At 46.2% G+C, this 131826-nt stretch overlaps 3 protein-coding genes and 1 pseudogene across 14 annotated transcripts; 1 reads left to right on the forward strand and 3 right to left on the reverse strand.

The window, feature by feature from the left end:
- Window positions 1–28841: 28841 nt before the first annotated feature.
- On the reverse strand, window positions 28842–40947 carry LOC100896493 (melanoma-associated antigen 9). Of its 10 annotated transcripts, none has more exons than XM_035289609.3 (3): window positions 40891–40947; window positions 30506–30576; window positions 28842–30430 (listed from the first exon to the last, which is right to left on the reverse strand). In XM_035289609.3, exon 3 carries the CDS (start codon window positions 30363–30365, stop codon window positions 29439–29441), a length of 927 nt encoding a protein of 308 aa, XP_035145500.1. In that variant the 5' UTR covers window positions 30366–30430; window positions 30506–30576; window positions 40891–40947; the 3' UTR covers window positions 28842–29438. The 10 variants fall into 10 exon arrangements, with proteins under 10 accessions (XP_035145500.1, XP_035145489.2, XP_035145495.1 ...); XM_035289598.3 differs by lacking the exon at window positions 40891–40947 and adding an exon at window positions 39475–39571; XM_035289604.3 differs by lacking the exon at window positions 40891–40947 and adding an exon at window positions 38998–39059.
- A 7444-nt stretch (window positions 40948–48391) lies between these two features.
- Window positions 48392–51922, reverse strand: HSFX2 (heat shock transcription factor family, X-linked 2). The gene is made up of 2 exons (XM_078364162.1): window positions 50015–51922; window positions 48392–49174 (listed from the first exon to the last, which is right to left on the reverse strand). The coding sequence occupies exons 1-2, from the start codon at window positions 50678–50680 to the stop codon at window positions 48467–48469; spliced, it is 1374 nt and encodes a 457-aa protein (XP_078220288.1). The 5' UTR covers window positions 50681–51922; the 3' UTR covers window positions 48392–48466.
- A 511-nt stretch (window positions 51923–52433) lies between these two features.
- TMEM185A (transmembrane protein 185A) lies at window positions 52434–87921 on the reverse strand. Of its 3 annotated transcripts, none has more exons than XM_002763358.7 (7): window positions 87684–87921; window positions 67127–67303; window positions 63978–64185; window positions 59709–59792; window positions 56158–56334; window positions 55388–55511; window positions 52434–54121 (listed from the first exon to the last, which is right to left on the reverse strand). In XM_002763358.7, exons 1-7 carry the CDS (start codon window positions 87719–87721, stop codon window positions 53877–53879), a joined length of 1053 nt encoding a protein of 350 aa, XP_002763404.4. In that variant the 5' UTR covers window positions 87722–87921; the 3' UTR covers window positions 52434–53876. The 3 variants fall into 3 exon arrangements, with proteins under 3 accessions (XP_002763404.4, XP_078220290.1, XP_078220291.1); XM_078364164.1 differs by having other exon boundaries at window positions 87118–87921; XM_078364165.1 differs by lacking the exon at window positions 67127–67303.
- A 6730-nt stretch (window positions 87922–94651) lies between these two features.
- LOC100386048 (solute carrier family 25 (mitochondrial carrier; adenine nucleotide translocator), member 5 pseudogene) lies at window positions 94652–95860 on the forward strand (annotated as a pseudogene).
- Window positions 95861–131826: the final 35966 nt, after the last annotated feature.

The raw sequence follows: 131826 nt of genomic DNA on the forward strand, positions 1-131826 counted from the left end.
CTAATGATTGGTTGGATCTGCGCCGGTGGGCCCAGATAAAGTGTTTCTCATTCCACTTGATGGAGTTGTCCCCAGAGGGGTGCCGTGCTTAAGTATGGTGGGAGCACTCCTCTCACTCCTCTACCATGGTGTTACCCAGAGCACCATTTGTGGTTGGATGGCCACATTCTCAGCTATGCTTTGGAGCCTCCTGTGGAGCTCTGCTTGCCCCTGCATCTCTCTCTCTCTCTCTCTCTCTCTCTCTCTCTCAGATCACAACAGGAGATTACCTTTAGTTTCTATTTTTGCTCATAAATAAATACTGTTATCATTGCCCAAGACATGCTCATTTCTGAGGCCCGCTGTACACAGACGATCCTAAGAAAAGTTCCTACTTGTTTAGTTAGACCTGATTAAAGTAATCCAGCACAAAAGTGCCATCATTGTGTATTTGAAAATAGATGAGAATATGGAGTGTGTGTTGGGGTGGGCAGGAGGAAGGAGAAAAGCTAAACGAAAGTCATCTTCAACATCAGGTGAGAGGATACGACAGTCTTTTGGTTGATACGCCTTCTCTAGCCATTCAAGACAACTTTGTTCTTAATACTCACTCTGTATAGGGAGACAGGGTGATACAGTGGAAAGGCCCCAGGCTGAAAGGACCCTGGGCCCTTGTCCCATTGAGTAGCACCCTTTGCCCACTCGGGGTCAGCCCTGGGTGCGAAGAGGCTGGGAGGAGTCTCTCCCAAGGTGCCTTTTAATCTCAGGGCTAATTTTTCATAGCGCCCCACGTGGATGGAGGCAGGTTTGGATCGTGGTCATCATGCTTCTTAAACAGCGTTACAAAGGTTTTGTTCAAGGACTCAATGTAACCGCTAGGTACACATACTCTAAGGCTAAATATTAAAATACTGGTGACATCTCTAAAGGAGGATCCTTGAGTATTCAGTTACACAGCTGGCATCTTTCATTTACATACCAGAGTGCTTTTTCATAGGGGAGTTCTTAACACTGCAAGTGATACTTAGTTGTGGCTTTTGTGACCTCATGAACCCTGCTGATTACTTTTATAAGAGCCTTTGGCCATTAGGTGGGAGGGGAACAATCATGAAGAAAATCACTAGGGAAACTGCACGGTAGCACTCAGCCAAGAGCTGGTATTGATTTGATTTAGTCACGCTGTGTCATGTGGCTTCTGTAGGACCATTACCCACCATGCTCCTTGGTTTTAAGTCACAGAATGTCCACTGGGATTACAAGTCTAAGACATCAAGCTGCTCTTATCCCCTGGAGGGAATATTTAGGGTACTGACTTAAATCTAGTCAAGAAGAGTCATGGGAAGGCTGGCCACTGGCTGAGCCTGCTCAGTCCTCAAAGTTCAGCTTTGCAACCTTCAGCAATCATTCAGACAGTCTCTATGAGTCACCTGCCACCTTCAAGCCCCTTTGAGGAAGATGGTTGGTCTTCCCTTCCTTGCTGCAGAGGCCCCTGAGATGGACCCCGCATTGCTGCTTTATGAATGAAATGATCATGGTCAGACGACCCAAGCAGAGCACAGCTGACTAGGGTATGAGGAGCAGTGGCCCTGTGGAAAGCAGTCTCAGTGCTGGCTGACTTGCTGAAGCTTCTTTGTAACTGTGCAGTGATCTAGAGCAGCGCTGAGCTCTTGACATTGGGGCCCCAGGGCATGAGGCCAGCCGCAGGGCAAGACTCGCTATGTAGGCCTTGCCTGTCACATGATCCCCCAGGCCCTTCCTCATCGTACCCCTGGCCTTTCAGGAGCTTCTTCCTTGCTGATCTCTCCTAGGCTCTAGGATGTGTCCCTGCAGTTGGTTCATCCTACTCCAGAGGAGTCTTTCTTTTCTTCTTCTTCTTTTTTTTTTTTTCCGCTTTAAGTTCTGGGATACGTGTGCAGATTGTGCAGGATTGTTACAAAGCTCTACACATGCCATGGCGGTTTGCTGTATCCATCCCCCTGTCATCTACATTAGGTATCTCTCCTAATGTTATCCCTCCCCAATCCCCCCACCCCCTGCTATTCCTCCCCTACCCCCCCACCCCCAAACAGGCCTTGGTGTGTAAAGTTCCCCTCCCCGCGTCCACGTATTCTGATTGTTCAACACCGACTCATGAGTGAGAACATGTAGTGTTTGGTTTTCTCTTCTTGTGTCAGTTTGCTGAGAATGATGGTTTCCAGCTACATCCATGTCCCTGCAAAGAACATGAACTCACTCTTCTTTATGGCTGCATAGTATTCCATGGTGTATATGTGCCGCATTTTCTTTATCCAGTCTATCATTGATGGGCATTTGGGTTGGTTCCAAGTATTTGCTATTGTGACTAGTGCCGCAGTGAACATACGTGTGCATGTGTCTTTATAATAGAACAATTTATAATACTTTCGGTATATACCCAGTAATGGAATTTCTATTCCTTGAGGAATCACCACAAGTCTTCCACAATGGTTGAACTAATTTACACTCCCACCAACAGTGTAAAAGTGTTCCTATTTCTCCACATCCTCTCCAGCATCTGTTGTCTCCAGATTTTAAATGATTGCCATTCTAACTGGCGCGATACGGTATCTCAGTGTGGTTTTGATTTGCATTTCTCTAATGACCAGCAATGATGACCTTTTTTTCATATGTTCGTTGGCTGCATAAATGTATTCTTTTGAAAAGTGTCTGTTCATATCCTTCACCCACTTTTTGATGGGGTTGTTTGTTTTTTTCTTGTAAATTTGTTTAAGTTTTATAGATTCTGGGTATTAGCCCTTTGTCGGATGGGTAGATTGCAAAAATTTTTTGCCCATTCTGTTGGTTGCTGGTTCACTGTAATGATAATTTCTTTTGCTGTGCAGAAGCTCTTAAGTTTAGTTAGATCCCATTTGTCTATTTTGGCTTTTGTTGGCATTGCTTTTGGTGTTTTAGTCATGAAGTCCTTGCCCATGCCTGTGTCCTGAATGGTATTGCCTAGGTTTTCTTCTAGGGTTTTCATGGTGTTAGGTCTTAACGTTTAAATCTTTAATCCATCTGGAGTTAATTTTTGTATAAGGTGTAAGGAAGTGGCCCAGTTTCAGCTTTCTGCATATGGCTAGCCAGTTTTCCCAACACCGTTTGTTGAATAGGGAATCCTTTCCCCATTGCTCGTTTTTCTCAGGGCAGTCAAAGTTCAGATGGGTGTAGTTGTGTGGCGTTACTTCCTAGGCCCCAGAGGAGTCTTTCTAAACTGTGGCTCAGAACTTGTCAGTTGTGTAAGCACCAACCCCTCACTCCTCCAAGGCCTTCCTCTCCCAGCCTCATTAGCCACTGGGCCCTCTTTCTTGCACACTCAGGCATCCGCCATGCCTAACCCTCCTTCACTCAGCATTTGCTTGATGCTGGGTCCTGGGTAAGACAGCTCTCAACCTCTGGTTCCCTCTGGTGCTGTTTTCTGAGCACACTGTGAACTTCCTTGCTGGTGTGGGTGCTTGTGCTGCCTCTCCCATGGGAACACCCTTTTCAACCCAGAAGCCACTCAGCTTGTCAGGGGTCAGGTCACCCCATGAGGCCAGCTGGCACGACTTATTCCTAGGGACTGGCCCACCACAGCTCTCCACCATTGGTTGGGTGGATCCGGAGCTCCTGTGAGGTTGGGCATGTTGATGGGCTGTGTCCGCTCTGGACTAAGAGGCCTGTGAGGATGGCTGAGACCACAGTGCTGATGTGGCCCTCAATACATACATGTTGGATGAAGAAAGTTCTGTGTCACCAGGAGCTCAGTGGGGTTTAGTATCCTTGGACGTTTCTCTACACTAGAACAGTGATGACAGGACAATTATTGTGAGCTCCTACTGAGACAGGAGAAGAGGGTCTGGAGACAGGGGACTGTAGGCCAATCTGTGCTAACTTCCTAAAAGAGAAAACACCAAGGTCTGGGGGCAGGAAATCTAAGGTCGATTCACTCTGACTTCCCAAAGCTGGATGGAAAGGAAAACATGTGGGTCTGGGGGCAGGAAACCTAAGGCCAATTAACGCAAACTTCCTGAAGCTAAACCAAAAGGCAAAAACCCCATCTCTCCAGGCTGAGCAACAAAGGATCAGAGGCTACTCTCCCTACACACATCCCCCTTCCACCACATCTCAGGTGGAAAGGGAGGGTGCCTAGGATTGGCCATGGGCCAAGCAGGGACCATCCCCTCATCTGCATGGGGTGCCAATTCACCTCAGCCTTTAATTAGCCACAGACAAAAATCCTTCATCCAGATAAGGGGTGGCCATTAAGAACCTCAAGTGGGGGTTTGAGAAAAGAAAACTTCGTAACCGAGCCCCTGAGCCGCTTGCTCAGTCCCACTCCCACTCTGTGGAGAGCTTTCTCATTTTAATAAATTCCTGTGTCACTGCTTTGTTCCTGCATTTCATTACTCTGCTACTTTGTACATTTTGTTCAATTCTTTGTTCAAAATGCCAGTGACCTGGACAGCTCATAGTCAAGCCGCTGTGCTAAGTGCTCTGCGGACTGCGTCACTTACTGTACACAGCCATCTGTTTTTAAATTGTTGTTCTACACTCCTCACCGCATAAATGCACAGGATGGAAAGGGGTAAAGCCATTTCGGAATCCCTTGGAAATGCAGGATTTCTTCCTGACTGCTTCCTAAACATGACGAGTCTTTCTGTTCTCATGAGGCTGTGGGACTGTGTTTTTCATCTCTCTCTCTCTCTCACATAGCCCTGCCAGGCAAGAAGCTCAGGGGGAGGGTAAGAGATGATTGAAGCAATCTGTAAAGCTTTTATTGTTCAGTGGGCCATGCTGATCTTATAGGGATGGAGGAAAAAGAGAATGAGACATCTGGAGAGGTGCAGGAGAAGGCATTGCGACCTTGGTGTTTCAGAACTGATCCTGAAAGCTTTCTCCTCTTGCCGAAGGAAAACACCCCCTGCTGCCGCCTTTGCAAGCTTCTGCAAGTTTTGTGTATCCAAACTGATGGCCATGCCTGAGACCGTACCTGACCCCACTGACTAGGGGACAGAGGGGGTGGCCCCACCTTCTCCATGTTCCCCACAGAGCACCTCCAGGTGTCCTGTGCACCTGCCATGCACAAGCCAAATTGTCTGCAAGGGAAACCAAGGATGGAACTGGATTATATAGCCCGTACTGGAAAACCCGTACAGGTGCTACAGTGGGAGGCCGCACTGTGGCCCCCTTAAGCTGTGCTGCCTGACTTAGGTATACCCTCTTGTGTTGCCCAAACTATGGTACACTCTAAGTTTGCAGGGGGACCATGTGTACGCTTGGGTATAGTACATCCTGTGTGTCCTGCCTGTCATGACACTGCCTCAGCCCTGGATGGCTTTCAGGCCAGCTCAAACTTACTGTCCAGAGTTGTGTTTTACCTGAATTGATGCCCCATTTGATTGGATTGGCCAAGCATAAAGAAAAAATACTGAAATGTAGGGAGGGAAGCCATGTGGCTGTCTAAGATATACCTCTGTGGTCAATGGGGTTTGCGTGAACTGGTTCAGTTCAGGACCCATAACAGGCTCAAGTGACATCTATAGGCAGCTCGGTTTCACCCTGCTGCGTCAGGTCGTATGATAACTTTCCTGTAATATGCCTTGGCCAGTGGGGTGCACTGTGCAGAAAAGAGCTCCCACAGCAGGCCTCACTGCTATCTCTGGCAAAGCCTGCTGCTTTCAATGTTATCCACTGACTGGATTCTGAGGACTTGGATTTGGGAGGGATTCCACCTTTCTCAGAACTGCTAAGAGTGGCTCAATAGTGGCTCTTGGGTGTAGACCTAAGCTGCTTATGCAAACAAAAAGCTGCACACCACTTTACATCTAGGAGTCTGGAATTTTGGTCCATGCCAGGCAGAACTGCTTATGTGACCAGCCCAAGTCCAAATCGTGGGTGATGAGGTTTCACTGAGCTCCACTGGTTGGCAGCATTTTACATGTGTGGTCACGGCTTGTTGTGGGGGAATGAAGTACATTCCGCTTGACCCTACTGGGAGATGAGGTGACTCTGGAAACCTGTGTGTGGTCTCCTGCACTTCTCCCTGTGCACCCTTTCCCTTTGCTGGTTGTGCTTGGTAGCCTTTCACTGTAGTAAGTCGTAGTCATGGGTAGGCCTATATCATGAGTCCTGTGAATTCTCCTAGTGAGCTACTGGACATGATTCCGTGGTTTGGGATCCCCTGTTTCGTCTTGGGGACCCTGACTCACCCATCTAACCCCTTCGTCTCCCACTCCAGGGAACTCCAGATTAGGACACTGCTGAGAAGAATCATAATGGAAAAGCTTGCTTAAGTGCTTCTTGGGTGTCAAGGACTGTTCTCAATGCTTTGCAAACATCCAATTTAATTCTCCCCACTCCCCTTTGAGATAGATTCTGTTGTTCCACTGATTTTGTGAAGGAAACCCCTAGTTCTATCTATGCAGCTTTTCTGTAAATCCAACTCTCTTCTAAAACAAAATGGTTAGATTTCTAAAAAGTAAATAGTAACAAGAGCATTGGGGAAAGAAACCAGAATTTGCAGTAAGATCAGTATGGTGGTGAAAATTCCTGTACCATGTTTTCCTCTTGTATCTCCAAGCCTGGAGTCAATGTTAGCCCAAATATGAGAACTGCATATGAGGTGTGGACAGGAAGAGATCTGTGAGAAAGATTTCCCAGGAATCCACTGATAAATAAATGAATTTAGAAATGTGATATATACATAAAATGTGATATTACTCATCCTTAAAAAGGTAGGTAGTTGTGGAATAGTACACAACATGGATGAATCTCGAGGACATTAGGCTAAGTGAAATAATTCAGTCACAAAAAAAAGGAACTACCGTATGGTTCTACTTACATGAAGTACTTAGAATGGTCAAATTCATACAGATAGAAGAAAGGTAGTTAGTCGCCAGGGCTTTGGGATAAGAGGGAATGGAGAGCTAATGTTTAGTGGGTATAGTGTTTCACTTTTGCCACAGGAAAAGAGGTTCTTGAGATGAACGGTGGTGATGATTGCATAAACATACGACTGTACTCAATACCACTGAACTATACCTTTAAAATGGTTAGGAGGATCAGTTTTACATGTATTTTACCAAAATATGTTTTATTAGAAAACATGAAACTAGGCCAGGTGCGGTGGCTCATGCCTGTGAATCCTAGCACTTTGGGAGGTCAAGGCAGGAGGATTGCTTACATCCAGGAGTTTGAGACCAGTCTGGGTAACACCGTGAGACCCCATCTTTATGAAAATTCAAAAATTAGCTGGGCACAGTGGTACGTGCTTGTAGTCCCAGCTACTTGGGAGGCTGAGGTGGGAGGATGGCTTGAGCCATTGAGGTCGAGGATGCAGTGAGCTCTGATTGTGCCACGGCGCTCAGCCTGAGTGAAAAAGTGAGACCCTTTCTCAAAAAGATCCCCAAAATCCCCACTTTTACAAAAATGAAGAGCGACTTTGATTAACTCATCAATAGACAAGACATGGATGAGGAAACAAGAAGAAAGCCAGAAAAAAATGAAAATAGAAACTTTCAAAACTGATATGCAAAGACAAAACGGAAGGCAAAAGAACAGAACAAGTGCCCCACATGCCTGACTGCCCCACAACGCCTAGTTCTCCAGAATCCCAACTTCCCCACAAGCCCCATTGCCCCACAAGCCTGAATGCCCTACAAGCCCTGGTGCTCCACAAGGCCTAATGCCCCACAAGCTGGACTGGCCCACAAGCCCGAGGGCCTGAAAATACCTCCCCAAAAGCCCTAGTGCACCAGAAGCTTGAATGCCCCAAAAGCCAAACTGCCCTACAAGCCCGGCTACCACACGAGGCCTAGTGCTCCAGAAGCACAACTGCCCCTCAAGCCCGACTACCCCAAAAGCCAAAGTATTACAGAATCCCAACTGCCCCACAAGAACAAGTGCCAAACATGCCTGACTTCCCCACAAGCGCTAGTTCTCCAGAAGCCTGATTCACCCGTAAGCCCAAGTCCTTCACAAGTCTTGATATCTAACAGGCCCAACTGCCCAAGAAGCTGGAGTGCCCCCAAAGCCCAACTGCCCTACCAACCTGAGTGCCCTATAAGCCCGAGTGCCTTATAATACTGACTACTCCACACGCCCTAGTGCGCCAGAAGCCTGAATGCCGTAAAAACCTGATTGCCCTCAACAAATCCCAGTGCTCCAGAGGCACAACTGCCCCACGGCCCGACTGCACAAGCCCAACTACCCCACAAGCCAAAGTTTTCCAGAATCCCCACTGCCCCACACGCCCAAAGACCCAACAAGCCCAAGTGCTCCACAAGCCCGACTACCCTACACCTCAGAGTGCTCCACGAGCCTGAATGCCCTACAAGCCCTAGTGCTCCAGAAACCCAACTCCCCAACAAGCCCAAGTGCCCCCAAAGCCCAAGTGTACCACAAGCTGAGGGCCCCAGAAACCCAACTGCCCCACCAGCCTGAGTTCTCCAGAAGCTCGATTGCCCCACAAACCGTACTGAACCACAAGCAGAAATGCCTGACAATATTGATTACCCCAGAAACCCTAGTGCGCCAGAAGCCTGAATGCCCCCAAAGCCTGATTTCCCCCCAAACTCGACCGCCCCGCAAGCCCTAGTGCTCCAGAAGCACAGCTGCTCCACAAGCCTGACTGCCCCACGAACCTTACTGCCTCACAAGCCCAAGTGTCCTACAAGCTGGACTGCCCCAGAAGCTTGAGTGCTGCAACGGCCCAACTTCCCCACAATCTGGAGTGCCCCAAAAGCCTGACCCACAAACCCAAGTTCCCTACAAGCCCCACTGTTTCGAAAGTGGGACTGCCCGACAGGCCAGAAGTCCACGAAATCCATAGTGCTCCAGAAGCCCGTCTGTCCCACAAACCCATGTTCTCCACAAGCCCGACTGCCCCACAAGTCCAACTGCCTCACAAGCCTGAGTGCTCCAAAATTCCAGTGCTCCACAAGGCTGGCTGCCCTACAAGCCTTAGTGCTCCAGAAACCCAACTCTCCAACAAGCCCAGTTCTCCACAAGTTTGACTCCCCCACAAGCCCAAAACTGGCCTGATTCAAATTTGACTTTGATTGCATGGCAGTTAGCATAAATGACTACATTCTGGTTTGGTCCTTTGTACAATGGCCTAGGGCCAGAGCTTAGTGCAAAACATTGGCCTCCCTTGAATTTATTTAACACAACCAACCACATTTTTTAAATGAGCAAACATATCAATAGATACTTGACCAAAGTGAACATATGCATGACAAGCACATAAAAATCATTCTGCGTCACAGCTACTAGAGAAATGCAAATTAAACCGTGACCAGACACCATAACACATATTTGAAAATGACTGAATTTTTCTTAATGACATTACTAAGTGCTAACAGTGATGAAGGACGACTTGAAATCTCCTACATTGCTAGTGGGAATTATGAAATGGTACGACCACTGTGGAAAATAACTTGGTAATATCTTATCAACACATACACATGACTCAGCAATCCCACCCAAGGGAAAAAGAAAATGTATGTTCACACAAAAACCTATATACATGAATGTTTACAGCATCTCTAGTTATATTTGCCAAAACCTGGAAGTCACCCAAATGTATTTCCATGGATAAATGGATTATGAAATTATGATGCTTCCACATTATGGAATACTACTCAGCAATAAAAATGAATGACCTGTAGATAGACATAGCAACATGGATCAAACCCAAAGGTGATTTGTGGCGCGAAGAAATCCAGTCTCAAGAAGTTACATATTCTGTTATTCTATTTATGTGACCTTCTTGAAAGCGAAAACTGAAATGATGGTGCACAAATGAGTGGACACTAGCGTTAGTGGTGGAGGGGTGAGTTTAACTATAATAGCAGGTGGAGCGTTTTTATTTTTTTGCGGGGAGGAAGGTGATGAAATTGTTTGTATTATGATCGTCATTTTGGTTCGACACATGGGCTAAAACCTATAGAACGGGACACCAAAAGAAGAAAAAAATTTTAGTATTTGATATTTTAAAAAATAAAATTAAAAAAGTAAGCTTGAGTGACTATATTATTTAATTTTTTGACTTTTTAAGAAGGAAAATTGCCATGGATAAATAGGGACATTGTGCAATGATTTAAAAAAAAAAAAAGCCACTTAAAAATAAGACATAATAATCCTAAGTGATAATTCACCTAAAAGCAGAGCTTCAAAAGACACAAAACATCATCTGATAGAACTGAAAGGACAAATAGTCAGGTCTATAATCATATTTGCAACACGCCTCTCTGTGTAAATGATAAATGAACTAGACGGAAAGTCCCCAAAGTTATGGAAGGACCTTAAGAACAAAATGAACCAACTTGAGCTGATTGGCTTTCGCTGAATGCACCACAGCAAAGCAGCAGAATATACAAGATTTTCAAGTATATGTGGAAGTTTAACGAAAATAAACCGTAAATCAGCCCATAACTAATTTAAAATAATTGAGTATGTGTGAAGTATTTTTTAAAATCTATAGTTGGATAAAACTAAAAATATGACTAATGAGATATTTTTAAAAAACATTATTGAGGAAAGTCAGAAAACATTTCCAAATAAATTAAAATGTAAATGCCATGATTAAAAATTTGTGAAATTCAGGTAAAGTAGTTCCTAGATCATTACATGCTTATATTAAAATGTGTCAAGCAAAAAATCTAAACTTTGATCTCCTATAATGAGAAAAAGAAAAATAAATTAACCTAAAGCCAACAAAAGTATATGGATGATATAGATGGGAAAACAAAAAACAAATTTCAGAAATTGTAGAAAAATAATAAGTGAGGTTGATGGGACTAAAAGTTACTCTGTTATTTATTTATATATTTATTTATTTATTTGAGATAGAATCTCACTCTGCTGCCTAGGCTGGAGTACAGTGGAGCGATCTCAGCTCACTGAAATCTCTGCCTACTGTGTTCAAGGTGTCCTGCCATAGCCTCCTGAGTGGCTGGGATTACAGGTGCTCACCACCAAGCCCGGCTACTTTTTGTATTTTTAGTGGAGACAGGGTTTCACCATGTTGGCCAGGCTGGTATCGAATTCCTGACCTCAGGTGATCTGCCCACCTTAGCCTCTAAAAGTTCCTTCTTCAAATAGATCAGATTAGTTGAAATGTCTGATGTCAATCTGAGAAATTTTTTCTAAAAGTTGTTCAGAAGCAACGACTTTGAACAAAGCTTCAAACAGAGGAAAGTCTATGTAAACTCTAATTTTCTTGTGACAACACTCTTCATTTCTTAGAGAAGGTTCTGAGAAGACCAGATTGTCTTTGAAATTGACTGAATTTTTAAGTGCCTACTATGTGACAGATACTTTCAAATGCATTAGCTCATCCAATTTGAAAAGAGGATCCTGTAACGGTCAGCAGGGAGAGTTCGCCTTCTTCACTCCATAGCATTTTCTGCACTTCCTTCTGCAGTGCCACTGTCATTTCAGGAGGCTGAAGATTTCCTCCTTCCATCTGATACAGGCAGAATTTTTGCTCAGTCTCTGATACCTTCCACATAACCATTCTGGCCTGAACACCTGTACAGGTACTACTAGTCACACTGAAAACCAGTATGTTCCTGGGGACAGATGCCAGACAGGAGGCAGTGGAAGGCTGATTAATTATTATTTTCAAATTCTAGCTGGCATGTCAATCATGGACCCATTTTTCACCTCCTGGGAGGAGCCCAGGGTTTGTAGGAATTCAGACTCGGTTGACTGCTGTTCCTCTTAGAATTCTTATGAGGGAATGGAAGTTTTCAGCACCTAAAGAAGTCTTTCCCACTGTTTGCCTGTTCAGTCCCCACGTTCAGATAAGAAGGTCCTTGAAATCGCACTGCACATACGCTAGTGACTGAACAAACCCTCTGTCTACCTTCAGGCATGTGCCCTAAGAACCAGATTATGTGCCAAATGGTACTCTACTCGCAGCCCACTAGGAAAACAAAGAGTGTGTAGAGGACTCCCAGGAGGGAATACCAAGTGTCTAAAGTTGCAGTCCAGAGTGGCTCTGGCTGTGGGACGAGACCAAGGGTGTGCAGTGGCAGAGCCAGGGGACTTTTGCAGGGGATAGGATTACTCCATATCCCAGGGACAGGAGTTAATTCTGCACAGCCTCCAGGGGAGGCAGCAGTGAAGACCAGACAGCAGGCCAGGCCCCATAGTCAGAACGGAGGGCACATGAGGGTGACCGGGAAAGGGTGCTGTGACACGGGAAACCGTTGGGGCTAGAAAGAAATCCTGGGAGTGTACTTGTCTCATGTGCCCAGGAAGGACAGGAATGCAAGATGTGAATGAGAACTGAAGCCCTTCCCACAACCTGATGAGCACCCATAATAGGTTCTCAACAGAAAGCCATAGTGAGCACCCAGGGGACTTACCACATGCCACCCCCTAATGGTGTTTGATTCTCACTGTCACCTTTGTAGACCCGCTTTTAGTACCTCGGTCTGGGGGTTCTTCTTTTTGTCACCTGAGAGACATGGTGCAGTGCTGAGAAGACAGGTGAAGTACCAGTCAGGAAGTGGGCCTCAGGCTGAGGGGAGTGGGAAGAGCATAGGCTCTAGAGGAATTCAGACCAGGGGTCTGGTTCCAGCCCTGTCCCTTAGTAGCCCCGGGATCCTGGGAAAGACCCAAGCCCTGTGAGCCTCAGGCTCTGTGTCCGTGAAGCAGCTGTGATAAGCTCTTTCCACGAGGACTGTTGGAGTGTGAGAAATGCAAGTGAAGCACCTAGCTCAGGGTCTGGCATGAATTAGAAGTTTAAGGAATGGTGGATGGTTGTTATTTCCTATATTATTTGACCCCAGGCCCTAACACTCTGGGATTTTGTTGTTGTTGTTGTTGTCATTGTTCTCCAGGACTTATCAGAGAATATATAAAGCTCAGTAAGACATGGAATAATCAATCAAAGGATGAAGTTTCATCAATACAATTCAGTAAATATTTCCTCTTAGAGGACATATTTCAAACTTTGGTTGTCGGGGAGTTTTCCCAAGCCAGATGCAGCTCACGGCTCCTAGAATTTGAGTCACGGACCAAATCCTTTCCTCTCTGCCTGATGCTTTTCCATCCAAACCACTATTTTCTTTCATTTCATCACCACCCAAAATCTAGCCATTGCTAAAATTAGCCAAATGACACCTGAGATGACCTAGCAGGAATGTTAGGTTAATAGAGTCAGCTTTGGCTCCCAGCCAGGCAGAAGAGTATCTGTCCACTGACTTCTGGGCCTTTCTTCCTGGGATATTCACCCTCATCTCTCAGAAATTACTTGCAGATGATGCGTATCCATCACGTAGCTCTTGTGCTGTGTTCTACCTCACTGGGACAAGAGCACAGGATGCCTTCCATTCCTGCCCCAGGGGGAAACTCCTCTCTGCTTTATCCAGGATTCAGAAGGAACTGCTGAGCAGTTTTCTATTGGAGGCTTTTCTCTCACGCCTGAGAATCTGGCTCTGGCATCACCCAGCTTCATTAGAATCAGCTCCCCCAGAAGGAAATGCAGTGTCCCAAGCCCCAAAAGTCTCGGCTCAGGGCATGTACACTCAACTGTTAATACTCTCACCTGTTGCCCCACACCCTCACCTCTCTTATTTTCCGTCTAGATCTTAGAAGACATCTGGCCACCTTAATTATGTGACTACAGATCCCAGAAGCCACCACCCGAAGGTTAGGGGTGGATCTGGCTTACCTTAACGTCTCTGCTACTAACCTAGGGCCTTCCAAATAGCAGATGCTCAATGAATGCTTTGGGAAAAAATGAGCCAGTGAGCAGGGGAACCTAATTATTCATATGCAATTCTCTTGCGTCCTCAAATGAGCCAAGCAAATCAAGTAAGACTTCAGGAGAGTGGGTTCCCTCCTGGCCCAGGACTGGTCTAAAAATGCCGACCAAAAGCCAAGTTCTAGAACCAAGAGCCCCAAGGGAGAGGTTGGCTCTCTTCTCCACTGTTGGTTCTAAGGGCCCTCATTGAAACCAGCTATGTGAAACCACGTGGTAGTTTTCCTGAACCAAATCTTATGAAAAATATATTTTTTTATTATACAGGCTATACTAAGAAGTGCAAGGAAAGAGAGGAATTAACCATCCTTTCATTTAAGGATCTCACCTGTTTTACCTCTGTATTCTTTCAGATTTCTAAAGAAGAACTTACTCCTCTGCTAGGTTATCTTGTCTGAATTTACAAAATAGAATGGATTTTCTAGTTTGAGTTAAAAAAGAAAGACTCTTACTCCTAACTACGTAAACAGCAATAAAAGTGACTGTCACACAGAAACTTATGAGGCTGTCTGTGAGGCACAATAACTACCCTGTGAAAGACATACTGGAAAGACCTACCATCAGCTCCCCTCCATTTCCAGTTAGGTCAGCCTTACCAGATACTCTGGTACTAGCAGCTCAGTGAGGCTGGGGGCTCTGAAAACAGCCCCTTAGGCCGGCTTCCCGTGAGCTAAACCAACTGAAATGGAGCAGATCAAAGAATGAGTCAGGTAAGGAATCTACCCATTCTAACCAACCAACCTGTTTGTCTTATTCATCCACATACAACAGAAAGTGTTAGCAGCTGCACAGAGTCCTCCCTGTTGAGCTAGAAGGTTGAAGTTCTATGACCCAGTACCCCACCACAGGCCAAATTGAGGCACAGAGTGGGGCCAAGTGGCTCTTGAAGTCTGATTATGAAAGGGATCACTGGCAAACTTCAGACAAGCATTTGCATCAAGGACGTTTCTAAATTGAGCCACCGGGTGGATTAAAGACCGTCTTGGGTCACGTAAAGATATGGGTTTGGCATGGGATATCCAATGTTCTGTGAAGCTAATCATTGTTACATTCTAACTACTTGTCACCCTGGGACAACACAGGTCTGAACTGCGTGGGCCCACTTACGCATAGATTTTCTTCTGCCTCTGCTGTCCCTGAGACAGCAAGAACGAGCCCTCCTCTTCCTCCTCCTCCTCCTCCTCAGCCTACTCAATGTAAAGTTGATGAGGACGAAGATTTTTATCATTATCCACTTCTAATTAGTTAACGGTAAATACATTTTCTCCTCCGTATGTTTTTCTTAATAACCCTTTCTTACCTCTAGCTTTCTTTATTGTGCAAATATAGTATATAATACACAACTTATGTGTTTGACCATAAGATTTCCAGTCAGCAGTAGGCTAATAGTAGTCACCTTTCTGGGGAGTCAAAGTTTAGATGCAGATTTTTGACTGCATTGGGAATTGGTCCCTGTAGCCCCCACCTTGTTCAAAGGCCGAGCTCCAGCTTGCAGTTCCTGTCAGTATGAGACTAGGAGCCAGATAATGCAGAAAACTAGAGCAAATTAGAGTCATGCGTGGCCTGCAATTAGACTTGAAAATGACGAGCAGAGCTACAAGCTAATAACAAGTGTACCATGGTTTTTTTGAAATTTTCCCGAGACTTATATTTTCTCTCTTCCGCCGTCTCCATTTCTATCAAAGATAACTAGAATAAGACTATGTTGATAACAAAATAAGTTTAGTCTCATTAAACATAGACTGATTACTTCTGTAAGCACGGCAGGAAGCCATTAGCCACATAGGCTCTTTTAAAGTCTGCTTTGTTGGAACTTTTAGGAAGGAGTCTCAGATGTCAGTTTTCAAAGCCTCTCTACGCTAGGAAGCCAAAACAACGTAGACCTCCGACTTTGTCTGCTGCACCTGCAGATCTGGGTGAATTTCTCTCTTCTTGGGGTCCCCCAGATATGTTGAGCTTCCTGGGCTTTCCAGGAAGTGACATTTTGTTCTCACTCACTACGAGTCTGGGAGCACTTAAAGCCATGCATTCTACAGATGTTCTCAAATATGGTATCTCAGGGACAACCCGGATAGTGTAACTAGTATTCCCAATTGTGTCCTGTTATGAAGAGAGCAGACTGTGATTGAACTTATGCAAAGGATAGGTTCATTTATGATGGATTTTATGGCAAAATAAAATATTGCCATAAGATCCGGAACACCCACAAATGGTCTCTGAGAGGGAGGTTTAAAAAAAAAAAACAAAAAAACAAAAAAAAAAAACGTTTTTAGAAATGTGTGCTCATGAATAGGCATCCGTGTGGGGGCCTATTTCAGTGGGCCTAATTTTTAAGCACATTTTTGGGATGGACAGCATTGTTCATCTGGCGTGTTTCACACGATGGCCATGGTAAGTCTAAATTATCCTCATTAGGATTGCACCTTTTTGAAAGGGTTTGCCGATTCTGCTGCATAATACTTACACATATAGAAAGAAGGTGTAGTCACAAGGTGTACGCAGTCGTCTGTACAGTAAGGATCCCATTTTTGTGTTGACTCTTGGGCCTCTCAGAGCTGAGATCCAGGTCGAAGAAGGACCTGGATCCTGGATTGCTTTCCAGGGATTGGATCCTGGATTGCTTTCCAGGGATTGGATCCTGGATTGCTTTCCAGGGATTGGATCCTGGATTGCTTTCCAGTGAGCCTTGCTGCACGGATGCTGTCTTGAGGCTGGCGGTGACACGGTAGTAAACTTATTTGTTTCGTGACCAGCTGATCCTAACACAGACGTCATATTTTCAGGTGGTGGGTGTTCTAATCGCTCCTAAGTGCCTAAACTGTGCCCACCAGTCAGTCAGGGCCATGGCCCTGAGGTTCCTTTGACTAATGTAGCCGATACATCTCGCCTATCTAAGCATAGGAGAAAAAGAAACTGGAGAACCCAAATCCCTGCAAATTCCCAAAGGCCAGAGTCACACACTGCGTGTGATAAACTGCTCCTGCCATCAGTTACCTTTAAAACTGAAGGTCTTGTCGGTGACTTGTCAGCCCCCACAAACCCCCAGAAGGTCATGAAGGTCATGTTCTCTCTCACAGGACAAATGAATCCTGGAATCAAGAGCCAAAAGTATCACGACTCTCAATGCCAAAATGTGACCCGAGAGGAACTTATGACACTCGCGGCTCTGTGAGGGTGGGAGGGGCCTCAAAAAGGGATCAGCGGCACCTCTCCTGCATTTGTCAAGGGGTCTCCAGAGTCGCCAGCAGTGTCTTTTGGGTCCCCACAAACCACTAGAAACTGCCAGAAAGATTAATGACAGCAAATACGATTTAAAGATCAAACCGGCTTGTATTTGCGACACTAGAATTGAGCTTCACTACACTCTATAAAATAAAACAAGTGTTGCAATGAACCAAGCAGAGGAGGTTCACTTTGTAGGCAGAACAGTGCTAAAGAAAGCAGAAACAGAAATAAAAAATAAAAAAAAAAGAAGAAGAAGGAGAAGGAGAAGGAGAAGGAGAAGAAAACAGATTCAGCATTTGAAAATTCCTTTCCTTCTAAGATTAGAGCAGAGGGGCCTTCCTTAATACTCTGACTCAGGTTAACTGTAAGACTCGGTTTTTTTATTTTTTAAATTAGACCATTGGAAAGTTCAGGACGATTTTATGGCACTCAGCACAAGTGACCCCATTTTGGTCAGGTGTGGTCACCTGGGGCTTAGAGCAGGAGTCTAGTCCACAGCAGTGGCCTCCCATGAATGAGGTTTCACACAGGCCCCCGAGTGAATGAGCCTTTCTAAAGGAGGCTGTGCTAGTTGTGCTCAACGGGCAGCTTTCCCCCCTTGCTGGAGACAGGGATAGCTGGCTGCTCGTGACTCCCACTGGTTTCATTTTCTACGGAATCTTAAAAGCCTTTTGTAGGAAACCTTGACTCTGAGGAACTATAGTATTAAAACGATTCTCAGTCAGTCTATATCTAGTGCTTGCATTTGCTTTCGCCCTCTTTCTGTCTAACTCCGCATGTGTGTTTGGGTTATGTCTTTCAAGGATGGGAAACAGAAAGTGTTCCTGAAGGTGGTAATTCTTGTCTCTTGGGATCCCTGGGAAAAGGAAGCCTACATAGAAAAAGAGAGACACTCTCCAGGTGGAGATACGTCTTCCGAGATTTCAGAAACAGTTTTCAGCTTGTGTTCTATAAATGAGCCAAGATGACCTGTGTGTGTAGCCACCAGGCTGGAGGAGGGCCTTGCTCATCGTTTACACGTGGGATGTTGCTGGCAAAGGGCCTTGCAGCTGCATCGCAGCTGTCGTGCAGCACCGCTGATGTTTCTCTACTGTTTTTCTTCACAAGACTGAGACCTGCTGGCTCAGAAGCCCATCAGCATAGAACTGAAGTTTTCACACATTTGATTGTTTGAAACATGGCACTGCCAAGCCGATTGTCAGGCATGCAGAGCCTTCCTGGCTTCCATATCCTGCTCGTCCTCACCTAACATCTGCTAGTCATAGATAAGATAGAACCTTATGGTTACGAGACTCCCAAGCCACTTTGCCTAGCTGATGAGCAACATCACCTGTACTCGTAAGGTTCTTCTCCGATTCCCATCTGCCCGGTCAGTTCTCCTGCCTTCCTCTCCTTCTGATGGTGACCCCAAAAACATAGACTCTGGATAATCTGTCCCCGCCCTGCATTCCCTGTCCAAGCACCATGCAATAAAGCTGCTTGTACGGTATTGCCCCTGGTGGTCCCGTCACTTTCCTTGTTCAGCCCCCCGGTCCCATTCAGTGTGGAATGAGCTCTTCTGAACTGGGGTGTCTGACACTTAAAGGCTGATGACTGTCGGAGCTAAGATGCATGATTTGAGGTGCATGCTTGGACTGTAAGATTGACAAGGCCTAAAGGCCATAGGAAAGCATACGAGGCAGGCATCTCTCTGCCTCACTGCTGTCTGGCCTTGCAGCATGCTGGCTGTCCTGCTGCTACAGAACACCCTCGTCCCCCGACTGACTGTCTTGGAATTGCAAATTCACAAATCTCAATAGGCTGGCCTTGACTCTAAGCTAAAACCCAAAAGTATCTGCTCTGGGCTGTTTCAGACTCACCACAAGCTGTGCCAAGCAGAAAGCAGGCGTAGCTCAAGGCAACAAAGGCATCTTTGACCCTGGAACCCTGGTGGGTTTAAACACCTGTTAGTGGGGCTCGAAACTGTCACCACACAGCTCGGATGCAGCCCTGGACCTTCCATATCTCTTGCAGATACCCATGATGAAGGGCTTGTTCTCCGGTGGGGCCAATGAGTGTGAAGCTGCTCATGGGCACTGCGTTTCTTTTTCTTTCTTTCTTTTTTTTTTTTTTTTAGCATTTATTTATTTTACTTTAAGTTCTGGGGTACATGTGCAGATCATGCAGGTTTGTTACATAGGTATACACGTGCCACGGTGGTGGTTTGCTGCATCCATCGCCCCGTCGTGTACGTTAGGTATTTCTCCTAGTGTTTTCCCTCCCCAATCGTCCCACCCCCTGCTATCCCTCCCCTGCACCCCCCAGCCCCCCGGGCCCTGGCGTGTGATCTTCCCCTCCCTGTGTCCATGTGTTCTCATTGTTCGACACCCACTTATGAGTGAGAACATGCAGTGTTTGGTTTTCTGTTCTTGCGTCAGTTTGCTGAGGATGATGCTTTCCAGATTCATCCATGTCTCTGCAGAGGGCATGAACTCATGCTTTTTTATGGCTGCATAGTGTTCCACGGTGTATGTGTACCAGATTTTCTTTATCCAGTCTATCATTGATGGCCATTTGGGTTGGTTCCAAGTCTCTGCTATTGTGAACAGATGGGCACTGTATTTCTGATGCAGACAGGTTGCACTTCTAACTGGTGAGATGTCTGCCGAAAGCTGCATGTTGTGGGATGGCACCCCACACGGACTGTGATCTCTCCACCCACTCGTGACAGATGAGTCTCAGATCTTCTCTCTAGCATGTCCACTGCCAGTGACTGGTGTCCCAGGACCCACATCAGTTGCAGTTTTTGAGAGTGGACAGATAGCCTGACTCTACTTCCTCTCCTTCCTCTTGCTCCACACGCCAGGCAGTGGGATGATCAAATGCAGCTGAGCCCAGGAAGGGATGGATTCTTTTTATGATTGTCGTTGTTCTACACGGTTCACTGCGTAAATGAGCAGGATGAAAAGGGGTATGCAAACTCATTTTGGAAGCTTTTGGATACACCGGATTTTTTTCCCCACTGCTTCCTAAGCATGATGGGTCTTTCTATTCACATCTTGTTTCATGACAGTGTTTTTCTGTGAAAATGTTTTTGTCCCTGTGACCTACAGCCCTGCCAGGTGAGAAGACCTAGGTGAGGGTAGGGGATGATCGAAGCAATGTAAAGCTTTTATTGTTGAGTGGGCCATGCTGATTGTGTAAGGATGGAGGAAAAACACAACATCTGGGGAGGTGTGAGGAGGGCTTTGTGATCTTGGCGTTGCGGAACTGTTCCTGGAAGCTTTCTCGTCTTGCTAAGGGAAAACTGCCGCATGCTGCCTTTGCAAGCCGCTGCAATTTCTGGGACTCCAAACCGATGGCTGCGCCCACAACAACATCAGACCTCGCTGACTAGGGGACAGAAGGAGAGGCCCCAGCTCCTTCATGTTCCCCACGGAACATCCTCAGATGTCCTCCCTACCAGGCACGGAAAGGCCAAATTGTCTGCACGGGAAGCCACAGACTGAACTGGATTCTGTATCCTGTACTGGATAACCTTGTAGCCGGCAGGAGGTGCCAGTGAGGCCTTGATTTTCTGTGCTTCCTGACTCAATTCGGCCATCTTGGGGTGCCCAAATTATGGTACAGACTGTGTTTGCAGGGGTACCACATGTGCCCTTGGGGTTGTAAGTCCCACGTGTGTCCTGCCTGTCATGACACTGCCTCAGCCTTGGATGGCTTTCAGGCCAGCTCCAACTTCCTGTCGAGAGCTGTGCTCTACCTGAATTGATACTCCACCTGATTGAACTGGCCAAGTGTAAAGAAAAAGTTAATAGTGAAATTTAAGAGGAAGCCGCGTGGCTGTCTAAGGTACACCTCTATGAGGAATGGGGTTTGTGTTAACTGGTTCAGTCCAGGACCCCTAACAGCATAAGGGACATCTATATGCAGCTCAGGTTCGCCCTGCTGTGTCCGTTCCTACTGCTAACTTCCTGTACAGACGCCTTGTCCAAAAGGGTGCATGGGTCAGAAAAGGAGCATTGGGCAAAGAAACCAGAAAGTGAAGTAAGGTCAATATGGTGGTGAAATTCCTGTGCTATTTTTCCCTCTTGGATCTCCAAGCGTGGACTCAAAGGCAGCCCAAATTTGAGAATTGCACGTGGGGATAGGAAAAGCGTAATGTATGAAGGTCTCTCTTTATGGTCCAAGAGCTAGGAGGGCAGGCCCGTAGAGGACATGGGTAATGAGGAAAAAAAACCTTTCAATCCTGCTGGACCTGCCTCCACACCAGCCCCAGTCCTGAATCTGTAACCTGCGGTTTCAGCATCAACCACAGCTGGGCAGGTACCTAAGACCCTCAAATAGGTGATTTCTGCTCTCTGACAAGAAATTTCCACAAAAAAATATGGGGAGAGTTGGGCGGGTGAGAAGTGAAAAGCACGTGTGCAGCTCATAGCACAGTGGCAGAGGCCAAGAAAAAGACGGAGGCCTACTCATAGGTGTGCAGAACACTTCCTCTCCCCCACACCTTACCACGATGTCAGTAGGCTCCTGTGTAACAGCAGGGGAACAGGGCTGAAACAAGTGCACATCTCTAACTTCATTTAAGAAGAGGCTCATGCCAGGCACAATGGCTCCCACCTGTAATCAATCACAGCATTTTCCATTGACAAGGCGGGAGGGTGACTTGAGGCCAGGGGTTTTAGACCAGCCTAGGCAACATAGAGTGACACCGTGTCTAAAAGAAACAAACAAAATAGAAGAAGAAAAAGTCTCTAGGGAAACCCAAGACAGGAGGGAAGAACAAAACAAGGACACCTGAGTAAAGTTTAACCTCTGACACCTATAGCTGCAGCAAACAGTAATCGCCGTCTACCACACAGTCAGGTGAAAAAGACTCTCATCTGAAAGGCCCATTCTCCTCCATTCCATCTACCCAGTACGTTACTACTGGCTTCAACCAAAAGTGTTACTAGGCTATACTGAAGGGGAGAAAAAAAAAAATCACAGTTTGAGGAGACAGAGTAAGTATCAGGTACAGACTCAGGTATGGCAGAGATGTTGGAAATACCAGACTGAGAATTAATACAAGTAGGATGAATAGGCTCTAATGGAAAAAGTGAACGACACGCAAGAACAGGTGGGTAATATAAGCAGGGCGACGGAAACTCTTAAAGAAGAATCACAAGAAAGCACTAAAAATCTAAAACACTGTAAACAAGCAATGAAAGGAAACAGAAAAATTAGACTTCCTGAAAATTAAGAACTTTTACGCATCGAAAAAACCCTATGAACAGAGTCAAAATGCAACCCAAGGACTGGGAGAAAATATTTGTAAACCACACATCTGATAAGAGATGTATATCCAGGCCATACAGAGAACCCCTGAAACATGACAAAAACAAACAAACAAAAATTTGGAACCAGGGAAAATATTCGAATAGACATTTCTCCTAAGAATATAGGCAAGTGACTGGTGGGCACGAGAAAAGATACTCAGCATCACTAATCATTAGGGAAATACTAATCAAAGGCATGATGAGCCACGACCTGCCACTCACTAGGATGGCTACTGTTAGTAAAACGAACAACGAACCAGGAAACAACAAGTTGGCAAGGATGTGGTGTCATTGGAATCTTTGTGTTGGTTGGAATAGAAAATGTTACAAAATTGCTGTGGGTAACAGTATGTGATTCCTCACAAAATTCAAAACAGAGTTACCGTATTACCCAGCCATTCCCCTTCTGAGTCTATACTCGAATCATTGAGAGCGGAGCCTCAAAGAGATATCTGTAGACCCATATACTTACAGCAGCAATATTCACGATAGCTAAACTGTGAAATCAGCCGACGTGTCCCTTGACACAGAATTGGATTAGGAAAATGCAATGTAGATACAATGGGAAATTAGTCAGCATTCAGAAGGAAGGAAATTCTGGCATAAGGTACAGGGTGACTGAACCTGAGGACATTATGCTAAGTGAATAAGTCAGCCATGGGGAGACAAATGCTGCAGGATACCATTTACACAAGGTACATAGAGTGGTCCAATTCGTAGAGACGGGAAATAGAAAGCTAGTCACCAGATGGGAGGGAGGAAAAATGGGGAGTTACTGTTTAATGGGTACAGCGTTTCATTTTTGACAGAGGAAAAGAGTTCTTCAGATGAGCCATGGTGATGGTTGAATAAGAGTATGAATGTATTTCATACCCCTGAACTGTGCATTTACCGTGGTTAAGAGGGTTTATGTGATACGTGTTTTATCATGGCAAAACTGTGTTATTAGGGAAAATAAAACAACCCCCACTGTAACAGAAATGAAGAATACCTTTGGCAGGACATGGCTGAGGTAACGAACAGCAAGCATGAAGAAACGGCAATCGAAAATCCAAAACCGAAATGCAAAGAGAGAAAAGGGGAAGGAAAAAGACAGAACAGAATATTCAAGAAGCGTGAGACAGTTACAAAAGGCATCACTGCGCATAACTGAAATTCCATAATCAAAAGGTGAGAAAGAAACAAAGAAAATATTGGAAGTGGTAATGGCTGAGCATTCCCCCAATTAATGACAGACATGAAACTGCAGATTCGGGAATCTCAAAGTACAGAAAACAGGATAAACACTAAAAAGTATACGTCTATGCATATCATATTCAAATTGCAGAAAATCAAAGAGAACAAAAACCTTGAAAGAATCTGGAGGAAAACAAGTGTGAGAGAAATCCATACTATGTTTCACTGTCTATGCTCTCACCACTTGGCCACCTAGCAGACCCCTTAAAGGGAAATGCACAGCAATGTGAGGAAACAAAAGACCTACCTTCTAGCTAGAGGATCAGAGGAAGTCTACAGGGACCCTGTGAGCTTGGGAAAAGCCACTGACAGTAGCAAGTGTAAGCAAGAGAACACATTAAATTGAGCAGAAATTCCTGGGTTCAACCTAAAGTGCCCACGCAGAAGTCTTCATAGTTACCAAGGACTGGAGAACTGAACTGGTAGGGGTACATCATAATGTTATAATTTCCTCTCTTATCACTGTTTTAGCTGCAATCCACGAATTTTGATATATTGCTTTTCCAAGTTAATTCAGTTCTATGGATGTTTTTAATTTCCAACATCTGAATATGCCTGTTCCAAGCACACATGGAAGACTCACCGGGCTAGCTTATCTCCTGGGCCATAAAACAAACACTGTTTTTCCTTAAGGCGGAGTCTCGCTCTGTTGCCCAGGCTGGAGTGCAGTGGTGAGATCTCAGCTTACTACAACCTCTGCCTCCCGGGTTCAAGGGATTCTCCTGCCTCAGCCACCCGAGTAACTGGGATTACAGGCGCACACCACCATGCTTGGCTAATTTTTTTTAAGACGGACTCTCGCTCTGTTGCCAGGCTGGAGTGCAGTGGTGGGATCTCGGTTCACTGCAACCTCTGCCTCCTGGGTTCAAGTGATTCTCCTGCCTCAGCCTCCCGAGTAGCTGGGACTACAGGCACGCCCCACCACGCCCAGCTATTGTGTGTGTGTGTGTGTGTGTTAGTAGAGACGGGATTTCACCATGTTGTCCAGGACGGTCTCAATCTCCTGACCCTGTGATCCGCCCACTTGGGCCTCGCAAAGTGCTGGGATTACAGTGGCGAGCCACCGTGCCCGGCTGGCTAATTTTTTTTTTTTTTTTTTTTTTTAATTTTAGTAGAGACCGGGTTTCACCATGTTGGTCAGGCTGCTCTGGAACTCCTGACCTCAAGTGCTCTCTCTGCCTTGGCCTCCCAAAGTGCTGGGAATATAGGTGTGAGCCACTGTGCCCGCCCTGTTTTTTCTTTTTGAAACAACAGATTTCTAAAATCCAAATCATCAAGAGTATGTTCTTTGACCTCTCTGGACGCATAATAGAAATCAAACAATAACATAAGTGCAATAGGAAATTATCATACCCTGTGGAATTAAATAACACCATCTTCAACAATTCAAGGATCAAAAAGGTAGTCTCAAAGAAATCCATAGAACTGAATTAAATTGGAAAAGCAATGTAACACAATTTGTGGGATGCAACTAAAACAGTGTTTAGAGAGAAAATTATAACATTTAGTACTTAAAGTAAAAGAAAGATCTCACATAAATCATCTGAGCTTCTACCTGAACTAACCAGAAAAGAAGGAAACCCAATTAAAGCTAATCCACGTTGAAAAAATTCTCGAAGCTAACAAATGTGTTCAAATAAATAAAAACGGAAATGTGATGTTTAAAAATATCTGCCATTCAGCTAAAATGTGCCTAGGGGAAGTTTGATGTACTGAGCTGCTTATATTAGAAAGTAATAAAAGACTCAAATATGTATATTCTGATCTTAAATAACTGGAAAAGAAAAAGGAAATTAAACCTAAGGTGAGCAGAAGGATGCGGACAATATAGACAAGAGGAGAAAAAACAATGAAATTGAAATTTTGGAAATTTTAGAAAAACAATAAATAGTATAGATGGAATCAAATGTTAGGTATTTAAGTAGATCAGACAAGCTGAAAGGCCCGATGTCAATCTGAGAAATTTAAAACACATGGCTTTGGGCCAGCTGTGGTGGCTCAAGCCTGTAATCCCAGTACTTTGTGAGGCAGAGACAGGCAGATCAGTTGAGGCCAGGAGTTCAGGAGCAGCCTGGCCAAGATGGTGAAACCCTGTCTCTACTCAAAACACAAAAACCAGCCAGGCGTGCGGTGCATGCCTGTGATACCAGCTACTCGGGAAGCTGAGGCATGAAAATTGCTTGAGCTTGGGAGGCAGGGACTGCTGTGAGCCGTGAGCTTGCCACTACTGCACTCCAGCCTGGGCAACAGAGCGAGACTCTTGTCTCACGAAACAAAACCAAACACCAGAAAACATGGTTTTGGAGAAGCAACAGCTTTGAACACAGCTAGAAGTGGAGGAAATTTTACGGAAACTATAAACTGTTATGACAACAACAATGTTCGTCTCTCAGAGAAGTTTCTGAGGAGACCAGATTTGCCTTGAAATGCTCAACGTGCCTACTATGTTACATATCCTTTCAAATGTATTAGCTCAGGGGTCCCCAACACCCCCCCACCCCGGGCCATGGATGGGAACTAGGCTGCACAGCAGGAAGTGAGTGGTTGGGCAAGGAAGTGAAGCTGAACTCCACCTCCTGTCAGATCAGCGGAGACATTAGCTCCTCAGAGGAGCAGGAATCCTATTGCGAACTGCACCCGTGAGGGATCTAGGTTGCGGGCTCCTTATGAGAATCTAATGCTTGATGATCTGATACTGTCTCCCACCACCCCCAGATGGGACCATCTGCTTGCAGGAAAACAAGCTCAGGGCTCCCACTGATTCTACATTATGCTGCTAATGTAGTAACAATAATAGAAGTAAAGTGCACAATAAATGTAATGTGCTTGAATCATCTGGAACAATGCCCCCACCCCCACCCCGTGCTCCTGGAAAAATTGTCTGTCACAAAACTGGTCCCTGGTGCCAGGAAGGGTGGGGACCGCTGCATTAACCCATCTAACTTGAAGAGGATCCTGTAAGGTCAGCAGGGAGAGTTCACCTTCACTCCACAGCATTTTCTGCACTTCCCTCTGCAACACCATCTATACTCTCAGGAAGCTGAGGATTTCCTCCTTCCATCTGATGCAGGGGCAGACTTTTACCCATCATCTCTGCTACCCTCCACATGACCGTTCTTACCCGAACACCTGCATAGGTGCCACTAGTCCCGCTGAAAGCCAGTATGTTCCTGGGGACAGATGCCAGACAGGAAGCGGTGGAAGGCTGGTTAATTATTCTTTGGAAACTCCAGCTAGCATGTTCGCCATGGAACCACTTCTCGTCTCCTGGGAGGAGCCCAGGGTTTGTAAGAATTCAGCTTCGTGAAATGGCTCCTCCTCTTCTACCTCTTAGGAGGGGAATTTCTGAGCACCATCCGTGAGCGTGCTCAGTCCCCAGCTTCAGGTAAGAAACTTAATAAAATACTACTGCAAATATGAAACTGGCTGCAAAAGCACTCACTCTACCTTCAGAGCTGTAACCCGACCAGGAGACTACAGGCCAAATGGGACTCTTCTCATAGCCCACTGGGAATACACAGAGTAGAAGTCCCCCAGGGAGGGAGGACCAACTGTCTAAAGTCACCGTCCAGAATGGCTGTGGCCGTGGGAGTGGACCCGGGGTGAGCCAGGCCAGAACCAGGGGACTACTTCAAGGGCTAGGGATGTTCCATGTTGCATGGAGGGCAGCTGGGTCTGCCCAGCCTCCAGGGGAGGCAACAGTGAAGAGCAAGCAGTAGGTCAGGTCTCAGAGTCAGAAGGGAAGAAACATGATAGTCGCCAGAGGAAGGGCAGCGTGACACGGGAATGTGCTGGTGCCAGACAGAAAGGCTGATCATGTATTTGTCCCTCAGACCCAGGAAAGAGAAGACAAAAAGATGTGGCTGAGCATTTGTGGGCGCCCCTACAACCTGTTTCATAGTAGGTGCTCAATGGACAGCACCCAGCAGACAGTTCCCAGGGGACCCACCACATGCCATCCCCAAATGGTATTTGATGCTCATTGTCACCTTCTTTAGGCCTGCATTTAGTACCTCGGCCTCGGGGCCCTTCTTTCTGTTACTTGAGAGACATGATGCATTGCTGAGAAGAGAGATGAAGTGTCAGTGAGGAGGTCAGCCTCAGGCTCAGGGGAGTGGGAACGGCATGGGCTCCAGAGAAATTCAGATCAGGGATCCAGTTGCAGCTCTGTTCCTCACTAGCCACGCGATCCTGGGAAATACAGAAGGTCCGTGAGCCTCTGGTTCTTCCTCTGTGAAGCAGGTGTGATGAGGCCCTTCCACTAGGACTGCTGGAGTGTGTTCAATGTAAGTGAAAGCCCTGGCTCGGGGCCTGGCGTTGAATTAGAAGTTTAAGGAATGGCAGAGGGCTGTTATATCTAATATTGTTTGACCCCAGACCCTAGCACTCTGGGATCTCGTTAATGTTGTTGTTCTCCAAGACTTATCAGAGAATAGACAGCTCCACAGGACATGGGATAATTAGCCCAAACAGGAAGTTTCCTCAATAAAAGTAAGTACTTCCTCTTAGAGAATGTACTTCAAAATTTGGGTGTGCTGGAGTCTTGCGCAGCCGGATGCAGCTCAGAGCTCCTAGAATTTGAATCAAGGATCAGCTCCTTGCCTCTCTCCCAGCTGCTTTTTGATCCAAGACACTGTTTTCACTCATTTTTCTAACGCTCAGAATCTAGCCTTTCCTTACAATTGGTCAAATCCCACTTGAGATAACTTGATTAGAATGCCTTTTAAATAGGATCAACTCTGGGTCTCCAAGACAGGCAGAAAACCACCAATGACTTCTGGGCTTCCTTTCCTGGGAGATTCACGCTTATCCTGCAGGAAACCCTTGCAGACGACAGGTACCCATCACCTAGCCCCTGCACTGTGTTCAGCCGCACCGAGACAAGGGCGCAGGACACTTTCCTCCTATTCCTGCCCCAGGTGGAAGCTCTTCTCCGTTCATCCACCATCCAAAAGAAACTGCTGAGCAGTTCTCCATTCCAGGCCTTTCTCTCTTCCTCTGAGAATCTGGCTCTGGCACCATCCAGCTTCATTACAGTTTGCTCCCCTAGAAGGAACTGCAGTTTCCCAAAGCCCCAAAGCCCCTGGCTCAGGGCATACACACTCCACTGCTGTCATCTACAGCCCCAAACCCTCACCCATGTTTTATTTTCCTCTAGTCCTTGGGAGGACATCTCACCACCTTAATTTTATTGACTGTAGCTCCTAGACTTCACCGCCCTGTGGTGAAGGGGTGGGTCTGGCTTACCTTCGCCATCTCTACTAATAAGCCAGAATGTGCCGAATAACAGATGCTCAGTGCATGTTTGGAGAAAAAAAAATGAGCCAGTGAACAGGAAAAATTATTTATTCAGTTTTGTTTCTCTTACGTTCTCAAAGAAGCCAAGGGAATCCAGGTGTACATGTGCATATTTTAATTTTACAGGGGAGGGAAAGAGGTATAAGGCAAGAATTAACGATACTTTCATTTCCTTACTTCTTTATGAGCTCTATTTTGCCGCTAAGTTCAAGTTTCTAAGAACAAATTCTTAACTCATCTGCTACTTATCTTGTCCCAATTCGCAAAATAACGTGGATTTCCCCTTGGGACTCAAAAGCAAGAATCTTACTCCTAAATAACCTGAACAGCAGTATGTGTGACAGCTGTCATCCATTAACTTCGATGGTTGGGTTTCATCAAACTGACCATTAAAACAAAACAACATTTGAAGAATTGCAAAAGGGAGCAAAGATTAATTTCCAAATCATCCAACAGGCAAGGAACCCAGAGACGGTATACAGTGTGTTCACCCCCACCCACTGCCACTGAGAACACCGATTCCGATCTTCCAACAGAGAGTGAAGAATGGGTCTCACGTCACATGGGGCAGGACAACGGCTGGGTGTGGCCCTGGCCCCACAGACATTGGCCCTGGCTGCGACTGGTTCTCACACTCCCTCTTGCTCCACCCCCCAAACCTCTTCACACAGGGATGGGTAGCAGATGGGACCTCTTGCATTGATCATGATGAAATAATCTATGACTTCCTCGTAGCTGGTTTCAGCGTGGGCCTTTGAACCCCAGAGGAACTCGTAGCGCTCAGGATCACTGCCGGGCACCTGGCGGTACTCCAGATAGTTTTCCTGCACCCAATCTTGGGTGAGCAGCTTCCTGGGCTCCCCATAGAAAGTGTGCTCCATCCCAACATACACCCCCATCGCACTCAATGTTTCCCAGATAACCTCTTCAGGGGCGCAGTTGTCTTGGGCTAAGATCATACCCAGGACAACGATCAGGAGGGCGACCTTGGGCATGCTATGACCATCACCCAGCATGCTATCACATGAGAGGCCAAGAGCAGGGACAAGGACGTAGGAGTGGCTGGCGGGGTCCACCTCCTTCACTTCAACTCCGAAGATCATCTGCATGAACTCGGAGGCTTTACCGAAGATCACAGGAAAGTACTGCTCGTAATTCTGGGTGACACGCTCCAGCATTTCTGCCTCTGTGACCGGCTCCTTGACTTTATATTTGTGGAGCAGGAGACGAACCAACTCACCCACCTTAGATTTCATTGCTTCTTGGAGCAAGGAATCCAGGTGAGCTAGGTCGACCCAGGGGCTTGGCCCTTCCTCTTGTTGACTGCTGGAGCCCTCAAGGAATTGGCTCCACAGACTCCTCAGGGAGCCTCCCTGGGGACTCTGGGAAGGACTTGATGACCCAGCAGCAGACACCTCCTCCTCCTGAGAGGAGGAGGAGGTAGCCTCCTGCTCCTCGTCTGTGGGATCCTGTGTACCCACCAGGCCCAGGTCTTCCCCTTGGGCTTCAAGGTCTTCATCGGGCTTGCCACGCAGAGTCTTCTGCTCAAGAGCCATGATGACTCTGGTCAGGGCAGCAGTTGGGACTGTGAGCAGGAGCTGGGCAATGGAGACCCACAGGCCTGCGGGGAGAGGGAGCGTGTGAGAGACCGCAGCTGAGAAGCGAACCTTGGAGGTTCTAACAAATGCTGACTTACAGGTCTTCTTCAGTGCTGCTCTGGGGCTTCTTGGGGCTCCTGTCCTCCTGGTCAGCCTGTCCCCTGGGAACCTGTAGGAGGAAGCGAGAGGGCTACTCAGCGTGCAGCTGGCCTGCAGAGACCAAGGTTCTCTGGGTGACAGTAGGGTGGATGGGGCTGGGCGCTCTGGACTCCCATGTGTGCTGCGGCAGGCGGGGCCCTTGGTGCACATTCGGGGCGAACATTTCACCTTCACTGCCGACACTGCCCGGGCCGCCTCTGCTCTGTGACCCGAGGACACTGCCTCAGACCAAGGCCTGCCTGCTGCCTGGAGCTCCTAGAAGAGGAATCGAGGGGCCCTTAACCTGCAGACTGCAAGCACAGCCCTGGCCCTTCAGTGCTGCCGAGAGGGCGGCTGGACACTGTGAGTTCTACACACTTTTGGGGTGGATGTTCCCCTCGGTGCTCACTCAGGGCCCTCACGTTACTCCTGGCAGGGACTGGACTCTACTCCTCTACTTGCCCGAGAGTCTCTCAGATCAAGAGCTCATATTCCTGATACGGAACACAAGGACATGCCCCAACCAACATCTGGCCACACCTGCCCAGGGTTTCCCCAGAAGTACAGCAAGAGGGGTCCAAATTCAATGGGGTCCATGTGTCCTAGGGTGAGGATCCTGCCTGGTCCTCATCTTGATGCCTGCAGGGTCTGGAACCCTCCCTTTGTTGACCTGAGGCCTTCCTCTCCAGGAGACACCTGGAGAGGAAGTGAGGGGAGTCCATCCACCCAGCGGCTTCCCTTGGCTGACACAAGGGGCAGGGCGAGGCTAGGTCCTCTGTGGTTGGTGAGCAGGATCCCCTCAGTCTGCATTTTGACTCCTGGCAGGGCCTGGGACCCTCCCTCTGCTGATGTGACTGCAGCCCCCTCAGACCAGGGCCACTCCTCCCTGACACCAGTGATCCCAGGATAAAGGAGGGACCTCAGCAGTCAGCCCTGCACGGGCCCTCTGGGGTGACAGTAGGGGCAGGACACTCTCTCGATCTGAGAATTTCTCTGGTCTGGAGGCACCCTCAATCTTCCCTTAGGTTCCTCACTTGGACTGCTGGCCAATCCTGGGACCACCGTGTCTGTGGAACAGAGGGGCTCCCTGTTTTGTCCTCTCACCCTCTGAGAACAAGTTCCTCACCTCCCTGAGATTCAGAAACAGAGGCAAGGAGTCCCCACATTCATCACACTTGCGTGGGGTGTCCAGGGCTAACCCCACCAGCCGACCCCCTCCAGGTATGAGGCGGGCATTCCAAAGTCCTCCTGTGGGTTATTCATGTTTACTCCTGCTGGAACCTGTCCTTCCTCGACCCCCAAACCCTCGAGATGAGCGGACATCTCCCTTTACACCAATATCTCATCCCCCTGAGGGTTACTCAACTTCCTGCCCGTGGTACTTGTGAGCCTGCCACTTAGCCCCATCCTCAGAGCTAAGAACAGAGGTCACGTAGACTCTGTGGGGCGGCTTCTTTCTGCGCTGGGGGCACCTCCATTTCTCAGGAAGGGGGCACACCTTGGGTCCTGCTGATCCTGGGAGTCCTCCTTCTGCTGACCAGGTGCGAATCCCACTGTTTAATCTCTCAGTGCCCCTGGGAGCAAGGTACTCAGCTCCCTGAGACCTCTCACCCCCAACCACGTGAGAGAAATGAGAGCATGCCACATGCCATTCCTGCCTGGGGCCACCTGGGGCTGAGAATAGGCGACGCCAGTGTCTGCGAGGTCCTTTCTGCTTTGGGAGCATCTAGGTACGTTCTTACCTTCAGTCCTCACCAAACTTCCACTCTGTCACTCCTGGAAGACCCTGGATTCCACCCTGTGCTGACCAGGTGTGGCTCCCTCTGCAGAGCTGAGGACACCCCTCAGAACAAGGCCCCCACCTCCCTGAGACCTGGGAGTCAGAAGTGAGGGGGCACCACATGGTCACTCATGCATGGGATACCCAAGGCTGACCACAGGAGTGGGTTTCAGGGGGCCTCCTCGATCTGGGTGTCCTCTAGATAGTCATCTTTACTTCTGACAGGGTCTGGCCCCTTCCATTTTGCTGAACCAGAGAGGAGTCTTGCAGATCAAGGCCAACTTCTCCCTGAGACTCTCATTAAGAAAGTGTGGGGCGGGGGGCTCTTCCCTTCCTCACAGTCTGGCCTGCAACCTCCCGAGACTGATGGCAGGGGCAGGTTTCCTAGATCTGGGATGAGAGGTCTGGTGAATCCTTCCTCACGGCTCTGAGACTCCTCCCTCTGCTCACCTGAAGCCCCACTCCTCATACCACAGCCCAGTCCCCACGGACACTCGACTCCACAGGCCAGAATGCATCACATGCGGCCACCGTGCCCGGGATCGCCCAAGCCAAGATCCCCACTGATCTGGACTCCACGGTCCCTCTGCCCTACCTCTTCTTCCTTCCCTGGTCTCCTAGAGGGCTGGGCCCCACCCCTCTGTAGACCTGAGTCTCTATCCATCAGATTTCCGAAACTGAATGAGGAGGCACCTCGGTCTCAGATGGAGGCGGGGTGGGCCCACTGTCCTGGGGTGCTGGGTCCCCTCAGGCCTCCCTTGTCTCCCAGCAGGACCTGGGCCCTCCCTCTGTTCTCTTGGTATCGTTGGCCATGCTAACGATACCAAGCCCCTTCCCTCGGTCAGTCCAAGTTGCAGACATCAGGATCCGCTTGCCTGGCCGCCATGCCCGGAACTTCCCAGGGTTGACAGCAAGGGCAGAGAGAGACTCCCTCTACGGGACCTCAGCCCTTCCTCAGAATCCTGACCTTGATGCCTGGCAGAGCCCGGCCCCTGCCCTCTGCTAACCAGCCCTCCCCTGGTCACACCAAGCTCTGACTCCAGAGTCCCCTGGGGCTTAAGCGTCAGGGTGGCAAAGGGTGGCCCAGCCTGAGAAGTCTGCCCCCGGGTAGGCCCGGGCTGGCAGCAGGGGTGGTGCTAGATTATTTGGGTCCCTCTATCTGGGGTGGGGGCATCCCCACTCCTTCCTCGTTGTCTCACCTTGCCTCCTCACAGAGCCCGGGCCCACTTCCCTCTACTTATCTTAACCTGCCACTCAGAACCAGGCCCTTGCTACTCTCTGATCCCCAAAGTACAAGCCAGTGGCCTTACATCCGGGCACCCAGAGCTTCCCTGTGTCAGCAGCAGGGGCAGAAAGGATTCTGCCGTGGGAGACTTGGGGGTGGGACGGAGTTGAGGGTGGAGAGTGGGGGTGAGGATGAGGGTGGGGAACCTGGGGCTGTAGGTCATGGTGGTGGTGGTCCGGTTAGAGGTGGGGAGGTGCTCAGCCCTCCCTCAGGGTCCTGATCTTCATGCCTGGCAGAGCCTGGACCCTGCCCTCTCCTCACCAGCCCTGCCCTGGCCTCACCAAGCGCTCACTCCAGAGTCCCCTGGGGCTTAAGTGCAGGGGTGGTGAGGGTTGGCCGACCCTGAGGAGTCCGCCCCCATGGGGTGGTCCGGAGCAGGCCGCAGATGCAGTGCTGGATTACTTGGGGTCCTCTATCTGGGATGGGAGGGTCCCGAGTCCTCCCTCAGCCACGCACCTTGCCTCCTCACCGAGCCCGGGCCCACTTCCCTCTGCTGATCTTAAGCCGCCACTCAGAACCAGGCCCTTGCTACTCTCTGATCCCCAAAGTACAAGCCAGTGGCCTTACATCCGGGCACCCAGAGCTTCCCTCTGTTAGCAGCAGGGGCAGAAACGGATTCTGCCATGGGAGACTTGGGGGTGGGACGGAGCTAGCCGCAGATGTGGTGCTGGATTACTTGGGGTCCTCTATCTGGGAAGGGAGGGTCCTGAGTCCTCCCTCAGCTTCTCACCTTGCCTCCTCACAGAGCCTGGGCACGCTGCCCTCCGACGATATCAACCCGCCCCTCAGAGCGATGCCCTCACTACTCTCTGACCCCCCCCACTCCCCATGGGCAAGTCACCGGCCGCGTATCCAGTCACCTGGGTCTTCCCTCGGTTGACAGCAAGGGCAGAAACAGATTCTGCTGCTGGAGGGTTGGGGGTGGGATGGGGTGCGGTGGAGAGTGGGGCTGAGGATGGGGATGGGGAACCTGGGGCTGTAGGTCACGGTGAGGTGGGTCGGGAGCTCAGCCATCCCTCAGGGTCCTGACCTTGATGCCTGGCAGAGCCTGGGCCCTGCCCTCTCCTAACCAGCTCTGCCCTGGTCACACCAAGCTCTCAATGCACAGTGTCGAGCGGCTTCAGTGGCGGAGGGGCGTAGGGCGGCCCAACCTCACAAGTCTGCCCAGGGTCGGCCCCGGCGTGGTCCAGGGCTGGGAGCGGAGACGGCACTTGGTCCTTTAGGGTCCTCTATCTGGGGCGGGGGCGTCCTCAGACTTTCCTCAGCACCTCACCTGGATTCCTCACAGAGCCTGGGCCCGATTCCCTCCACCGGTATCGAGCCGCGCCTCAGAAGGAAGCCTCTCCCCTTTCAAACACCGTAGTGCGCACGTCAGTGACGTCACACCCGGCCTCCCGGATGGGGCTTCACTGGCTTGACAGTAGGGGCTGAACTGCGTTCTGACGGAGTAAGGGTGCCGAAGGGGAGAGGGGACCTCAGTCATCCCCCAGGGTCCTGACCTTGATGCCTGGCAGAGCCTGGGCCCTGCCCTCTCCTAACCAGCTCTGCCCTGGTCACACCAAGCTCTCAATCCACAGTGTCGAGCGGCTTCAGTGGCAGAGGGAAGGGGGGCGGCCCAACCTCACAAGTCTGCCCTGGGTCGGCCCCGGCGTCATCCAGGGCTGGGAGCGGAGACGGCACTTGTTCCTTTAGGGTCCTCTATCTGGGGCGGGGGCGTCCTAAGACGTTCCTCAGCACCTCACCTGGATTCCTCACAGAGCCTGGGCCCGCTTCCCTCCACCGGTATCGAGCCGTCCCTCAGATGGAAGCCTCTCCCTTCTCTCAGACCCCCCCCCCCGCAGTGCGCACATCACTGACGTCACAACCGGCCTCCCGGATGGGGCTTCCCTGGCATGACAGTAGGGTCTTAACCGCGCTCTGATGGAGTAAGGGTTCCGAACGGGATAGGGGCCCTCAGTCATCCCCCAGGGTCCTGACCTTGATGCCTGGCAGAGCCTGGGCCCTGCTCTCTCCTAACCAGCTCTGCCCTGGTCACACCAAGCTCTCATTCCACACTGTCAAGCGGTTTCAGCGGCGGAGGGAAGGGGGGCGGCCCAACCTCACAAGTCTGCCCTGGGTCGGCTCCCGGGTGGTCCAGGGCTGGGAGCGGAGACGGCACTTGGCCCTTTGGGGTCCTCTATCTGGGGAGGGTGCCTCCTCAGACTTTCCTCAGCACCTCACCTGGATTCCTCACAGAGCCTGGGCCCGATTCCCTCCACCGGTATCGAGCCGCGCCTCAGAAGGAAGCCTCTCCCCTTTTAAACACCGCAGTGCGCACGTCAGTGACGTCACATCCGGCCTCCCGGATGGGGCTTCCCCGCCTTGACAGTAGGGGCTGAACCGCGCTCTGACTGAGTAAGGGTGCCGAAGGGGATAGGGGCCCTCAGTCATCCCCCAGGGTCCTGACCTTGATGCCTGGCAGCGCCTGGGCCCTGCCCTCTCCTAACCAGCTCTGCCCTGGTCACACCAAGCTCTCATTCCACACTGTCTAGCGGTTTCAGCGGCGGAGGGAAGGAGGGCGGCCCAACCTCACAAGTCTGCCCTGGGTCGGCCCCCGGGTGATCCAGGGCTGCGAGCGGAGACGGCACTTGGTCCTTCAGGGTCCTCTATCTGGGGCGGGGGCGTCCTCAGACTTTCCTCAGCACCTCACCTGGATTCCTCACAGAGCCTAGGCCCGCTTCCCTCCACAGATATCGAGCCACACCTCAGAAAAAAGCCTCTCCCTTCTCTAAGACCCCCCCTCCCCGCAGTGTGCATGTGACGTCACATCCGGCCTCCCGGTTGGGGCTTCCCTGGCTTGACAGTAGGGGCTGAACCGCGTTCTGATGGCGTAAGTGTGCAGAAGGAATAGGAGGGGGGTAGGGCAGCCCAACCTCACAAGTCTGCCCTGGGTGGCCAAGGTGTGGTCCAGGGCTGGGAGCAGAGATGGCACTTGGTGTTTTAGGGTCCTCTATCTGGGGCAAGGGCCTCCTCAGACTTTCCTCAGCACCTCACCTGGATTCCTCACAGAGCCTGGGCCCGCTTCCCTCCACCGGTATCCAGCTGCGCCTCAGAAAGAAGCCTCTCCCTTCTCTCAGACCCCTCCTCCCCGCAGTGCACACGTGACGTCACATCCGGCCTCCCGGTTGGGGCTTCCCCGCCTTGACAGTAGGGGCTGAAATGCGTTCTGACGGAGTAAGGGTGCCGAAGGGGATAGGGGCCCTCAGTCATCCCCCAGGGTCCTGACCTTGATGCCTGGCAGCCCCTGGGCCCTGCCCTCTCATAACCAGCTCGGCCCTGGTCACACCAAGCTCTCATTCCACAGTGTCTAGCGGTTTCAGCGGCTGAGGGAAGGGGGGCGCCCAACCTCACAAGTCTGCCCTGGGTCGGCCCCCGGGTGGTCCAGGGCTAGGAGCGGAGATGGGACTTGGTCCTTTAGAGTCCTCTATCTGGGGCGGGGGCGTCCTCAGACTTTCGTCAGCACCTCACCTGGATTCCTCACAGAGCCTGGGCCCGCTTCCCTCCATCGGTATGGAGCTGCGCCTCAGAAGGAAGCCTCTCCCTTCTCTCAGACCCCACCTCCCCCAAGTGCGCACGTCACTGACGTCACATCCGGCCTCCCGGTTGGGGCTTCCCTGGCTTGACAGTAGGGGCTGAACCGCGTTCGACTGAGTAAGGGTGCCGAAGGGGACAGGGGCCCTCAGTCATCCCCCAGGGTCCTGACCTTGATGCCTGGCAGCGCCTGGGCCCTGCCCTCTCCTAATCAGCTCTGCCCTGGTCACACCAAGCTCTCATTACACAGTGTCTAGCGGTTTCAGCGGCGGAGGGAACGGGGGGGCCCAACCTCGCAAGTCTGCCCTGGGTCAGCCCCCAGGTGGTCCAGGGCTGGGAGCGGAGATGGCACTTGGTCCTTTAGGGTCCTCTATCTGGGGCGGGGGCGTCCTCAGACTTTCCTCAGCACCTCACCTGGATCCCTCACAGAGCCTGGGCCCGCTTCCCTCCACCAGTATCGAGCGGCACCTCAGAAGGAAGCCTCTCCTTTCTCTGACCCCCCCGCCCCCGCAGTGCGCACATCACTGACGTCACAACCGGCCTCCCGGATGGGGCTTCCCTGCCTTGACAGTAGGGGCTGAAACGCATTCTGACGGAGTAAGGGTGCCGAAAGGGATAGGGGCCCTCAGTCATCCCCCAGGGTCCTGACCTTGATGCCTGCCAGCCCCTGGGCCCTGCCCTCTCCTAACCAGCTCTGCCCTGGTCACACCAAGCTCTCAGTCTAGCGGCTTTAGCAGCGGAGGGAAGGGGGCGGCCCAACCTCACAAGTCTGCCCTGGGTCGGCCCCCGGGTGATCCAGGGCTGCGAGCGGAGACGGCACTTGGTCCTTCAGGGTCCTCTATCTGGGGCGGGGGCGTCCTCACACTTTCCTCAGCACCTGACCTGGATTCCTCACAGAACCTGGGCCTGCTTCCCTCCACCGGTATCGAGCTGCACCTCAGAAGGAAGCCTCTCCCTTCTCTCAAACACCGCAGTGCGCACGTCAGTGTCGTCACATCTGGCCTCCCGGATGGGGCTTCCCTGGCTTGACAGTAGGGCCTGACCCGCGTTCTGACGGAGTAAGGGTGCGGAAGGGGATAGGGGCCCTCAGTCATCCCCCAGGGTCCTGACCTTGATGCCTGGCAGAGCCTGGGCCCTGCCCTCTCCTAACCAGCTCTGCCCTAGTCACACCAAGCTGTCATTCCACAGTGTCTAGAGGCTTCAGCGGCGGAGGGGGGTAGGCCGGCCCAACCTCACAAGTCTGTCCTGGGTCGGCCACGGCGTGTTACAGGGCTGGGAGCGGAGACGGCACTTAAGTCTTTTAGGGTCCTCTATCTGGGGCAGGGGCGTCCTCAGAGTTTCCTCAGCACCTCACCTGGATTCCTCACAGAGCCTGGGCACGCTTCCCTCCACCGGTACCGAGCTGTGCCTCAGAAGGAAGCCTCTCCCTTCTCTCAGACCCCCCCACCCCATGCGCACGTCATTGACGTCACATCCGGCCTCCCAGTTGGGGCTTCACTGGCTTGACAGTAGGGGCTTAACCGCGATCTGACGGTGCCGAAAGGGATAGGGGCCCTCAGTCATCCCCCAGGGTCCTGACCTTGATGCCTGGCCTGGGCCCTGCCCTCTCCTAACCAGCTCGGCCCTGGTCACACCAAGCTCTCATTCCACAGTGTCTAGCGCCTTCAGTGGCGGAGGAGGTGAGGGCGGCCCAACCTCACAAGTCTGCCCTGGGTCGGCCCCTGGGTGGTCCAGGGCGGGGAGCAGAGACGGGAGTTGGCCCTTTGGGGTCTTCTATCTAGGGCGGGGGCGTCCTCAGACTTTCCTCAGCACCTCACCTGGATTCCTCACAGAGCCTGGGCCCGCTTCCCTCCACCGGTATGGAGTTGCGCCTCAGAAGGAAGCCTCTCCCTTCTCTCAGACCCCCACCACCACAGTGCGCACGTCAGTGACGTCATCATCCGGCCTCCCGGTTGGAGCTTCCCTGGCTTGACAGTAGGGGCTGACCCGCGTTCTGACGGAGTAAGGGTGCCGAAGGGGAGAGGGGACCTCAGTCATCCCCCAGGGTCCTGACCTTGATGCCTGGCAGAGCCTGGGCCCTGCCCTCTCCTAACCAGCTCTGCCCTGGTCACACCAAGCTCTCAATCCAGTGTCGAGCGGCTTCAGTGGCGGAGGGAAGGGGGGCGGCCAAACCTCACAAGTCTGCCCTGCGTCGGCCCCGGCGTCGTCCAGGGCTGGGAGCGGAGACGGCACTTGGTCCTTTAGGGTCCTCTATCTGGGGCGGGGGCGTCCTAAGACGTTCCTCAGCACCTCACCTGGATTCCTCACAGAGCCTGGGCCCGCTTCCCTCCACCGGTATCGAGCTGTCCCTCAGAAGGAAGCCTCTCCCTTCTCTCAGACCCCCCGCCCCCCGCAGTGCGCACGTCAGTGACGTCACATCCGGCCTCCCGGATGGGGCTTCCCTGCCTTGACAGTAGGGGCCGAACCGTGTTCTGACGGAGTAAGGGTGCGGAAGGGGATAGGGGCCCTCAGTCATCCCCCAGGGTCCTGACCTTGATGCCTGGCAGCGCCTGGGCCCTGCCCTCTCCTAATCAGCTCTGCCCTGGTCACACCAAGCTCTCATTACACAGTGTCTAGCGGTTTCAGCGGCGGAGGGAAGGGGGGGGCCCAACCTCGCAAGTCTGCCCTGGGTCAGCCCCCAGGTGGTCCAGGGCTGGGAGCGGAGATGGCACTTGGTCCTTTAGGGTCCTCTATCTGGGGCGGGGGCGTCCTCAGACTTTCCTCAGCACCTCACCTGGATCCCTCACAGAGCCTGGGCCTGCTTCCCTCCACCAGTATCGAGCGGCACCTCAGAAGGAAGCCTCTCCTTTCTCTGACCCCCCCGCCCCCGCAGTGCGCACATCACTGACGTCACAACCGGCCTCCCGGATGGGGCTTCCCTGCCTTGACAGTAGGGGCTGAAACGCATTCTGACGGAGTAAGGGTGCCGAAAGGGATAGGGGCCCTCAGTCATCCCCCAGGGTCCTGACCTTGATGCCTGCCAGCCCCTGGGCCCTGCCCTCTCCTAACCAGCTCTGCCCTGGTCACACCAAGCTCTCAGTCTAGCGGCTTCAGCGGCGGAGGGAAGGGGGCGGCCCAACCTCACAAGTCTGCCCTGGGTCGCCCCCGGGTGGTCTAGGGCTGGGAGCGGAGATGGCACTTGGCCCTTTGGGGTCCTCTATCTGGGGAGGGTGCCTCCTCAGACTTTCCTCAGCACCTCACCTGGATCCCTCACAGAGCCTGGGCCCGCTTCCCTCCACCGGTATCGAGCCGCGCCTCAGAAGGAAGCCTCTCTCTTCTTTCAAACACCGCAGTGCGCACGTCAGTGACGTCACATCCGGCCTCCCGCTTGGGTATTCCCTGGCTTGACAGTAGGGGCTGAACCGGGTTCTGACAGAGTAAGGGTTCCGAGGGGATAGGGGCCCTCAGTCATCCCCCAGGGTCCTGACCTTGATGCCTGTCAGAGCCTGGGCCCTGCCCTCTCCTAAGTAGCTCTGCCCTGGTCACACCAAGCTGTCATTCCACACTGTCTAGCGGCTTCAGCGGCGGAGGGAAGAGGGGTGGTCCAACCTCACAAGTGTGCCCTGGGTCGGCCCTGTCGTCGTCCAGGGCTGGGAGCGGAGACGGCACTTGGTCCTTTAGGGTCCTCTATCTGGGGCGGGGGCGCCCTCAGACATTCCTCAGTACCTCACCTGGATTCCTCACAGAGCCTGGGCCCGCTTCCCTCCACCGGTATCGAGCTGCGCCTCAGAAGGAAGCCTCTCCCTTCTCTCAGACCCCTCCTCCCCGCAGTGCGCACGTGACGTCACATCCGGCCTCCTGGTTGGGGCTTCCCTGGCTTGACAGTAGGGGCTGAACCGCGTTCTGACTGAGTAAGGGTGCCGAAGGGGATAGGGGCCCTCAGTCATCCCCCAGGGTCCTGACCTTGATTCCTGACAGCGCCTGGGCCCTGCCCTCTCCTAAGCAGCTCTGCCCTGGTCACACCAAGCTCTCAGTCTAGCGGCTTCAGCGCGGAGGGAAGGGGGGCGGCCCAACCTCACAAGTCTGCCCTGGGTCGGCCCCTGGGTGGTCCAGGGCGCGGAGCAGAGACGGGACTTGGCCCTTTGGGGTCTTCTATCTAGGGCGGGGGCGTCCTCAGACTTTCCTTAGCACCTCACCTGGATTCCTCACAGAGCCTGGGCCCGCTTCCCTCCACCGGTATGGAGTTGCGCCTCAGAAGGAAGCCTCTCCCTTCTCTCAGACCCCCCCCCACCACAGTGCGCACGTCAGTGACGTCACATCCGGCCTCCCGGTTGGGGCTTCCCTGGCTTGACAGTAGGGGCTGACCCGCGTTCTGACGGAGTAAGGGTGCCGAAGAGGATAGGGGCCCTCAGTCATCCCCCAGGGTCCTGACCTTGATGCCTGGCAGAGCCTGGGCCCTGCTCTCTCCTAACCAGCTCTGCCCTGGTCACACCAAGCTCTCATTCCACAGTGTCTAGCGGCTTCAGCGGCCAGAGGCGGGGGGCGGCCCAACCTCACAAGTCTGCCCTGGGTCGTCCCCGGCGTGGTCCAGGGCTGGGAGCGGAGACGGCACTTGGTCCTTTAGGGTCCTCTATCTGGGGCGGGGGTGTCCTCAGACTTTCCTCAGCCCCTCCCCTGGATTCCTCACAGAGCCTGGGCCCGCTTCCCTCCACCGGTATCGAGCCGCGCCTCAGAAGGAAGCCTCTCCCTTCTCTCAGACCCCCCCCACCACAGAGCGCACGTCAGTGACGTCACATCCTGCCTCCCGGTTGGGGATTCCCTGGCTTGACAGTAGGGGCTGAACCGCGTTCTGACGGAGTAAGGGTGCGGAAGGGGTAGGGACCCTCAGTCATCCCCTCGGGTCCTGACCTTGATGCCTGGCAGAGCCTGGATCCCCATCCTCTGCCCCTTGGGTCTGCTCCTCTCAGACCGAGTCTCTGCCTCCCAGTCCCCTGAGGTGGCAATGAGAGGAGGGGTGTGGTAGGGGTGACAACATTGCCAGGGTCTTCCAGGACTGACAGGAGGGGCTGAGCTGGATTCTGTGGCCTCTCGATGTGGGGAGTGTAGAACCTCTGTCTGGACCCAGGAGAGTTCTCCTCCTGGGTCGTGGCTCTTTGATGAAATGATGGGTGGGAGATGATCTGTTTATGTCACCTTTGAGCATCTGTCCAACGGCACCCGTTGCAGAGAATGGCTGCCGGTCCGAGGCTAAGTGTTCCTTGGGTGTGGGTGGTGGGGTGGGGTGCTGCAGCACCTGTGATTGTAGGACCTCTGGGAGAAGACGCACACCTTCCCATGGGGCTCTTCCGCAGCCACAGCTAGACTTTGCAAACTTTTGTCCTGAAAGACTGATCTTTATGCAGAAGAGGCTGAGCAGCAGCAAGAGATTTGGAGAAGCCAGGTGGTTTCAGAAGGTCTCTAACATATCGTAGTCCAGTTTAGTGATGTTCATATTTTAATCCTCGTTGATAGGGTTAGAAATAAATTTTACATTGTATGCATACATTACATATGGCATATGTACATTTTACGTATATTGACGTTTATATACATACCTGTTTCAGACGTTATATAAATTTATGTTTGTATGTATATATGCATGCGTACATATCTTTGTATCATATATGTGTGATTACAGGTAGTTACATGTATATGGCTTTAGATCCGTACTCGCTTTTATTCGTAGACTTTATTCTATACACGTGCACACACATTTTATTAAATACTATCTACTCATAGTGTGTGGGCTTCACACGTACTTACTATTCTATTCCTAGTTTATTCTTTATATTCCATTACAATCATATTTTTTTTGGAAGGGCAGTCTTCTTCTCCTAGTTTGCTTCAGGTGGTTGTTAGCAGAACTCTGGAGCCGTAGTGCCCCAAACGACTCACCCCAGGGCTACTGGCACCATATTTTGTGCTGCTGCCTGAGATTGTGCGATGATGCGGGGTGGAATGTGAAACCCTTTCTCCTACCCATCCCGTCATCTGCCATCTACGCAGGGTACAGACCCCCTGGACCCAAAGCACAAGTACTAGTTCAGCACAGTCTTCAGTCATCCCCAGGACTTTCTCTGTTTCGTTGTTGATACTGCTTTTTGTCTTTTCCCTTCTGTATTTTTCCACGGTTGATTTGGGGAGCAGAGCACGGAGACAACCTGAGCTTGGTCGTCACTTCGGCAAGGACAGTTAAGGCACTCGCTCTGTATTTAAGTAGCGTTTACATCTCTGCCATATTCTGTTCCCCATCAAGGAATATGGTATACAGACCCATTTACTTGAGATTTTTCCCTGAGTCTATTGATAGCTTCGCACAGTCGCTACCGTAAAGGTCTTGTTAGGCTCTTCTCATTTACATTTTGGATTTTAATGCTGTTTTGAATGGTATCTTTTCTATTTTCAATTTTATGCACTAAGTTGCTTTTGTGTGGCAAGGCTCTGGGTTCTGCCGTAATGATCTTCCGTATGATGTTTTCTGAAGTCTTTTATGCATTTGAATATTCAATGTGCCTATTCCTTGGAATTTTCTATGTAGATAATCATATAGTTAACTAATACCATCGATTTCTTTGCAGTCTTCATATCTCGTTTTCATTTTGGCAACCACAGCTCTGGCTCTTTTTCATTTTGACATTCGCTGCAGATGTGCGTGGTAGTGGTGACAGCCCATGTCAATGACTTGTCACTGCCGTGTGAAAGGCAACGCTTGTGACATTTCACATTTCTGTATGCTTGCTGCCACTTTTAGGAAACGGAAGTTCCTGTTGATCTTAGTTTGCTAAAAGTTGTTGATTTGTACTTACATAGAATTGCTTCCGGAGCCTTTTCTGTACCCATTGTCAAGACCGAAAGTTTTTACTAGTCTATCTTGTATGCAGGGAATTACAACTGAATTTTTTTCTATCATTAAACAGTATTTTTATTCCATGCGTACAGGTGGCTTGTTCATCTAACCCACTGTTGTGCTGGATATGTGATTATCTGTTTACAACATTTGCCGCGATAACACTTGGCTCACAAATTCTTCTCATGAGCGCTAGGGTGCCTTCATCTGTTTTTGAATCCAGGAGAGTGAGCCTGGGAGAATGAGTTGAACAATTGCCCATTTTTTTTGGATGCGTCGGAAGAGTTGTGCTAGTGGTCCAGAAGCTCACCTGCCCCACAAGCCCATGTCCTCCACAAGTCAGACTGCCCTGCAAGCCCGAGTGCCGCACAAGCCTGAATGCCCCACTGGCCCCAGTGCTCCACAATCCCAACTGCCCCAAAAGCTCGAGTGCTCCCCAAGCTCGACAACCCCACGAACCCGATTTTCTCACAAGCCCAATTGCTTCAAAAGGCCGAATGCCCCACAATCCCTACTACTTCAGAAGCCTGACTTCCCCACACACCCAAGTGCCCCACAAGCCTGAGTGCCCCACAAGCCCTAGTGCCCCAGACCAGAAGCCCAAATGGCCTACAAGCCTGAGTGCCCCAAAAGCCTGACTGCCCCACGAACCCAGCAACCCCACAAGCCCCAGTGCTGCAGAAGGACAGCTGCCTCCAAATCCCAACTGCCCCCCATGCCCCAGTGACCAACAAACCCCAGTGCCCCACACGCCTGAGTTCCCCACAAGCCCGAATGCCCCCAGAGCTTGACTGTCCCCAAAGCCCGACATCCCCACAAGCCTGTCTATACCTCAAGCCATAGTGCTCCAGAACCTCAACTTCCCCACAAGCCCGAGTGCCCCGCAAGCCTGACTGCCCCGCAAGCCCTAGTCCTCCAGAAGCCCCACTTCCCCACAAGATCTAATAATGCTCTAGAAGCCAGAGTGCCCCAGAAGTCCAATGCCCCAGAAGCACGAGTGCTCTGGAAGCCAGCTTCCCCACTAAGCCCGAGTCCTCCATAGCCCTAATGTCCCACAAGCCTGACTGCCTCATAAGCCCCACTGCCCCACTGCCCCACAAGACCAAGTGCCCCAGAAGACTGACTTCCCCACCAGCCCCAGTGCTCCGGAAACCCCAAGTCCCCTCAAGACTGACTGCCCCACAGGTCTCTGACTGCCGCCCCCCAAGCCCAAGTGCCCCTTAAGGCCGACTACCCCAGAAGCCCTCGCGCTCCTGAAGCCCAACTGCACCACATGACTGAGTGTCCCCAAAGCCCGGCTGCCCCACAAGCCTGAGTGCCCCACAAGCCCAACAAGCCACATCAGCCACCTTCTCACATTTATCCAGAAGTCAGCACTCCTCCTGCTTAGTCTGCTGCCTTTGTCCTCCGGTTAAGTACTTCACCTTCTTGTCACCCTGGTGAGCTGATGCCTGACTGGTGCGCCTTACACTCAGTAAAACAAGAAGGTGGAGTCTCTAATGTTTAGAAAGGTGGTCGGAATGAGGGTGGATGTGTGGGGCTTTTAGGTTTGCAAGAGTCAACGTGCACACAGTGGACATTGCCTTGAACACTCTGGTTGATCTCTGGGTCAAACTACAGTTAGGAAAAGGAGAGAGTTCCCCCACTGCCCCCAGTGATTTCTTCCCGAGTGTTCTGAAGGGCATCTTTTGTGCAAAATCCATGAGGTTTTCTCACGGGGATTAAAGAACATGTATGTGGCTGGTGGCTGGTTAGGTTCCAAGTCCCCGTTTGTTCTGGCTGTTCACCTGGAGGAGGGGAGGTAGGAGGTGGGTCCACGGCTGCCCTGTGCCTGCCCTTAGAGGTTCCTGTGAGGCTAGGAATGTGACTCAGTGTGACTCACCCAGGTTCCGGCTCCACCTGTGAGAGCTTCTCCCTGCAATGGCCGGCCCCCAGCTCCCTTTGCCGAATCCCAGCACCAACACGGAGGACAGACGTGGCGGAGAAGTTGCGTCCCCGAGAGCAGCTCAGGCCGGGATGGTTCCCGCAGGGAAGGGACTCATGGGTGAGGGCATTTCCAGGGCCCCAGGGGGCATGGCTCGCTGCTCCTGATTCCAGGGCCTGGTCTGTATGGTGGGGTGTCTCACTGGCAGTACGGGACCTTCCTTTCCTCCCACGCCCAGTTTTGGAGGTTTTCCCGCCAGCCGAATGCTGGGAACCTGGGCCCAGGCTCTGCACCTTGTCCTCATGCCGAAGAACCTGTATTTTGTATTTTGGGGGAATGGGGCGTCTGGAAAAGACCCAGGCTGTGGGCCACAACCAGGCCAGCCTGGCAGCCGGCAGATCTTTGGTTCCTATACCCAGGACCGTTCACAGCAAGCTCAGCTTTGTTTTCTTCCAAGGAAGGAGAGCTCACTCACTGAAGTAGCCGGGAGGGTCAGTCACGACACCACGCTAAGCCGGGTTTGGTCCAAATGCTTACCACCGCTTTACTGTTAACTGGGTTTTTAAAATGTACCCAGAGAATGGAGAACTTAAAGGAAGAAACTTAGGATTTAAATATGAGAAATGTAGCCAAGATCAAAGTAACTGCAAGGATTCTTTGCCACCTGCAATTTCACTGCTTGGTGAGAGCTGTTGAGTCTTCCAAACGTTCAGATACTGTAATCAGGTGTCTTCGAGAGCCAACTGCCTCTCTGGGGCAAAGTTCCTATGAGTGGCCCTGATTCTATCACCATGATTACCTGAACCGTCAGGTTTACCTTGTTTCGTCATCGTATTTACCTGAACTTCTAGAGTGCTATTTCTATTTGGGAGGGAAGAGAAGGAATTGTTTTCTCTCAGCCCTGCCTTGGAAATTGAGTCCTCGTGGGAGGCCGGGGAGAAAAGCTGAGAGAGCAGGGATCCAGGTTATGTTCTTGCACAGGCAGGGTCTCTCTCCCACGGATGGCAGTGTTGACCTTTGCGGCTGGCCCATTCTTTGCATGGCGGTGGGGGGAGGCGTGTGGGGGTTTGTTCTGGGCATAGTAGCGGGGCTAGCGGCATCCTTGGATTCTTTCTACCTATTTGATGCCAGGAGCAACATCCCCAGTCGTGACAAGCAACAATGTCTCTAGGCTTTTCTTCTAAAGCAAGTAAGTCAATACCACATTTTGCAAATCTGCATCTCTCTCTATAGATTTACAGGGAAGCCAGGATCGCAGGGGCGTAAGTTTGTAGGAGAGGTTTTTAAGTAGCAGCATCTTTGCGTGATTCAAACTCTGGAGGCATGTGTATAAAGTCCAAGAAACACATGAGAAAACTGTGCTGCTGGGAAGCTAAGGAGCTCACAAATGATGAAACGTGATTCGCACCCGTTTGTAAACGAGCACCCATTTGTAAGTGAGCAGGCCAAGACAGGGAGATCCACCTGCGGACCATGCCTGGACTCTGGATTAATCCATTCCCATGTCTGCATTCCCTTAGAGCCTCCTCCCACTTCTTGCAGGACTCTGCCACCTACTGTCCAACTAAAAATCACGGACAGGGATACCTCTGGGTTCTGGCGTGTGGGTTTTGGGGCTCTCTGCACGCCCTGATTTCGGAGATCTTTTGACGTCTGTGCCCAGTTGTGTCTACGGTAAGAACTTGAACCTATTTTCTCTGATTATTCAGTCAAAGGGGCTTGTCAATGACGGCATGTGTTCTAAGTTAAACACCTCAAGTGATCAGAAAAGGCTGCTAAGTTAAAACATGACATATTTTAAATTTGGGGCTCCAAAAGAAAGAAACAGAAGGATGGAAGGGAGGGAGAGAGGGAGGGAAAGAGACACAGAGAAAGAGAAAGAACGAACGAAAAGGTGGGGGCGTGGTGGGGATATCAAGGAAGGAAGTAAGAAAACCCACCGGATCCAGTACAGATATAAAAGCCAAACGTAAATCCTGTCAACGATACACTAATGAGCAGCCTCTAAAGTGCAAACCCGTAGGACTCTTTGGTAGTATCTGTCACCTCCACAACTAACAAGGGCACTGTTTAACCCAGTGACAAAGCCAGACGTGATCTCTTCTCATCTGTATGTAGGTGAAGGTCCTGTCATATAAAGGCACCGCTGCGACACGGAACGGCCAGCGACACAGTGTCACTGTGAGCCCTCGGCGGGCAATGCCAGCACCCCAGTGGCTCTCAGCGGGCGGCTCCAGGTAATTTTTAATGAGGGGAGGCAGGGCGTCTGAGGGGCTTCCTGAAACCCAGCACCTGCTGCCTATCTCTGGGGCATGTTCCCAGGAAGGGGTATTACACCGAAGTCTCTACCATGCAAGCAAAAGATGTCGGAGGTGGGTACTCGACTGCAAAGAAAGAAAAAGGACGGAGACCGTGAAGACTCTTTTGTGCAGTCAGAAAATTACCCACTTCCTGACACGTTTATTGTCCAGCACATGTTCTGCGCAAATGCTCGCCTCTATGTGTGGTGGTCTGCGTCGTCTGGGTACGCCTGGAGCACATGGCTAGCTGGCATGCACTGTGACATGTGGTGGCAGTCGGGGCAATGGTGGGGCAGAGCTGGGGGATGGGGGAACATGGCCATGAAGGCAGCAGACTGTGCAGCCACAGCAGCCACTAGGGGCAAAGGCACCCAGAGACGGCAAAAGGGCGGCATGCCAGGCGCAGGGTGTCCTGTGGTCTCCAAGGCAAGGGTCCCGGGGGGCGCTGGGGGAAGGGCCACCACAGGCCCGTCGGAATTCATCTGGGTGGGAGATCCGGGGAAACAGAGGAAGGGCAGCGCCGCAGGCGCAGGGACAGCTGCCACGGGAGCCGCGTCAGCCCGGCTGCCCTCCGAGCACTCGCCGGCCGGCTGGGCCACTGGAGCGTTGTCACCCGCCACGGCGGGATGGGGCGCCGTCACAGCAGTTGCTGGTGGAGCAGAGCCACTCCTGAGTTGGCTGCTGGGACTGGCCGGGTCCTGGTGCTGTGGTGTGACCTGCTCATCCTCACTCGGAGACGTGTGATCCTGTTGCTCGGTGCCTGCTGGTGCCAGACGGGATTCCGCAGCTCCTGGCTGGCCCTCCTCCCCCTGTCTTGGTCGAGACTTGTTGCCCACTCTTCTCTTCATCCTCACGAGGAGGTGAGGGGAGTCTCTTTGAAAGTAGGGATGGAAGTAGAACTGTAACTGCGAGTCAAAGTTCAAATAAAGAAAAGGAAACTGCAAGTCACAAGGATGGACGGCAACCACCAAGCACCTACGGCCCTGTGCAAGAGAACTCTGCTGGCTCAGGAGGCCCTTCTGGAAAACGTCCTAGTCCCCAAAAGAAGCTGGGGACTCGTGTTCACATCGTCAAGGTTTACCAATTTGTGACGGGCATTTCCATCTGGGAAGAAGCCTCAAAATGGCAAATTAGGGTGTCCACGGCCAGCGGAAAGGGTCTTCGAAGTTGCAGACCGGGAGGGAAGAAGATTCTGGGCCTCCCGCAGGCAATGTCAGCTGGCAACAGAAGGCACCCCAGCTGGGCTGGAGTACCCGGGCACTGACTCTTCCACACCAGGGGGCCACCTACCAAGGGCAGCAGGAGCCTGGGCACCCTCTGTGACGGGCGCCCTTCAGCGCTTCAGCTTGGGCACTTCTCCAGACACCAGCCAGGGGGATAGTGGTACAAATACCAGACTCCCTGACGCCTGCTCACTTCACAGGGTAAAGTGCTGTGGAGTCAGGGGAGCACAGCAACCACCAGATGACACGACTGGCCCCGGGTAGGGGGACATGCAGATATGGCTACTTAGCACCTGTGATATTTTATCCACTCGAGAGGGGCTGGCACCATCCTCGGCCCTCTGCCCACATTCACTCTTGGGTCATGTCACCTCCACCCAGCAGGGGACACAGGACCACAGTGATGGCCCCACACACCCCGCCCGAGGTCACCCACTTCCCAGGAGGCAGTCCTGGGACTTCCACCCACACAGGCCCCAGAGCCCACCGACTTAGCCCCTCCAGAGGCTTGTCGTTCATTACCTTGTTCAAGATGGAGACTGGCTGCTGTGCCGTGAAGATACCGGTGAGGGTCCTGAAAGTGCGTTGATGCAGTTTTCGGAAGCCATACAAGTTCAGCTGGCGAACGAAGCTCCTTAGCAAGTCCGTGGCAAAAATTTTGTCCGGGATGTCCCTTTCGAGAATCTCCGTTTGAAAGAGTTTTTGATTGATCCCTAGACAAGTCCCACTGTCATGCCACCAGATGGAAGAAAACTGATTGCTGTTGACCAGTCTCCACAGTTTCTGTGGAAAGGGGAGGGAGAGGAGATTATCTTCTCCCTGGGGCGAGACGTCACCTCCGGGGCGTGGCCTTCTCAAGGAAGCCTCCTCGGCCAGAGACTGGAAAGCCATTTCTTCCATCAGCATCCTCAAGTCAGGGCTCCCGGGGGACACCGGGTAGTCCCAGGCTGGGGAAGGATCCGCTGAGTGATGGTAGATCTCCGAGTCCAATCGGGGACGAAAAGGCACCCTTTCCGAGCTGTGTCCCTGTCCCCTCGGATTCCTTTCTTCGGAGTGAGCCATACTCAATGAAGACCTGTCCTCCATCTGGCAAACATGGTAGTGCAGTGTGGCCAGCGGCACCCCTTGGGAGTCAGGCAGCCAGCCCCAGGACATCACAAAGGGGCTCAGACTGCCTGGGGGTGACATCACCACATGCCCAGCAAGTTACCTAATAAAGGGCCAAGGCAGACAAGTAGCTGCCCGTCTGCATGTGCAGATTCTGGTCCTCACAGTCATCTCAATGGGAAAGAGGACACCAGAGCACAGGAGTGTCGAGGGGCCCTGCCACACCTTATGTGCAGACCTGGAGCGGTCCCCTTGTCCTAGAGCTCCTGGGGCCAGGCAGAACCACAGCAAAGCCCTGACTCAGGAAGGTCAGAGCTCACCATGTGAGTCATGGGACCACAGACCCCAGCACATGACTGACACGTTGAAGCACAGAACCAAGGGTACGACGGTGCCCATGGGCCAGGCTGTAGCCACGCCGCCCTTTCCACCCTGTCCTAGCCAGAGGCAGCGATGTGCTCCATAAAGGTCCTCCGAACACACCCACACTGTCAGTCCCCAGGATGCAGATGGCCGATGGCCACTTAGGCAAATGGCTTAGCTGACTGTCCCACCACCCACTGCTGCCGCGCAGTCCGGTAGGCAGCTGGAGGTGGACTTCTTCCTGCTTTTCCTCGGCCTGCACGTGTACTCCCACCAAGCAGAGACACCCTTCTACACCCCGGGTCTTTGTAGTCACATCGTGGCAGGGCATGTGGCTGTTGGCCTTCGAGCATGTGTCATTTTCCTTGGCCAGTGTCTCCAGAGAAATGCACATGGGTTTGTGCCCAGCGGTCCCCCTCTGCAACAGTGGTTCCTTTGGGATGTGACGCTAGGAGGTCACGAGAGAGGCGTCCATCCGAAGCAGCGTCTGTGTAACACACTGTCCACACACACAGGGCCACCCCTCCACAGACTCCCTTCACTCGATTGTGGGCACAGAGCTCAGTGATCTTCCAGAGACTGTCACTAACCGGTGATGCCTCCACACTTGAGACATCCTGACCCCAGGGCCCGACGCTCTGGCTCAGGGGATGACAGTGAGGGTTCTGCAGGCAGACTGCCAATGCTGGTGTCTCGGCCTGGCCGCTGCCGAGCTGTGTGACTTGGGCATGTCATCACTTAACCTCGCTCAGCCTCCATTTCCTCCCGGGGATAAGAGTAGTAGCACCTGCTTCCCGGGGCTGTGAGGATCCTGTGGGCCGCATAGGAGCTAGCAAGGCACCCAGCAGTTGGATCGCAGCTACTGTTGTCACTTCAATAGGCATTTTCTTGAATAGCAAGTCCGAAATCTCATGAGCCTACAGCAGAATCCACCTGTGGCCTCTGGCTGCCTACAGGACTGAAAACCCTTCCGGCCTCAGCAACGGGTGGATTTCCTTGTCAGCTGCCACAAGTCATGAGCTGAACTCCACTTGAGTTTCAGTTCGCGTAGAAGCCTAGAGTCAGAAATCGCAGAGCCTTTTGTTGCAGTGTGAGCAGTCCTCAGCTGTTGACATGACTGGGCAGCAAACAAACAAGGACCGGGAGCAGTATAAGGACAGTGTCTGCTGCAGACTGTCTCTTAGCACCCGAGGAACACTCCAGAAAGCCTCCTAAGTGGTAACAATTGTGGCACTGCATAGCCCAGCCAAGAGTGGCAGCTCCGTGGCGTCCCCTCCTTCCTCCCTCCACCCCATATTCCCCTGAGAGCTGCGCACTGAAGGAGGACTCATTCTAAAGGCTGTGCCCCTGCAGTCGCCAGCCTCGCTCGGCTGCCTGTGCCAGATGGAGAGTTGCTTCCTCTGAGACTGGCTGAGAGGACCATCCCAGTTTCCTGGGCCATCCAGCAAATAAGATACAGATCGTGCACGTGTAAAATGAGGAGCCGGTTTATTGAACAGCTTAAGAGAGCAAAACTACTGGCTTTAGCTGCATTTTTTACACACTGAGCTGGAAGGGCTAAACCATCCCGTTCCCCCATACCCCAAAGAGAATAGGCTTGCTGGACGCCAGTGCCAGGGGCGGAGTTGTTTGCAGCGGACTTGAATTCAGCCCCATGTAGGCCGGTGAGCAGTCGCCTGCACTGAAACGCCACACTCTTCTCCTGGGTGAGAAGATCAATGCTCTTTTTTAGCCTCTTCTCAGCGAACAACCTATTTGTTTTCAGGCAGGACGACGTTAAACTTGCAACCTCTGATGCATGGAGGAAGCTGCAGCGCTTGAAGAAACTGCACGCACACGTGAAACCACCGTGCCTACCGCAAAGCCTTCTTCTCGCTGGCAGGAGGGAAGCTTGAGACTTCCCCACGCACAGACGTTACCCGCGTGGCCGTTTCTGCCCTCGGCAACATTCTCCAGCGCTCTGGCTTCAAGTCGCGCTTGTTGGGTTTTCGGCTAGCCACTACTCTGAGAACGTCAGAAGCAGCATGGAGCATCTCCGGCTTGGCGTTGCTGTCCTGGCAGTAGCAGCTACTGCGTACCTGCATGAGTTCCAGGGCAGAAGTGGCAATGTCCTGTGGGAGTGTGGCACCCCGCTGGGGCGGGACGGGTGTGCCAAGGGCGTCCACTTTTGCAGCAGAAGGCATCTGCCTGCAGCACAAGCTTGTAAAAAAGATACTCTAACAGAATGTGCTGTACAGAACTAGGGGTTAACACCGCATATCACGATGCTAACATATTTCTATAAATACTCTGCATACAGGCATGGAGTCACTCCCGTAAAAAGGGCTCATCGGTGAGGCTATGAAAAACTGCTCTCAGCATGCCCAAAGAGAAACTACTTCCACAGTAGGAACAGAAGAAAGGACTGTGCCGTGCCTAAACTCGTGGTGCGTCAGAGACATGGTTCCAGTTCCTACTGACTACGCCAGCCCTGACCGACCGGGGAGTGCTGAGTGCACTGCGGGAGGAGCTCAGCCCTGTGGAGAAAGGCATTTCTGAACAATGCTTTTCATTGGGATTTCAGCACCGTGTAAACAGACGTTCCTTCTGAGGGCCTGGTGAGCAGCCATTCCCCGGTGGGTGCCACGGGGAAGAGGAGCACCTGGAGCCCCTCCCAGACGGACGGAAATCCCGCGCCTGTTCTCACACCCTACCCGGCGTCCACATCGGCTGGCACACGCCCCTGTCACCTGCCACTTCCGCATCCCGTCGTGGTGAGTGGCTGACAGGCGCTGGATGCAAACAAGGCATGAGATGGACGTACCTGGAGACCCAGCTCCAGTTCTGGTTCTGCTTTGCGGGGTGAACGAGGGGGCAGAGGAAGGTGGAGAGAGCACATCTCAGTCCACTTAAGCTCTGTCCCCGGAAGCGGCATCTAATCCGGCATTTCGATATTTAATTTGGGAGGTGGGAGCACGTACTTCCCAGGGCTCTGGGTAATGACCACCCTGGCCTTCTTTCGAAACATGGGAGCGATTTTAGGAGGCTCCGGAACTGGGGTCTCTTCGGTTTCTTCACTATCTTCATGGTGGAGATCGTACGAAATGTTTCCGTATTCTCGTAGAAATGGGAAGATTTCAAGCAGAAACTGACAGAAATCTTTGCGAATACCAAACCACCCTGAAAAATAAGAATGTTTTGTTTCACACACTAGGCTCAACTGACCTTCCCGTTACCTTTCTTTCCATAACAGGAAGTTTCACTCCCTAAGCAACGTTGTCACACACTTTATCCAGACGCCTGAGTCACGAAGCCCGAACAGGGCGTGAGTACCCGAAATGAAGGAGAAGAACAAACCCTAGCGCCGTAGTTCTCTGAGTGGGGCTCCCCGACCAGCAGGGACAGCGTCCCTGGTGCCTTGTTAGGGATGCCATTCTCGGGCCTCAGCCCAGACCGCTCTCTGGAAACTGTGAGTCGGGCTAGGGTGGGCTCCAGAGGTACCCTTTTCCTGACCCTTTTGGGATTCTGCTGGGTGCCCAAGTTTGAGAACCACTGCTCCAGTGCGTCTCGAAACACCTGTGGTGCGTAGGCCCTGGTGTCTTCCACTAATCTTGTCCACCCAGGAAAAACTCATGGATGACAGTGCCATCCAAGCAAAGGGTTTCCGTCACCCTCTAGATTCCGCCAGGCTGGCAGTCATGCGTGGATCCTGGCAAGGAGGGGGCCTGAACTCATGGAGCCACCTTAAAGCCACTTGCCCGGTCCCACTCTTCGGTGCAGGCCCTCCCTGCTCCCGGGAGGGCAGAGGCACAAGCAGCAAGCATAGCCTGGGCTGCTGGGCTGCAGTGAGGCCCTGCCTCCAACCCCACTGGCTTTTGGAAGGCCAGTGCTCTGGGCTTCCATGCCATGGAGCTCACAGCCTCACCAGGAAGGCACCCTCTGCAGAGATCATTTTGGAAGTGTCTGCCTCAGCAAGCAGGTGGAAGGGAAGAGAGAGCTAGCAAGGCACGAGAGACAAGACTCGGGTGATGGCAGCAAGGACACTGGGGAGGCAGAGGGGCCAACTCGGAGCTAGGCTGGATCCCAGGGTTTGGGTGGGAGATGTGGATTTCCCATCAAACCCTCACGGGCCTGGGAAGAATCTATCTTGATCCCTAGTTTGCAGAGGAGGGAATAGGCTCTCTGAGAGGTTGCCTGCCTTGTCTGGTCCTACCTATTGGCAGCGTGCACTGCGAGAAAAGTCCCGGTGCAGGCCAGTAGAACACCAGGGTGATGGCGTGCCCTGCCCTCGGAAGGTCCCAGAACTTCCTCAGCCCTCGCTTCCCACACAAGCTTCTAATTTGGGACCCTAGGGGACTCATCCCTTCCTAGAGACCGCTATCTCCCACCTACCCGCGGTCCCACCCCAGACACACCCCAAGGACTTCTGAAAGGCTGAGTACATACAGTGGTTTCCTCCTTTCTGTCCAAATGTGGTTGCCATCAGCGTGATCAACGAGAGCCAAAGGGGGATGAAAATCGGGATGCAGGAGAAGGCGTTGTGGCCATCCAGTTTGTGAACCAGCAGAATCTAAAGAAAGAGACGCAGTCAAGGCCCTGTGGACGCCAGCACCAAGAACCCACAGAGGAGGAAGCCAGACCTCATTAGGCAGCTCCCCTCCCCCGACCCGCCTCGCAGGGCCCCACCGCAGTGAGCTGTCAGAAGAGGGAATGTCAGCACCACAGGAAAAGGCAGAAAAGCACCTATCCTTGGGGAATGCTCTAAATGAGCAAAATTTTATGTCCCTCTTCAGAGCTCAGCAAAAGCGCATCCACTTGAAAAGCTCCCGATACCAGCAGTTTTATGGCAAACTCCTCCCGATGTTTGTTCTACGGAGTCAACAGCTCCCATTCTAGAATTCTCCACACGACTCCAATACACAAATCCGACATCCACCTCTCCTTTTCCAAAAGTGGAAACTGGAGCCTTACAGAGGCAGCATGGCTCAAAAGGTGCACTCTTCTCCCTGCCAGCCCCACGCGCTCTCCCCAAGAGAAAGGAAGGATGTTCTCCTTTCACTAAAGCTCCCTCCCAGAGATGGCCCTGTTCTCTCCCCACTCCTGGAGTCGGCTCACTGTGAGCTCGAGGGACAGAGGCTGCCTTTCTAGGGGTGCAGGATCCTGTCAGGGGAAGCGTGAGCTCCAGGGGCCGAAGAGGCTTCCCGCGGAATGCTTACCTCAAACGTAAGAAGAGGCACCACGATGGTCATCCAGCTCAGGGCCATGGTTATGTGTGTCCTGCGCTGCTCGGCAATCACATCCATAGAGCGCAAGAACAAGACGGACCACACGATGTAGTAGAGGACCACCAGGCACAGAAAGGACATGAGAATCCACAGCGGGACACACACAACCTGGGGGGAGGGCGAGAGAAGAAGTCTCTTTAGCACGCCCGTCCCGGCCTCTGATGGAAGGCATCTTTGGCACCTCTCCAGTTAAGACGGTCCCACCCGCAAGCTGAGTAAGGGCCGTTCCCCCTCCCAGGCCTGCTGCCAGGACCACGCGGGACAGAAAAGGTATGGTGTGCCCACTGTAGGGCTTGCCGCCACCAGGGGACACAAACGCTCAGTGGCTGACATCAGTCCCCCTTCCTTTGAGTGACAAGACAGTCCGGCATCTGGCTCCGCAGCCTCTGCTCTTCCAGAGGCTTGCCCTCCCACACTCACTCAGGCTCCCCCAGGCCCCGCTGGCATCACAGCTTCCCAGGGAACGGGACACCGCTGTCACCCTGTGCACACATACAAGATCTCACCCCAACAGACTCTCTTCACCGGCAACCTTCCCACAACCTGCTGGGGGTACTTTGGCAACACAAACGGGAACGGGCTCCCCAGAAAGTGTGGCTGCCTGGGCTCCTCAGGGCCCGTACCCTCACCCCTACCAAGTTGGGTGGGGAACTTGGCAGGTTGACGCTGGATACGTAACGCTGCCGGGTCCCCGCCTCCACGGCAAGGGTGCATTCCGAATATGTTGCTGGTCGTACCAGGTGGTAGGCCTTGTGTCATCCACACGCAGGCCCAGAAGATGAGTTCTGGGAGCGTCACTTGGCCAGGCTCCCCTGTGACACGTCTCCGCCCTCCTGTCCAGTCCCCTGGGATGACACTTCTCCCTTCTTCCTTCTTCTTTTATTAATTATCTAACATACAGTAGGAGAAGTGACTGCCTTCCTTTGGTGTGGTGATCCCTGAGTCTTCACGCAAGTGTAGATTCGCACAGCCACAGGCAGGAGGCAGAAGAGGTCTGTCACCCTGTAAAACTCTCTCATGCTGTCCCTTCACTGTCACACCGTCCCACCCTTAGCCCCGGCAACCACTGATCTGTTCTCCGTCACTGTCCTTTTTTCCCTGCTGGAACTTTATGTAGATGGCATCGCAAGGCAAGTAGCCCGTTGAGACTGGCTTCCTGTCATTAACATAATGTCTCTGAGATTCATCCAACTTGTTCCCTGCATCCACAGGTGGACCCTCTCGTTGCTGAGTGGTATTCCACTGTACGCATGCCTACAGTTGGCTTATGCGACCGTCTGCTGAGGGTGGTTTCCGGCCCTTGGCTATCACTAACAAGGCCACTGCAAACACTAGAGTGTGGGTTTCTACCTGGCTGTGCCCTTTCACTTCTCTAGGATAAATACCTAGGAATGGGGCAGCCGGCTCCCAGGGCGAGTGCACCTTTAATGCATCAGAAACTGCCAAACCATTTTCCACAGTGCCTGTACCGTTCTCCCTTCCCGCCAGTAATGTCGGAGTGTCCCAGCTCCTCTGCATCCTCCCGGGCACGTGGCTCTGTAGTCGCTGTTGAGTTTCGCCATTCGGAAGCCATGTGTTTTGGGCTCTCCTCCCGGTTGTAGTTTGCCTTCCCCAACGGGTAATGATGTTGCACATCTTTTCCTGTGTTTTCTCACCATGCTCATATCCCATTTGCAAATTGTCAAGTCTTTTGCCAATTTTTAAATTAGGTGGTTCCTTTTGCATTTTTGAGTTTTTAAGAGTTCTCTGTACGTTCTGGGTGCAAGTCAATGTTTCGATGTGTGCTTTGCAAATATTTTCTCCATCTGTTGTCTGTCTTCATTTCAGTTTGGAGGAAGTCCACATGTATACTTTCTCATATGGACCATATTATCAGTGCCATTTCTAAGACTCTTTGCCTAACTGCAAGTCCCAAAGATTGTGTCCTATTTTTTTCCTAAGAATTTTACATTTTCTTTTAGTTCTAGATTTGAGTTGGCATAGGAATTTTACTCCTCTTGACCAGCTTGCAGTTGCTGATTTTAGGCTTTGCTGCAGAGTCTATGCACAGCCTTTCTTCCCCCTTCCCCCTTCTGTGATGATATTCTCCTTTTTACTGAAGTTCCCTTCATGGGTTAAATGTTAGATCTCAATAGCCTTACTTGTTCTCTCTTGCTCACTATGGGAAAAATATACTCAGACTGCTTCATTCACTGGGACCTACACAGGATTAAGGGTAGAAAAAAATCTGTCTTCTCATTTGTGGAAAGCATTAAAAATTACTAATCATTTGACATTTTCTTATACTAAAAATTTGGTCTTTTTTGGATCTGTTTCCTCCATATAACAACAGAAACAGTTTTGAACCAAACGACATTTTTGATTATGAATGTTTTATCAAACACTTTGGGCAGAAGTGATTAATCTCATCTTTAAGTATGGAGTGTATTTAGCTTCCCTTCATTTCTTCTCTGCTCCCTATTTTTTACTATACTTTTTACTTTTTAAAGGTAACTATATTTAATACATAAAATATCTTGTATATAAAGTATACATCAAACAAAAAAAGAATTAAAACAGAAACAAAAACACTAGCATGACTTTACGTCCCAGTGGCAATGGAACTCTTCTGCCTTTGGTCTCAATCTTTTATTCCATGCATTTAATAGTGGAAACTATACTGTGTTATCTAATTTCTACCTTGCCATTTATCTTTCTATCTCTCCATCCATCTACCCATTTATTCACAGTTAATTTCAACCAAATGCCCAATAACTGAAGTCACAGTTTAGAAATATGACGTAGATGCCACCACCAGTAAGAGAGTAAATGGGCATGGCATTTTGTGTTTTGTTTTGCTGTTGTTTTCTTTTCTGAGACAGGGTCTCACTACATTGCACAGGCTGGCCTCAAACTCCTAAGCTCAAGTGATCCACTCACCTTGGCCTCCCAAAGTATAGCTTTTGCAAAAGCAAGTTGGCACTGCAGTATATGTATATAGGAATCTCAAACAGTTCCCAATCTCTAGCCCAGTAACACTACTTCTGGATTATTTCTTAATAAAACAACCAAAAAAAAAAGGCAAAGATTTTAATGCATAAACATGTATACTGCAGCATGATTTAAAATCATTCAACACTGGCAACAATGGAAATGTGGTATTTTAGAACTAAGAGGATGGTTTGATACACGCACCTTAAGAATATTCTGCATCAATTAAACTTTAGAATTATATTTATAAAGACCTTTTATTAACATTAAATGTTTATGATACAACATTAAAACAAAAAAATCAGGATACAAAATGATACACATAATTATATTCCAACTGTTTGTATAAACATGGACATAAAAAACACTAATCATGTTATCTCCACATGGTGGGATTATGGGTGATTATTAAGCTATTACTTCTGCTTGTCTGTCTTTTCCAAGCTTTCTACAGTGGGTATGAATTACTCTTATAATAAAAAAGAAGTTTAAGGATTTTAAAAGTTACATACAAGCCAGGGCCAGTGGATGATCTTGTCCAGTCTTAAGGCAATGAATATAAACTGGAGAATGTTGACAGAACACAGGATTTCTAACTAAAAATGAAGAGAAGAATCAGTTAAACAAAGTATAATTTGCATTTAATACTGCAATAATTTGATTAACACACTAAAAGACAATACACATTATAATACAGTGTAACTTGTATAATATGATGTTACAATGGAAACTCCTAATTTTTGGTGCCAGATGGGCACAGCAATACTAAAGCAAGGGGAACTATGGCTCCGCCTGCTGCCTTGTCCCTCTGCAGTCTTGCCCTTTCTGGCCCGAGGCCTGAGAACAGATGAGAACCTTGTTTCCAGATTCACTGGAAACACAGGCTGTGCCATAGACCACTAAGCTTCCTTCATGCCCCTTTCAACAATACTGTCTACTCAAAACCATCTCGTATATCCTTCTTCTCATACCTCAGATTTGCCCTTGAATTGCACCTCTTCCTTTCAGGCTCCTTGAGGACCCTGTCACATCCAGCCATCAATTATAGATTCTTTACTGTATGTTGAACCCGACCCATTCCATTGATCTCTTTTAGCAGCATAGAAACAAGTTAACTCCTTCTCATTAAAAACAAAAACCCCCAAACCAAATAAACCCACCCCTTCCTTTGATCCAAGACCCTTCTTAACCTCAGGTTTCTTTATGTGAGACAGTAATGAATATATAAGCCCCTACTATCTCATCTACCATTCCCAGCTTCCTCCATTGTGATCTGCCCTCCACCCCCAAGACCACCAGGAAATAGCTCTCATCAAAGTCACTAATAACCAGGAGGCAACAGAAACACTTTAACTGGCATCCTACTGCTATTGTGGATGACTCCTTCATGTTCGCTCTCCTCCTGGCCTTCTAGAATCCCACCATGCAGTCTTAAGAGCCCTCTGGAGTGCTCTGGTAATTCCTTCTGTCTCCTTTTCTCCCTCCTTAAATGGTGATGTTCCCCAGAGCCACGAACTCAGTCTTCTCTACCCCCTCAGGGAGACAGACACACAAACACACATACTTTCACTCACCCATTGTACCCTGGACTGAGGGAGAAGAAATTTCAACCAGACCCTTGGCTTGCATTACTTCCTTAGTGGTTAGTTCTCAGATCTGTCTCCAATTTAGCCTTCCTGCTGTGTAGCAGACACAGCTGTACATAGGCTACTTGGCTCTCCTATAGGCACCTCACATTTGAGGTGCCAGTCCCAAATAGAGATCATTATCCCCTGCACCTTAGAACCTTGTCTCTCCTCTTTCTGTAGCCTCCCATGTCATTTTGAGGCCCAACAGTGGTCTCATTTCTCAAGCCATGGGCCTGGGAATCACTCTCTATTCTTTTTCCCATGCTCTCAAGTTCTGTCACCACATCCAGTCCACTGTACCATCCAGACTCTCTTGAATCCCATGCCCACTTTCTATCTGATGACTGCCTAGTGACGTGTTCTTCCTCATCATCCCCCTATCACTTTAGCAACTTCCTTATTAACCTCTCACCTCCAGCCCAAATGCTCTGCAGGCTGCTCCTCACTCTAGTAAAACACATTCTGTCCACAGAATCTAAATCTAAGACCAGGCCCAGAGCTTCCCAAAAGTTTTCAGTACACAGGTACATAGGGAATTTCATAATTCCTCCATAAACCTGTAGGCCAAAAGAAATCCCTAATGTGGCTGGGAATGCCAACAGTTGCACTGATTTAAGTAATTATGTCAAACTTAGTATTTCTGTCCTAAGTAGCCATTTGAAAAAATAATTCACATAAAACTAAAGAAAAATGTTTATTTTAAATAACCAAAACTAATTCCCAGTTGGATGTGTGTGCCTATCAGGTGGCTCACCATTTCCCACACCTTGGAATCAAACAAGGCACTCCCACTCTTGTTGACTGTTCTTCACCTGAATTTTCACACGGCACTAGCCTTTTTTTTTTCCACAGCAACTGCCAAAAACCCAGCTTCTTAAAGATATGATGTCACTGAAAGGAATGTAGTGTGGCCTAAAAATAAACCTGTAAACCATTTCAAGCTTGGAGTTTGTATGATGTCTCAACAAATGTCAGGTATTAACTGTTTTCCTCAAAATGTTCACTATCCCCTGGTGCCCTATGAGTGCAGTGGGGTGCCTGGGGCACTTCAGCACAGGCTCTGTGGGCTGACGATGTGGCCCCTATTCGACCCAATCCCTCTGTAGAGGCTCCCTTTCTTCTCAACTCCCACAGTTCCTTCCTTTCCACCTTATGCTCCTGTCCTATCTGAACCGCCACAGTCCACTCAGCTAATGGAGTGTCTCCGGCCTCTAGGCTTCAGTATGTCCTCAAAATGCCATCCCTTCCCTCCCAACACAGGGCTCCTTGGAAGACTACCTTCCCCTATCTGTATGAGCCTACTCCAAACCACCCCCTCGCCAATATAGGTACTTGTTCTTGTGTAACAAGAAGAGAGAGCTCAGCTTCTGGTATGTGATTTCTTCTAAGGGTAGGAATGCCAAGAGTGTGAATATATGAAAGACTTACTTTCTATAATTCAGGCCCAATGCAGTCCTAGCCCTTGTATAGTTTTCCCTCGGTATCTGTGGGGGACTGGTTCCAGGAGTCCCCATAGATACCAAAATCCATGGATACTCAAGTCCCTGATATAAAATGGGAATTGCAGGGAGGGTGAAAGTGGACCATCAGATACTCTCTCTCCATAGCCCACTCCTACCTACCAGTCACACCCATGTTGTGGCCTTTTCACCAGCATGAGAATCAGGGAATAGCTATTCTCTGTTCAAGGCCAAACCCTTCCTGGTGCTCTGGGTCCCATTCTCCCTCTGAGTCCCATGGGGCCTTGTTCCATCATTGTCCCTCTGGTCTAGATACCTTTCCCCTATGCCCATACCTGGGGTCCGAGTTTGTATGCCTGACCCATAGCTGCTATGTTTACTTCCTAAGCCAACTGCAGCCTTCTTCCTTCACTCTTTGTCCACAGTTCTCCCCTCAACACATCAGGAGTCAGCTTTGGGCCCTCAGCTTTTGTGCACTTATGTAGTTATGTGCCTGGGCTTTAGAGTTGGGCTGACTGAAATGAAATCCTCGTCCTGCCCTTTCGCATGTAGCCATGAACAAATGACTTACCTTCTCTGTACTACCTCACAGGTTGTGAATACTGCATGTGAGGTGCCTCACACAATGCCTGGCACACAGTAAGTGCTCAATAAATGTTATCTGCAATTATTTTCATTACTAGTATTACTAGTCTTGGTATTTTATTCATCTGTATATCCCTTATGATTAGGGGAAAAAGGGTTGGCATATAGTAAATACTTGATAAATGTTTATTGAATAAATAAACAAACATCAGGATAAGCTAACCAGAGAGCAGGGGAGGTGCTAAATCATGGGGCCTGGGGTTGGGAGATGGTCAGTTTTGAGTGTCAAATGGCTGGGCTATAGTACCCAGATATTTAATCAAACACTAAGCTTGGTGTTGCAGTGAAGTTACTGACTTTGAATAAAAGAGATTACCCTCCATAGCATGGGGGAGGGCTCATGAAATCAGGTGAAGGCCTTAAAAGCAAAAACTGTGGTTTCCTGGAGATGAAGAAATTCTGTACCAGGATTGCAGCATCAACTCCTCCTGGGTCTCTAGCCTGTCCACCTGCTCTGCAGATTTCAGACTTGCCAGCCCCACAATAATGTGAGCCAGTTCCTTAACTCTCTTTATATGTATTATCTGTAACTAACCTATTAGTTCTGTTTCTGATTGACATAGGATGTGAAGCTGGGAGAAGGCCGATGTCTTGGGTGAAAAGCCAATGTTCTAAGTGAAGAAAGAAAAATGATTATTTCCCTTGTCTTTTGTTGACTTGTCTTATGACTTAGAGCTGTTAATGTTCAAGCTCTTCCTAACAAAGAGTAAGAAATTAACATCTGAATAACTGAGCAGAACATTTTACTTTTGAAAACATTTTTTTTTTTTTGGAGACAGTTTCACTCTGTCACCCAGGCTGGAGTGCAATGGTACAATCTAGGTTCACTGCAACCTCCACCTCCTGCGTTCAAGTGATTCTCCCACCTTAGCCTCCTGAGAAGCCGGGATTATAGGCATGTGGCACCACGCCCAGCTAATTTTTGCATTATTAGGAGAGATGGGATTTCACCATGTTGGCCAGGCTGGTCTTGAACTCCTGACCTCAAGTGATCCGCCCGCCTTGGACTCCCAAAATGGAAAACATTCTTAAATATATGAAATCTCACCTCTAGTGACCTGTCATGTCGAAAGCCCCAAACGCAAGCTGCAACAGACACTGGGGAAACGAAGAACAGTGGCATGAAGACCAGGAGCCAGAAATGGCTTCCCCTCTCGATTCTGTCACAGACCAGAACTTCAAACATCAACAAGAGCAAGTGGATGCCCACTGCAATCAACATGGCTTTAAACTCCACACACGTTTCTCCTTCTGCTCTAAAAAGGGAGAGAAGAAGAAAACACCCTCAGTTCAGAATCTCCATTATAAGCAAGCAGTTCAGGGCAAATACCAACTTACGTTGATACTTTGAATTTTACTTCTAAATTTGACAAAAGCAAAGGGAAATCAGGTAGAAAGCTAACTTAAATGTAAGCTTTGATAGGCAATCTCTGAAACATTGAAGAACTACTACAGAGGTCAGAAAGGGATAACATGGGGAGAAATGCCAGATGTAGGTGACAGGGATGGAGGCAGCAAACCACATTGCCATGTGTGTACCTATGCAACAATCCTGCATGATCTGCACATGTACCCCAGAACCTAAAGTACAATAAAAAAAATCCTATACAATAAAACAAAATATGAATAACTTTAAAAAAATGAAGATTACAACAAAACCAGACGTTAATGTTTTAACTGTACAAGGATATTCTCAAAAGAAATAACCAGTTTTGATTTCCCTGACAATGTACGTAAAAACTTCTATTCACATCTTTAAATTCAACAAGAGTTACTTCCAAGATTTTTTTTTTGGGGGGGGGAGGAAGGCAGGAAGGAAGGGAATAAGGGCTTCCAAGATTATTCAAGCTGATTGCTTCTACTGCTAAAACCAGACAAATATCCATTAAGTCTCATGATCTTTATTTTTCAATGAATTAAAAACCACATAAACCACACTTCACACAATATTATAAAAATGACTAGTTCTATGAACAAATGTCAGTTATATTTAAACAATATATAGTAACTATTGTTAGGTGCTATTCTTAAATTTAAATAAAAAGTATAAATGATTTTTATTTTTCTTTCTATTCCATTAAGATAAATTAATACCTGCAGATGAAAGAGAAAGAAAAAGAAGAGTTAAAACTGTTCTCAAACAAAATCAGTTTAATTAGCTAAGTATCATGCGTAATAACCTAAACAGATCTACAATTGAGCAATGGTAAGGCCACCAATCAGGAAAAGGCTCTATAATGCATTTGAAAGGCCTACAATGTTTATTCAAAATACAGAGAAACATTTATGATACACATGTCTTGAGGGTGATAAATACACCAGAGGTTAGATCATAGAGAAAATGCTATCAAAGATTATTCCTAGGAATCAAGCGCGTTCCATGGGTTAATGTTAACACAAGAATGACTACGCCCATACATTCCTTACATCCAACACCACATAAATAATTCTTTCCTTGTTCAAAACATCTTAAATAAAACCAACAAAGAGAAGTTTGAGTATATTCCAAATATCAATTAGTAGAACCTAAATGTTTAACTTTTCATTCTTTGAGAAGCAAACATTAGATATCTGAAAATATCTCATAAAAAAGAAAGCAGGCCAGGTGCGGTGGCTCACGCCTGTAATCCCAGCATTTTGGGAGGCCAAGGTGGGTGGATCACAAGGTCAAGAGATCGAGACCATCCTGGTCAACAAAGTGAAACCCTGTCTCTACTAAAAACACAAAAAATTAGCTGGGCACGATGGCACGTGCCTGTAATCCCAGCTACTCGGGAGGCTGAGGCAGGAGAATTGCCTGAACCCAGGAGGCGGAGGTTGTGGTGAGCCAAGATCGCGCCATTGCACTCCAGCCTGGGTAACCAGAGCGAAAATTCGTCTCAAAAAAAAAAAAAAAGAAAGCATATACAGCCACACAGGTCATCAATCTTTCAAAAAGAAAAATCTAAAAACTTTGAAACAGCTATACATGAATGTCTCCCACCTGCCAAAGCTCTCTGTGTAACTGTTTTACAGTTCTTAGATATGTATGTGATATGTAACTTACACAATCTGAATCTTAGAGTTAGTAAATAAGAATTTAAAGAGTTGAAGAAGTGGCTGGGCATGGTGGCTCATGCCTATAATCCCAGCACTTTGGGAGGCCAAGGCAGGTGGATCACCTGAAACCAGCCTGGCATGGTGAAACCCTAGCTCTACTAAAAATACAAAAAATTAGCTAGGAGTTGTGGCAGGTGCTTGTAATCCCAGCTACTCAGGAGGCTGAGGCAGGAGAATCACTTGAACCCAGGACGTGGAGGTTGCAGTGAGCCGAGATCGTGCCGTTGCACTCCAGCCTGGGCAAAAAGATCAAAACTCCATCCCCCAAAAAAAAAAAGTTGAGGTAGTTTCAACTTTACACTTTTCCCACATGAGCAGCTGCCTACTGGGAATTCCTGTACTCTTCATCTTCCTAGTGAAGGTTCATAATAGCCTCTCATTCTTAAATCCCCCTTTTTTCCTTTATGTAGTTACAGTCTCTGTGGCAGAGAAGGGAAAGCCTCTCACAGGTCCCAGAAACACCAGGCTGCATGCTGGAGTGAGCCAACTCCCAGGAATTTGGGTCAGCATCTAAGAGCAGGGAGGGCAAAAGTTGGATATGGTAAAGGGTACCCCTCTCCACTGCCCCCAAAGGCTCTGCTTTCCTTCTTAGCATCCAGCCCTCAACTTTCCTAATTTCCCAGCTGCTATCTCAGGGACTCATGGTCTCCTGGCTAAGCCACCTCCCCACACTGATAATAGTCCTCAAGCTCTGAGGCTAGGAGGGTGGCACAGGGGAGTCCCAGTTCCAAAATTGAGCTGGAGAAAGATCTTTCATGAGCAAACATAATATGAGTGTTTTCTCCTAAAAATGGTGGTTTCATGTTACTTAGTCTAGTATGGCATACCAGTTCCATATTCGGGGTGCATTTTGGATTATACAGGCATTTGTAAGCTGACTGGCAACTTAATTACCCTCAAATGGTACTGCTTTTGTAAGAAAATACATACCCAACACCAAAATTTCAAAAACACAGAAGAGATTTGTTAGCTTATACTATAGTTCTAACACTCCAGATAGGTAGAAAATAAAATGGTCCTTAATTCATCAAAAGTGAGAAAAGTCAAGATATTGCTCCCTCATGATAGTGACTAATGGGTTTTATAAAGCAGTATTACCGATATTGAGGATTTCGTGCCCAGACTCCAGTTCCAACTGAGGCTCCAACAATGACCATTAACTTCCACAGCCATATTGGAGCAAAGACAGCCCAGTAACTCCACTGTATGATGCCATCCAAACGAAGGGCCAGCAGCACAGAGAACAGCAGCAGACAGGCATAGATGAGGAATTTACTAGGAGAAAAGGAGAATCAGAGGATTCACTTTTACAAACATGTGATACTGAAATGGGGAGTAATAAGAGCAACATCTGTCAGCACGTAAAAGGAGTCACTAACTCAACAACCATGTATTGGAAAGGTCTATGGGGCAGACATAATGTGTTAGGAACAAAAGAAACATAAAGAAGACTAAAATAAGTCTCCTGCTTTCCAAGGCTTCCTCATAAAAGGAAGTCCACACAGAAACATATAATACAGCATGATGTTTGTGATGAGAGCTTGGAAGAGGAAATACAGATTGTGTCTGAGGTACTCAGAAGCAGAGAGGTGATGACCCTGGAGCTGGTTCCAGAGGGCAAGTAGGAAGCTGCCAGCGGGAAGTAAGATGAGGAAGTATTCCAGGCAGAAGGAACTAGCTATACCAAGACACAGAGACTGGAAAAGGCTGACATGCTCAGAATATGGTCAAGTTCCGTCACTGGCTGATTATATTTCTAAAAAGGGAGGCATCTGTCATATTCATATGGCATGAACATTTTAGTGCATGTATTATACTTTCCATAACTGAGTAAGTTACACATACACACATGCTCATCCCATATAAAAGGGAATTGCTACAGAGGATGTCCTTGAAATATTAACTGGAAATTACACTCTTGAGGACTTCTATTTCTAGCCTTGATATAATAATAGTAATATAATTTACCTTCCCACCTAAATAAGAAACTTGATACAGTCTACAAAAGAACAGTTTTCAGACATTGACAACAGGCAGTGGAGAACAGGTGAGAGGGAGGAAACAAAGGAATTAAATCCTACTATTGCCCCAGTTTGTAGACTAGAGGCAGTTTCCAGGTTGAAGCAAGACAGTAGTTAAAACTCAACCCTATCAATAATTATATTAAACATAATGGCCTAAATACCAATTGAAAGACAAAGATGATCAGATTGGATAAATAAGCAAGACAACTATATGCCATCTATAAGAATCCTACTTTATCTATCTATAAAGTCACAGAGAGATTAAAATCAAAAGGAAAAAGTTATACCAAATAAACACTAACCAAAAGAAAGAGATGGAATGACTATATTAATATTTGTTTAGTCTTCCATTGCTGCTGTAACAAATTACCACAAGCTTAGCAGTTTAAAACAATGTAAATTTATTATCTCACAGTTCTATATAACAGAAGGCCAGATGGGTTTGGTTGGTTTCTCTATTTGGAATCTCACAAGGCTGAAATCAAGGTGTCTGTTGGTGGAATGCTTATCAGGGGACTCTCGCAAAATCCACTTCTAAGCTCATTCATGTTGTTGGCAGAATCCAGTTTCTTGTGGTCGTAGGACTAGGGCACCTATTTCTCTGCTCGCTATCACCTGGCAGCTGTCCTTAGCTACTAGGGGCCTCTCTTGGGCCCTTGCAAATAATCCCCTCCAGGTGGGCCCAGTATAATCACACGAGCCCTTAAAATAAGAAAACAAAAGAGTTAAGTTGGAGAAATGTGGTGGAAGAGAGATGAGGCAGAAGTTAGAGAGATTCCAGACTTAAGAAGGATTCAGTCTGTCACTTCTGGCTTTGAACATGGAGGTAAGGAACCATGAGCCAAGGAATACAGGCAAGCTTTACAACGTGAGAATAACTCACAGCTGACAGCCAGCAAGGAAAAGGGGACCTCATCCCTACAACCCCAAGGAACTAAATTTTGACACAAGCCCAAATGAGCTTGAAAGCAGATTAATCCTTGGAGCCTCCAGAAAGCAATACAACACTCCTAACACTTTAATTTTGATCTTGTGAAATTAGGCAAAACACCCATTTGAGTCATGCTGTACCCAGACCTAAAGAACTGAGAGACAATAAGCTTGAGTAGTTTTAATAATTTGTCATGATAACAACAGAAACTCATGCTAATAAATATATCTTCAAAGTACCCTTTGCCATGTAAAATAAGATATTCACAGATTTCAGGGCTTAGGGCCGGGATATCTGTGGGAGTGGGGCACTCTGCCTACCATACCATAAGGCACAGTATATTTTTGAACAAGGACTATTTCCAGGGACAAAAAGAATTAGTTCATAATGATAAAGGGGTCAATTTGTCAAGAAGATCTAACACTCATAAATGTTCATATATCTAATAAAAAAGTTTCACAATACATGTAGAAAATACTGATTAATCTAAAAGGAGAAATTAAAAAATTGAACTGTTATAAATGGAAATTAACATTCCTTTCTCAGTAACTAACAGAACATACACAGAAAATTACTAAGGATATATATGATTGTAGCAACACTATCAACCAACTTGACCTAATTAATATTAATGAGTTCCTCCCAGCACAAGCAAAATACAGATTCCTTTCAAACACACATGGAACATTTACCAGGACAGACTGAATTCTGGGCCATAAAACAAGGCTCAGCAAATTTAAAAGGACTGAAATCATACAAAGTAAATAAGCACAATGGAGTCAAAGTAGAAATCAGCAATAGAAAAATATCTAGAAAATTCTCAAAATATTTGAAAATTAAATGCCATACTGCTAAATAATCCATAGGTCAAAGACCATGAAGAAAATTTAAAAAATGTTTTGGACTAATCGAAAGCAAAAACACAGTATGCCAAAATTTGTGAGATACACTAAAGCATTACTTAAGGGAAATTATAGCATCCTATTACATTAGGAAAGATCTCAAGTTTCTAAGATTCTATCTTACAAAACTAGAAAGGGAAGAAAAATTTTAAAAAGCAAACAGAAGGAAGAAAATGATAAATATAAGCACATAAATCAATAAAATACAGTAAAAAGGCATTAGAGAAAAAATCAATATAACTAAAAGCAGTTTCTTTGAGAAAATAAGAAAATTGGTAAATCTAGAGCCAGAGTAATCGGCAAAAAAAGTAGGCTCAAATTACCAATATCAAGAATGACAGCACGGATATCACCACAAATTCTAAAAATACTAAAGGGATAAGTACAGGATATTATAAACAACTTTATGCCAGTAAATTTCTTGAAACAAAGACAAGGAAACTGTAATTCTAGTTAAAACCTTTTTCACAAAGAAAATGTTGGCCCCGGTAAAATCTACCAAACATTTAAGGAGGAAATAGCACCAATTCTTCACAAACTCTTGCAAAAAAGATGAGGTGGGAACATTTCCCAATTTATTTTAGGAAGCCAGCATTACCCTGATACCAAACCCTGACCAAGAAAGAAAACTACAGACCAATATCTCTCATGAATAGAGACGCAGAAATCCTCAAAAGATTTTAGCCCATTGAATTCAGCAATATATAAGGATACTATATTAAGGCTAAATGTGGTTTTGCTAGGATTGCAAGATCACAATATCTTGGATTAAGATCTGAAAATCAGTTAACATCCTTCGTGGTATTAGTAGGCTGAAAAAGAAAAATCACATGATCATCTCGATAGCTGTGTAAAAAGCATTTGACATAATTTGCTACTTATTCAAGATAAAAGCTCTAAACAAATTAGGAATAGAGAAGCATCTATAAAAAACCTATAGTTATAATGCCTAATGGTGAGAGAAGCAATACTTTCTCCTTAAGACAGGAAACACAGCAAGTGTGTCCACTTCAACTTATCTATTCAACATTGTACTAAAGGTCCTAGCCACAACAATAACATAATAAAAAGAAATCAAAAGAATACAGTTTTGAAATAAAGAAGTAAACCTGTCATTATTTACAAACAATATGATTTTCTGCGTAGGAAATCCTAATGAATTTACAAAAGAGCTAGTAGATCTAATAAGTGAATTTAATAAAATTAAAGTATACAAGATAAACATATGAAAGTTAATGCATTTCTATATAATTTGTCTAGGTATGACAAATTGAAAACAGAAATTTAAAAATATATATCATTTACTCCAACTTTCCTATACATTTAAAACTATTCAAAAATTAATAGTTTATGAAAAATCCATTTATAAATAACATCACAAATATAAAACATTTAGGGTAAATCTAACAACATTTATGCAAAACCTATATACTGAAACCTACCAAACACTGGTAGGACTGTGGGGAAGTTATAAATAACAGAAATTTATTCCTCACAGTTCCAAAGGCTGGAAGTTGGAGATCAGGATGACAGCATGGCTGGGTTCTAGGAAGGGTTGTCTTTTGGGTGGCAGATGGCAGACTTCTCATACCCTTCACACGGTGAAAGAGAGTGAGCTAGCTCTCTGTTCTTTTCTTATAAGGGCACTAGTTCCAATCATGAGGGCTCCACCCTCACAACCTAATCACCTCCCAATGCCCCGCCTCCAAATACCATCATATCGGGGATTAGAGTCAATTTGTGATTTTTGAGGGGATGCATTCAGTTCATAACTGCCAAGACAAATTAAAGATCGAAATAAGTGGAGAAATATACTGTGTTCATAGATTAGACCACTCAATACTGTTAAGATTTACATCCTCCATGTATTAGTTTCCTATGAGTGCTATAACAAGCTACCCCAAAATTGGTGACTTAAAATAGCATACATTTATTATCCTAAGGCCAGAGGTCCAAAAAGGGTTTCACTGGGCTAAAATCAAGATATCAGCAGTACTTACTCCTTCTGGAGATTTTAAGGGAGAATCTATCACTTGTTTTGTCCAGTTTCTAGAGCTGTATTTCCCTGGCTCATGGCCCCTTCCCCTGTCATCAAAACCAGCAGCATAAAATCTTCCAATCTCTCTCTGCTTCCATCAGACTGCCTTCTCCTCTTAATATTATCTCCCTCTTTTAAGACCTGTGATTGACTGCATTTATTGCCCACTTGAATAACCCCATCATCTCAAGATCTTTAACAGGTTCCATGGAAGTACATTTCTTTGAGGGCCATGATTTAGCCTATCAAACTCACCAAGTTAATCAAATTATTTTAAAGACTCAATCCAATCCCAATGAAAATTGGGAGCCAGCAGGTTCTTCTATAAAACAGACCCATACTTATAGAATCAGTTAATTTTCCACAAAGGTGCCAAGGCAATTCAACGGAGAAAAAATGTTTCAATAAACAGTAGAACAACTGGATAAATGAGGAAAGTACACCTTGACTCTTAACCTCACAACATATACAAAAATTTATGTGAAATGGATCATAGACCTAAATGTCATAAACAAAACTATAATATGTCCAAAACACATAGGAAAAAAAATACTTGCAACCTAGGGTTAGGCAAACATTTCTTAGATGGGATATGAAATTGGACTTCACCAAAATGAAAAACTCTTACTCTTTAAAAGATACATATCATTAAGAAAATGACAGCCAAGCCTACAAACTGGGAGACCATACTCTGTAACCTTGTTTCTGACAAAGTACCTGTATCCAGTATATAAAAAGGACTTTTGCAGCTAAAAAAATAAGTGAACAACCTGATTAAAAATGGCCAAAAACTTCAGAGACATCGCATCAAGGAAGGTATACAAAAAGCAAATAAGCACACAAAAAATACTATTTTCAGGTATTAGGCCAATGCAATACCTAAAACTACTTAAAACTACAATGAGATAAGATTACACACACACTATATCTCTTATGTATGCTGGTGGGAATGTGAAATAGTATAGCCACTTTAGAAAATACTTCAGAAGTTTCTTATACAGTTAAGTGTATACTTACTCTATGGCCCAGCAATCCCACATCTAAGTGTTTTACTCAAGAAAAAGGAAAATATATGTCCACACAAAGACTTGTATTCAAATATTCAAAGCAGCTCTATTCATAATTGACATTGGTGACAACCCAGATATCCATAAACTGTTGAATGGTTAACCCAATTTTGGTATATCCATTCAATGGAATACTAATCAGCAGTAAAAAGGAACAAACTATGGATGGAAACAACAACACTGATGAATCTAAAATGCACTGTAAGTCAAATAATTCAGATTGAAAACCCAAGATACTGTACAATGCTACTTATTTGACATTCTGGAAAGGGCAAAATTCTAGACACAGAAAACAGATCAGTGCGGTTACAGATAAGGAATAAAAGCTTAGATGTTAAGTAATTTGTCTAAGAGCTCAGAGTTGGGAGTCAAACCATTTGACTCCAAAATCCTTTTAATTGAGTATTATACTATACTGACTTTACACTGATTATTGAACATGTTTAGAAAAGCATCTGAATAAATATCTGCTGAGCAGCTAACAGGTCTCCAATGGGGAAGCTTAAGGATAGTCTTTTTACTCTTTTGCTTATGATATCTGAGTTTTCTGTAAGGTACATGTACTGTTTTTGTACTATGAAAAATAACCTAAGAAACTTCAGTTGGAAAAAAGGGAGGAGGGTACTAAGAAGATGGGACCTACAGAATTAAACTCAGAAGCAAGCCCCCAAGACAGAAAACTACACTGGGAAGACCATGAGATTGAGAGGGGTTGCTAACAAAAATACATATAGCATCTTTGCGTTATAGTATTCTTACCCGTAAAGTTAGGGCAATAATATGTACCTCATAAGGTGGCTGTGAAAATAAGATAATGAGTATGATAACTGCTTTGTACAAAGCACTTAATCAGTGGGTCTCAAAGATTTTAGTATAAAAAATTTTGACATTTCTTTAGCTCTTAAAAAGGAATCCTTTTCAGTCTTAAAAATTACTAAGGATCCCAATGAGCTCTTGTTGATATGGGTTATCCCTACTGGTATTTAATATTTCTGATACAGTGGTTATTTAAAAAAATCTACTCTTTAAAGGTAACAATAAACACATTAAGTACAAACATAAATAACATTATTTTTAAAAATTCCAAAACCAATACAAATTTAGTGAGTGGCAGCACTATTCCTCTAGTTTAGCAAAATTTTAAATGTATGATTTCATAGAAGACACCTAGATTTTAGTATCTACATTTACATTCATTCTGTTGCAATATATTGTTTTGGTTCAAGTATACAAAGAAAATCTGGTCTCAGGGAGATGTTAGAAAAGAACTATTAGTTAGAAAAGAACTATTTTAATAGCTCTTTCAGATAATGGTAGATATTCTTCAACAGGACACCAAAACTCAACAAGTGGTAGTTTCTTAAAGGTTAACTGTGATGTGGAATCTGAAATCCTGTCAATGAAGTTTTTGTACTCTGCTACACTGAAATTCACTGGTCTCTCTTAAATTTTCAATGACTCTTTTATCCCAGCATGATTGTATAATACAATGTAGGTCAGCTGGAAAATATTGGTTCACTGAGTTATAAAGACCTTTCAAATGTTGACACATTTCATACACAATAGCAAACAAAAAAAAAGATCACACTATTTATTTACTATCTCCACCCACTTCATCAGAAATATTTTAAATACTGGGAGGTTGTCAAGCTCATGGTGGTAGATACAACTTTTCAAAAATTCTTATTTTCCCATGAAAGATCAAATTTTACCATTTACAAAAAATATCATGAGTTGTTTTCCTTGAAGGTTGCTTCTTGTATTTTCAAGAAAATGTCTGCCAAATACCATAACACAAATAACCACAGTCTTGACTGTCAGTTGTCCTTCCAAATAAAAATGATGTTCCATGAAAACAGCAGCTTGTAACTCAGGCACACACGTTTTTCCTTGAGTCAACTGTTGCACTTCAGTATATGGCAGGTCTTTATGCACTCTTCACATTTCATCACATGAAATATTAAACTAGATGTGCATGCAGGGGTCAAGATTAAACGACATTAATATTTTTCTGGTTTATCAAGACATTTGTAAGTGAAGCTGGCATTCTTTTTTAACTGCAAGTCCAGCATGTGGTGAAGAATCCAACAACAAAATACTAGTGCAGTTGGTGCCACTGTCCTAATTTGTGCTCAGGCACCTGCTGTTTGACCTATCACTTTAGCTCCACCAGTGCCAACATCAACCAAGGCAAAGAATGTCTTAGTATTATAATTTTGACTTTGCAGATACCTGGAAAGTGTCTTAAGGAACTCCAAGGTCTGTGGAAAATGGTTTGATAACCAGCATACTCAATACATATTAGTTAATATTATTAATACTCAAAAACAAAAACAGGCTTTTACAAGTTGCTACAAAGAAAGAGAGAATTAACATTTAAAGAAGCCAAGATAAAAATGACTTCATCCATGACTTAGACTTTGGACAAGAAAAGGGCCTACGTCCAGGTGGGGTGGAGTGGGATTCACAAGTTAATAGAAATGTAGTTATCACCACAAACACAGTACATAATTTGTAGAGGCAGTATTTTTCTCTCTAAAAGCAGAGGGGAATATTCCAAAATTTAAAAAAATCAGAACCAATTTGTCAACTACAGCCTGCGGCTACAAACATAATTACCAGAAACAATGGCCTTGAAAACAAAGTATTTAAAAAAAATCAGTTGATTAGAACATTAACAAATGCTAAGATAATGACAGACACAGGATTCATATGTAAATTAGGTAATATGTACAGGTAATTTTTATCCTAAAGGATTTTCAGACTACAATTAAAAAGTAGATTGGGGGTAGGGTAAATGCTATAAGCTAACTTAATTGTCTTCTGTAAAAACAGTTTCCTTATTTAATAAAAAAAAAAGAGAAAGAGTAGTGGAACTAAAGAAAAGTACCAAAATGTTTTAAATGTTGGAAAAGTGATTGTTTTATGTAGTTTTTGACATAATTTAAAGGAAACTTAAAATTTTATGTCTATGACATGAAAAATAGAAAGCAAACTTACAAAAGGACAAATAATAGCACAAAAATGTAATTCATGATCCAAATACTAGGGTTAGAAAAATACACATGGGCTGAATGTTCTTTTATTAATTTCCTATTGCTGCCATTCAAAACTGCCACAAACCTAGTGGTTTAAAAAGCACAAACTTATTACCTTACAGTTCTGGAGGTCAGAGTCCAATAATGGGTCTCACTGGGGTAAAGTCAAGGTGTCAGCAGGACTATGCTTCCGAAGGCTCTAGGAGAGAATGCTTCTTTGTGTTTCCTAGCTCTAGAGGCTGCCACATTCCTTAGCTCATGGCCCCTTCCACCATCTTCAAAGTCAACAATGGAGAATGCAGTCGTCCTCATACTCAATCACTCTGACCTCCTTTTCTGTCTTCTTCTTCTATATTTAAGGACCCTGTAATTACATTGGTCCCAGCCAGAGAATCCACAATAATCTCTCTATTTTAAGGTCAGCTGATTAGCAAACTTAATTCCATCTGCTACCTTAGTTCCCCTTTGCCATGTTACAGAACATATTCCCTGGTTCCATAGATTATGATGTGAACATAGTTAGGGGGTCATTATTCTGCCTACCACAGCTCTATAAAAAGGAAGGTTACTTCCTAGATTAAAAAAGTAAATCTGTTACATTCAAGAGTCACACTGGGAACCAACGTTAAAAGCTGAACCAACTATAAGAAATCAGAGGACAGAGGTTTATCACGCTTGTATGAAGACAAGAGAAACAATTTACTATCTTTAAAATTAGATAAATTAGATTTTAAAACAAAACGTATTATAAGCTAAAAGGACTAATAAGGAAAATCTAAATAACAAAAATCTAACAACATGACCATGGAATATGGACATAATTCTACAATTTTTAAGAATACACAGAAATATTTTCATTGTGGGCTTCCTCATGCTACTATTAAATCATGACAGATAAAACAGACAAAGTTCCTAGGGAAAATATGGAAATGAACACAAGAGTAGATTTAAAAAACAGCAAGGTTATATCAAGAGAATTAAGTAGAAGAACAAGAAAACACACTTTCTTTACATATATATAGCTTTTCCAGGGAGAAAAAAAGGAATCTTGGGGCAGCAATACCCAATAAACACATATTTAATTTACAATTTTTTAAAATATCTGAGTGCCTGAAATGTGTGAGATATATAAAAAGGAGAAACAATTTCTTCCCTCAAGATGCTCAGGCTATTAAGGAATAGAGGGAGATGATGTATCAACAAGTAACTATATATGGTAAACTAGGGGACTTGGAAGATTAATTTCTCTGGGAGAGCTAGGAAGAGAGGTGGAATCTGGGCAACGAGTTGGGAACAAGGTATTCCAGACAAAGCGAATAAGATGTTTTCCAATCTTTTAAAAAAGTTTTATTTTTATTTATTATGGATACAAAACAGTTGTATATATTTATGGGATACATGTGATATTTTGATGCAAGCATACAATGTGTAATGATCAAATCAGAGTAACTGGAATATCCATCACCTCAAGCACTGATCACTTATCTGTGTTAGGCACATTTCAATTCCATTCTTTTAGTTATTTGCAAATATACATTATTAACTATATTTGCCTCTTGAGCTATCAAACACTAGATTTATTCTATCTAACTGTATTATTGTATTCATTACCCGTCCCTTCTTTATCCTCCCCTCTCCAATTACAGCAGACTGGAACACACAGAATACTTTCTATAAATCTTGGTGGGTAGGGTGCTGGAGAGACAGGAGAAAGGCTATTGCAGGGAATAAGCCAGAAGTTGGCTGGGGTAAGATGGTAGGGGAATTTGAATATCAAGGTAAAGTCCTTGAAATTTATTAACAGGTAATATGGGGCCACTGCAGATTTTCTCAACAAAAGAGTGACAGAAGATACACATGAGTATGTAAGGTAGACTGTAATCAGAAGAGACCAGAGGCAGAAATTCTATACAATTTATAAGAGACTGACAAAAAATGGATCATTTTCTTTTCTTTTTTTTTTTTTTTTTTTTTTTTGAGACGGAGTTTTGCTCTTGTTACCCAGGCTGGAGTGCAATGGCGCAATCTCGGCTCACCGCAACCTCCGCCTCCTGGGTTCAGGCAATTCTTCTGCCTCAGCCTCCCAAGTAGCTGGGATTACAGGCACGCGCCACCATGCCCAGCTAATTTTTTGTATTTTTAGTAGAGACAGGGTTTCACCATGTTGACCAGGATGGTCTCGATCTCTCGACCTCGTGATCCATCCATCTCGGCCTCCCAAAGTGCTGGGATTACAGGCTTGAGCCACCGCGCCCGGCCAAAAAATGGATCATTTTCAATACTGATTTGTTAAACAGTTTAGTAGAGTTGATGAGATTTTTTGCATGCATTTAATTTAAGCCTCATGTGCCTCATGAGCAAAATGCAGATACCTCTATTAGATAGCACTAGGGATTTAATAACCTATCAGAAAACATTCATTGCAGGACTTGGCACCAAACAGTTAACTAGATCAATGTTAATTTCCTTCCTTAAATAATGATTAAGTTAAGGATAAAAGAGAACACTATTACAGAATATTTAATATATTACTAAAATGTAACTGAAACACAAAAACACCTGGGCAGCTGCCAAGCAAAACTCAGAGAAAATATGTTCACTTCAAAAGTTTAAACAAAAGTAGAAAACAAAGAAAAAAAAGAGGCAAAAGGAAACTAGTAAACTGAGTTTCTAAAAAATTTGGGGAAAAAAGCCAAAATACAGAAATAATAAAACTAAAAGTAGAAATATAGATACAAAAATGAAACTTATCAGTAATCCTAACAGCTGGCTTTTTCATAAAAAATTAAACAACAAAGTTGATCAAATAAAACTAATTAATATAATCAGAAAGTTCAAAAGATGTAATTCATACATACTCCTAGTTGGGGAAAGGAAGAATAGTATCTTAACTACATAAATATATTTGGAAGCAAAGTCTAAAAGGTAACTGCATATCCAAAATAAAATATCAAGCCTGATTTGCAAGAGAATATACAATATTAGGCAAATAATATAGTCATAAGAAAATGTATTTAAAAAATAAGTCACAGTTGTAGCCTAAACTACTTTGAGTTACTTTTCAAGAAACATTCAGACCAGAGTCCAAGTATAAAGATAGACTGCTTATCCACAAACCTGGGAGAATTGGGAGGTTCCACTTTAACATTAATCACTACTTAAAATTCACTTTTCCAGTTACACCTTTAGAATGGATTTATGCCACTCTCATTTGAATCTGTAGTGTTAGTATATGATGAATCACTAAGTAGTGTTATCTGAGCCAAAGCTAGTGTCCTCTCTGAATTATATGGAGCTTTCTGCTCAGGCTCAAATTCCCTCTCTCTCTACTTTGCAGGGTTAGGAGAACAGGTAAGGAGAAAAGGAAGAAGGGAGGAAGAGAGAGAATATACATAGCAAAGGGATGATGACTCTGAGTGTAAACGTTCTATTATCTGTTTTCTGCATATCATAAGAATGCAGCTGGACTCTTTTTAGACCTATCAGTTTTTTACATTGGAAGCCGCTGGCTTCACTGGAGCATGTACATGCACATTAACACGTGCCTACAGGCACGCACACACGTGCACCCACACACAAACTCTGGTAGGCACATCCCTGTCTATAGCTTGAGAGAATGGCTCCAAATGACAACCTGACATTCTCACAAACTATCAAGGGAATTACCGCTCTTACACTCAGCAGAACCTTATTAACCAAATTTAAAGTCTTTCAGTGGAGATTTTAACTGGATTTATTAGACGAAAAATGTTTAAGAGCATCTAACCAGTAGATATAAAAAAAGCACAAAAGTCAAATAAAAGCAGAGCCCAGGCCAGTAGGAAGATCTATATTTAAGTTCCTCAACTGTCATTCATCAGCAGTGTGGTTTTCCCCTAAGTCTGTTTCCTCAACTGATTCCTCATATATTGATTCATTAAGACAAAGGTATGTGGGGGAAAGGATTCCCTGTTTAATAAACGGTGTTGGGAAAACTGGCTAGCTATGTGCAGAAAGCAGAAACTGGACCCCTTCCTGACACCTTACACTAAAATTAACTCCAGATGGATTAAAGACTTAAACATAAGACCTAACACCATAAAAACCCTGGAAGAAAATCTAGGCAAAACCATTCAGGACATAGGAGTAGGCAAGGACTTCATGACCAAAACACCAAAAGCATTGGCAACAAAAGCCAAAATAGACAAATGGGACCTAATCAAACTCCACAGCTTCTGCACGGCAAAAGAAACAGTCATTAGAGTGAATTGGCAACCAACAGAATGGGAAAAAATTTTTGCAATCTACCCATCTGACAAAGGGCTGATATCCAGAATCTACAAAGAACTAAAACAGATTTACAAGAAAAAAACAAGCCCATTCAAAAGTGGGCAAAGGATATGAACAGACACTTTACAAAAGAAGACATACATGAGACCAACGAACATATGAAAAAATGCTCATCATCACTGGTCATTAGAGAAATGCAAATCAAAACTACATTGAGATACCATCTCACGCCAGTTAGAATGGCAATCATTAAAAAATCTGGAGACAACAGATGCTGGAGAGGATGTGGAGAAATAGGAATACTTTTACCCTGCTGGTGGAAGTGTAAATTAGTTCAACCATTGTGGAAGACGGTGCGGCAATTCCTCAAGGACCTAGAAATAGAAGGATTCCATTTGACCCAGCAATCCCATTACTGGGTAAATATCCAAAGGACTATAAATCGTTCTACTATAAGGACACATGCACACAAATGCTCATTGCAGCACTGTTTACAATAGCAAAGACCTGGAACCAACCCAAATGCCCATCAATAATAGACTGGACAGGGAAAATGTGGCACATATACACCATGGACTATTACGCAGCCATCAAAAATGATGACTTCGTGTCCTTTGTAGGGACATGGATGAATCTGGAGACCATCATTCTCAGCAAACTGACACAAGAACAGACAATGATATACCGCATGTTCTCACTTATAGGTGGGTGTTGAACAATGAGAACACATGGACACAGGGAGGGGAGCACTACACACTGGGGTCTGTTGGGGGGAATAGGGGAGGAACAGCAGGGGATGGGGAGTTGACGAGAGATAGCATGGGGAGAAATGCCAGATATAGGTGAAGGGGAGGAAGGCAGCAAATCACATTGCCACATGTATACCTATGCAACTATCTTGCATGTTCTTCACATGTACTGCCAAACCTAAAATGCAATAAAAAAAAGACAAAGGTATGTGAAAGCACTGTGTAAACAATACATTTTACCCATTCTAGCTTTAGCAGTAATATGAAAGACAAAAGTTCTGCCGATTGTAGGTAACAATCTCATTTAGCAATCATTTTTGTCACTATTAAGTCAGAGCTGACAAAGTATGAGTCTCCAGTTATAAAGAACCTATCTCGGCCGGGCGCAGTGGCTCAAGCCTGTAATCCCAGCACTTTGGGAGGCCTAGGCGGGTGTATCACGAGGTCAAGAGATAGAGACCATCCTGGTCAACATGGTGAAACCCCGTCTCTACTAAAAACGCAAAAAATTAGCTGGGCATGGTGGCGCATGCCTGTAGTCCCAGCTACTCGGGAGGCTGAGGCAGGAGAATTGCTGGAACCCAGGAGGCGGAGGTTGTGGTGAGCTGAGAGAGCCGAGATCGCGCCATTGTACTCCAGCCTGGGTATCAGGAGCGAAACTACGTCTCAAAAAAAAAAAAAAAAAAAAAAGAACCTATCTCTGGAGTTTGAGCCTTTTGTCTTAAATTCCAGTCACCTTGTACAAGTGTGACATATCATGCAAAGTAATTAGAAACCCAAGCTCTGTATTTTTTTAAAAAAGCTTATCTTCTGGAGTCCTAGGAAACTATCTAAAACTCCTTCAATCCACTGTCTCTCTTGTGCAACAAGGATTTCCCAGTGGTACATGTCTATTTGTACTCAACATCCACTCATTCAGCACCTAATTCAGCATCTCCGAATCCTAGCCCTCAGAGAACACAGCTAAGAACAATGTGTGTGTAAATATCAAGTCATAGGAATGATATTTTTAAAACAGGAAATTCAAATGAGATTTCTCTCCTTTAACCAGTCCCCTTGGGACGCAATGCACTAATTCCAATGGTACTTCTTCATTATTCAAACCATCTTTGAAGCTTTCTTCTTGGAATCACCTTTAGAACCTGCAGTCTGATCTTTTGACTATCCCAAATGGTGCTACATTTTCACTGAGGGTGGATTTGAATTTTGGAAATGGTCAATAGTCACTCAAAGCCAAGCTTAGTGAATAAGACATGTGATCAAACCAGATGGAACTATTTTGGTTGAAAATGTTAACTGATCATAAGGCAATGAGATGTATCCTCTTATGTGATATGTAAATTGACTTTAAAGGGAATTCCAGATGAGTAACAAGGAGTATGAACATGGAATAGGTTTATACATTCCCTTTCCCCAATTAATTCCTTTGAATGACAACAGTCATTTGGATGTATAAGCTCCAGTAAGAGGTCTGTTTTGTTTAATCACCTACAATTTGTAAACAGAAGGGTCCTTAGTATACTGGATCTACAATGTCATGGGGGAAAGGGATTGTCACTTAACTAGAAATACGGCATGGCACCCAGGAAAGACCACAGGTTTCATGGGACTGACCTGGATTAGAATCTTAACTTGGGATTCTTCCTTCCTATGCGACTTTAGGGAAGTCACAAGCTGTCAAGACTTTAAAATGAGCCTGATATCTAATTTTGCAGGGTTGTTGTAAAGATTATGGATAATGGGTGCAAAGCCCCTACATTGGGCCTGGCATGTGGTAGGTACTCAAGAAGTTACAGCTATTATTAACAATATCAGTAAAATCAAGACCATTTCCTGACTGTAGGTGGCTTGAGAGTACAGAACAACAGATAAACAGTCACTTGAGTGGTGAGTAGTTCTCTGACAGTACACTCATGGATTGGATACTGCTTTCTTAAAAACAATATTCTGTAAAGAGTATTTGCAGTAACTAATACTACATATTTAATTCACACGACACATGTCATCTGCAGTGCTCCTACCACACAGACATCTTCACTACTTGAACATACCAGGTACTATCATAACCCCATGCCTTTGCATACTTTGTCCCTTCTGAGATACCCTTCCTGCTCTCTGGTCTGGTGACAACCCTACAATTCTAGCCCAAAGTCTGACTCAAAAGACTAGCTCAATTAAAATCTAGCTCAAGAAATTTCACTTGACCCAGCAATCCCATTACTGGGTATATAACCAAAGGATTATAAATCGTTCTATTATAAGGACACATGCAAACAAATGTTTACTGTAGCCCTGTTCACAACAGTAAAGACTTGGAAGCAACCCAAATGCCCATCAATGATAGACTGGATAAAGAAAATGTGGCACATATACACCATGGAATACTATGTAGCCATCAAAAATGATAAGTTGGTGTCCTTTGTAGGGACATGGATGAACTTGGAAATCATCATTCTCAGCAAACTGACACAAGAACAGAAAATAAAACACCACATGTTCTCACTCATAGGTGGGTGTTAACAATGAGAACACATGGACACAGGGAGGGGAGCATCACACACTGGGATCTGTGGTGGGGGGAACTAGGTGAGGGACAGCGGGGGATGGGGAGTTGGGGAGGGATAACATGGGGAGAAATGCCAGATACAGGGGATGAGGAGGAAGGCAGCAAACCACATTGCCATGTATGTATCTATGGAACAATCTTGCATGTTCTTCACATGTACCCCAAAACCTAAAATGCAATAAAATATATATATTAAAAAAAAGTCATTTCCAGTACAGTCTCTTCCCTGCACGCTCGAGACAGAATTAGTGGCCCCGCCATTTGTACTTCCAAGACATTTGGTTCCTGTCTCTGTAATGCCTCATACTCTATTGAATTCTTACTTCCCTTTCATTTTTGCTTCTTCCACTAGGCTTCCACATTGAGAAGAGGATTATATTCCCTTGATTTGTGTACTCAGAGCACCTTGTACCTCACTTGGCACCTAGTGAGGTAGGTGCCTAGGAGATGTTTGGTGAATCAATGTTCTAAATATACTTTGTAAATAACTGTTGGAAGACAGGTAACTGCCTTTAGTGAACTATATTACCAGCAATCGCATTCCTTTTTCCTGACTTCAAACAAGAGACAAGATAACTTATATAGACTCCAGAATGTCTTCCGAATATGGAACATATAGAAGTTTCCAAACACTACTGATCTCATCAGTACCCTGTGGCCAGATGATGGAACCCCCAGAACAACATTTCTCAGCCTTTGTTCCAGTCTAGCACAGCTGAGCGATATACCATACTCCCATCAGGAGCTCACCACAGATGACTAAGAAGGCCCAGCAGAGTTTTCTCACAGCCTTCCAGTGCCACACTGCCGCCAAAGTGGAAGGGCCTTCTCTGAACCAGCAACTCCATCAAAGTAGCAGAAAATTTCAAGGCTCCATGGTGTGTGCAGGGAGCCCACCTAATGCTGCCTACTCCCAGATCCCTACCACCCAGAATGCCTTGGAATCGGTTTGCCTATTCTAAGAATAGGGCTCTTTCACTGTTACGAAGCCTTAGGCATTCAAGGAAGGACTTCTTTGTGGGTCCAGTACATCTGTTTCAGCATGTCTTAACCTGCATAACTAAAAAGCAATTATGAAAAGAAGTTCATGATCAATCAGTCCTGTGTCAGATGGAAATAGGCAGAGGGTCACCTAGCAGCCCTGCACATCTGACTGTTGACACTTGTGAATCATTCTCTGTCACTGCAGTTTCCAGAGCCTTGTCAATGCAGCAGTGGGCTCAGATTTACCAAGATCCAAAAGGCTGGAAAGAGGATCTGGAGCCATGGCCCATGCCTTGGGACCCACCAAACCATAAGAGTGACTATTTCTGTGACAAATAATCTGCAAAGTAAAGACAGCCATATTCTGCCTTAGTGCCATATTCTTTCTCATCTCTCCAATGGAATGGCTGCACTCTGAAGGTGGGAAGAGGGCAGGAAGAAAGAGAATGAGACCACAGACCACCAGGAAAGCAGTGATTGAAAGCAGCAGCTCTAGATTTCTAGAGTTATTCACTTATTCATCCCACAATATTTATTGACCCAGGTACTAATCCAGGTATGCAGGCTATAATACTGACACAGTCATGGCCTTGACCCCATGAAGCTTTAAGTTTAGTAGGGTAGGCGGGTATTAATGAAATAAGCACACAGACAAATACAAGGGTACAAATATGCACTATGATGGAGGAGTAGCGCCTACTACAGAAATTACAGAAACAGGGAGCAGTAGATCTGGGAAGGAAGTCAGGAGAGCTTCCCTTAGCAAGTACCAAGTGAGGACAAATAGGAGTTCACTAGGTCTGGAGGAGAGGAAAAGAGAAGGAAACATTCCTGGCAAAGAGAACAGGGTGTGACAACCTCCTGGGGTAGGAAGGAGATGTTGAATTTGTTTAAAATTACAGGCAGGGGGCAAAGCAGTGGCATCAAGGTTTAAATCCCCACATTAGGTATCTTCCTGTGTACACCCCTCAGTTTTCTTTCCAGTTATAGGGAAGGCCTTCCTCAGCATGGAAGGGGACTAAAGCACAATGTCAAAAACTAGGAGTGCTTAGGAGACATGAAACACTACCAGCTAAAACACCAAATCTGATTTACCAACAATACATGGCCAATGTCTTCTTGAAATATCTAAGATTAAGGAACCCACTACCTCTGGCAACACAGAATCAGGAAAATGGCACAGTATAAAAGACCTTTAAATTTTTCAGGTAGAAGTATATTTTAATCCAGGTAGAATTAAGATATTGATAAATATGTTGATAATTACTACAAATCTGTTTAGATACCAGGTATTTCATTGTAATTTCATATATTAATTTTTTGCAGGAAAGGGCTAAAGGAAAAAATGGTTAAAGGTAGTATCAGTGCAGCACTATTTTGCTTTGGCAACTCTGTTAGCCTGTTTGAGCACTTGAGGCAGTTTCTTATGGCTTCTGAATTAATTGTCACCTTGCAAACAAGTTATGTAGCTTTCTGTTTGTAAACCAGTCTGTAATCAATTGTGAATTGGCCTCCCTACCCTTCTGAGAGATTATACTCATTCTACAGATAAAACAACAGATAAGTGAGTTGCCCAAGGGCACAAAACAATTCAGCTTTTACTTATCTTTCTTATCACCATCTCCAAACAGAAGACACACATGGCTTGTCTAGCTACAGGAACAACCCTACTACTATCCTGCAGACCACTCCTAACCCCCTGGCGCAGCAGAGGATGGCACTGCAGTCAGTTCTGTTAAGGCCAACAATAATAATGTCTGCACCGTGTTAGGGACGCTGGCACTCCAGACCAGAACATGAACTCAAAGTGAAATAAAAGCACCCAGAAAGTCACAATGATTCACAAGTTAAAATATGTCACCATCCCTAGGGAGACTGCATACTTAACATACAAACACTCCCCTAAGACTTCCTTTCATCCTCAACAAGCAGCCAAGTCGTCCCCACAGTTGGCCCCCATAGTACAGCCAGCACAGTACCGTAAGACATCTTAAGTGTACAAGCCCTTCTTCACCCCTTGGCTGAGACCGCCAGCATTTAAAGCACCTAGCATAGGTTACAGTATACAAATGTTTACTGAGCACATGTCTTCCCAACTAGCAAAGAAGGGAAACTTAAGAGATCAGTTAGGCCAACTTCTTATTTTACGGAAAGGCCAAAGAAGGGCAGAGAATCATCAAGTTACATATGGCCTGGTCTCCAATCCAAGTCTTTGGGCTCAGTGTAGTTCCACAGACATTTTATTTGTGCCTACTATTTGCCAGATACGGTGGGTTGGAGGCGCTTGGGACACTAGGACGTGCAGGAGATGGTCTCAGCTTCAGGGAGCTCACAGCCTGGGGAAAGAGAACAGTTACAGAACAGTCGAGCAGGGCAGGCGCTTGAGTCCTTAGCCCGTGCTTTCTCCACACTGTGCACTGGGTGTTCCCCATCTGGAAAAGTACAGCAATATCTACTTCCTGCAAATAAACTTGTGGCGAAGACTGATGAGAAAATGCGTATGGAAAATGATCAGACTCACCCTGAAATGCATTATATAAGGTATTGCCATACGCTGACACTGACTCCAGGGATTCAACAATGTTTCAGGTATCCGTTCAACAAAGAAGCCAACAAGCAAAGGATGGGCATACATCCAAGGAAAACCCCAAGGGCTGCGAGGAACTGGAGGAAACAGCTGGGGTGGGGTTAGGGGTTTGGGTCAAGTGAAACGGCCAGATGCGGAGAATGGAGGACACGCAGCGGGGCAGAAGAGGATGGAACCGAGAGAAAGAACTTGGGACAGCAATGAGGGAGAGCAAGCGGAGAGGAATGGGGTTCCCTTGGGGCACGACGAGTCTCCCGGCCGGGCTCTTCCGGCTGTGGCCCGGCAGGGGCTGAAGGCACCGGGCACTGGAGGAGGAAGAGGGCGGGCGCCGAGGCCGACTGTTTCGTCTGGGAGCCGCTTGCACCCGCAGGGAAGCTCAGGCAAGCGCCCGGGTCCTCGGGCTGCAGCATCTCGCCCGCCGTGCCTCCCCGGAGCTGAACACTAGCCCGTGCCTGAGCCCGTAGCGCGGACTCTTGGGGGCGCCAACGCCGCCCCCTCACCTCGGGTTGAAGTCCTGGAAGAGGCCCCTCAGGTTCATGGCGGAGAACTTCACCGCGGCGTCCTCCACCCCCGCAACCCGTGCTGCACAGCTTGCGCCTTACAGCGGGTTCATGGCGCCAGTGCCAGCCGCGTCCCCACTGCTGCTCCCGCTACTGCTGCCGCTGCCGCCGAAGCCGCCGCTGCCGCTGCTGCTGTTGCTGCCACCGCTGCTGCCGCCGCCGCCGCCCCAAGAAACCTGAACCACCGCTCCCCGCCCCTCCTTCCGGGCTTCCGTACGGAGGCTGCGCATGCGCTAGGAGCCCCGCCCAGAGCGTCCCGGGCAGAGAGGCCGCTGGCCCTGTTTCTGCACCCGGCTGGCAGAGGAGACCCCAAAGGGTATGGAGGCTGGGAGTGAGCAGGGACCCGAGGAAGATGATGCTGACGGGTTGAAGGCCTGCAGGGAGGGAGTGCACCGCCCAGGAGTCTGGCGGGCAGGACTTGGCAGACACCTGTCACCTTGGCCCGCGCTGCCTTCTGGAGCTTTTCACTGGGAGTAGTGACGAGTGAGATGTTACATTTTGGCGATGTTATCCCAGGCTTCACCGGTCAGATCTGTCAGCGACTCCAAAGTTTGGGTCCCAACTTCCCTTCCAATTCCCAAGGCAGCATGTCCAGATATGCTGACTATTCCAAACTCAACTTACCTAGCACCAAAATCACTTACTCCCACCTGCCTTCCCCTCTTGGGCTCCCTTTTTCCCTTAGCAGCAGGCCTATTCGTAAGGGATATTCAAGCTGAAGACGTGGAAATCATCGTGACTTTGCTAACCCAGTTCAGAGCCTCCTTGGATCCTGTCTAAACTTTGTGGTCACTGCGCACCTGGCCTCTGCCTTCACTCCAGGCTGCCCTACTTCCAAGTGCCAAGTTCATCTTCCTTGGGCAAGTCAACATCTTTGAGTCTCAGTTTTCTCTCTGCAGAATGGAAATGACAAAAACCCATTTTCTAAGCGTGTTAGGAAGATTAAGTGAGACAGTGTGCATAACACACTGCCTGGTACGTGCTAGGTGTTCAAAGAATGTTGTTGCTATCTGGTACTCTTTCAGGTGCCTACCTCCTCAAGGATTTTGTTTGCTTTTGGAATCCAAGAGCAGGACAAGCTCATAGCAGATGACCTAGTTTACCATCTTCACTTCGGGCAGATTTAAGTTTTCATGAGCACAGCAATGCCTTAAACATTAGTCTGGTATCATTATGCATTATGGATAATAGTCATCCTTTGTTGCAATAGCAGAGTTTCACAAATGACAATTTTATACTGTTTAGCCCCAAGGGCAGCTTGAGAGGATCACAATTATGATAGTCATACTTAGCCTTGATGTATCACCTTTCTTAGAATGTGAAAACATTTCATAAGTGGTAATTAAGCTTCTCAACACCCACTGGGGAATGGATATAATTATACAAACCGATTTTAAGGATGAGTATTCCAATCAGGTTTTCATCTGCTGAAGCACCGGGACTTTGTCCCAGACTTTTTGGCCCAGCTTCCTTTCCCATCCTCTGGGTGAAGTCCAATGTGTAGCCCAGAGGAGGTTCTCAATGAGCACTCAAATACAGACGAGGAACTAAGGCACAGAGAAGCTTGTGTAATAGGCCATGAGCCACCCAGTAAGTAAGGGTGGAAGAGTACAGATGCAACATAGCGTCTAGCTGAACCTGCATCCCACACAATTAGAAAGAGGTGCTTGCCAGTGGTCATATTGAACAGCACCATCTTCATTACCAGTGACTGTGCCCCAAGCAGGCATGAGGAGATGGCCTGTCAGTTCGGACACTTGAACAACAGGCACTATTGGCCTTTCAAGAGCTTCATAGACAGAGGCCAGGCAAGCTCCTCAGAGTCCAGAGCCTTGAGGGCAGATGCTACTTTAGTGAGATTTCCAGGGAGTCCTGGAGCTGAACCACTGCTCTGCAGGCCCACAAGTTCAATTTTAGTAGTTCTCCCAGAGTTGGCCAGGCCTTGGGAGCCATCTAGCAAAGGCAACAGGGCACTGACACACAAATTACTTGTCAGTGTATTCTTTTGCTCTGACAAGGTAAATTGCCAAGAGGAGAATATGAACCTGTCTATGAGGAAAAACAGGAAGAACTGGACTATCCCAAGGCCTCACATCCCCAGTCTTCAAGAGGTGGATTACCTGGACTGCCTCAACTACACTGGAAGCTCAGCCCTGTACACTACTGGTGCTTTCATGGAAGAAAAGGAAAATAGCCAGAAACCAGATGTCCACCTGGTCCTCTCTCCAGCAAGTGCAAAAGACCCTACTGACAACCTGCTGCTCACCTCAGAGACCTCACTCAGTGTCCCACCCTAGATGGAGGTCCAAAGCCTCAATTACCTGGGTAGACAGACCCACGAGTAATCCTGATATTAAAGAAAGACCCTGGGCCATATGCAGGCACCAGGACTGTTGGGAAGCTTAATTACCACTTATGAAATGTTTTTACATTCTCAGAAGAAAGGTGATAGATGCATCAATTCTAAATATGACGAGTGGAGAAGATGACACCCCCATCTTCTCCACTAGCAGTCTGACTTTATCTTTTCCTTGACTTGCTACAAAATTCCAGGGCTGTCTTACTAGGGGCTCCAAGCATTCTTCATTCAAAGGCCAGAAATGGCTCTGGATTATAAAAGCATGATCCCCAAATAAGCCAGAAAACATATTCTTGTGACTTTGGGGTGGGCTTAGGTTATAATATTCCAGAAGCATCAGTTTATATCTGACCATGGTTTTAAAGGCTAACTTTGATTTTTACCACCCTTCTGATAAGTTGGTGGCTTGTCCAATTCAATATTCACATTGGCTCCAATGTGATGGTATAGAGGGTAGACCCTGGTGAAGAGAATCATGGTGCTTTTAAACACTTGAATTGGGGAGACCTGGCATAGGGGAAGGAAGTGGCTATGGACCAGCTCTCCACACCACCAAGCCTCCTTCCCTGGCTGCAACAGTGAAATGGAGAGAGTATGGATTTAGTAGATTTGATCTCAACACCAGCTTCACCCTTGCTCTGGTGGAGGGAGGGCCAGCTGGGATCCAGTCCCAGACAAGGCCTATGGGACTATAAAGAGCTTCTGAGAGATCATATTTACACTTTCTTTAGCCAGGAAACATGGAGGTGCCAGCCTGCAAGGCTTTCTCAGCCTGAAATTTCCCACCTTAAGTTACCTAAAGTCCACACTTTGAATGCCACCAATTAGAGAATTGCTGAAAATGCTTGGAATTACTCCACTTGCAGAATGGAATCTCCTGCTTCCTGAGAGAACCCTTTGCTTCTGGCAACATTAGCTTGACGTGAATACACATCTGAGATCTCCCTGTGAGGTGGGTGGGTCTGGAGTCTAGACAGTGGTTTAGTTAAATGCAGAGCTAAATTTAGGGGCTTGGAGAACTGGAGGAGGAGATTGGGGGAGGCGACCAAAGGGACCACAGAGGCAGTAACTATAGTTCTGCTTGCACTTGCAGCGACCCCATGGCCTTCCAAAGCCCAGAAGGAGCCACTTCCTCAGGGAGGCTTCCCTCAGGTAGGCAAACTATAGTTACTGAGAGAGAAGAGGGAGGGAGGACAGTCCCAAAGCCGCAGTGGACCTCCTGTTACCCAGGGAAGCCCTGGAAGTAGGTGGTTTATCATCCCTCATGGAGCAAGCTTCCTATTAAGAGAAGCAGGGGCCATTTCCTGTTGGAAGACAGAATGCGGGGGAGCCTGTGCCTGGGCCTACAAACAACCACAGTATCTCTGTGCTTCTCCTCTGGACCTCTCCTGATGCCAGGGTTTCCAGGAAGCCTTCCCAGCTGTGACACTCTCCTCCAGTGTGCTGTGTATGCAAAGCCCAGGTCAAGTGCATGTAGCCAAGCACACAGGACGGACAAAAAGGCCCATGCTGCCAAAGGTCACCAACCAAATGCCCACACGATTCCTTTTTCTCCCTGTTCCCAACCTGCTCTCCTTCGTGAGTCTCCACTCACTGCTGGTCTTTTTCCCTTTGTGTTTCCACATTGGATTTCTGACACATTCCTCTGGGCCTTCTGCCCTAACTAATCAGATTCCCTCTTCCTCACCTTGCCTTCCCCTAATGGATCCTTTCAGCATGGGTAGCCTGTAACCTTTACTTCTTCAGTCGCATTCATCTGACTGTGTTTTCCAGCTTTGTGCTGGGCACTGTGGAAAGCACTGGGAACACACATATATGAATAATGAAAACACAGCATAGTGCACAATCAGTATCAGGGATGTGGGAATGGCTGAGCTGAATCTGAAAGGAAAAAAAAATTTCAGGTTAGGAAGAGAGGAAATGCGGTTCCAGGCAGAGTAAACAACAGTTGTGAAAACACAGAAGTCAGTGAGTAGAGGCAGGTGCAGCTTTTGGAGAACAATGTTGTCTGCAACCACCTCACCACCCCACTCTGCCTACAGGCAGCTGTGCATGTACTTTCTCAGCTCTCTGTGCTTGGACGACTCATGCTTCCCACTACGTCCCTGCATCCTTGGATCCTGGTATGCAGTAGGTGCTCAGGCAAAGATGATGAAATGAATGCTGATGCTGGACAGTCACAGGGTACTAACAAAAAAGCAGTTCTTGTTCTTCCCTTGCCTCAAACCAGGCAACTCATATCTGCAGGAACAATGATCCTTTCTTTCCAAGTTTCTAATAGCTGCCGGCATTGTCTGTGGGTACACGTACTCCCATTTTCCTACCAATCACTAACATATTGAGGTTTTTTGTGTCTTATTATAAAGCAACTTATACCATGCTTGCACAGTTCTAGGATGTCAGATGAACCATCTATTTAATAACATATTTTCAAGGGAAAAACACTGCATGAATCAATGTACTTATGCATCTTAAGATCTACACTCTTTCATAAATCTTACCATGTATAGGAGAAGGTGCATCTTAGATATTCAGCAGTAATTTCTCCTTCTTATTGATCATAAGAAGGCCTACTTTGGGCCATCTTATAATCATTGTTATGGGTTGAATTGTACCATCTAAAATATACCCTTCAATATGCTCAAGTCCTAATCCCCAATACCTGTGACGGTGACCTCACTGGTAACAGGGACTTTGCAGGTGTAATAAAGTTAAAATAAGGTCATTGGAGTGGGCCCTTAATCCAATATAACTGATGTCCTTGTAAGAAAAGGGAAAATGAAACAGACACAAACAGAAGACAGCCATGTGAAACTGAAGGCAGAGACTGGAGTGATGTTGCCACAGCCAAGGAACACCTGGGGCTACCAGAAGCTGGAATAGGCAAGGAAAGATCTTCCCCTAGAGCCTTCAGAGAAAGCACAACCCTGCCAACACCTTGATATTGGACACTGAACCTCCAGAACTGTGAGAGAATATATTGGTGTTGTTTTATACCACAAACTTTGTGGTACAATACTTTGTTATAGCAGTCCCAGGAAACTAGTGCAATCTTATTACACCAGTGCTCTGAAGTTGTGCTGTGGTTTGGTTTGGCTGTGTCCCCACCCAAATTTCATCTTGAATTATAGTTCCCAATATCCCCACGTGTCATGGGAGGGACCCAGTGAGAGTTAGTTGAATCATGGGGGCAGTTACCCTCATGTTGTTCTTGTGGTATTGAGTCAGTTCTCCCAAGATCTGATGGTTTTATCTGGGGCTTTTTCCCCTTTTGCTCAGTTTTTCTTCTCGCTACCATCACGTGAAGAAGGATGTGTTTGCTTCCCCTTCAGCCACGATTGTAAGTTTCCTGAGGCCTCCCCAGCGCTGTAGAACTATGAGTCAATTAAAACTCTTTTCTTTATAAATTACCCGGTGTTGGGTATTTCTTCATATCAGTATGAGAATGGACTAAAACACCCCATTTTTCAGATGAGGAAAGAGGCAGATCACTAGGGGTCAAGCATAGAAAAGGTGCAGCCAGAATAACTAATCTTTTATAGTCTGTATTAGTCAGAGTTCTCTAGAGGGACAGAACTAATAGGATATGTGTGTGTGTGTATGTGTGTGTAAGTGAGTTTATTAAGTATTAACTCACACAATCACAGGGTCACACAATAGGCTCTCCACAAGGTGAGGAGCAAGGCGACCCAGTCCGAGTCCCAGAATTGAAGAACGTGGAGACCAATGTTCGAGGGCAGGAAGCATCTAGCACAGGAGAAGGATGTAGGCTGGGAGGATAGGCCAGTCTAGTCTTTTCATGTTTTTCTGCCTGCTTTATATTCTAGCCATGCTGGCAGCTGATTAGATGGTGCCCACCCATATTAAAGGTGGGTCTGCCTTCCCCAGCCCACTGACTCAAATGTTAATCTCCTTTGGCAACATCCTCACAGACACACCCAGGATCGATACTTTGTATCCTTCAATCCAATCAAGTTGACACTCAGCATTAACCATCACATATTCTTACCCAAACCACTCAGGGGTGGCTTCCAGTTCATTATGCAAGCATAATTGTGTCCTTAGAGACATAATTCCTCTTCTGGCTGCTTTCCGGGATGAAATGCAGACAAGGAAATTGGAAATATTATTGGCACAAGAGAAGTTTGCAGTTGACAAGTAGGTAACCCTAGGCTGATTTAAACCTTGAAAATGATTGTTTGAGCAGCAATTTTTTTTTAAAAATTCAGTAGTTTTGGGGGTATAGTTGGTTTTTGGTTACATGGATAAATTGTTTAGTGGTGATTTCTGAGATTTTGGTGGACCCGTCACCTGAGCAGGGTATGCTTTACACAATTTGTAGTCTTTTATCCCTCACCCCTGCCCACCCTGCCCCCCGAGTCTCCAAAGTTCATTATATCATTCTTATGACTTTGCATCCTCTTAGCTTAGCTCTCACTTATAAGTGAGAACATACGATGTTTGGTTTTCTGTTCCTATGTTACTTCATTTAGAAAAATGGCCTTCCCGCAGCCCCGGAGTCAAAGCCGGTTCCCGGCCTGGTCCTGTCCTGCAGCAAGCCTGCCTCCTCTTTCCTTTCAACATGACAGATGCCGCTGTGTCCTTCGCCAAGGACTTCCTGGCAGGTGGAGTGGCCGCAGCCATCTCCAAGACGGCGGTAGCGCCCATCGAGCGGGTCAAGCTGCTGCTGCAGGTACAGCATGCCAGCAAGCAGATCACTGCAGATAAGCAATACAAGGGTATTATAGACTGCGTGGTCCGTATTCCCAAGGAGCAGGGAGTCCTGTCCTTCTGGCTCGGTAACCTGGCTAATGTCATCAGATACTTCCCCACCCAGGCCCTTAACTTCGCCTTCAAAGATAAATACAAGCAGATCTTCCTGGGTGGTGTGGACAAGAGGACCCAGTTTTGGCGCTACTTTGCAGGGAATCTGGCATCAGGCGGTGCTGCTGGGGCCACATCCTTGTGTTTTGTGTACCCTCTTGATTTTGCCCGTACCCGTCTAGCAGCAGATGTGGGTAAAGCTGGAGCTGAAAGGGAATTCCGAGGCCTCGGCGACTGCCTGGTTAAGATCTACAAATCTGATGGGATTAAGGGCCTGTACCAAGGCTTTAATGTGTCTGTGCAGGGTATTATCATCTACCGAGCTGCCTACTTCGGTATCTATGACACTGCAAAGGGAATGCTTCCAGATCCCAAGAACACTCACATCGTTATCAGCTGGATGATCGCACAGACTGTCACTGCTGTTGCTGGGTTGACTTCCTATCCATTTGACACTGTTCGCCGCCGCATGATGATGCAGTCGGGGCGCAAAGGAACTGACATCATGTACACAGGCACACTTGACTGCTGGAGGAAGATTGCTCATGATGAAGGAGGCAAAGCTTTCTTCAAGGGTGCATGGTCCAATGTTCTCCGAGGCATGGGTGGTGCTTTTGTACTTGTCTTGTATGATGAAATCAAGAAGTACACATAAGTTATTTCCTGGGAATATTCCCCCCATGAACAGGCATGTTGTATTATATAACATATCTTGAACATTCTCGACAGACTCCTGGCTGTCAATTTATCTGTGGCAACTATTTACTGGTTGAAAATGGGAAGCAATAATATTCATCTGACCAGTTTTCTCTTAAAGCCATTTCCATGATGATGATGGGACTCAATTATATTTTTTATTTCAGTCACTCCTGATAAATATCAAATTTGGAGAAATAAAAATATCTAAAATAAAAAAAAAAAAAGAAAAGAAAAATGGCCTTGAGGTCCATCCAAGTTGCTGCAAAGGCCATTATTTCATTCTGTTTTATGGCTGAGTAGTATTTCATGGTGTATGTATACCACATTTTCCTTGATGATTAGATGGTGATTACATTTAGGGTGACGTACATTTAGGTTGGATCCATATTTTTTTTGCAATTGTGAATTGTGCTGTTATAAACATATGTGTGCCCATGTCTTTTTAATATAATGACTTCGTTTTTTTCTGGGTAAAACATTTTTTCTGGGTAAAACCCCAGTAGTGGGGTTTCTGCATCAAATGGCAGTTCTACTTTCAGTTCTTTATGGAATCTCCATACTGTTTTCTGTAGTTCTACAAGTTTACATTCCACCAGCAGTGTAAAAGTGTTCCCTTTTCACCACATTCATGTCAACATCTGTCTTTTTTATTTTTAAATGTATGGCCATTCTTTCCGGAGTAAGGTGGTATCTCATTGTGGTTTTAATTTGCATTTCCTTGACAATTAGTAGGAATGGTTTTTAAATAACCATGTGGAGAGCCAACCTGTAAATCCAAGCTGTAACAGAGAGAATTTGGAATGTGGCTCCAGCATTCCTCAAAACGATGAACTTGGGAGGCCAGGAGAAGGCATAGTGTGGGACCTTTTCTTTGGCATTCAGGGTGTCTAGCTAGAGGACTCTCCCTCACAAAGCTTCGGGCTGTTGGGTTGGATGCAGAAAGGGTGAACTTGGAGGGTGTCTGGGAAGCCTCCGCCAGGGTCAACACCCACAGATCCATGTATAGATCCTGGCCCCAGTTCAATGGCTCTGACTTTTGCCCCAGACAGGGCTAGAACAAGTTATACCATATCTGCATAGTTCCGAGATGTGAGATGAACTACCCATGATAACAGATTTTTAGGAGAAGAAGAAAACTGTACCAATTAATGCACATGTAGACTGTAACACAGATATTGGTTCAGAAACATTAAAAACAACAAATGGAGGTGTTTAAAACAAATATACATGGATTGGAAGATTCAGTATTGTCAAGATGTCAGTTCTTCCTAACTTGATCTATATATTTAACAAAATCCCAATTAAAATCCAGCAATTTATTGTGTTGATGTCAACAAAGGGAATGGCTGACAATAGCCAGGCAGGAGGTCAGCGCCTTGCCAAGGAGGCTGGAGTTCAGAGCAGGGGTTTAGCCATGGCTGGTGGAACAGGAAGGTTTCTAAGGGAAGTGGGACCATGTCTGAGAGGCCTTCCACCAGCCCCTAAGGAGGCAGGCTCAGGGCATCTGGAAACCCTGAAGACCTTCCCACAGATGGGCACAGGGAAGCTCCCATCTGCTCTCCTCTGCCATGGTCAAGATTGGCTCTGTCCTGTGTGATGTGTGCCCACATTGGGGACTGCTGTGAAGGATGCTGGACCCCGGAAATGCCTCCAGAAGAGATTGTGGGGGTGTGTGGATCATCCTAGCTGTTGCAGCCCTGAAGTCCTTAGGAAACACAGGGTGAGCACTCTCCACACATATTGGCTGTCTCCAAGAAAGGACATGTGATGTCCCTGTTTCCAGAAGTGTCTTGCTTCCTTCCTGGAGTGCGACACAGGGTTGTATGCCCCTGGCCATTCCTGGGAGCACCTGGCTCATGACATGGTCCAGCCTTGTTCTGCTACCATGTCCCTCTCCCTACAGCTGGCCCAGGGCAGTAGAGCTGGATCTGGCACATGCTCCTCCTCACACCTCTCCTGGGGTGCCTGATCCTCAGCACAGCCTAATCCCTCAGGGCCCCAAAGCCCTCTCCCACCCAGCTCCTTTCCAAATCCTAATGTGGGTTTGTAGGTATTCTGGGGACTGCAGAGTGTCTTGATGCTCACTGTCCCTACCATCTGCTACAGCCTTTAGTCTTCTTTAACTGCCCGTCTGGGGATACCACAGCCCTAGCTGCCTCTGCTGGGATGCCCCAGCCCCACATCTCTGTATCAACCTCAGAAAGCAAAACCTCATAGTCACCCAGGTAAGGCAATCAGTTAATCAAAAGCCAGGCATTACATGGGGAATTATTAGAATAATACCTCCTAATCATGTGATTTGTCACTCATCACATCGAAATAATTATTATTTACCAACCTCTAGGACACTCACCAAAACTTCATCATCTCCTGCCAGTTCTACCACTATATCTTGAAAGGGGATTTCTTACTGGGGAATTTCGAATGATGTTATTTGTGTGTTAACATAATCATCAGATCCTATCTTGGGCTGAACGGTTGTTAGTAGAGACAGGAATGGTAAAGCTGTAAACTGGGCCAACTGAGGTCAGGTATTGGGGAGTATGGGCAAGTTTGGGCACAGCAGCAGGAGGAGGAAACCCCCGGTCTCAACAGAGATTTTGGCTGTTTTGGCCACTGCCTTCCGCCCATACTGGCCCATACTGAGGAGGACAACACAACTTTCGGAAGTCTGAAGGTTGCAGGTAGCATGAAAAAAATTCCTGAAGTCAGCATCCTGTGGGATGATTCCCACCCAGGGCCTTAAATGCACAGAATCTGGTTTCTCACATCTAAGGGAGAAAATGTGTATTGCAGCTCCTAGATGTAGAGTGATCTGTGTTCTGTGTTGTTACAGTTTGAGAAATAATTTATGGCTTATGCCACACCTTCAATAGAAATGACTGTGACAGGACCAGGCGCGGTGGCTCAAGCCTGTAATCCCAGCACTTTGGGAGGCCGAGGAGGGTGAATCACAAGGTCAAGAGATCGAGACCATCCTGGTCAGCATGGTGAAATCCTGTCTCTACTAAAAATACAAAAAATTAGCTGGGCACAGTGGTGCGTGCCTGTAATCCCAGCTACTCAGGAGGCTGAGGCAGGAGAATTGCCTGAACCCAGGAGGTAGAGGTTGCAGTGAGCCGAGATCGTGCCATTGTGCTCCAGCCTGGGTAACAAGAGCAAAACTCCGTCTCAAAAAAAAAGAAATGACTGTGACAAAATAAAGTCTCCTCATATGGCCCTTCCTAACTTCAAAGGGACTGTGGTGTTACCCTGTGTTCAGGAAGGAAAGGAAGACAAGATGTAGATGAGCACTTACACTTTCTCCCATAAAGTGTTTTCCAGATGTCCAACAAAAAGCAACTGCAGTTAATCCTTGAACAATGTGGGAGTTAGGGGCACTCACCCTCCATGCAGTCAAAAATCTACGTATAACTTTTGCCTCCTCCAAAACTTAACTAATAGGCTGTTGTTGACTGGAAGCCTTATTGATGATATAAACAGTTGATTAACACATATTTTTGTGTGTTATGTGTATTATATACTGTATTCTAACAATAAAGCAAACTAGAAAAAAGAAAATCTTAAGAAAATCATAAGGAGGAAAAATACATATTTATTATTCATTAAATGGAAGTAGATCATCATGAAGATCTGCATCATTATTATCTTCACATTGAGTAGACTGAGGAGAAGGAAAAGGAGGGGTTGGTCTTGCTGTCTCAGGGCTGGCAGAGGAGGAAGAGGTAGGAGGGGAAGCCGGAGAGGCAGGCACACTCAATGTAATTGAATGAAAATACAACATAATTTTATTTTTCTGTTCTCTAAAAATGTTTCTATGTGGTACCAATCCTTCTTCCACTGTTTGTTTTAGTTTCAGTGCCCACATCGTAGAAGAGTCCATGTTGTAAAAGGAGTCAAAGCAGTCTTAAATAATTGGAACCCTTCTGCCACATTGTCTGGTGTTAAATTTTTTACTGGCACTGTTTTTTATACATCTTCTTCCTCATCATCTGCCACTGGTTTGGAAACACTCATCTTCATCAAGTCACCTTCTGTTATTTCCTCTGGCATGGTATCTACTAGCTCTTGAATTTTTCCAAGATTCATTTCTTGAAATCTTTTTTACACTCCATCTTTTGGACCATATCCACAATCTCTTTCATTATTTCCTTATTTGTCTCTGTCATGAATCCTGGAAGTCATGCACAACATCTGGACACAGTTTTCTCCAGCAGAAATTTGTTTAAAGTTTGACGGCTTTCACAGGCTTTTCTATAACAATAATGGCATCTTCAATGGTACAATCCTTCCAGACTTTCACAATTTTCTCTCTATGGGATTTCTCTTGTATAGCATTGATAAACCTTTCCATAGAGTACCATGTGTAGTGAGCCTTAAAGGTCCTTACCACCCCCTGATTTAGAGGCTAAATTAGTGTTAGAGACTGAATTAGACCTTGTGTTTGGGGATAACTTTGATCATTTCAGTACCTTCAGTGTTGAACTTGTTGGGTTCTGGGTGGCCAGGGACATTGTCGAATATCAAAAGAACTTTAAAAGGAGTCACTTACTGCCAAGGTACTTTCTGTGTCCAGGGAAAAAGCATCAATAGAACTAATCCAGAAAAAGCGTTCTCATTGTCCAGGCTTTCTTATTGTACAACCAAAAGAATAGAAGGTGGTGTTTTATCTTTTCCTTTCAAGGTTCGGTGGTTAGCAGCTTTGTAGATAAGGACAGTCCTGATTAGAAACTTGACTGCATTTGCACAAAACAATAGAGGTTGCCTATTGCTTTGTGCCTTAAATCCTGGGGTGCTTGCTTCTTTTCTTCACAAACTAATGTGCTTTGTGGCATTTTTTTCCCCAGAGTAGGGTACTTTCATCTGCATTAAAAGCCTATACAGGCAGATATCTTTTCTCCTTAATGATTTTTCTTAATGATGTCTGGGAACTCATCTGCTGGCTCTTGGTTGGTAGAAGCTGCTTTTCACGTTATCTTGACATTTTTTAAGCCAAACTTCTTTCTAAGATTATCAAACCATTCCCTCTAGCCCAGTGGGTATATATATGTATGCCTGTGCTGTGTGCTGTGCCCAAACTTGCCCATATTTCCCAATAGCAAGCCTCAGTTGGCCCAGTTTACATATAATGTATATATATTTCATGTTATTATGTATATATTTAAATATATATGTATATACATAGTAAAATTATCAAACCATCTTTTGCTGGCATTACATTCTTCAGCTTTGTATTTTTCACCTTCCTTTTGCTTTAACTTATCATATAATGACTTGGCTTTTTCTGGATTCATATTATAATCTATAGGTATGCCTTTCTTGTGGCAATTCTGCGCCACATACAGGCTGCATTTTCTAAATGAGATAAAAAGGTATTTCACAAAATGTGAAAGGTTTTCACACCTGTTGGTGTCATTGCAAGAAACAGCTTCACAAATTTCTTTTTCTTTTGTTTTTACAATGGTTCTTATGCTGATTTCATTAATCTTGAAACGGTGGGCAACTATAGCTGCAAACCCAATCTACTGTACATGTTAAGCAATTCAACTTTTCTTGTAATGTTATTTCTTTTCTCTAATTCTTGGCAGGACTTCTAGCACCACTAGTGGCACATTGTATAGATCCAATGGTGTTATTCAAGTTTTAAAGTATTGCACTAAACATGATGAAAAATGCGTGAAACCATGAGACATCACTTTTTACCGCAATACGCAATTTACTGGAGAGACAAACTGCTCACATGGAGATATTTAGGGTCCCATGGCTTTTCAAGCAGATACAAGAACACTTGAGCTCACTGCAATAGCAACAGGAGGTGGCTATGAAATTATTACAGTAGCACAGCATGTGCTACAGTTAATTTTATGCAGTTTTGATTTAATACTGCATCTCAATGTTTGCTTACATTTATCTGGACCATGAATAATATGTATGGTCTGTAACTTTGTGTGTGCATAAATTTTGATAAATTCTAACCTTGTATAATAGACTTCATATATTTTACGGTACTAAATAGTAAAATAGACTAGTACCCACATATATTTTATCCATTCATGACGTAACTTTTTCTTTTATATATATATATATATCTAGGCTATGTGGTTTGTCTGTGAGTTTTTTCAAATTGTTGCAAACTCCAAAAAATTTTTCAATGTATTTATTTAAAAAAATCTGTGTATACGTGAACTCACACAGTTCAAACCCATGTCATTCAAGGGTCAACTGTATTATAATTTGTTATTACGACAATCCTCTTCATTTCTGGGAGGAATTTTTGAAAAGGTCAGATTTGCTTCAAAATTCCCCAGCTTTTTCAAGTACCTACCTATTATGTGACAGATGCTTCAAATACATGATTATATCTAATTTTCAAATAATTCTAGAGATCTCATCAGGGAAGGTTCACCTTCTTCACTCAGTGGCACATTACCACACTTCCCTTTACAATAACCTCTAATCTTAGTAGGTTGATATTTTTCCCCTTTTTGATTCATGGTCAAAATTTTAACTTGTAGTCTTTGTTACTGTCCACATAACTGAACTTGCCTGAAGACTGTGCAAATGCCATTAGGCACATTGCAAACAAGGATTTTCCTTTGAAGAGGTACACAGACAAGAGATAGTAGAAATACAGTTATCTTCTTCTTTTTAAATCAGAGCTAGCATGTCCAAATAGGAAGCATTTTTCACCTCCTTAGAGGCCTTCAGGGTTTTTAGAAATTCTGCTTCAGTATATGCTTTTTTTCCTACAGTGGTTTACGTGTTCTTTCTGCATCTACAAGCTTTGATGTTTGACCACCTAGGTAAGCTTATTAACCTGTGTGTATTCAGTGGAAAATCTAATAACACATTTTATTAAAATCCTACTCCAATATCTAGATGCTCTCAAAAACCCCTTCTCTAGCTTTACATCACAATAACAAGAGGGAATACATTATGTGCCAAATCAGACCTTACACACATTTGGAAAAGTTTCAGAGTGTATTTTGACTCTCAGGCATATAACCAGGCATCTGAACCTCACTGTCCGAGTGAACTTTTATGTCAAAGAGGCTGTTGCCTTTAGAGGAGTTCCAGGATGAGCAATGTGACAGCCAAAGGACTTTTTCAGGAAGTAGGCATGCTCTATGTCACGGGAAGGTAGGTGATTCTGGACTATTCCACCAGGAGCAAGGCACAGCTTTCAGATGATCAGTTTCACATTCTTTCTTTAGGTCAGCTTTTAGTGGCTTAGCCTCAGCACTTCTTCTTTGTGTCACCTTAGAGACATTCTGCAATACTTACTGTAAAAACAAATTACAAGTCAGAAGATAGACTTCAAGCTGGGAAGAAGAATAGTGTGGTCTCTAGATGAATCAGACCAGGGATCTGGTGCCAGTCTGTCACTTACTAGCTATGTGATTGAGGGAAATTGCTAAGCCCAGTGAGCCTCAGGTTTTTTTTATCTGTAGCATGGGTTTGATACTTTTTATAATAGACTATTAGAATATAAGAAATATATTAAAATACCTGGCACAGTGCCTGACATACATTGCTTTAATAACTATCATTTATTTCTAATATTACTTTGACCCCAGCTTTTGGAAAATATTTTTGTTTTCCAGGACATCTCAGAGAATTTTCAGTTGAATGGGAAACAGAATTAACAGTCAAAAATGCTGCTTAGTAAATGTCCCTTGAAGAGGGTTCATTATTTGATTAGGTGTTGGTGAGTCTCCCATAGCTGAGTGCAACTCACTAACTTTAAGATCCTAGAATTTGAGTCACAAACAAACTCCTTTCTTCCCTCCCATCTTCTCTTCCAGCCAAACCACTATTTTTCACTCACATCATTCATATCATCTCCACCAAAAGTATAGTCATTTTAGTGGAGTCAACTGTACACCAAGCCAGGCAGAAGAGTACTTGGCCAGTGACTTCTGGGCCTCCCTTAGTGGGAGATTCATGCTTATCTCTTAGGAAATTCTTGCAGAAAACAGATATTGGGTATCAATCAGCTACCTCTTATGCTGTGTTCAACCACACTGGGACAAAAGTGCAGGACACTTTCCATTCCTGCCCCTGGTGGAGACTCCTCTCTGCTACATCCACCTCCCAAAAGGAACTTCTCAGAGCAGTTTTCCATTCCAGGCTTTTCTCTCACCCTCTGAGACTCATGGTCTGAAGCTTCATTATAATCAACTCCCCAAGAAGGAATTGCAGTTTCCCGAAGGTCAAAAGGCCCCAGCTCAGGGCATTTAGTTTCACCACTCTCACCTGCAGCCCCACACTCTCACCCCTCTCTTACTTTTCCTCTAAATCTTAGAGGACATCTCACCACCTTAATTACATGACCGCAGTTCCTAGACTCTACTAACCTATGGGTATGGGTTTCTCTGGCTTATTCTAGCAACTCCACTACTAACCCAGAGCCTTCTAAAGAGCAGATGCTCATAAAATTTGTGGAAAGAAAAGAGCCAGTGAGCAGGTCTTTTGTTTAAGATGTAATTTCTCCTATAACATTGAAAAAGCAAAGCAAATCCAGGTATATGTATATGCTTCAGTTTTATAGAACAGCAGTTGAAAATGGATAAAAAGGCTAGAATTAGCAGGCTTTTCCTTTTATTTCTCTATTTTATGACCCCATCAATATTATTGATACGTTATTGCATTTGTCAAATATCTACTCCAATGCCATGGTATATTGTTATAAATCATAAAACAATATGGAAGGTTTCCATATGTGTCTCACTTATGGCAGCAATGGCCAGTCTGGAGCAGATGCTACCATCACATGAGCTGCAACAGGGAGGTGCAGCCAGGGCTGCACACTCCTTGGAACCAGTGTGAGGCAAAGACAAGTAGGAGCCCCACCCTTTCTGAGTTGGTGGGATGGGAGCTCCCTGAGTGCAGCCACAGACACCCAAGTCACGGCTTTGGATGCAGGCCTCCTCCTTCATGGAGCAGGCAGGAGCCTCACTCTCCTGGGGGCAGCTACAGCCACCCAAACCATGGCTGCAGACCTGGACATCCTGCTCCATGGACCAGGCAGGAGCCTCACTCTCCTGGGGGCAGCTACAGCCACCCAAACCATGGCTGCAGACCTGGACATCCTGCTCCATGGACCAGGCAGGAGCCCTGCCCTCCTCCCCTGGGCACAGCTGCAACCGCCCAAACCATGGCTGCAGATTCTGTCATCACTCCACTCTTGGGGGCCCAAGAAGACCCTCACTACTCTGGCAGGCTCTCAGAAATGCCTGCTCCCATTCCTGGCTTCTCCTTGCTGTCAGCAACCAGTTCAGAATTGGATCAAAGTTAGGCCAAGCCCAGGTGCTGTCACAGCCTGGGTGGCCATGCACATACTTGGGGCAGTGCTGACATGTCAACCCCCTGCTGCCTTGGATCCCTACGGACTTTGGGTGCCAATGAGCATACTAGGGAAGCTGATGGGGGGTGAGGACAGCTCATCACTGGCCTGTAGGCATCCCTTGGCACTGACGGCCTAGGCTCTATGAATGACAGCAGGAGGCAGACAGGTTCCTGGGTGGAAGGGGGCAGCTCCCTGGTGAGGCCCCACCTTCAGGCAAGGGAGGGCCTGAAGTCTGGGGGCCTGGCTGCCAGTCCTGTAGACCAGAGTGGGAACTTATGGTGCCTTTTCTGGGCCCAGCCATGGCCACCCATGGACCAATTACCATGTACTTCCTCCCCTCTGAGGCCCATAAAAGCCCCAGGCTCAGCCAGAGCTGAGCAGATGTCAGGACAACCAGCTGCAGAGAGGAGCTGTCCACTCTAGGGCCTCCTCTCTGCTGGGAGCTGCAGATGTCAGGATGACCAGCTGCAGAGAGGAGCTACACACCGCAGGGCCTCCTCTCTGCTGAGAGCTGCAGAGACAATAGGAGGACCTGCCTGCAGAGGGATGCTTCCCACTCCAGGGTCTCCTCTCTGCTAGGAGCTGAACACTCGCTAGGACACCTGCTTGAGGGAAGGAGCTGCCCCCCTGTGGGAGACTAAGTTGTTATATTGCTCAATAAATCTCCTCTTTGTCTTGCTCACCCGCCATTTGTTTGTGTACCTCATTCTTCCTGATGGCAGGAAAAGGACTTGAGACCCATCAAATAGCAGGGCTAAAAGAGCTGTAACACAAACAGATTGAAACATGCCCCTTACCCGCCACGTTATGAACAAAGAGAAGGAGAGAAGAGCTGTGGCCCATCAAGGAGCCCAGACTTGGGAGCGCCCTGAGCCAGGGTCATGACTCCCTCTTTGGAGCCCTGCAGTTCTTGGTATCTCCAAGCTTCCAGGTGCCACCATGTTCTGTAGTGCCAGCTGTAGAAGCTGCCTGTGGTGTGCCTGGTCCAGCTACAGTCTTGCGGAGAGCCAACACCTATGTGAGTGCCTGGAGCTGCCTTCCCCACTGAAGCAGCTGGCATGTCAGACTGTGTGCAGCGGCTGGACCCCACACTCACCCACACAACCCTTGTCATTCCATGCCTGTCTCACCCTTGGCAGGACCCAGACTGGTAGTGTGAGCTGAGTACAGCCCACCAGGTTGAGTGGCCAAAACAAGCTCAGCAGGCCCAAGCAAAACTCAGACAAAGGTGCCACTGGCCACAGAGGTTTCTGGCCAGAAAAATGGCACCCCAAAGGTACCATAACATTACAAAACAGCAAACTCTTACACATGAAATGGATTTGTAAAAATACATGTGTGATTAATATTATTCATATATTTAGATGTTCAAACTAATTAAATATTTTGTTAAAAGCAACAAATTTGAAAATTACTAAAAGGAATTAGTACCCCAAAGGTCCCATAACAAATTCTTATACATGAAATGGATTAGTAAAAATACATGTGTGACTACTATCATTCATACACTTTGATGTTGAAACCAATTAAATCTCTGTTAAAAGCAGCAAATTTGAAAATTACTAAAAGGAATTAGTACCCCAAAGGTCCCATAATATTACAAAGTAGTAAACTCATATATAAAATGGCAGGCGAGAATTCTACCACTGAACCACCCATGCAACTCTTATATATAAAATGGATTAGAAAAATACATGTGTGATTAATACCATTCATACACTTAGATGTCGAAATTAATTAAATCTTCCATTAAAGGCAACAAATTTGAAAATTACTAAAAGGAAACAGATAAATCACCAATCACCCAATAGAACAGGAAGCCAAAGATGGTAAGCAATATGTTCCCTTCCACTCATCAGGACCTCCTTTGCCAAGAACTCTGAGTGCTCTTTTCAAATACAGAGTGAAGAAAGGGCCTGATTTCACATGGGGAAGGTTGTGGCCCTGGAACATGCACTGGCCCTGTCCCTATACCCCCTGCCTGTTGGCCCTGGCTGCAACTTGTGCTCACATTCCCTCTTCCCTGTTTCACAAAACCTCTTCATACAGAGATGGGTAGGAGGTGGTATCTGTCTCATGGACCTTGGCCACTTATGCCAGGACTTTCATCTTGTTGGTTTTAGCATGGGATCTTGGACCCCACAGGAACTCGTAATGCTCAGAATCACTGCTGGTCACCTGGTGGTACTCCAGGTAGTTTTTCTGTACTCAGTCTTGTGTGAGCAGCTTCCTGTGCTTCCCATAGACATTGTGTTCCCTCCCAGCATATAGCTCCATTACACTCAGGGCTTGCCATATGACCTCTTCAGGGGTGCAGTTGCCCTCCATTACAATCATGCGGAGGACCATTATATGGAGGTCTGCCTTGGGCTTGCTCTGATCATCACCCAGCAGACCATCATAGGAGAGTCCCAAGGAGGTGACAAGGACATAGGAGTGGCCAGTGGTGTCCACTTCCTTCATGTCAACACCAAAGACCAGCCGCATGCACTTGAAGATCCCAGGAAAATAGTCCTTATAATTTTTGATGACACTCTCTAGCATTTCTGCCTTTGTGATTGTCTCCTTGACTCAATACTTGTGGAGCAGGAAATGAACCAACTCAGCCACCTTCCCATCAAGTGCTTCTCTGAACAGGGTCTTCAGGTCTGTTGGGTCTAGTGAGGTGCTTAGAGCCTCCTCTTCTTGGCTGCTGGAGCCCTCATTGGATTGGCTGCATAGAGTGTTGTCAATGGTAGTGGGGGAAATGGAGTTTTCCTGAGGACTCTGGGGAGAACCAAGTGACCCAGCAGTAGGCATCCCCTCCAGGGTGCCCATTGTCAGAGGAGAGGAGAAGGAGGAAGCTTCCTGCTCCTCAGCTAAGGGAGCCTGCACACTCACCAGGCCCAAAACCTCATCTTGGGCCTCAAGGCCTTCTTCAGGCTTGCGGTGCTGATTCCTCTGCTCAGGAGACATGATGACTCTGGTCAGAACAGCAGGTGGGAGTGTGAGCAGGAACTGGGTGATGGAGACCTACAGACCTGGGGAGAGAGGGAGCCAGTGAGGGACCTCAGCTGAGTACCAAACCTTAGAGGCTCTAACAAAGGCTGACTTAATGGATCTTTTCATTGGTGCTCCCCTGGGGCCTCCTGGGGCACCTGTCCTCCTTCCTAGCTGGCCTGTTCACCAAGAATTGGAGGAAGTGAGAGTGTTACAGTGGGTAGTTAGGTATGAGCAGGCAAGGAGAGGGTTTCCCCCGCCCCTCTACATGTGCACACATGCACACACACACATACACACACATTAGGAGTGTTGGGTGACCATAAGGTGATGGTCAAGAGGTTAACTATTTCTGTAAAGTAATAGTTGTTCACAGCCAGTGCCAGGGAAAGGCAGTCTGCTAATAGAAAACACCTGAAATGGATCAGCAGCTTCCTAATGAGATCTCAGGACTGGGGAAAAAGTAACAAAAGATCTCTGAGGTAGTCTGACATGGTTTGGCTGTGTCCACCCAAATGTCATCTTGAATTTCCATGTGTTGTGGGAGGGACCCAGTGGGAGGTAATTGAATCATGGGGGCAGGTCTTTCTCATGCTGTTCTGGTTTTCTCAAGTTGCCCACTTGGCTCTCTTCTAAGTTGTACTTTTCTTATTTCCTTTTCTTCCTTTCCTTACTGTTCTAAAGCTTTTTAGTAAACTTTCACTCCTGCTTTGAAATTTGCCTTGGTCTTTCCTTCTGCCCTATACCCCTCAGTCAAATTCTTGCTTCTGAGGCAAGAACTGAAGTTGCTACAGGCCCTTATGGATATACCACCAGTAACTCAGGGTAACTCGAGTACTTGCCACTGCTAATAAGAGGGCTCCTCAGGGTGCAGATCATCGGCAGAGGTCGAGGCTCCAGCACTAACAGTAAGGCAGGTGGGGTTAGCACTTTGGAGTCCTCTCTGTTCTGGGGCCAGTGGAGCCCTTTGTATACATTCAAAGTAAACACCTCACCTTGACTGCTGGCAATACCTAGGCCTCCTCTGCTCTATGACCTCAGGACACTGCCTCAGACCAAGACTCCAAACTCTCTAAGACCTGGGAAGCAGAAGTGAGAAGGCACCACACAGAGAATTCTGCATGGGATTCCCAAAGTTGACAGAAGGAGCAGGTTTCAGGAGTGCCTTCGCTTAGTGTCCTCCAGGTATTCAGATTTATTCCCGACAGGGCCCAGCCCTTTCCGTCCTGTTCAACTATGAATGAGTCTTATACACCAAGGCCACTGTCTTCCTGGGACCCCCAAGGAGAAAGTGGGGAACACGTCCCTTCCCCATAGGCCTGCCTGGGGCCTCGCAGAACTGATAGCAGGGGCAGATTTTTTAGGTCAGGGATAACAGGTCTATTGAGTCCTCTCTCAGGGCTCTGGGCCTGCTCTCTTTGCTGGCCTGAGGCTCCACTCCTCAGATTATAGCCTTTCATTGCTGACACCCCAAACACACAGCAAAGATGTGCCACACACAGCCACCACTCTTAGGACCTCCCAGGGTCGAAGTCCTCTGAGTCCTCTCTCTTCTTCCCCTTGATCCTGTTAGGGCTGGGCCTCACCCCTCTGTGGATCTGAATCTATATCCCTCAAATTCCCAAGGCCAATTGAGGTGGTGCCTCAGTCTGAGACAGAAACATGGTAGGCCTCCTGTCCTGGGGTGCAGGATCCCCTCAGGTCTGCCTTGTCTCCCAGCAGGGCCTGGACCCTCCCTCTGCTCCCCTGAGGCCATGCTCATGATACCAAGCCCCTTCCCTACGTCAGCCCCAGATGTGAACATCAGGGTCCATGTGCCTGGTCACCATGCCCGGAACTTTCCAGAGCTGAGAGCAGAGATGGAGCCTTGCTCTGAGGGATCTCAGCCCTCCCTCAGGGTCCAGACCTTGATGCCTGGTCTTGCATGGGCCCTGCCCTCTCCTAACCAGCCCTTCCCTGGTCACACCAAGCTCTGTCTCCAGAGTCTCCTGTGGCTTAAGTGCCAGTGGAGCAGGGAGTGGCACAGTCTGAGAAGTCCACCCCCAGGAGGTCCAGGGCTGGCAGCAGGGGTGGCACTGGGTTATTTTGGGTCCTCTATCTGGGATGGGGGCCTCCTTAGTCTTCTCTCAGCATCTCATCTTGCCTCCTCACAGAGCCAGGGCCCATTTAACTGCACCAATCTCAAGCTGCCACTCAAAGTGAGGCCCTCACTAGTCTCTGACCCCCGAGGTCAGTGGCATGACATTTGGCCCCCAAACCTAGGGCTTCCCTGGGTTGACAGCAGTGGCAGAACTGGATTCTGCCAACTGTGGGAGTAGGAATGTGTCTGTGGCCCTCAAGCTTTCCTTAGGGTCCTGACATTGATTCCTTGCAAACCCTGGACCCCCATCCACTGCCGATTATGTCAGCTCCCTTCACACCAAGTCTCTGACTCCCAGTACCCTGAGGTGGCAGTTGGGGGAGGTGTGTGGTCAGGGCAACAACATTGACAGGATCTTCTAGGGCTGACAGAAGGGGCTGAGCTGGATCCTCTGGCTCCTCTATGCAGGGAGAATGGACCCTCAGTCCTCACTCAAGAGGATCCTCCTCCTGGCTCTTCACTCTTGGATGAAGCCATGGGCGGAAGAAACTGTTTCTGCCACTTCTGAGCAAAGGGGCAGAGAATGGCTGCGGGTCTCAGGCTAGATGTAGTGATTCTAGTGACCTCTGGGAGAAGACGCACACTTTCCTAGGGAAGTTCGTCCCCAGCCAAAGGTTGAATTACAAACCTTTTGTCCTAAAATATTTATTTTTACATTGAATAGACTGAGCAGCAGCTAGAAATCTAGGGAGTTCTACCATTGGAGTTACTTAACATTTTTATCAACGTAATTATCAACATCAGTGCAGTGATTTTCACTTTTAAACTTTCATTCAGCATCAGAAATCATACTTAACCTCATTATGCTCATTTCATTCTAATGCTCAACACTGTATTTTTAATCAATTCTTTATGTTCAATTAAAGTGAATGTTTTTAAAAAGCCAATCTTCACCTATTAATGTGGTTCTAGGTGGTTATTAGCACACACTGGAGTTATTACTGCTTAAATCAAACCAGGCTACTGGCTCCTGTGGTCTCAGGTGCGACCTGACATTTTCACAGTGGAATAGGGGCAAAAGTTTAAACATTTCCTACACATCTCGTCATCTTCCTTCTATACTGGCTATAGACCTTCCCTAATTTCCCTGCCATTCTGGCCACTTTGATTAAAGGTACCAGTTAAACCTAGTCTTCATTCTCCCGCAGGGCTTTCTCATGTTTTCCTCTTTAGGTTTGTTGTTTATTCTGTTTGTTTGTTATTTTATTCTTTCTTCTATAGTTTTCCAGGGTTCATTTTGAGAGTGTAGAACAGAAGTCCAAGCCTGACATTCATCTTGGCAGCTAAATTTAAAGCATTATATCTGTAAATGATGAATAAAGGAGAATTGACATCTTTCATTAGTTTGTTCCCTGTTAAGGGACATGGAATATTGCTCTGTTTATTTGGAAACTTTTTGACCTGAATCTATGAGCACTTCCATAGTCATTTTCATAAAGATCTTCTGTGGTTTGTCTGTCTTATTGGATAATTTCTGGGTTTTGTTGCCATTGTAAATGAGGTATTTTCTATTACTTGTTCTGAGTATTTCTTTGGGTTGCAAGGATTTTGATTTTACTGTAGTAACCTTCTGTATACTATTTTTCTGAAGTCTGTTATTTGACTATTTCATGTGAACATTTCTTTGAATTTTCTGGATAATCATATGTCATACCATATATTAACTCTTTCTGTTCCATATTCATACTTATTTCTTTTGATATCCATATCCCTTACCTTATGTTACAGTGTAATTTCCAAAGATAGAGGTTATAGCATATGTCCATGACAAGAGTTCTTCTAGAATTTCATATTTAAGTATGTTGTTCATTTATCTCAGGAAAAGAAAATTCCCTGCTAACCTTATTTTGCTAAAAGTTTTGACCATTAACTTGTGTGGAATTTCCTCCAGAAGCTTTTCTGTGCCTACCAAAGTGATCAATTTTTTCATCTTAATTCGATAATGTAGGAAATTACAACCGAAAATAGATTTATATTAAATCATATGTTTGTTCCTAGGACACAGTCTGTTAATTCACTTCTATGTTGAATATACTACTAATTTAATTAATATATTTGCCTCTGTGTGAGTGAGCGTGGCTCAAGTGTTTTCATGGTGCTGTTCTCCTTTGATATTTGAATGACGAGTGGTTACCCTGGGAAAATGATGTGAATAATTGCCCAACTTTTTGTATGCTTTGGAAGAGTTTACTTAAGGTGGCTTTGAGTTATTCCTGATAATAATGTAGAATTGGCCTCCTAAGCTGCCTTGTCTGCATCAGAGGATGGCTCGAGTTTAGAATGGTTTCACTTTTTATTGTTTGATTAAAGATTTGAATTGCTTTCTGTACCAATTTGTTCACGTACTTATCTTCCTAAAATATTATCTATTTCACCTAGGATTTCGAATTCAATACTATATTTATTTCAAAAATCTTTTCATTACAAAAATTTTCAAACACACCTAACAGTAAATATTATAATTAATCTAATATGCCAGACATTCAGTATCAATAATCTTCAATTCATGGTCAACCTGGTTCTAACTATACCCCAACCTACTCCACCTAGCAGAAACTGAAATAATGTGGAGCAAATCCAAGACACCATGTGATTTCATCTCCAAATACGTCAGAGTGCATTTCTAAACATAAGTCCTCTCTTATAAAACATAAAGCCAACATTATTATCTTTCCTAAACTTGTTTTTTTAATTATAAGGTTTTTTTTAATTGAACTTTAGGTTCTGGGGTACATGTGCAGATCATACAGGATTGTTGCATAGGTACACACATGGCAACGTGGTTTGCTGCCTCCATCCCCATCACTTACATCTGGCATTTCTCCCCATGTTAGCCCTCCCTGACCTCCCACCCTCTGCCGTCTCTCCCTTGCCACCCCCAACAGACCCCAGTATGTGATGCTCCCCTCCCTGTGTCCATGTGTTCTCATTGTTCAACACCCGCCTATGAATGAGGACATGCGGTGTTTGATTTTCTGTTCTTCTGTCAGTTTGCCGAGAATGATGGTTTCCAGATTCATCCATGTCCCTACAAAGGACACAAACTCATCATTTCTTATGGCTGCATAGTGTTCCATGGTGTATATGTGCCACATTTTCCTTGTCCAGTCTAGCGTCGATGGGCATTTGGGTTGGTTCCAGTTCTTTGCTATTGTAAACAGTGCCACTATGAGCATACGTATGCATGTGTCTTTAAAATAGAATGATTTATAATCCTTTGGGTATATACCCAGTAATGGGATTGCTGGGTCAAATGGAGTTTCTATTTCTAGGTCTTTGAGGAAGCGACACACTGTCTTCCACAATGGTTGAACTAGTTTACACTCCCACCAGCAGTGTAAAAGTGTTCCTATTTCTCCACATCCTCTCCAGCATCTGCTGTCTCCAGATTTTTTAATGATTGCCATTCTAACTGGCAGGAGGTGTTATCTCAATGTGGTTTTGATTTGCATTTCTCTAATGACCAGTGATGATGAGCATTTTTTCATATGTTTGTTGGCCTCATATATGTCTTCTTTTGAAAAGTGTCTGTTCATATCCTTCACCCACTTTTGGATGGGTTTGTTTGTTTTTTTCTTGTAAATCTGTTTTAGTTCTTTGTAGATTCTGGATATTAGCCCTTTGTCAGATGGGTAGATTGCAAAAATTTTTTCCCATTCTGTTGGTTGCCGGTTCGCTCTAATGATTGTTTCTTTTGCTGTACAAAAGCTCTGGAGGTTAATTAGGTCCCATTTGTCTATTTTGGCTTTTGTTGCCAATGCTTTTGGTGTTTTAGTCATGAAGTCTTTGCCTATGCCTATGTCCTGAATGGTTTTACCTAGGTTTTCTTCTAGGTTTTTATGGTGTTATAAGTCTTTAATCCATCTGGAGTTAACTTTAGTGTAAGGTGACAGGAATGGGTCCCGTTTCTGCTTTCTGCGCACTGCTAGCCAGTTTTCCAAACACCATTTATTAAACAGGGAATCCTTTCCCCATTGCTTGTTTTTGTCAGGTTTGACAAAGATCAGATGATTATAGACGTGTGGAGTTGCCTCCAGGGCCTCTGTTCTGTTCCATTGGTCTATATATCTGTTTTGGTACCAGTACCATGCTGTTTTGATTACTGTAGCCTTGTAGAATAGTTTGAAATCAGGCAGCGTGATGCCTCTGACTTTGTTCTTTTTGCTTAGGACTGTCTTGGCTATGCAGGCTCTCTTTTGTTCCATATGAAGTTCCTAAACATTTAAGCAAGTCATTAGTATAATTAAATAGTCACTTATTTGTCACATGTATCTGGAGGCCATATGCTCGTGTTAAAATGCAATTTTTTTTTAATCAGTTTGCAAATATGATCTATATATTTTGTTTATGTTCTTAATAGCTACCATAAGTAATTTATAGTTTCCACCACCTTATCTTTTTTTAAGACTCACTTGTTGAAAATAAAGACCTGCCTTTTGTTCTGTCCAGTTTCCCAAACACTGAATTTTTCTGAGTACAATGGTTCTCTTCCTGAATTACCTATCTGGTTTTCCATGTTGCCTACTTTTTCCATTAAAGCCTCTTAAAATTTTAAAAATAGTTATTTTAAGTTATCTGCCTCATAATCCCAATATCTGAGTCATATTAGAGTCCAGTCTGTTGATTGTCTTGTCTCTTCTGACTATGTATTTTCTTACTCTTTTGTGTGTGTCCCTTGCAATCCTTTTGTTGAGAGTCGACATGTTGTGTGAGGTCATAGGAACAGAGGTAATTGGGTCTCTACTGTGAGGATTAGTTTGTTTGGCTAGGAGTTGGGCTTTATTTCTTACAGCTGTAGATTCCATCGGCTTCAGACTCTTCTAGTGTCCTTGTTTTTGTCTTCCTTTTTGTAAATTGTGGCAAACGTATAATGCCACATAAGAGGATGGTGGTAGGGAAAACTTAGTGTCAGGTATGTGAGAATTCTCTGTACTATCTCTGCAATACTTCTGTAAACCTAAACATTTTCTAAAATAAAAACAATTGTTAATAAAGAATGACTCATTGGACCTCATGGGAAGGAACGAGAATAACCAATCCTCACTTTGAGGATTGGCTCTGCAAGGGAGAGAATAAAACATTTGTCCTGCTTCTCCTATAAGAATTTTATTTCAGGGTGACACAACAAGTGTAGTTGATGAGGAAAAGTACTTCCTTACTGGAGAATTCCAGCTGAGAAAAATGCAAAAAGTATGATAGAGAAAAGAAAACAAGCATTTGCAATCCTTAGCAATGCAACTGATGTAATCCGTGCTAATCAATGGATGAAACTTTGGTGAAAGGTTGATGAGGCACTCTACAATGCAGGAACAGGGCTATCACCACCTAAGCCCAGTGATCAGGGCCAATACGATCAGGGGTTGAAAAGTCAGAAGTTGTATGCCTCCTGCTGGAGTACAGTAGGAAGCACGAAGAGCCTCCTATGTGTACCTTTCCCCCTCAACAAAAAGTCAAACCTGCTTCTTTCCTTGCCCTGAGGTGAACTTTGAATGATAGGAAATCCAGTCCTGGATTATGATGTTTAGTCCCACATTGAAGAGACTGGGTCTACTCTGGAATGAGCACTAGGTGTCACCAGAGAGCCTTCTGCTTTGTTCTGCACAATGTCTTCACACAAGCACCATTGTCCTGCACACTGCAGCAGTGTCACAGCCAACAGCCTTGCCCATTCCATGCCAATGGTGCCTTCCATACCCTTTATCCCAAGAGAAAGGTTTCTGGACACCCAGACCTGCATTTTGTACCCAATCCCCAGGTGTATTAATCAACTTTCATGCTGCTCATAGAGACATACCGGAACCTGGGAAATGTACAAAAGAAAGAGGTTTAATTGGACATACAGTTCCAGGTGGCTGGGGGAGCCTCACAATCATGGTGGAAGACAAGGAGGAGCAAATCACGTCTTACACGGATGACAGCAGGCAAAGAGAGAATCAGGAAGACACAAAAGTGGAAACCATCAGATCTCATGAGACGTACTCACTACCATAAGAACAGTATGGAGAAAACTGCTCCCATGATTCAATTATCTCCCACCAGTCTCTCCCATAGCACGTGGGCATTGTGGGAGTACAATTCAAGATGAGATTTGGATGGAGACACAGAGCCAAATCATATCACCAGGTCAAGTCAGTAACCTGGAATAGAAACCTGGATCCAATAAGCCAGTTCATGGTGCAGTGCAGCTGACCTGCCTCTGAAGCAGCTCATGGCTCAGAGGATCAGGTAATACCCTTTACCTGGCTAACCAGACCAGTCTTTCTAGACCCTGACTTCTACTCTCTGTTCCAAAGCCCTGAGCTACTGCATGTCTTTGTTCTGTTCTAGACACTTGCTCTTATAATACTGTTAGCACTCCTTCCCACACATTCCCGGTTCTCTCTCTAAAATCTTTTCTGTGAGGCCTTCTATGAATACCCCTGTAAAAACGGCAATCCCTCCTTCCACCTCATTGCCAACACTCCTTATTTAGCTCTCTAGATTCAATTTGTTTCTATAGTGCTTGTTTCCATAAAATCTACTTCACCTTTAACTTTGTTCCACAGTTCATTGTGTGCCTGCCCCTCCCCTCCCACTAGAATATGAGCTCCATAGAAGCAGGGAATTTATTCAGTGATGTGTCCTCAGAGCTTAATGCCTGGAAAACAGTATGCTCAGTACTTGAATGTGGAATGAGTGAAGAACTACACCTCCATGGTCCTAGTATTCTCAGCCTCTCTGCATTGAAGCCTCCTGGCATTTTCAATGCTCCCAATCACCCAACAATCAAAGTTTAAATGCATCCCAGCATCCTCTTACTGTTGAGTCATGGAACAAGTAAGTAATTGAGTTCTAGGGACTCCAGAGACCTGCTGTTTCAGCACCTGGTCAGTGCTCCTGTCATCTTGGATCTTGGGCAAGTCAGCATGGCAGGGTTCCAACTACCCATGGCTGTCTGAACAAGTAAGCAGCTACGATCTTTGTCCCAATTCCTTGATCCTTTTTGAGTGTTTGGATCTGTCAAGGTCTCACATGGCCCCAGGTTTCAGCTGGACCTTAAAGAGATTTATATAACATCCAGTTCAATTAGTGCATTCCTATTGATTCCTGGAGAAGCTCTAGAGAGAAGTCCCATATTCACCAATTACCTTGATGACGCTTGCCAGGAGAAAATAGGATGGGTGGCTAACATGGTTTGCAAGGTTGCATTTATCTGGAAAATGCTCCATCACGGTTATCTTCCCAATGCCAGAAGACAGGGTGTCCTCCCTACATTTGTACACATTGTTCCTTGTTGCTCGAAGTTATCTGAAGAATCCTTACCCGTTTTCCAAGATGTAACCTAATCCCCAGTTATTTCATTTACTCACTCATTCAATATTTATCCAGCTCATAATAGGCTCCAGGCATGGACCTAAGTGCTGGAGATACTGTATTTACTAGAAAGAGGGCTTTCTACTTCCGTGGTGTTCTTCCTAATAACACATAATCATGCATCCCCTTCTAATCATGAGAAGACATTAGACCCACTCAAACTGAGGGACGTTATACAAAAATCATACTAGTATCCCTAGAGTCCTCCATGATAGATTTGATGCCAAGAGGGGGAAGAAGGAAGAGCATGTTGGGGTCCTGGGCCCTTGCAGACATGTTCTGGAGGTGCACACTGGGGTTTGGGAGCATAGCAGGAGGGACTATGGAGCGTGCAAGATCCCTCCAGGGAGAGGTTGGGGGGCAGTGCTGGAGTTTGGGGGTGTGCCAGAATGGCATGACCCACATGGGAAGAGCACACTACTCACCCTCCTTCTGAGATCAAACAGTCTCTTCCCCTTCCTTTAGCCATGGGGCTGGTCAGGTGGGGAGAGGAGTGACAGAGATGGGGAACTGGCGCCAGATCCTCAGGGGATGCCAGGCAAGAAGCTGGGGCCCAGGAAGCTATGTGAGGCAGATTCCACAGAAGGGCACTCGAGAGCTTTGGGTTCCATTCTCAGATTCTGATAACACATCCAGAGACTTAAGGAACACACGTTTGCTCCCCTCTATGTGAGATGCTAGATTCTGTGCCTTGAAGGCCCTGGGCAGGGGTGGAGGCCTTCAAAAGAAGCAACACCCCACAGAAAGCTGACTCCAGAAATTCCTGGGTTGCCGTTTGCACCCTTTGGAGCCTGAACCATGACCCATCAGTATCCTGAGAGCCATAATGTGTTCTTGAACTGCAGGCTGGCAGCCGGCAATGAAATGACCTTGCTGGGATTGGACGTTTCCTTCTCCTGGGTCCCGTAGTTGTGTTCTCATAACCCCTGCTGCTGTGTCCACACTGTCCCAATCTGGCCTCAATCTGTTCAGCTGGGGGATTTGCCCTTTCTGTCTCCCCACTAACTATGCTGAAGACCAGGAGCTGATGCTCATATGCAATTATCATTACGATAAATTCCCTGGTAAGGATCTCCTTCCAAGGTATTGTGGTAATAGAACTGGCAGGAGATGATGAAGTCTTTTTGGGAGTCTCCTAGTTGTTGTTAAACAATAAGCATTGTGATATGGTGAGTGACAAGTCACAATGATTGGGAGGCATTATTCAAATAATCCCCCATGTAATGCCTGGCTTTCGATTAAGTGATTTCTTTAACTGGGTGACTATGAGGTTTTGCTTTCTGAGGTTGATCCAGAGAGGTAGGGCTGGGGTGTTATAGCAGAGGCAGCTAGGGCCTCAGTATCCCCAGGCAGGCAGTTAAAGAAGACTAAAAGGTGTAGCAGATGGTGGGGGCGGTGAGCATCGGGACACTCCACAGTCCCCAAAGTACCCCCAGATACACATTAGGATTTGAAAAGGAGCTGGGTATGAGAGGGCTTTGGGGCCCTGAGAGATTAGGCTGTGCTGAGGATCAGACACCCCAGGAGAGGTGTGAGGAGGAGCATGTGCCAGATCCAGCTCTACTGCCCTGGGCCAGCTGTAGGGAGGGGACGTGGGGGCAGAAGGAGGCTGAGATGAGCTGCAGCCCTGGACCACGCCATGAGCCAGGTGCTCCCAGAATGGCCTGGGGCAGACCCCTGCGTGGCACTCCAACATGGAAGCAAGGATGTGACCGGAAATCTTTCTCTCTCTTCTCGGAGAGAGCCAGGGGGTGTGGAGAATGGTGCCTCAGGCAGGTAAGGACATCCCAAGTACCTCCCCATTCCCCCGCATGCACAGCCTTTGCAGGAGTCATTTCCAAGAGCGAACATCCTTACCGGGATCCTTATGTGCTGACCTACCAGGGCCGAAGCCTGTTGTATGTATTGGAAGCCAAATAAAGCTGATCTACTGAGATTATTTGATTTTTGAGTAAACCATTGTTTAGTAAATATGTCATGATCTCCTGTTGGTTGCTAAGGCTTATCACAGGCACCAGGAGTTCAAAACGTGGCATTCAACCCTTGCTTTGAGATGCTCATGATCTAATACAGGCATGTGGCTAGGTTAGGAGATTCTTTCTGTATGGTTTCAGAAGAGCTAAGGTGTGTGTAGAACACAAATGTGTAATAAGAAACATGTTTCCAAATGAGAATAGTTTAGCCAGACTAAGGTTTAAGGGACACAGCTGGAAGCAGGGGCTCTGGATCCAGCCAGCCTGAATATGAATCTTGGCACTACCACTTCCTGGTTGTGCTTCCAATCTCCTTGTACCTCAGTTCCCTCATCTGTCAAACAGGAATAACAGTAGTACATACTTCACAAAAGTGTCCTCATATATGAGGACCACATCAGGTAATATCCGTCAAGCTCTTAAACAATGCCTGGTACATAGTAAGTGTCATAGGAGTGTTTATTAAATCAGCAACTCCTGACCTCACTAGTCACTGGTGTGTGGCCTCAGGATTAAGACAGACAGCTCATGGAAGGTTGGTAAACTATGGCCGAAACTTCTACTCCACAGGGCTGTGATGAACTTGGAGCAATTACCCCACTTCCTGGCATAGTAAGTGATCTGTCAATGGCTTATGGTTATCCTCATCCTTAAGGCTTGCTCTGATCCTCGGGTGCTCCAGAGGGTGCTGTTGCATCTTTCAAATGTTCTTACTGTCAGCAACCTCCTAGTGGCCAGTCCTGGTGAAGCCCCTTAACATCCTGAATGGCCTCTGCCATCATTATGCAGTGCTGAGTAGCCCTGGGTGGATCACAGGCATTTTCTCACTGGAGCTTTCCAATAACTCAGGTGTTTTGATTTCGAAGCACAGTGCTTATCCACGACTACACTGGCTTACTGCAGGATGCGTAACTATTCCTATGACAGCAATAATAGCATCCTCTTACTAGTACTTTACAGTTTATTCAACGGGTCACAGAGTTTATCTCACTTGCTAAAACAAGTAACAGGACACAGAGTAGGCTTGAGATTCTGGCTTTTGAGTGAGCCCAAGTCAAATTCCCGGGGAGTCTATTTCTAGAGTTCGCAACAGAGCACAGGGATGGCCCCTGCCCATGGCTTAAGCTTCCAACTGTGGTATCTCAGGGTCTAACTTCTATTTCATTCTGCTGTCATTTCACAGCACAGTGGTCACAGTAATTTCTGAAAACAGAAAGCAACTGGGAAAGCCTTGAAGAAATAACCCTATGTGAAGCAAGGGGATGAGGGCTTCCTACTCCTTTCATTGATTTCTTGACTAGTCACTAGAAGGAAGCTGACCCCAGAAAGGCAGTTCCCTACAACTAAGGGCAATCCATGGAGAGGACCCTGGTTGTCAGTCATCAACAAACAATACCTTTGGGGAAATGAGTGCCTCCGTTGTAAAGGTAAGATCTTGGTGGCACCATACCATCCACTACAGACCATCTTCTCTTGCAACACTTAAACCTATATATTTTTTCTATTTTCCTTTTTATGTTTATAATGTTTTGGGGTACATAGTAGCTGTATATATACTTATGGGGCATGTGAGATATTTTGATACAGGCAGGTAATGCATAATCACATCAGGGTAAGTGGAATATCCATCACCTCAAGTGTTTATCCTTTCTTTGTGTTACAAACATTCCAACTCATTTTGTTATTAAAATGTACAGTAAATTCTAGTTGATTGTGGTCATCTTGTTGTATGATCGAATATCAGATTTATTCCTTCTACCTAACTGTATTTGTGTACTCATTAAATATCCTTTTTCTCCCCACTCCACTACCTTTCTCAGACTCTGCTATCTTTCTACTCTCTTTCCATGAGTTAAATTGTTTCAGCTTTTAGCTCTCACAAATGACTGAGAATATGCAAAGTTTGCTTTTCTGTGCCTGCTTATTCCACTTAACATAATGTCCTCCAGTTCCATTTTGTTGTTGAGAATGACAGGACCTCAATCTCATTCTTTTTTTTAATTGCTGAATAGTACTCCATTGTGTATATGTACCACATTTTCTTTATCCTTTCACCTGTGGATGGATGCTTGCCTTGCTTCCAAATCTTGGGTATTGTGACCAGTGCTACAACAAACATGGGAGTGCAGATAGGTCCTGAATATCCTGATTTCCTTCCTTGGTGGAATATACCTAGCAGTGGATTAAACCTACTTTTTCATGTAGAAAGTTCACCTCGCTTGAGCACAACTCCTCAAGGCTTCTGGTTGATCTCTCACTGAAGAAGTTCACATGAGAAAGAAGAGTTGACAAGCGATAGGCCCTCTGTTGCGGCTGGCCTCTAAGCCACACTGATGATAATTCTGTTCCTTGTCTACTATCCATTCCAGAGTACTGCCAGTCTCAACCAGAACCCTTGCTGTTTTCTGTTACTTACCCAGTAGAATACTGCAGACCTTTATCCCTGAAAGTTCTGGGTTCCTGGTCCCATGAACTTTCTCAGGCTGTGGCACTTACAACTGTCCCTATAGTAGAAATTAGGCAGGGGACTATCAAGACACATTCAAGTGGTCACTTGAGAGCCAGACATATTCCTCTCTGTTCACGTTGTGTAAGAGCAGCCCTAGCTCCTCTGATGATCAGGGCCGCTACCCCTGCAAGCATGGCAACTCCTTTTTATGCTTCCTGGTCATATAGCTTGAGAAGCTCAAAGTGCCCAGATGGGAGCCATAGCTTAAAGTTTAATGGAAAGAGTCTCACTAAATGGTTTTCTCCTGGTGGAAGTAATCTTACTTTGGGAACCAATATATCTAGCCAGCACTGTCCAATATGGTAAGCAGCAGCCACCTGTGACCATTGAGTATACAAATTTGATTAGTGTGACTGAGGACCTGAATTTTAAATTTAATTTTAGATAACTTAAACTTATGTGCAAATAGCTAAATATGGCTAGCGACACCTTATTGGAAAGCAGAGGTCTAGAACTACAGAACCTAAACTTACATGGCAGAAAGCACAGATGCCCATATAGGTCACTGGGAGTGACAGTAAGTGAGGTCATTCCACATTTTGGTATCTCGATCATGTATTCTACCTATTGGTGGAAGAGAATGATAATAGATTTAGAGTGTATATAGGACAGAAGAGAATAACACCCCATCCTCATAGGCTGTCACCTCCAAATTTGTACCTTATTTGCACTTTGAAGAAGCCATTCCTTTGTTCCAGAAGGCCAGTGGCTTTTGGGTGGTGCAGGATGAGATAATAACTTTAGATCCCATGGTCATGTGCCCACTGAGCACCTCCTTTGCTATCTGTGGTCCCTTGGTCCCAGCTGATCATATGAAATATCCTGGTTCAGTGTATCCAACATTCTTTAAGACCTCTGTTAGTGGTGCCAGACAAAGAAATGTGAGCAGGCTCTGTTCAAATTCCAGTAAAGATGAATCTCTGTTCCTCCCAGGACGGAAGCTGCTGGATGCAATCAACAAGCTGCAAGTGGTTGATAAGTCTCCTTAAGGAATGGTGCCATATTGGGAATTCAGCACTGATCCCTGTTGCTGGCAGTTTAAACATTTGGCAAAAATAGCTGGATATGGCTGGGTGGATGGGGACCCATGCTGTTGAACACACACATAACATCCACTTCTTCCACCATGGCTGTTCCATACATAAGGCCATTGTGTAGCATTAATGTGGCCAGGGACTGAGGCTGGCTAATATCAACTAGTTAGGTCATTTTGTCTTGATTAAGAGACACACTAAAAAGAGACACTTGTTTAGTGTCTCTTTCATGGTGCATGCTGACTTGAGCCTTAAGATGTGATACAAATATCTTCACACATAGTGTTCCTTCTCACAGGTCCATCAGTAAACCTCTTCCCCAATCCTGCTTATTGCAATCTGTCACTATTTCTCATTCTAAGTCCCTGAGCAGCTGTCCAATACCCTTTTCACTGTCTATAAGTCTATTCTTAGTTTTGGGTCACTTCTTTTTTGGGTGTGAAGTGGATCATTAGATGCACGATTCAAAGCTCTGCCAACTGGGGATTTCTGCTCATCATTGTATATCTTGACCACACTTGATTGAGATAGTATTACAACAGAAGTTCATTATCAGTTTGCACCCTAAATCCAGCCAAACCATCTGCTATCTAAGCTCAGCATTGCTACTTCTCCAGCAGCTGGTCATAAGAGAATTTCTTGGTCCATTAATCTATAGAAATAGATGATGAGCTGAAGGAGAGACACAACATTGGCAGATGGCACTGGGGTTTAGGTCACCTATTTGTAGTGTATGGCCATGCTGGTATCTGATCCCGGTGTTACTACTTCTATCTTAATCACGGTTTACTTTTGGAACCACCTGACATTGTGGGTCTGACTGAACCTGGCTCGTGACGATCAACGGCTACATGCCATGTGCCTGGGGCTGTAGCGATCTGGTCTAGTGAAGACAACAAATATCTTCAGGCTCTTGCCATTGAGCCTGCGGTAGTCCAAAGTTGCAGTAGTCTCAATGGCCTATCAGGTTTTTGTAGGAGCCAGACTGCCATCTTAAATTAAGGTATGATGGGAATCACCACCCCTGCATTTTTTAGGTATTAAGGATTTCATTAATATTTTCCATCCCTCAAGATGCAATATTGTTTTTTGCTTACTATCACGGCCAAGGTGCAGGAAGTGCACTTGGCCTTCTCTACTCTGCTAGCTCTTCTATTAATAGCCATGGACCCAATCAGAGTTTGTGCCCATTATCAAGTCAGTCTATTTCAATCTTACCTTTGGAAATTGGAGAAATGGGCACTCTGGGTCAGACCCAGGCAGGAATTCCATTTATTCCTGGCCCACATTTGCTTCCACACTAACAGAGGGCAATGATGAAGCTTCAGGTCTTAGGTGTCAGTGTCAGTGCAGATTCTGTGTCCAGCAGCCCTTGAAATGTTTGAGTGTATTCCAACTTCCCCGTATTCAGTTACTAAGGTGAATAGACATAGGTTCCTTTGGGAACTGGGTTTGGAAAACCATTATTGTATCAACTTGCAATAGTATTGTAGGGGGTTTCCTCACTAGGACTCTACCATTATAGTATCCCCAGTTAATAAATTCTGTGTCTGAGAATTGGCTCAGGTCTGGAAATTGGGGAATGGATTGAGATTTTGCTGGAGCAGTTTACCCCAGCCTCCTGCTCATTCAGCCTTGATTTCCTGTGCCTATTTCAGTTAAGCAACATGCCTGTTGTCTGTTCATCTATCTTGACCCTAAAAGCACTGTGTTCTGTTAACAGAGTCTACTCCTCTCTGCAGACCAGATTCCGTGGCTGCCACTCAACTTTCCTGCTTATTACAATCATCATTGACCGTCTTGCTTTTGAATTTAAGTGCCACTTCCAGAGTCAAAGGGGCAGGTGGCCCAAAGCTTCCAGTCTGGGGTGGGATTGCAAGAAATAGAGACTCTGTAGACAGCATCTGCATATCACCAATTCCAGAATTCACTGATGACAGGTGATGCTGTGGGCCCTGACCTCCCAGGGCTTCCCAGGGTCTGAACTAGGTGAGAAAGTATAAATTTCACCACAGCACGGTTCATGAACACACATGCAGCAGCTCCAGAAAAAAAAAAAAAAAACTGTAAGGCCGGTTGCCTCGCCAGGAGCTCAGACACGCCCATCCCTCTCCCCGCCTGAAAATTACGTCACCAGAATACACCCATCACCTAGCCCGCTTTGGAAATCCCCTCTGCACTCAGCACTACCCTCTGCAGCCAGCACCTAGCCCACCTTGGAAATCCCCTCTGCACTCAACACTAAGCTCTGCACTGGGCACCTAGCCCGCTCACTGGTAATCCTGCCTACCTACCAATAGCAGCTTGCCCCATCCACGTCCTGTTTCTCCACAGCCAATCAAATGCCTTCACTCCCTATAAAACCCCCCCATGCCTGAGAGAAGTCGGGCGTGACTTCTCTGGCCTCTTTACCCAGGACCACAGAACCTCGCCTGGGAGCTGAATAAATTGGCATCTAATTGTTCTCATGCAGGCCTCAGTTTCCTCATTTTAAACTCGGCAATAAACCTCACAAGACAATAACCCTTACAACCACCACTACCACCACCACCACCACCACCAACAACAACAACACGTAATTGAATCATGTTTACAAAAGGATAGAAACCCCACATCATGCAGGAGCGAGCACAGTCAGTGAAGTCTGAATCGCTAATGCTGACACAACTTAGAAGAAAAAGGTGCAATTGATTTTAAAATTGTGCGTAGACATGATCCTGTATGTAGAAAATTCTAACAAACCTACCAAAAAGCATTAGAACTATTAAATGTGTTTAGCAAGTTCACAGGATACAAGATTAATATAAAAGATAACATATATATGTATATATACTAACAATGAATAATCTCAAAGTGAAATTAAGAAAATAATTGCATTAGGAATAAAATACTTAGGAAGAAACCTAACAAAATTAGTGCACAGCTTACACCCTGAAAACTAAACAACATTCCTGAGAAGAGTATAAGGAAATCTAAATGAGAGAGGTGCACTGTGTTCATGAGTCAGGAGAGGCAATATTGTTACGACGTCAGTTCTTTCCAAATTGGTCTGTAGATTCTACACAATACCTATAAAAATTCCAGCAGACTTTTTGTCAAACTTGAAAAGCTAGTTCTAAAATGTATACTAAATGCAAAGACCCAGAATAGGCGTAAGCATTTTGGAAAAATGTTGAAAAACATTTACTTGCTGATTTAAGATATAGTAATCATGACTGTATGGTTTTGGTGTAAGAGTAGACATACATGTCAATGTAACAGAATTAATAGTTAATAGTCCATAAATAAGCCCGCATCTCTTTGTGATCAATTGACTTTTGACAAAGGTGCTAACACATTAATTCCATGCGGAAAGGATAGTCTTTTCAACAAATAGTACTGGGAAAATTGAATATCCACCTGCAAAAATATGAATTTGCACCTCAGACCTTATACAAATTAACTCATAGGAGAAAATCTTCATTACCTTAACTTAGGAAAAGTTTTATTAACAAAACCAGAGCTCAGTTTTTGAAATAAATAAATAAATTTTACTTCATCGAAATTTAAACCTTTTTTTACTTGAAAAGTCACAACTAAGAAAATGGGCCAGGTTTGGCGGCTCATGACTGTAATCCCAGTAGTTGAGAGGCTAATCTGCCTCAGATCACTTGAGCCCAGGCATTCGAGACCAACCTGAGCAACATGGTGCAATCTCCTTTGTACTAAAAATAGAAAGATTAACCTAGCGTCGTGACACGCCTGTAGTCCCAGCTCCCTGTGGGGCAGAGGTGGGAGGACCAATTGAGCCTGGGAGGTTGAGGCTGCAGTGAACCATGTTTGCACCACTGCACTCCAGCCTGAGCATCAGAGTAAGAGTCTATCTGAAAAAGAAAGAAAGAAAAAATAAAAACCAGAAGCCACAGGCTGTCAATAATATTTGAAAATCATATTTCTGGTAACTTGTTCCCAGAATGTACAAAACTCAAAAGAAAGAAAAAAAAATGAGAAACCACAGACTGTGAGTAATATTTGAAAATCATGTTTCTGGTAACTTGTTCCAAGAATGTACAACAAAACTCTTAAAATTCAATAGTAAAAGCAACCAAATATCTTTAAAATGTACACATAAAACTACCATATAAAAAGCAATTGCACTATCTGAGTTTGCCCACACTGAGCCTGCAACAGTTCATCAATTACAATTTAAGTTTTCTACCCCATTATTGGCTCAAAAGGTGGTTTCTGTTTCTGGGTTTCTGCTCCAGTTAGCTCTGATTCTCTGTATCCACCTGTCTCTCTCTCCAGTTTTGGGGGCAGTGGTTTGCCCTGTGACCTCATCCGTTCTCTGATGAATCTGAGAAGAGTTATTGATTTCTAGTTTGCTCAGTTTATTTTGTTGTTGTGAGGATGATGGTGATGACTTCTAAGCCCCTTATATGCCAGACCAGAAACCAGGAATCTGCAATAAAATATTTTTTTTGGTTTAATTTTGAAAGGTTATATTAAGCCTCTGCCTGGTATAGACTCCCTGGTCCTCCACAACCTCAGGCCAACTCAGGACCCCAGTGTAGCCAGCCTTGGAGGGCCTCCCCACCCAGAAGCATGAGGTACGTGCCTGGAGCCAGCGGCTTTACAAAAGAGCTCTGGGCAGCAGGTGGGTGGGGGTTATATAAGCTATGGCTCAGCATCTACAGCTGGAAGATTCATTCATCTGAGCTGTCATCACAGAATGGACTTGCGTACCTTGCAGCTCCCATCAAAAACCATCATCCTTCCAACAGTAACTTGTCCACAAACCACATTTCCTTTTTTGCCTCTGAAGCTGCATGAACTAGTAGACTAGATTTTTGTCTGGATTCTGTCTCTACTTGTGAGCAAGCCTTTTCCTTTAGTTGAAATTCCTTTATTCATAATTGCTCAAAACTGGAAGCAACCAAGAGATCCTCAATAGATGAATAAATTGACGAACAGTGATACTTCCAGACAATGAAATGTTATCAATTAAAATAAGCGAGGTCTGCCCCGATCAAGACACATACAGGCAAATTGGATAAAAAGCCAAAACCCATCGGTATGCTGCATCCAGACCCATCTCGCATGCAAGGATACACAAAGACTCAAAGGGATGGAGGAAGATTTACCAACCAAATGGAGAGAGAGAGGAAAAAAGCAGGAGTTGCAATTCTCGTCTCTGATAAAATAGACTTTAAGACAACAGGGACCAAAAGAGACAAAGAAGGACATTACATAATGGTAAAAGGATCAATGCAACAAGAAGAGCTAACGATCCTAACTATGTACGTACCTAATACAGGAGCACCCAGATACATAAGGGAAGTTCTTAATGACTTACAAAGAGACTTAGACTCCCACACAATAATAGTGGAGACTTTAACACCCCATTGTCAATATTAGACAGATCGACGAGACAGAAAATTAGCAAGGATATCCAGGACTTGAACTCAGACCTGAAATAAGTAAACTTAATAAACATTTACAGAACTCTCCACCTCAAATCCACAAGACATACATTTTTCTCAGTATCACATCACACCTATTATAAAAGTGACCATAAAATTGGAAGTAAATCACTCCTCAGCAAGTGCATAGCATTTCACAGGTTTAAATGAAATATCGATTGGCTGCTTGTTTGTTATTTTCCTCCCTTATTCCTTCCTGTCTCCATTGTTAAGCACATTTATTGGCATAAAAGAGGTTTTTAATACCCATTTTTAGACTGCATTCTAGCCTGAGAAAAAGAGCAAGATTCCCGTTCTCTCTCTCTCTTTCTCTTCCTCTTTATTTCTCTTTTATTCTTTTTTTCTTTCTCTCTCTCTCTTTTTCTTCTTTTCTTTCTTTTTTCCCTTAAAAAAAATAAGTGACGTCAAGTATGATGAATCACACCTGGAATCCCAGCACTTTGGGATACATAGTTGGAAGGCTCATTTGTGGCCAGGATCTCAAGACCAGTCTGAGCAATGTACTGAGACCCTCTCTGTACAAAAAAAAAAAAATCAAGAAAATAGCTGAGTGTAGTGTTGCGTGCCTGTAGTCACAGCTATTCAGGAAGCTGAGGCAAGAGGATTTCGTGAGCCCAGGCGTTCAAGGTTACTGTGAGCTATGATGGTACCACTGCATTCCAACCTGGGTGACAGAGCAAGACACTGTAAATAATAACAATAAAACAAACAAACAACAACAAACAACCATGGATGAACCTAGTGAAGAAGCCAGTCTGAAAGGGCTAGATACTGTGTGATACCAACTGCATGGCATTCTAGAAAAGGCAAACTGGAGAGACAATGACAAAGATCAGTGGTTACCAGAGTTTTGGAGGCAACAAGGGAGGGAGAAATAAGTGAAGCATAACTATTCATTGGGTGGTCAAACTGTAATGATGGATGCACAATATTATGAATTGTCAAAACCTAAAGAACCTTGCAACACAAAGAGTGAACTTTCATGTAAACTATGGACTTTAGTTAAAAACAATGCATCAATACTAATATTAGCTCATTAATTGTGACAAATATAGCACAATAGCAGAGGATAATGATAGAGAAAACTTTGTACAGGGGAAAAAGAGAGTATATGGGAACTCTACTATCTGCTCAATTTTCTGCCAATCCACAATTTTTCTAATAATAAAGTCTATTAATTAAAAAAAAACTAGAACTAAATATACAACTACCATGCAACCCAGCAATCACACTCCTGGGTATTTATTTCAGAGAACTAACAACTTATATTCACACAAACTCCTGTACAAGAATGTTCACTACAGATATATTAACAAACAAGCACTGGAAACAGCCCAGATGTCCCTCAATAGACTAATGGTTTAAAAGACAACTGCTGGCCCAGCATGATTGTTCACACATAATCCTAGCACTTTGGGAGGCCGAGGCAGGTGGAAGACCTGAGGTCAGGAGTTCGAGAACAGTCTGGTCAATATGATGAAACCCCATCTCTACTAAAATACAAAAATTAGCCTGGTGTGGTGGCAGGTATGCCTCCAATCCCAGCTACTTTGGAGGCTGAGGCAGGAGAATCAGTTGAACCTGGGGGGCGGAGGTTTCCGTGAGCCGAGATCAAGCCACTTCACTCCCGCCTGGGTGAAAGAGCAAAATCCCGTCTCAAAAAGAAACAAAATCAAAGAAAACAAAACAAAACAAAACTGTGGTTCATCCATATCCCTTGGAACACTACTTGGCAATGAAAAGAAATAGACTTTTCTTACACACAATAAGCTGGATGAATCACCAGATAATTATGCCAAATTTTTAAAAAGCCAATACCAAAAGCTGACATAATTGTATGATTCCATTCAAATAGCATTCTTGAAATGATAAAATTATAAAAATAGAGAACGTAAGTCTTGTTTCAACTGTGGGCATTGTGTTCATCTCAGTCTGTGTAGTACCAGCCTTGGGTTTTAACAGGAGGGATGAGGGAGGTATTCATTTGCCAGGAGTTGTGCTGAGTGTTTGCATGCAGGAAACTACAACCTAAGACATTTGAGTTCACAGAGGTGGAATGGTTGTTCAACATTATACTTGTTGCTCAGTGCAACACACAAAGAAAAAAAGACACATGCACACATATGTTCATTGCGGCATTGTTTGCAATAGCAAAGGCTTGCAACCAACTCAAATGCCCATCAATGATAGACTGGATAAAGCAAATGTGGCACATATACACCATGGAATACTATGCAGCCATAAAAAAGAATGAGTTCATGTCCTTTGCAGGGACATGGAGGCAGCTGAAAATCATTCTCAGCAAACTAACACAGGAACAGAAAACCAAACACCACATGTTCTCACTCATAAGTGGATGCTGAACAATGAGAACACGTGGACACGGGGAGGGGAACATCACACACCAGGGCCTGTTGGGGGCTGGGGGAGCTAGGGGAGGGATAGCAGGGGGTGGGGAAATGGAGAGGGATAATATTAGGAGAAATACCTAATGTAGATGATAGAGGGATGGATGCAGCAAACCACCATGGCATAGGTATACCTATGTAATAGTCCTGCACTATCTGCACATGTGCCCCAAAACTTAAAGTTTAATGATAAAAAAGAAAAAAAAGAAAAGAAAAAGACCTCCAGATTGGAAAGGGAAAAGAAAAGCTGTCTTCATGCAGAAACTTGTACAAATCTAAAATAAAAATGCTTCTAGAACTAATAATTGAATATAGCATGGTCACAAGATAAAATATCAATACACAAAAATTAATTCTATTTTATATACTAATCATGAAAAAATGGAAATTGACATTAAAACAGTATTATTTAAAAGTAGCACTAGGCCAGGTGTGAAGGCTCACACCTGCAATCCCAGCACATTGGGACCCCAAGGCAGGTGGATCACTTGAAGTCAGAAGTTCAAGACCAGCCTGACCAACATGGTGAAGCCCCATCTCTATGAAAAATATATAAATTAGCAGTGTGTGGTGGTAGGCAACTGTATTCCCACCTACATGGGAGGCTGAGATAGGAGGATCACTTGAACCCAGGAGACAGAGGTTGCAGTGAGCCAAGACCGCACCATTGCACCCCAGCCTGGGCAATAAGAGTGAAACTCCGTCAAATAAAATAAAATAAAATACAAGTAGCACTAGAAAACATGAAATACTTAGCAATAACTATGACAAAATATGTTGAAGATCTGTACACCAAAAATCACAAATATTGCAGTGATAAATTAATGAAGGATAAATGCCAAAATAAAGTTTATTTAGGTATTTATCTCCTAAATAAATGGAGATAGGTACCTTATTCATGAGTTGGAAGACTTAATATTGTTAAGATGTACATTCTTTCCAAAATCCCCCATAGATTCAATAAAATCCATATCAAACACCAGGAAGACTTTTT

The sequence above is a fragment of the Callithrix jacchus genome, chromosome X (genome assembly GCF_049354715.1).
Source record: "Callithrix jacchus isolate 240 chromosome X, calJac240_pri, whole genome shotgun sequence".
Taxonomy (NCBI): domain Eukaryota; kingdom Metazoa; phylum Chordata; class Mammalia; order Primates; family Cebidae; genus Callithrix; species Callithrix jacchus.

Excerpts from the sequence above, each read along its gene's own strand:
- LOC100896493 (XM_078364163.1), bottom strand. The coding sequence starts at position 37,155 with ATGGAGGGAAGCGGGCCCAGGCTCTGTGAGGAATCCAG. Across the intron at positions 30,577-37,117 it reads AGGCTCTGTGAGGAATCCAG|GTTCCCAGGGGACAGGCTGA; the intron begins GTGAGGTGCTGA and ends TTCCTCCTACAG. Across the intron at positions 30,431-30,505 it reads AGCAGCACTGAAGAAGACCT|GCCTGTGGGTCTCCATTGCC; the intron begins GTAAGTCAGCAT and ends CTCTCCCCGCAG.
- HSFX2 (XM_078364162.1), bottom strand. The coding sequence starts at position 50,680 with ATGTCACCCCCAGGCAGTCTGAGCCCCTTTGTGATGTCCTGGGGCTGG. Across the intron at positions 49,175-50,014 it reads CAGTCTCCATCTTGAACAAG|TTACAGTTCTACTTCCATCC; the intron begins GTAATGAACGAC and ends TTTGACTCGCAG.
- TMEM185A (XM_002763358.7), bottom strand. The coding sequence starts at position 87,721 with ATGAACCTGAGGGGCCTCTTCCAGGACTTCAACCCGAG. Across the intron at positions 59,793-63,977 it reads GACATGACAGGTCACTAGAG|TTAGAAATCCTGTGTTCTGT; the intron begins GTGAGATTTCAT and ends CTTCATTTTTAG. Across the intron at positions 56,335-59,708 it reads TCATCCACTGGCCCTGGCTT|GTTGTGTGTGTCCCGCTGTG; the intron begins GTATGTAACTTT and ends CCCTCCCCCCAG.